Source organism: Gossypium hirsutum, chromosome A12, assembly GCF_007990345.1.
Source record: "Gossypium hirsutum isolate 1008001.06 chromosome A12, Gossypium_hirsutum_v2.1, whole genome shotgun sequence".
In the NCBI taxonomy this organism is placed as follows: Eukaryota; Viridiplantae; Streptophyta; class Magnoliopsida; order Malvales; family Malvaceae; genus Gossypium; species Gossypium hirsutum.
The window spans coordinates 100,098,337-100,242,515 of record NC_053435.1 but is presented as its reverse complement, the minus strand read 5'-3'; the positions used below and the strand labels follow the sequence as shown (position 1 = coordinate 100,242,515).

At 34.1% G+C, this 144,179-nt stretch overlaps 8 protein-coding genes, 1 long non-coding RNA gene, 1 other non-coding gene and 3 pseudogenes across 12 annotated transcripts; 6 read left to right on the top strand and 7 right to left on the bottom strand.

Annotated features, from left to right (window-relative positions):
* Positions 1-34,700: 34,700 nt before the first annotated feature.
* On the top strand, positions 34,701-36,779 carry LOC107939090 (pyruvate dehydrogenase E1 component subunit alpha-3, chloroplastic-like; annotated as a pseudogene).
* LOC107939103 (pentatricopeptide repeat-containing protein At4g01400, mitochondrial-like) lies at positions 36,574-39,269 on the bottom strand (annotated as a pseudogene).
* A 13,974-nt stretch (positions 39,270-53,243) lies between these two features.
* On the bottom strand, positions 53,244-56,894 carry LOC107939091 (uncharacterized). The gene is made up of 2 exons (XM_016872368.1): positions 56,654-56,894; positions 53,244-53,653 (listed from the first exon to the last, which is right to left on the bottom strand). Exons 1-2 carry the CDS (start codon positions 56,892-56,894, stop codon positions 53,244-53,246), a joined length of 651 nt encoding a protein of 216 aa, XP_016727857.1.
* A 5,045-nt stretch (positions 56,895-61,939) lies between these two features.
* On the bottom strand, positions 61,940-73,253 carry LOC107939086 (pyruvate dehydrogenase E1 component subunit alpha-3, chloroplastic-like; annotated as a pseudogene).
* Positions 68,772-68,878, top strand: LOC121211554 (small nucleolar RNA R71). Its single transcript, XR_005906778.1, has one exon. It is a non-coding gene; the product is annotated as a small nucleolar RNA R71 (small nucleolar RNA).
* A 4,279-nt stretch (positions 73,254-77,532) lies between the features above and the next one.
* LOC107911147 (auxin-responsive protein SAUR50) lies at positions 77,533-77,952 on the top strand. Its single transcript, XM_016839031.2, has one exon. It carries the CDS (start codon positions 77,533-77,535, stop codon positions 77,950-77,952), a length of 420 nt encoding a protein of 139 aa, XP_016694520.2.
* Positions 77,953-78,694: 742 nt separating this feature from the next.
* LOC121211080 (protein DEK) lies at positions 78,695-84,186 on the bottom strand. Of its 2 annotated transcripts, none has more exons than XM_041083295.1 (11): positions 83,538-84,186; positions 83,404-83,437; positions 81,999-82,078; positions 81,870-81,929; positions 81,569-81,682; positions 81,393-81,473; positions 81,220-81,291; positions 79,801-80,296; positions 79,500-79,603; positions 79,387-79,417; positions 78,695-79,302 (listed from the first exon to the last, which is right to left on the bottom strand). In XM_041083295.1, exons 1-11 carry the CDS (start codon positions 83,892-83,894, stop codon positions 79,136-79,138), a joined length of 1,596 nt encoding a protein of 531 aa, XP_040939229.1. In that variant the 5' UTR covers positions 83,895-84,186; the 3' UTR covers positions 78,695-79,135. The 2 variants fall into 2 exon arrangements, with proteins under 2 accessions (XP_040939229.1, XP_040939230.1); XM_041083296.1 differs by having other exon boundaries at positions 81,569-81,679.
* A 102-nt stretch (positions 84,187-84,288) lies between these two features.
* On the top strand, positions 84,289-86,325 carry LOC107939097 (60S ribosomal protein L7a-2). The gene is made up of 7 exons (XM_016872375.2): positions 84,289-84,427; positions 84,847-84,894; positions 84,988-85,189; positions 85,287-85,456; positions 85,574-85,702; positions 85,781-85,873; positions 85,952-86,325. Exons 1-7 carry the CDS (start codon positions 84,425-84,427, stop codon positions 86,081-86,083), a joined length of 777 nt encoding a protein of 258 aa, XP_016727864.1. The 5' UTR covers positions 84,289-84,424; the 3' UTR covers positions 86,084-86,325.
* Positions 86,326-86,816: 491 nt separating this feature from the next.
* Positions 86,817-88,348, bottom strand: LOC107939093 (pentatricopeptide repeat-containing protein At5g66520). Its single transcript, XM_041084230.1, has 2 exons — positions 87,754-88,348; positions 86,817-87,607 (listed from the first exon to the last, which is right to left on the bottom strand). Exons 1-2 carry the CDS (start codon positions 88,346-88,348, stop codon positions 86,817-86,819), a joined length of 1,386 nt encoding a protein of 461 aa, XP_040940164.1.
* A 1,500-nt stretch (positions 88,349-89,848) lies between these two features.
* Positions 89,849-100,391, bottom strand: LOC107939100 (protection of telomeres protein 1b). The gene is made up of 10 exons (XM_016872379.2): positions 100,207-100,391; positions 99,819-99,955; positions 96,354-96,543; positions 95,219-95,280; positions 94,984-95,072; positions 91,808-92,089; positions 91,613-91,689; positions 91,445-91,503; positions 90,706-90,858; positions 89,849-90,247 (listed from the first exon to the last, which is right to left on the bottom strand). Exons 1-10 carry the CDS (start codon positions 100,319-100,321, stop codon positions 90,056-90,058), a joined length of 1,356 nt encoding a protein of 451 aa, XP_016727868.1. The 5' UTR covers positions 100,322-100,391; the 3' UTR covers positions 89,849-90,055.
* Positions 100,392-101,764: 1,373 nt separating this feature from the next.
* On the top strand, positions 101,765-104,913 carry LOC107939099 (SWI/SNF complex subunit SWI3A). 2 transcript variants are annotated; one of them, XM_016872378.2, is made up of 7 exons: positions 101,765-101,925; positions 102,029-102,552; positions 102,960-103,454; positions 103,607-103,773; positions 103,892-103,941; positions 104,213-104,376; positions 104,475-104,913. In XM_016872378.2, the coding sequence occupies exons 1-7, from the start codon at positions 101,835-101,837 to the stop codon at positions 104,661-104,663; spliced, it is 1,680 nt and encodes a 559-aa protein (XP_016727867.1). In that variant the 5' UTR covers positions 101,765-101,834; the 3' UTR covers positions 104,664-104,913. The 2 variants fall into 2 exon arrangements, with proteins under 2 accessions (XP_016727867.1, XP_016727866.1); XM_016872377.2 differs by having other exon boundaries at positions 104,201-104,376.
* Positions 104,914-112,728: 7,815 nt separating this feature from the next.
* Positions 112,729-113,301, bottom strand: LOC107913438 (uncharacterized). Its single transcript, XM_016842011.2, has one exon. The coding sequence runs from the start codon at positions 113,299-113,301 to the stop codon at positions 112,729-112,731; it is 573 nt and encodes a 190-aa protein (XP_016697500.2).
* Positions 113,302-141,906: 28,605 nt separating this feature from the next.
* Positions 141,907-143,216, top strand: LOC121211079 (uncharacterized). The gene is made up of 4 exons (XR_005906455.1): positions 141,907-142,080; positions 142,204-142,543; positions 142,828-142,996; positions 143,098-143,216. It is a non-coding gene; the product is annotated as an uncharacterized lncRNA (long non-coding RNA).
* Positions 143,217-144,179: the final 963 nt, after the last annotated feature.

Sequence of the window (144,179 nt, the reverse complement as noted above, 5' to 3'; positions counted from 1 at the left end):
ATTTTTAGGTGGTGACTGGTAACAAGTTTTGGAGGTTGGACTTGAAATTATAAATTTTTAGAGAATTAAAAATACAATTTTATTATTATATTAATTTATAATATTTTAAAGGACTTCGAAAGAAATTTTATTGGGGGAAGTCACCTTTGAATTCGTCCTTGGTCATGACTCAAATTACAATGGTTAATTTCTACTAATTTCAGAATCTTACGTGGTAAATATATTATACATATGTAATGTTAGTTTTTTATTTCGATATAATACTAAAAAAATGCTATTTTAGTTCATGAATTTAATGGCTTCTATTTGAGTTAAAACTGAACTTTCAAAATTTGAAAAGTATAAAGATAAAAAATGATCAAATTAAAAAACATAAACTAAACCACAACTTATGGATAGTACAAAACTTATAGTCGAATTTGACCTAATAAATCTCACTTCCATCGTTTGAGTCGGGATTGAATTTTCAAAATTCAAAAAGTATAATACTTAAAATTGATCAAATTAGAGTATATGAATTGTATCTGTAACTTACACATAATACTAGGACTAATAACAAAATTTGACCTAATTTACAATTTTTTTTGAAGAAATTCTGGATTTTTATTGAAGTCAGGCCCAAACAAATGAAACACACCCAATCCAAACACCAAAACAAAAATATGGTCCAAAAAGAAACGAAATGACAACAAAAAACAAAATAACGTAGCCCAACCAACAAAAACCAGTAGCAGAAACGACAGGAGAGCTCTAGAGACCTTGCGCCCCAACTGTAATCCAAGAAAATCCCCCTCTCGAAAGCAGCAACATCGAATGGGAAAAGACGTCAAAAATCACAATTATCACCCATCAATTCAACAGATAACATCTTAAGAACCAAAAAAATCTTAGATATGCAACCCTGCTTGAAAACACAAACAGTTAGTTTCCTTTATAACCCTTTTCACTCTCCTCTTCAACTCTCCGACCTTTTGTCTCCGTCAAGTAGTTCGTCCATCTCCGCTAGCATCCGCCACCACTGCAGTGCCATAAGGAACCATCTGCAACAAATAAGTGTTCTCCCCTTTTTTAATACCTTCAGTAGCAATAATGTGAGCAACCTCGTTGGCTTCCATGTTGATGAAAAGAAAACCACAATATTTGAAACCCATGGACAATTTCTTTGAATCTTCAATGAACTCAGCAATCGCAGATCTATTTTCTTTCGTCTCTTGCAGCTTACAAATAACCGACCGAGAGTCACCCTCAACTCTACGTCCCTCAACCCAAGGTGTAAACCCAGATTGATTGTCTGGAGACAAGCCAACGCTTCAGCTACGAAACCAGAAAGTATATTCGCATTAATAATAGTTTTTGAACAAATAACTTCTCCGTTTCTAACCACTAACCCAGAACACGATTCATTTTTTTGTCTATTGAAAGCTGCGTCAAAATTGATCTTAAATCTCAACCCTTGTGGAGCAACCTATCTGGTCGTGTGGATCCTTCTTTCAGGTAAAAGCAAAGTCAAACCATCTAACTCATGTAGGTAGTTAGTAACAAAATCTGCAACTTGAGACCCCGATCTCATTTCCCCCTCATGAATAAATCTATTTCAGGAAGTCCGAATCCCCCATAATGCGCACACAAACATCCTGCATATAACAATAGAATGAGACTCAAAAAAGTTTTTAAGCCATTCTGTAAAATTGGTATGTTCTTCTGAAGCAGGCCAAACAATATTTAACCTCTCCCATGTTTCTTTTGCAATAGAACAATTCCTAAACAAATGCTCACTCGTTTTCGCTCCCGATTGGCATCTTCTGCAGGTTGCATACCCTATCATTCTTCGATAATGTAAATTGCAGATAGTTACGTGAGCATCTCCAAATTGTAATCTTTATTTTAGAGGTAAATCTAAGTTCCATAGTCTCTTGTAAAATTGTTTGTAACTACCCTGTACTTGAGCCTTGCCATCATGTAAAAGAACTTTGTGCCCACTTCAAACTGAATACTCTCCGGTCGATTCTCATCGCCAGATGATGTAGTCTTCATGCAAACTCAAAGACAAAGGGATACATAAAATCCTCTTTGCATCATTCGCCGAAAAGGTAGTATGAATCAACTCAGCATTCCATCTCCTTGTATTAGAATCAATCAAATCTGTAACTTTTAAAATACTCGAATTAGTAATCGAATTCTGACATCTAATCTCATCAATTCTAGGAACCCAAGCATCATTCCAAATAGAACAGTCTGACTATCACCAATCATTCATCCCAATCCTTTCAAAAGGAGTCTCTTCACAGCCCACAGACTCTGCCAGGTAAAGGACAGTAAATTACCCAACCTTGATTTTAAAAAATCAGAATCTTTATAATATTTAGCCTTCAAAGTAAGCGCTAGTAAGCCAACCCTTTTTGGCCAATAATGGAAAATTAAAAAGATTCAAATCGCGAAAATCCATGCCACCATTCTCCTTGAGTGCGCTTAAAAACTTCTAATCACACCAATGCATCCTCCTCCTACCATTGCTTTTATTCTACCAAAAGGAAGCCATTATGTTTTCCAAATCCCTACACAAAGACTTTGGGAGAAGAAAACATGCCATCATATATGTGGGAATTGCTTGCAAAACGGCTTTTATAAAAACCTCTCTGCCCCTTGCAAAATGTACCTAATGCTCCAGCTGTTAATCTTCTGTTTCAATCTGTCTTTCAGATTTTGAAAAGCCATTTTCTTTTTTCGTCCCACCAAATATGGAAGTTCTAAATATTTTTCTGGGTCAGTTGAACATCAAACATTAAGAATCTGAAAAGCCAAGTTCTTATCTTGATCATTTACATTCGAGCTAAAAAAATTGTAAATTTTTCAAAATTAACACACTGCCCCGAACAAACCTCATATTCTCTCAAGATCTCTTTAAGCGTATTAATCCCTCTGTTTGAAACTTCCCCAAACAGAATGCAACCGTCTACGAACATAAGGTGGGTGATTGATAGAGAAGCCCTGCATACTTTAGCACCACAAATCTTCCTCTCTCGACTAGCCAATCTCATTAACACCGATAAACCTTCCCCACAAAATAAGAATAAGTAAGGACTTAACGGGTCTCCTTGACGCAAACCCTTCGTAGATTTGAAACTCAATCCTTCTTTCCCATTAATTAAAAATAAAGTATTGAACAGAATTAAGACGTCAAATGATAAAATCAATAAACAAATCTGCAAAACCCAACTTTGACATCATACCTTCGATGAAAGGCCATTCCACTCTATCATAAGCCTTACTCATGTCTATTTTTAAGGCCATAAAATCTTATTGTCCTGATCTTTTATTCTTAAAAGAATGAAGTACCTCATATGCCAACAGCAGATTATAAGTAATGAACCTTCCAGGAACAAACGCATTCTGAGAGTCGTCGATACATCCGTTCAACACCTTTTGTAGCCAGTTAGCAACAAACTTAGCAATAATCTTATAAATCACCGTACACAAGCCGGAAGATAAGATTAGCAATTTTTGGAATCAACACCAGTTGAGTTCTATTTATATCTTCCATCGAATGGCCATAATTTAAAATATCCAAACAGAAATTATTAGTGTCCTTACCGACAATATGCCAAAATTTTTGGTAGGAAATTCTGAAAAACCATCACAACCAGAAGCTTTTGTAGGCCCCATCCCTTTTAATGCCACAATAATTTCAGCCTCTGTGTAAGGAGCCATCAAACTTTGATTCATACTATCTAAAATGCATGGTTGAACCCCTGAAAAGATGTGCTCTAAATTGCCAACACTTCTAGAACTAAATAAATTTGAAAAGTAGGCTCAAGCAATATCCTCAATTTGTCTCCCATCTGTAGCAAGAGACCCATCCATTCTTTGTAAGCCACGAATTCGATTAATACGCCATCGCTGCGATGCAAATTTGTGAAAAAACGAGGTATTCTTATCACCCATTTTCAACCAGTTCACTCTTGCACGTTATTCCCAATATCTTTCCTCCTTATCAATTTCCATATTCAAGTATAATTTAACCTCCATAAGCTCCGCCAAATTCCCTTCCGATCTATCATCACAATTCAATTCCTCAAGTCGACTATTTAAACGTTGCACCTCGCGTCCTCTTGTGTGCTTAATTTTACCATCCCAATCTTTCAACCTGTTAGCAAGACTAGACAAGCGGTTGAGAAAAGATCAAAAACGTCCTTTTCATAACTTATTTATCTCATCCTCACACGACTCATCGAGGACCCACCAAGCTTTAAAATGAAACCTAAAAAGTTTTCGTCCCTTCCTCCCAACCTCCGTCTCAATGAATAATGGACAATGGTTTGAGAAAGAATGCGGAAGATGCCTCAAGGAATAAGTTGGGAAAACTTAAATCCAAGCATTAGTAGTAACCCCTTTATCAATTCTTTCCTTAATATTTCGCTCTAATATTTAGCCCCTTTCCCAAGTAAACCATGATCTCGAAAAACCAATATCCTCCAAATGGCACTCCTCCAACATTTTATGGAACACCTCCATTCTAGCCTCTTCCATTGGTAAACCTTATTGTTTTTCATGTGCAAAGAGAATATCATTAAAATCTCCACCAACCAAATGGAAATGAATTATTTCTCCCCAGTCTTCAAAGTAGATCCCACGTAACTGATTTATTCGTAACATCCGGAGCTCTATAAAAACCCGTAAAACACGGTCAAAGTTTTCCTTCATCTTCTTAAATTTCCACATCTATATGATTATTTGAGAGGCTCTTCAAAGTGACTAAGTGTCCTCTATTCCACCCTATACTTAAACCCCCACGTGAACCCTCAGCAAGAACGTTAATACCATTATAAAATCCACAACGTCTCCTAACACTCTCCATTCTACTAGCATTCAATTTAGTCTTTATAAAGAAGACAATTCGAGGATGATAAATTTTCAGCATATGCTGAAGTCTTCTAACTGCTCGCAGACTCGCCAATTCATGAACATTCCAACAAAAAATCTTCATTGATTCCGGTCAGCTTGCCTTATGGAAGCCGTCGATATTTGATGATTATGAGCTAAAAACCCAATAGAAATCTCCAACGAATCCTGTCCATTAGCAACATTAGAGATTAGAAAATTAGACCTCTGTCTTTTTTCCCTTACTCATTAATGATAGGAATATCTTCTAATTTACAATCCATATTTGAAAACCCCATTGCAACCGAATATCCCTTCCCTCCTAGTGCTTTCTTTAAATCATCATCATTTAGAGAGGGTCCCATCACTTGACTTTTCCCATGCCCTAAAATCTTCCCAGCATTAATACTAGATTTCCTCCCTTACTGATCGTTATTCAAACCATTTGAGAATTTTGAACCTTCCAAATTAAACTCAAGAATATTATTAAAATTACCCCATGATCTAAGCCCATGAGATTGACTTGAATTAGGGCTAGATTGCTTCCCATATCGAGACTTTCCAAAACGATAGATGCTCCCCTCCTCCCTCAGCCAGATGTTGTTGACAGTGGTAGCCTTCCTCGCTTGAGCCCTTAACGACAAGTCCCACCCCAACTTCAGCTCTTGTGATCCATTATCTAACACCCCTTACCCATGTCCGATGCCGGAATAGGGTACGAGGCATTACCAGACTTAAACATACATGTAGCGACGTAAAAATTTTAGCTTAGCTTGGTCGCTAATTGTGGCGATTTATTGAAAAAAAAAGTTTGAAATTTGACGTTTGATTTTTGAAATGAACAGGGAGTCGCTACCGATCCTTTTTCCTAAGTGTGATCGGACACCTATTAGATCTCTTATTAAAACAAATAAAAGGTTGAGTTTAGGTCTACGTTAAAATCCAGAGAAAATTTAGGGTTCGGGAGTCGGTTACGCGCGAGGAAGGTATTAGCACCCTCGCGACGCCCAAAATTGGTATCTTATAAACACGTGTTGTCTTGATTTTTAAAGATACGAGTTCAATATAGGATTTAATCGTGATCCGTTTGAAAAGACAAGAATTTTCAATCTTTTTGATTTTTTTTTTGAGAAGGATATACCATTTTAACACAAGTCGATTGATGTTCACCCAATATAGCGAAGAAATTGACGACTTGGTGTTAAACCTATATGTTGCCTTATGCATTGAAATTAATCGGAAAACAAGAATAAGATTTTCGAAATAATGCAAAGCAAATTGATATGAAATAGAAATAAATAAAAGTGCCAGGCATATATTAAAACAAATTATAAATATGATAATAATATTAAAAATAATAATCATGCATGCGATATTAAACGTAAATAATGATAATATTAAACATGAAATAAAAACAACGATTATATATACATAATAATAATATTAAAAGTGTGTACATAAAATATATATAGTAATAGAGTCATAAATATACTATACATAGTATTTAAAATGTATATATAAAATAGAGAAAAAGACTAACTAATATAGTAAAAACGCATATACATATATGGTATTAAAAAATGTATATAAAAGAAAATATGCGTGTAAATATATGTACATAAGACCGTGTAAAAGTATACAACTATGATACTAAAGTATATATGTATTTACATATTAGAATATTTATTGAAACTAAAACTAATACTAATAATAGCAAAATAATAAAATAATATAGTACAAAAATATGTAACTAAAAACACTATAATATGAATACGTACATATAATATAATATTAAAATATACATAATATATACATATATAAAACATGTATTAAGATTAATAATAATAAAGATGTTATAAAGATATGTACATGAAATAATAAAAAACATATAACTAATAAAAAATAAGGGAAATATACGATATAAAACATATGCTATATATATACATTAGAAGTGATAAATAAAAATATTTATGCGATAAAAATACGTACGTATATATAGTAATAACGTTAGAAATACTCAATATATAATATTTAAAATTATATATACATAATACAAAAATATATATAGCGTAGTATTAAAATATAAACACAATATATACATTTTGAAACTTATAATAATAAAAAACTATTGATATACTTCACAAATACATATTTATTAAAAATATACCTAATAATATATATAAATATAATATTAAAAGTACGTAACATATAAATATATATATACACACGGTACAATACATAATATGGACACATTAGAAGTAATAATAATAATAATAATAAATTAAAGTAGAGTAACGAAAAAAAGTCAAAAAGGACGAAATTGAATTAAAAACTAAATTTTGGGGCCAATTTGAAATAAAAACTAAAGAAAAGGACGAAATTATAACATGCGCTTAACTTGGAGGGTCAAAAGCGCAATAAATCCCTTAGTCAAAACGTTGTGCAGTACAAGGGACCCAATTGAAAAACATTGAAAATTATGGGGCCAAATTAAAAATAAGAAAACTTGATTGTAAAGCCCCAGAAAAGCGGAAGGATTGCGCGCATAAATAGCCCATTCAAACAAAAACACGCGGATCTTGAGGCGGGTCGGGTCGGACGGTTCGGGTCATGTTCAAAACGACGTTGTTTTGGGGCTAATGAGCAGCCCCCAAAACGACGTCGTTTTGGTGGGCTATATAAGGCCCTAATTTGACAAAAAAAACATTTGATGAAGAGAAAAGAAAAAAAAGGGGGAGAGAAAGAAGAGAGAAGGGGAGAAGGAGATGGAGCTTCAGCTAGGGGGCCGGTCACCGGTCCGTCACCGGACCCTCGCCGGCGCTGGCGCCGGCCACCGTACACGATGGCCGAAAAAGGTAATTTTCTTCTTTTTTTTAAATATTTGTTTTATATTTGTTTTATATATTTTAGTATTTATGTGTGGAAAATAAGCTTAGAGAACGAAACTAAAAATAAAAAAATAAAAAGATTACCTTATGTTTAATAGTTTTTGATTTTTTTGACAACTTTGATCCTCTGATTTCAGTGTCAGAGTCACTGCTTGTATATGTATTTTACTCTAACTTGGTTATTGACTTCTCTTGAACATTCAAATGAATATCAAAAATGAAAAAAAAAGAAAGGAAGCCGAACCCCTTTTACAGAAATCCAAATCGGCTTTTATAGTCTTTACAATATTTTGTTTAATATTTGTTGTCTTGTCTCTTTTCTGGTTTTGCAGGGTATGGAGGTGCCAGGCATGCGGGGATGGTGTTGGCAGAAGCATGGGGCGTGGTAGCCGACATGGTGGTGACCAGAGATGGTGCTAGTGTCAAAGGAAAGTGGGGTGGCTGAAGGGGAGGAAACCCTAGGGTTCCTCTGAAAGTGTTAAACATTTTTGGGCTTAGGGTTTTAGTATGCTGGGCTTGTAACTGGGTAATGGGTAATTTAGGGTCTATTGGGCTATTTAGGTTTGATTGTAACAGGCCAAAATTGGCCTACAACAGCTGCCCCTCTTTGCTCATTGTCGTGTAACGGGAATAGAGCAAAGACACAAAGAAAGGCCAATTTTGCCTGGTCTTGCTGAGTCTTGACTTCTTTAGTGTTCTTTTTGCTCAAGTAGTCTCCTTCCAGTCCACCGTATCTTGCAGCTTTGGTTCAATCCACTGCATCTTCTGATATATACCTTGTAACTTTGATCTTCTCCAATGTGACTTCAATTATTTGAGACTTGCGGCTTCGATCTACTCTTCTATCACTTTAGTGAGATAAGGTTTGTAGTATTCTCTTCTGCAACTTAGAAAGGCAAGATCTGATATCCTCGATCAACTTCACTGCATTTTAAGGGAGACAAGTTCTGGTGTCTTCAATCGGCTCCAATCTTATCTGTACTCGGTGTGTGATCCTGAGCTCAACTTACTTCTCGCGATATGAGTTGACTCTTTAAAAACATACATTAAAACAGAAATTGAAAATAGCTCAGCACGTGAGTCAAGGCTCAACTCACTTCTCGCAATATGAGTTGATTTTTTTGAAAACAGAATTTGCAAAACATCAATTGAAAATTCCTCAGCGTGTCCTGAGGCTCAACTCACCTCTCGCAATATGAGTTGATTTTTTTGAAGGACAAAAATTGAAAAACAGAAATTGAAAATACATCAGCGTGTCCTGAGGCTCAACTCACCTCTCGTAATAAGAGTTGATTTTTGAAACATATAAAAAATTGACAATATATCGGTGTGTCCCGAGGGTCAACTCACCTCTCGCAATATGAGTTGATTTTGACAAGCAGAAATTGAAATTATCTCAGCATGTTCTGAGGCTCAACTCACCTCTCGCAATATGAGGTGATTTTTTTGAAAACAGAATTTGCAAAACAGATTTTGAAAATACCTTGGCATGTGACTCGAGGCTCAACTCACCTTTCGTAATAAACTCACCTTTCGTAATATGAGTTGATTTTTGAAAAGCATAAATTAAAAAACATTAATTGAAAATACCTCAGCGTTCCCCAAGGCTCAACTCACCTCTCGTAATATGAGTTGATTTTTGAAAAGCGTAAATTGAAAAAACATCAATTGAAAATACCTCAGCGCGTCCTGAGGCTCAACTCACCTCTCACAATATGAGTTGATTTTTTTTTGAAGGACAGAAATTGAAAATACCTCAACGTGTCTTGAGGCTCAACTCACCTCTCGCAATATGAGTTGAGTTTTGAAACATACAAAAAATTGACAATACCTCAGCGTGTCCCGAGGCTCAACTCACCTCTCGCAATATGAATTGAATTTTGAAATAAAAACATCAGAATACCAGAACATGTCACCTGGTGGAACTCATGTGTCCTTTCAGCTATCATCACATCTTCTTGCTCTACTGGAGTACCTGTACATGTCATGCATGATGCTATCATGATATGCACATGTTTGTCATAAATGATTTTATGCCTACATGATTATGCTACGTGTCTTAGGCATGTTTGTCGTATGCCCTTTTTCATCACAATTTTCGTGATGATCTGCATTCATTACTTCGGCTCCTGACTTTCTCTTTAGGCCTTGTACCCGTCCTCAAGTTTCACGAGTAATCAATGTTTCTCAAATATCACTTTTTTGCCCCTGGTTGAGCTTTGTCCTTGCGTTGAGGCTCTTGTACTTATCCAATTCTTACCCGGGTCATGCTTAACATTTCTTTTGTTTAGAGTATGTCATTTCACTATTTATCATGTAAATGAACCATATAATGAGATGTATGAAAATGGTCAGGTAGGGACAAAAGGATACCTCACATTTATTCATTTCAAATGTAGCAAACAAAGAAAGTTAACCAATGATAGTAAAAGAGTGTCATAAAGAGAAAAGGGATTGCATTCAACGAATACAAATGCTCTAGATAATCAATGCATGAACTCTTCCACATTCCTCAATCAAGAACCTTTTCGAGTGTGGCTTCTTGCGTAGAAGATTTCGAGCTTTCAGAAATTCTTCAAATACTGTAGTCTCACTATTTGACCCACCGTTCAAAACGCCTTGTTCTTTAAGCCCGGGTTTGCTTCATTAGAATGCCCTTTCGGGTTTTCATCCTAATCTTTTTTGTTTAATCAAGACGCCCTTTTTGGGTTTTCACCTTGATCACCATTTTTCTCTCTTTTTTTTAGATGCCCTTTTCGGGTTTTCATCTTGGTTTCCTTTTTCAAGTATAATATTTCTTTACAGCATCTGAGTTCACTGGACTCGGTAACTCCTTCCCATCCATCTCGGTGAGAATCAAAGCTCCGCCCGAGAATGCCTTCTTTACGACGTATGGTCCTTCCCAATTCGGTGCCCATTTTCCTCGCAGGTCTCTTTGTATTGGGAGAATCTTTCTCAGCACGAGTTCTCCTTCGTGGAATTCTCTTGGCCGTACCTTCTTATCATGAGCCGCGATCATTCTCTTCTGGTACATCTGTCCATGACAAATTGCCTTTAGACGTTTTTCTTCGATGAGGTTTAACTGGTCATATCGAGCTCGAACCCATTCTGCTTCCTCTAATTTCGACTCCATTAAGACTCGTAGAGAGGAGATCTCAACTTCGATAGGTAGCACAACTTCCATTCCATAGACCAGAGAGAAAGGAGTTGCCCCCGTAGATGTCCGTACAGATGTGCGATATGCATACAAAACAAATGGTAGCTTCTCGTGCCAGTCTTTATATGTCTCGGTCATTTTCCCAATAATCTTCTTAATATTCTTGTTGGCTGCTTCAACAGCTCCGTTCATCTTTGGGCGATAGGGTAAGGAGTTATGATGCTTTATTTGGAATTGTTCACACACTTCTTTCATCATCTTATTGTTCAGATTCAATGCGTTATCTGAAATGATTCTTTCAGGCAAACCATATTGACAAATGATTTCCTTTTTCAAAAACCTACAAACCGCAGTCTTCGTCACATTGGCAAACGATGCGGCTTCTATCCATTTTGTGAAGTAATCAATAACCACAAAAATGAATCGGTGTCCATTAGAAGCTTTTGGAGAAATTGGCCCTATAACATCCATGCCCCACATAGAAAAAGGCCACGGAGAAGTCGTGACGTGAAGGGGCAAAGGGGCTACATGAATTTTATCACCATAAATTTGACATTTGTGGCATTTTCGTGCGAAATTAATGCAGTCGCTTTCCATTGTCAGCCAGTAATATCCGAGTCTCATAATCTTCCTGGCCATAGTGAAACCATTGGCATGTGTCCCGCAAATTCCCTCATGGACATCTTTAAGTATTTTTCTGGCTTTAACAGCATCTATGCATCTCAAGAGCACCTGATCTTTTCCTCTTTTGTACAGGATGTCTCCATCAAGAACGAATCCCGCTACCATTCTTCTAATTGTTCTTTTGTCGTTCTCGTTTGCTTGTTCGGGATACTTTTGATTCTTGATATATTCTAAGACATCATGGAACCATGGTCGTCCATCTGTCTCTTTTTCAATGCTGAAACAATGTGCAGGGACTTCATATATGCTCATTTGAAGAGGCATTATTTATGTTTCCCTGTTTGCTTTGAACATTGAAGCCAAAGTGACCAGGGCATCAGCCAATTGGTTTTCTTCTCGTGGGAGGTAATTAAAAGTTATTTTTTCGAATTCTTTAATCAACTCTGCCACTAGATCTCTGTATTTAACTAGTTTCAAGTCTCTCACTTCCCAATCTCCACGGATTTGGTGAATCACTAAGGCTGAGTCTCCGTATATCTCTAAAGTTTTGACGTTTCGTTCAATAGCTGCGCGAAGTCCCACGATACATGCCTCATATTTCGCTATGTTATTGGTACAGAAGAAATTCAGCCTGGCAGTGAGTGGGGAATGATTCCCTTCTGGTGATACCAAGACTGCTCCAATCCCATGCCCCAATGCGTTCGATGCACCATCAAAGCTCATCTTCCATGACTTCTCTTTTGGTGACTCGCATTCTTTTTCTGTAATGCAAATCAAATCTTAATCGGGGAAATCAAATCTCAATGGCTTGTAATCCTCCGTTGTTCGAGTTGCTAAGAAGTCAGCTATTGCGTTTCCTTTTATTGACTTTTGACTCACATAGACGATGTCGTACTCCGATAGTAAGATCTGCCACCGTGCCATTCTTCCTGAGAGTGCAGGTGATTCCATCATGTACTTTAATGGATCTAGCTTTGAAATTAACCATGTCGTATGATACAACATGTATTGTCTGAGTCTCCGAGCTACCCAAAGCAGAACGTAACAGTATTTTTCAATGGATGAATACTTTGCCTCATATTCAGTGAACTTTTTACTGAGGTAGTAGATCGCCTTTTCTTTCTTTCCTGACTCGTCGTTTTGCCCCAGTACGTAACCCATTGAATTTTCGAACACGGTCAAATACAATATCAATGGTCTTCCCGGAGTTGGCGGTACTAGCATTGGAGGACTAGACAAATATTGTTTTATCTTATCAAAAGTCACCTGGCATTTCTCATCCCATTCTCTCGGGTTATGTTTTCGAAGAAGCCAAAAGATTGGGTCGCATTGGTTGGTAAGTTGAGCGATGAATTGAGCAATGTAGTTTAACCTCTCTAAAAATCCTCGGACTTCCTTTTGCGTGCGCGGAGGTGGTAACTCTTGAATAGCTTTTATTTTATCTGGATCAACCTCGATACCTCTTTCGCTGACAATGAAGCCCAATAATTTTCCCGAAGTAGCCCCAAACGTACATTTGGCCGGATTGAGCTTTAGCTGGAACTTTCTCAGTCTATCGAACAACTTATTCAGGTTCACTACATGCTCTTCTTCCCCTCGAGATTTAGCAATCATATCGTCGACGTAGACCTCTATTTCTTTATGCATCATGTCATGGAATAACGTCACCATAGCCCTCTGATATGTTGCCCCAGCATTCTTTAACCCAAATGGCATCATCTTGTAGCAGAATGTTCCCCACATTGTTACGAAAGTAGTTTTCTCCATATCCTCAGGGGCCATCTTGATCTGATTATACCCTGAGAATCCGTCCATGAAAGAAAATAATGAATGTTTTGCTGTGTTATCCACCAACGTATGAATGTGTGGTAAGGGAAAATTATCTTTAGGACTTGCTCGATTCAGGTCACGATAATCCACGCACATTCATACTTTACCGTCTTTCTTTGGTACCGGGACTATGTTAGCCACCCATGCTGGATATTTGGAGGCTTGTAGGAAGCCAGCATCAAATTGCTTCTTGACTTCCTCTTTTATCTTTAACAACATCTCAGGCCTCATCCGTCTTAACTTTTGTTGAATGGGCTTACATTCTGGCTTTAATGGGAGCTTATGGACCGCTACATCTTCATCCAATCCTGGCATGTCTTGATATGACCAGGCGAATACATCTTTGTACTCGCAGAGCAAAGCAATCAAATTATGCTTGGTGTCCTCTGAAATAGAAGTCCCAATTTTCACTTCTTGCTTCTTTTCTTCAGTTCTCAAGTTTATTATTTCAACAGATTCTTGATGAGGCAAAATCTGTTTATCCTCTTGTTCCACCATTTTTAGCAAGTCAGGAGACGAGACATAGTCTTTAGCATTTTCTTCGGCTTCGAATTCTCCTAAACAAACAGCCTTCTCAAAATTGATTTCAGGACTCGTAACGGGTTTGTTCGTGCAATTAATATCTGAGCACCTGAAAGTTGAATGGAAAAGGAAACTATAGAGAGGCATCCAAGTATTGAAACCAACAAACTGAATGTTATGTTATGGCATGAGGCAAATGTAAAGATAGGCTATGAAATGATTATGGAATTAGTGATAATGCGAAAAATCGTAGCAAAATGCATCTTCATTAATATTCATTTAAATGATAAAGAGCGAATGCAAGCTCTTACAAAAGAATTCAATTATATCTAAGGATATAACAGAATGTTAACGTTTGAGTATTACTCTGAAGACTTATAAACTACAAGAAGATCCTCGGCAGTCCAATTGTTCAGCATAAAACCCGGGGGATAAGGGCGTATCTTTGAGACGTCTTTATTCGTGTCAACTCCTTTATCAATGACATTTATACTGATATTCTGAAAACCCTCTTCGATCTTTAATATTGTGCTTTGTGCACTATACTGTCCTGGGTATATCATTCCCGCAGACGTAAATATTCTTGTCAAATGGGGGAATTCCATGGGCTCCCATTCTAGTTCTCGGCCTAGTGTTCTCGCGATCCTTCTTTCCTGATCTTTCTTCCACTGCTTTATTCTTTGACGCATGTCCGGCTGGAAACCTAAACCGTATCGGACCTTGTGGTGCACTGGCTTTAGAGCCCTGACTATTCCTTGCAAACATCTCCCTAAACCTTTCCTTGCTCGGGCTCCCTTTCCTACAGTCAACTTGACACCCATCTTGGTATTTCTTGACAGTTTTGGCTCGGGAATTTTGTTTCCCTCAGCGATGAATGTGACATTGAAAAATTCAAGAGATCGGAAGGAACATTCCAGAGCGTCTTTACTCACATCAATATATGGTGCGTCGGCAGAAATAGATGCTACAATGTCTTCTTCTCCCTCGATAGTGACCAAACAGCCATCCATGATAAATTTCACCTTTTGATGGAGGGATGATGGGACTGCTCCAGCAGAATGGATCCAAGGTCTTCCCAAGAGACAATTGTATGATGGTGTAATGTCCATGACTTGAAACTCAACATCGTATATGTAGGGACCCACTTCTAGAGGGATCTCGATTTTTCCCATAACTTCTCGTCTTGTTCCATCGAATGCCCTTACTGTAGAATGACAGGGCCTTAGATAGGACAAATCCATCGGAATCCTGGTAAGCGTGGCCAAAGGCATGACATTGAGTGCCGATCCATTATCGATGAGCACGTTCGGTATTATATAGCCCTTACAACGGGTTGTGATATGCAATTCTTTCACTGAGCCTCTACCATTGGGCGGTATTTCATCATCACTAAAAGAAATGAAATTATCCGCATTCAAGTTGTTCATCCATCTATCCAGTTTTTCAACGGATACATTGTTTGCCACATAAGCTTGATTTAACACTTTCAGCAGAGCGTTCCGGTGTGGTTCTGAATTCAACAGCACAGATAATACCGAAATTCGCGCTGGCTAGTTACTCAATTATTCTACCACGTTGTACTCACTATGTTTGATAAATTTTAAGAATTCATGTGCTTCCTCCTCGTTCACAGGCTTTTTAGCTTCTTGTTCAGGCACAATTTCATGCTCCTCTTCGGTCACGTGCATCGGTGCTTTTCCTTTCTGTTTCAAGTCACTGTTCTTCTTCACCTCCTTCGAATAACATCTTCCACTACGAGTGAAATGACCTACTTTCTCGACGCCTCCAGTCATGGCTTTGGGTTTTTCATCTTCAGGTGTGACGATATTAACGTCATATTTCCACGGTACTGCTTTATTGTCCTTGTAAGGGAAAGGAGACGGTACTTCAATTATCATTTTTGGTTTCACCGGTTCCTTCTTTGCATCGTAATAAATTACGAATGGTCGATCGGTGCTATACGGACAACTTGACGATTAATTGTCAGAGGCACATACTTCTTTCTTATTGGCCTCTTCTTGATTAATGATCGCAATCTCCTTATTATCTATCTGGTCTTGCAGTAACCTTTTAAATTCCTCGCATGATTGAATGTCGTGCCCTACAATTCTATGAAAATCACAAAAAACCTGACATTCTTTTCTGAGATTATCATCGGGGCGACAGAGCAATCTATTCTTAACCAGTACCTCCCAGATTTTCTGCAGAAGCGTCCTTATTTCTAAAACACATCTTCTGACTTGCCATTCATCTTCTTTCCCCACCGTACTCACATTCCCTTCAGTATGGTTAGGGAACGGGTTCCCAGTTGCATTACTGGCACTATCGAATTGTAGGATACCCGCATCAATTAGTCCTTGAACTCTCCTTTTAAAGGCTAGGCAATTTTCCGTGGAATGTCCCTGGTTTCCCGCATGGTATGCACAACTAGCATTTGGGTCGTACCATTTTGGGTATGGGGGCCTCAATGGTGCCATATAATGCGGGGATATCAATTGCTTCTCCAAAAGTTTTGGGTACAGTTCCCCATATGACACAGGAATAAGGGTAAATCGTGGTCTCTTGGAATTGGGTTTTGCTGGCCTCTGCTCGTTTTTGGGTTGACCTTGGGCGGGTATTGTATTTTGTGGGAATGTGGCGGTTGGTCTCGGGTTACTTGTGGAGTAAACGGGGTAAGAAGAGTAAGGAGGCGGTGTTTGGTAGTAAGGGGTTTGAGGAGGGTAATAGAAATTCGGAGGTGGATAATTTTGAGGTCGGGGTTGGTTTGGATATGGGTTAGGGGCATAACAGCTTCCCATTCCCACCATGTGGGCTTCTGGTTCTTTCTTCTTCATGGGCGCTGCCCTTCTTGAACTTTCTTGACCTTCCATTCTACCGCTCTTGACGGCATTCTCTATAAGCTCACCGGATATTACAATATCCGCAAAGTTTTTCGTGGCACTTCTCACTAGTTTATCGTAAAACGGTGCTTTCAAAGTGTTGATGAAAAGAACGGTTATCTCCGTTTTTGTTAGTGGGGGTTCCACTTGGGCTGAGACATCCCTCCATCTCTACGCATACTGTCTAAAAGTTTCTGATGGCTTTTTCTCCATCATTTGCAAAGTCATCCGGTCTGGTACCATATCCGATACATGCTTGTATTGCTCACAGAATGCTGATGCCAAGTCCTTCCAAGATCGGATCATTTCCCTACTAAACTGGTTATACCACCGATGAGCCGATCCTACTAGACTATCCTGAAAACAATGTATGAGTAGCTGGTATTCATTCACATAACCAGTCATTTTTCGGCAAAACATGACAAGATGCGCCTTTGGACATCTCGTGCCATCGTATTTTTCGAAATCAGGCACCTTGAACTTCGGAGGCAGAACTAGATCGGGCACCAAACTGAGCTCTTTGGCACTTAATGCAGAGAAGGCTTCAGTACCCTCTATTGCTTTGAGTCTTTCCTCTAAGCTCCTATACTTCTCTTGAGCCTCATGATCGTCCATTCTCAACCTGTCTATTTCCGCTGGATCGTCCAAATCTGGAACAACTGGATTGGCAGGATTAGCCCCAGAATTTGATATGAATATTCCTTGCCCTAAATGAGTATGTGGCACCGGTTGTTGCTCTGGGTCTGTGGGTTCTCGTTGGGTGTACCCTCTTTGTGCTGCGCGGGCGTGTGGTGGAGTAAATTCGGGGGGATAGAGCGGGTCTTGATTGTGATTAACTCTTGACCAAGATTCCTCGATGTCAGGGCTCTGCATGGGTCCCTTTCCTTTAACTAAAGCTGACATCATCTCTATCATCTTGGCTATTTGATCCTTCTGTTCAAGCGATTCTTCTCGTGATCTCACCATTAAGTCTCTCGTCTCTTGCTGTGACCTAGCCAACTGCTCTTGCAATTCCTTTTGGATTCTTTCCATTCTTTCAATCCTTTCATTGAATTCAGCTTCTATTGTTCTAGTTTGTCGACGCGTTTTATACGAGTGGCGTGGTTCTAGATTTGAAGTATTGTAACTGCGAATTGTACGTTTTAACCTCAGTAAATGAGTACGGGATATGCCATGAATGAATGAATAAATGCATGAATGCTTGAATGCCAAATGAATGTTAGTCATAAATGACATGTAATGAATTTGTGTTGATTTCAAGATAGCCCCTATTTAGGCATTTCATTCATCAAAAGAGTTTATTACAAAACATTTTTCCATTTTTGATTCAGCTATTACACAAACTTTCTAGCTATATCGCCATATTTCTTTATTCGCTCTAAGAATTCCGATATGGTTAATCGTTGGCTTGGTGGGAATTGGCAACTGAGATTTTCAACTTCTTCCGATAATTGTACCACGTGCATGGCTACCCCACGAACTTCATTGATCAAATAGCTAAGTTGCCTTTCTTTTTCCTGGAGGCCCTCTTTGTAAGCACGAACATCTCTATCATACTGACTATCTTTTTCTTCCAAAGCCTTTAAGAGAGTATCTAACTGTTGTTGACGATCTTGCAGCATATCTTCTAACTCTCGTATCCTTTCTTTTAGTTCTTGACGTTTAGATTGACTAGTCATCATCTCGGCAGACACGACTTCATATTCGACGTTCTTCTTCCTCAATTCTATCATAGCCCGCGCAGCCTTTTCTTCCTCTTTCTTTGCTTTTCCTTTCCAAAACTCCATCCCTCCTTTAATGTTGCTTATCTCCTCTTTCCATTCTGCCGACGACTTGCCCAACCCACTATTTTTTATTGTGCCTCTTAACTTTTTATTTTCCAGATGGAGGTCTCTTAAGTCATTTCTCACGACTTCAACTTCTTTTTGCACTTTCTCGGTTCTGGATCTTTCAATTTGAATGTCGATCTTCAATTGGTAGTTTTCTTCTTGAAGGGCACTAAGGTCCCGAGACATTTTGGCATTTTCTCATTCAAATTCTTGTCTTGCTATTTCTAGCTAAGAAGGCATTTCCTCTGAGAAAGGATTCTGGACGGTGTAGTTTGTTGGCGAGATTTGCTGACTATTTATCCGTTGCTTCCTCCATACGTCGTAATCTTGAGTTAGGGTATCAGCATATAAGGCCAATTCCAATAGATGAATTTTCTTCCAGGATTTTGCATTGTCTCGGACCTTCTTCATATATCCTTCACCCGCGAAAGTAAACTCGGATTGTGCCGATCCTCCTGTGGCAGGTATGAATTGCAGTGGGGCATATCCGACTCCTCCCCATAATCCAAGTAGTGGCACCCAATCTTGATCTCCGACCTTGTATAGCAGAACTGACGGGCGTATCCACGGGGCTCTCCAAGTTATGTCATCGGCGCGAAGATTCTGAAAGACTGAGACCCAGTGTTGTTCAGTGACCTTCTTCGACCATTCTTTCTTGAGATAAGCTTCTAATGGGGAGAATTTTTTAGAAAACATATGGAACGGTGTGCGCTCTACTTTCCAGAAGTGGCTCAGAATCCAAACATTAAGTAACTGCGCGCATCCGATAAAATGACATTCCCCTTTCTTCCTACATCTACTTAGTGATCTGAAGGTTTCGGCCAAGATAGTTGGGACGGGGTTGATTCCTTGTTTTAATCTTTTGAAGAAATCTACCACCGCAACTTCTATGTGTCCAAGGACCTTCGGGAAGATGATCAAACCGTAAATAGCCAAAGCGAATAAATTTATCCTTTTCAACATGTCGGGATGGTTCAGAACCAAATCTCGTAGGGCAGACCATGGAATACAAATGGTTTCATTCTTCTTCTTTATCTGTTTTTTGGCCCATGCGTCAATCATGTCTGTCAATCTCACCAACTTTTTCTTGAAGGTCATTGGCTTAGGCCCCTTCACATATATCTTATAGGGTTGTACATTATCGACACGGAGCAAAGCAGCGTACTCCTCTATAGTCGGAGTCATATCTTCTTGGTTGAAGATAAAACATGCGTAAGCTGGATCCCAAAATCTGACCATGGCTTGGATCAGTCGTTCGTCTACGCTGACAGCAATAAAGTTGGCTATGTCTCCATATCTTTTAGTGAAGATACCCCTAGTATCCGAGTCCCACTGACTCCACACCCGAACCAAATCTTCAAGGTTATTTTGGTGAACATTTACAGTTACGTGCTCGGGCAGATTGGCAATACATCCCTCCACTAGACTATCCCCTCTTTCTTTCTGAATCTTTAGAGACCAGTCTCGAACCGCGGCATTCCTCTCGGTTGTTTGTATAATTGACTCTTCCATTAGAAACCAGTTTTTTGGCAACCGATCTCTAGTCAACACCTTCCTAATATGATGCCTATAATGCATGATGTAAAATAAGAATAAAAACAAACAAACTTGGTTAGCACAACACATATGAACAGAGAAAAACTGTAGACAATCTAATAAATTAAGCTACTTGGTCCAATGGACTCGATTCCCTTGCATAGAAAGCGTAAATGTAAAAGAAACAGAAGGTAAGATGTGTTTTTCCCGTGTACTTATTTCGGTGAATAGTAAACAGACGGAAGTTTGGCACGGCTCTAGTTAGATGGCTCGTATGGTTCACTATATGCGGTTTTGGTTCTAGATGGGTACTCGAATCGTCTGTATTGTCATCTACTAAGATTAGTACAGAGCCTCGGTCATGGCCCATCATAGGTTTACGAGATCAATTCGAGGGATTACATTTACTTATGCCTATGCGGAGGGACGAGTTAACTCACGAAAGCATAAGTCATATGTAACCCGAAAGTATTCACTAGCCTGTGCGGAGGAATGAGTTAACTCACGAAGGCGTAGCGTTTACTTTCACTTAACAGGGACGGAGCCCGGGTAGAGAGCTCATGTTATGCAAAATGCAAGTGCACGGTGCGTGGGAGAAACTCACAAACCTTTACGTTTTATTTTAAAACTACAAAACTAGAACCATAAAACTTAAAGCTGAAAAACGAAAGATAAAACAAATTAGGAGATATATATGTATGATTTTTTCGAAAAAAAAACTTAAGGATCATGATTAAATATTAATTTGAACACGGAACTTTGAAAATTTTGACAACACGCGTTTAATTCAACTCGACTCTCAAAAATGTCCCCAGTGGAGTCGCCAACTGTAGCGATGTAAAAATTTTAGCTTAGCTTGGTCGCTAATTGTGACGATTTATTGAAAAAAAAAGTTTGAAATTTGAAGTTTGATTTTTGAAATAAACAGGGAGTCGCCACCGATCCTTTTTCCTAGGTGTGATCGGACACCTATTAGATCTCTTATTAAAACAAATAAAAGGCTGAGTTTAGGTCTACGTTAAAATCCAGAGAAAATTTAGGGTTCGGAAGTCAGTTACGCGCGAGGAAGGTATTAGCACCCTCGCGACGCCCAAAATTGGTATCTTATAAACACGTGTTGTCTTGATTTTTAAAGATACGAGTTCAATATAGGATTTAATCGTGATTCGTCTGAAAAGACAAGAATTTTCAATCTTTTTGATTTTTTTTGAGAAGGATATACCGTTTTAACACAAGTCGATTGACGTTCACCCAACATAGCGATGAAATCGACGACTTGGTGTTAAACCAATATGTTGCCTTATGCATTGAAATTAATCGGAAAACAAGAATAAGATTTTCGAAATAATGCAAAGCAAATTGATATGAAATAGAAATAAATAAAAGTGCCAGGCATATATTAAAACAAATAATAAATATGATAATAATATTAAAAATAATAATCATGCATGCGATATTAAACGTAAATAATGATAATATTAAACATGAAATAAAAACAACGATTATATATACATAATAATAATATTAAAAGTGTGTACATAAAATATATATATAGTAATAGAGTCATAAATATACTATACATAGTATTTAAAATGTATATATAAAATAGAGAAAAAGACTAACTAATATAGTAAAAACGCATATACATATATGGTATTAAAAAATGTATATAAAAGAAAATATGCGTGTAAATATATGTACATAAGACCGTGTAAAAGTATACAACTATTATACTAAAGTATATATGTATATACATATTAGAATATTTATTGAAACTAAAACTAATACTAATAATAGCAAAATAATAAAATAATATAGTACAAAAATATGTAACTAAAAACACTATAATATGAATACGTACATATAATAATATTAAATATATAAATACATATAATAATATAAAAATAAGAAAATACTATATAAAAATATCTATATATATACATTAAATGATAAATAAAAATATTTATGCGATAAAAATACGTACGTATATATAGTAATAACGTTAGAAATACTCAATATATAATATTAAAATATATATACATAATACAAAAATATATATAGCGTAGTATTAAAATATAAACACAATATATACATTTTGAAACTAATAATAATAAAAAACTATTGATAATACTTCACAAATACATATATATTAAAAATATACCTAATAATATATATAAATATAATATTAAAAGTACGTAACATATAAATATATATATACACACGGTACAATACATAATATGGACACATTAGAAGTAATACTAATAATAATAAAAAATTAAAGTAGAGTAAAGAAAAAAGGTAAAAAAAGGACGAAATTGAATTAAAAACTAAATTTTGGGGCCAATTTGAAATAAAAACTAAAGAAAAGGATGAAATTATAACATGCGCGTAACTTGGAGGGTCAAAAGCGCAATAAATCCCTTAGTCAAAACGTTGTGCAGTACAGGGGACCCAATTGAAAAACACTGAAAATTATGGGGCCAAATTAAAAATAAGAAAACTTGATTGTAAAGCCCCAGAAAAGCAGAAGGACTGTGCGCATAAATAGCCCATTCAAACAAAAACACGCGGATCCTGAGGCGGGTCGGGTCGGACGGTTCGGGTCATGTTCAAAACGACGTCGTTTTGGGGCTAATGAGCAGCCTCTAAAACGACGTCGTTTTGGTGGGCTATATAAGACCCTAATTTGACAAAAAAAACATTTGATGAAGAGAAAAGAAAAAAAAGGGAGAGAAAGAAGAGAGAAGGGGAGAAGGAGAGGGAGCTCCGGCTAGGGGGTCGGTCACCGGTCCGTCACCGGACCCTCGCCGGCGCCGGCGCCGGCCACCATGAAAAGGGTAATTTTCTTTTTTTTTAATATTTGTTTTATATATTTTAGTATTTATGTGTGGAAAATAAGCTTAGAGAACGAAACTAAAAATAAAAAAATAAAAAGATTACCTTATGTTTAATAGTTTTTGATTTTTTTGACAACTTTGATCCTCTGATTTCAGTGTCAGAGTCACTGCTTGTATATGTATTTTACTCTAACTTGGTTATTGACTTCTCTTGAACATTCGAATGAATATCAAAAACGAAAAAAAAAAGGAAGTCGAACCCCTTTTACAGAAGTCCAAATCGGCTTTTATAGCCTTTACAATATTTTGTTTAATATTTGTTGTCTTGTCTCTTTTCTGGTCTTACAGGGTATGGAGGTGCCTGGCATGCGGGGATGGTGTTGGCAGAAGCATGGGGCGTGGTAGCCGACATGGTGGTGACCAGAGATGGTGCTAGTGTCAGAGGAAAGTGGGGTGGCTGAAGGGGAGGAAACCCTAGGGTTCCTCTGAAAGTGTTAAACATTTTTGGGCTTAGGGTTTTAGTATGCTGGGCTTGTAACTGGGTAATGGGTAATTTAGGGTCTATTGGGCTATTCGGGTTTAATTATAACAGGCCAAAATTGGCCTACAACAATACACATTCATGTAAAAACTGGGCCATAAAATCTCTTTTAATTCAAAACCTTTCAAACACATACATGTAGTCCCTTATTTGGGTCTACGAAGCCCAAAACATACATCGAGACTGATTTGGGACTAAACCGAAAACTTGAGAAGTTTCAGGAAAACTTAAAAAATTTTCCCCTAAAATAGGGTCATCGCCCGTGTGGACATAGGGACATGCCCGTGTGCCTTTGGCACGCCCGTTTTCTCAAGTCGTGTAACTCTCTGTTTATGATGTCAGCATGCAAGTCGAACCACACGTCGGGGCCACACGCCCGTGTCTCTCACATGGTTGAGACATACGACCGTGTCTCAGCCTTATAATAAACACTTAAGCTAATTTCCAAGCCTTCATGTTACCCATAAACCCTTATAACCTTATACATATTAAAACCACAATTCATGGCTTCATTTTAGTGATTAAACACTCTTTATTTAGACATATTCATAACATTAACATGTCCTCTTACAAGCAATGCATCTACTCATGCAATACCAAGTCTAGATTCCTTAATTCACATTCATAGGACTTGTCATTTTGATGATCACTTCTACCATTATACTATGATTACCAACCATGCATGGCAAGCAAACATAATCATATCATAAACATTAGACATGGCATGAATAGCTAGGTTTACAAGCCATAATCAATATAAGCCACATCTCATGGCCATATATGTATAACTCAATATAAGCCAAAACATTTGGCCAAAGCATAATAATACATGTCAATAAACTAGATCCCTATACATGCCATTCACTTGAAATTTCTAATATATGCTTCATTATTCCATTCACTTGATAGTGTGATGCTGCCCCCGACGATCTCCAACCCCGAGCTAACCTGGAAACACTAGAATACAATTTCAGCTAATTACGTCATTTTAGTCCACAACCTCGTATTTTTCAGTTTAAGCCCAAATCTCGATTTTCTTGATTTAACATGATGAAATTCACTCATTTAATCACTAAATAAATTTACACAATAAAAAATTCACATTTTTGGCAAAATGATCATTTTACCCCTAGGCTTGAAAATCGATTTTTATCTAATTTCTTCATGTCTTAAGCCTAGCCAAACCTTTTTTACTCTTATAGCAACCCAAAATTTTCATTATTTCACACAATTACAATCTATTTTATAACTTTTACAAAATGACCTATTTAGGTGTTTTCCATGAAAATCCATTCACAAAAGTTTATTACACAACCAAGATACATTTTCTTCCATTAAACATCAAAGAACATGCATGACACACATGGGTGAATTTTTGAACATAAAATCTAGTTCAAAATAATTATAGAAATAGCTATATCATGCTTCAAGGATCTCAAAAACATCAAAAACCAACACCAAAATGACTTATATGTGTAATGGCCTAAATTCAAAGTTATCAGAACAGTGGTTTCGTAACCACAAATCCGATTTAAAGAGAAATTATTTTAAAAAAATTATTGCATGAATATTAATGTAATAGGAAAATCGTATGAAAATATCGATAGAAAAATTTTACCGATTTAGTGGTTAGTTAGAAAAAGAAATTATTGAAGAAATTGGGTAAAAATAAGGTATCGAGATCTCAATCTTATAAAACCGAGTCGGAGATATTTTTATAAATATTTATGAAATGTTAGTGATGTGGTATTAAAATTTCGTTAGGAAGTTTTAATGTTTGGGTAGTCAATTAAATGAAAAGGACTAAATTAGAGAAGGTGCAAAAGTTGCTAGAATGATTAAATAGCTTAAGTGTCTAATGAGAATGGATTTAAAAGGAAATTAGACCCAAAATTTATTTGGGCTGGACGGAAAGGGCATGAAATCAGCAGGAAAATTGATGGGAAAAATTAGAATATTGCATAATTAACTAAATAAAGATAGGACTAAATAGGAAATATCTAGATTTCTCTTCATTTTTCTTCATTATCATCAGCCAAAATGCCATAGGAAGGGTTATTTAAGCTGGTATTCCATAATTTTTGCACCAAGTGAGTTAATCCTTGCCTATTTCTTGTAATTTTTGTGTTTCTAAGACTTTTACAACTAGGTCCTACTATTAAATTCATTAGTTTTTGAGTTCATGGATGAAATTGAAAGTCACCATGGTTGATTTCTATAAGTTTATGATGAAATAGCATGAAATTGAAGCTTTAATTTGTTTATGAGATGATTTTATTAGGTAATTTCAATAAAAATTGATTTTTAAGACCTAATTGTGAAAATGTTTGTAATTAAAGTCCAGTGCTGAAATTCTGATTCCCAAAGGTTATGAAGTAGTTTAAAGTGATAGAATAAAGTGTTAATTGAGAAAATCATCTCAATTGAGAGGCTAATTGAGTAGGGACGATATTATTATTTATTAAAAGCTTAGGGGAAAAATGGTAATAGACATCCTGCACTAAAACAGTTTTGGACAGCAGCAGTAGGCTAAGTTTGAAAAATCACCATAAATTTTAGAAATTGAATTAGAAGATGAAAAAAATATAGAATTAAGTCTTATTGAGTTTAGTTTCTCATAAAAGAAACATTGTAATCAATGAAATTGTAAATCATGAGATATAATAAATTTTGTGAGATAAGGTCAGAATGAATTCGGGTTCCCCTATTCTGAATTTAAAAAATCATAAAAAATTTAATAAAAATAATTATGGGCTTAAATTTATATATTTAGAATTCTGAATGAGTCTATTTTCATGAAAAATAAACAGAAACATCATCCGAATCCTGTATGAAGAGATAATTAATTTTTTGTGAAAAAAGGTCAGAACTGTCAGACAGCAGAACAGGGGTAACTTTAAAGAATAAAATTTACTTATTGGCTAAATCAAAAATTCTGAAAATTTTATGGTAAGAAGATATTTGAGTCTAGTTTCAGGAAAAATTATCGGATCCTAATTTTGAGTTCTGTAGCTCAAGATAAAAATAATTTAGTGACTATTACTCAAGTAGACAGCTTTGAATAAACTATAAATAATAGTGGAATTATAGAGAATATTGCATATGAACATGAAATGTATTAAATTGATAATTAAATTTATTTATTTAGATCCAGAAAATTCAAGTACGAAGCTAGATTGAGGAAAGGAAAAAGTTCGAGATTAGTAGATTTTTGTATACGAACGAGTATCGAGGTAAGTTTGTGTAACTTGAATTATATTTTTAAATGCTTGAAATGTATGTTATTGATGTGAATATGATTTGAATGTTCATTGTATGAAAATCGATGAAACATTGATATATTTGATAAAAAAGGGAAGAAATCTCAGTTGAATAAAAGGAAAATTCGATGGATTTCTGAAAAGGAATTGACAGTAAAAATGATTTAGCCCGGACGGGTGATCCTATCTTGATATAGCCCTCCCAAAGAATATGTGTAAAATGGATTTAGCCCGGACGAGTAATCTGAATTAGGGTTTGAATTTAGCCTGGACTGGTAATTCAGATCCAAGCTCATTAGAGTAATTGTCGTTGTAGGGGATTTAGCCTGGACTGGTAATCCCGACAATACTCCATGAGTTTATATTGCAGGGGATTTAGCCTGGACTAGTAATCCTGTAACGCTCCCTTACCCGAGACCGTCGCCGGAGTCGAGCACGAGGCATTACTAAACTTATTTGAGCACTTAAACAAATTCGGATAAGCTGTCCAACTGCGTCATAGTTGCTTAAAAATTCATATCTCGAGTTTCGAAACTCAAAATAAAATTCTGTAAATTTTTCCTTAAACTAGACTCATATATCTATCTACTAATTTTTTTCTAGAATTTTTGGTCGGGCCAATTAGTACAGTTTATTAGTTAAAGTCTCCCCTGTTTTAGGGTTCGACTGCTCTGACCTCTGTATATTACGAATCAGATATCTCCCTGTACAGAGTTTCAATGACTATACCGTTTGTTTCTAATAAAACTAGACTCAATAAGGAATCTGTACATATAAATAATAACTTCTAATTATCTTTTTAAAATTTATGGTGAATTTTCAAAGTCAGAATAGGGGATCCAGAAATTGCTCTGGCCCTGTTTCACAAAAATTTAAACTTCGCATAAAATATAACTCATATACCTGTTTTGTTCCATCCATATGAAAATAGACTAATAATTATTCAATTCCATATTTTATTCATCATCTAATTGTATCTCTACTATTTTTAATGATTTTTCAAACTCACGTCACTGCTGCTATCTGAATCTATTTTATGGTAAATTTTGCCTATTTCATGGTTTCCATGGATTAGCTAGCAATTTAGCATACATAACACCAAATATGATCTTGATTAGCCATTCCAATGGCTAATCATTACCAAGCATTTCCATACCACTCAATATCCATATCATAAGACCATATATACAAGATGATTATAATGCTATACATGCCATACTCAAAATATACAAGCCATTATGCCAAGATGGTATACGGATAGTGTGAGTGGGCCTCCGACCGTTCCCGATTTCCGAGCTGGCTTGTCAAAACTACAAGGAATGAAAAGGAGGGAGTAAGCATAAATGCTTAGTAAGTCCATATGAAATTAATAAGCAATTATCAACATGCTTTTAAGATAAAACACCACAATTGTACAATTATACATACTCAGCTTAAACTATTTTATCGAGATACATTTACTAAATAATTTATTTCTGGAGCTAAGAAACTCCAAATTAAGTTCCATTAATTTTCCTTGAAACTAGATTCATATGCCTTTCTCCCATAAAATTTCCAGAATTTTTGGTTATCCATTTAGTACAGTCTACTCATTAAAGTTTCCCCTGTTTCACTGTCCAACAATTCTGACCTCTCTTCACTAAAAATTATTTATCTCATAATTCGGGAGTTAGATGATGTTCCCGTCTATCCCTCTTGAAAATAGACTCGATAAAGATTTTAAATATATAAATTAAAACTCATAATTATTTTTGTACAATTTCTAATGATTTTCTAAAATCAGAACAGGGGATCTCGAAGTCATTCAGACTCTGTCTCACAACAATTTAAATATCTCATAACATAAAATCCAATTGCATGTACCGTTTCCTCTATATGAAACTAGACTCATCAGGCTTTAATCTCATATTTTACTCAGCCCATAACTCAATTTCCACAATTTATGGTGAATTTCAAAAGATACACTACTGCAGTAACCCAAAACTGCCAAAGCCATATTTATTCATTCACCACTATTATTCACTAAATCCATACAATATCATTTCATCCATCATGGTAAGAACACATAATTATGCTTCATAAGCATAGATCCATAATCTCAATGTCATCAAGTATCAAGAACTTATTCCAAATCGTGTCATTTTCATAGTATTCACCAATTCTTAATCTTTTCGGGCCATTTTACATTTTCGTTCATAATCAAATTAGGGAACGATTACGGAATTGAGTACCTCATTATCACAATGCCATAGTAAAACTATGGTCTTGCACATAGTCACATATCACATACCGAGGCCATAGCCTAGCCATGGTCTTACACGGATCACGTATCACACTGATGCCATATCCCAGATATGGTCTTATACAGTAGCACATATCACACCGATGCCATATCCCGGATATGGTCTTATACGGAAGCACATATCACATTTGTCCGAAGCCATAGCCCAGCTATGGTCTTATACGAAAATCACATTACACATGCTGTCATGGTCCAACCATGGTCTTTTCCGTCAATTCGTCTTAGCCACTGAATGAAAGTACTCAAGTCCATTGTTCCATTTAATTTGTACTTTTATTCAAATATCATTTTACAATTATTACAGTTTAATGACATTTTATATGCAATAATATACTATATCATTCATGAAATTTTCATTTCAAAACATTAAATTACACATTGCATTATTAAAAATCATATGAACTTACCTCGATATAAAATATTAACAATCGAGCCTATTCCTCGTAAACTTTATTTTTCCCTCGATCACGACTTGAATCTCGTTTCTCTTGATCTATAATATAATTTATTTCTACTCATTAGCATTTATTTGATTTCTATTTCACTTCACAATTTATGCTGTTCAAATTTTGAAATTGCACTCTTACACCAAAATTTACAGTTTTTACAATTTAGTCCCTACTCAATTCACCCATAAATTGAACTATTTTTTCTCAATTAACACTTTATTTTATCATTATAAACTATTTCACAACCTTTGATATTCTGAATTTCAACACCAACATCTAATTCACAATTTTTTTCACAATTAGGTCCTAAATACCATTTTCTATCAAAATGACTTAACAAAACAACCTTAATATGAAATTAGAACTTCAATTTCATAATAATTCATCATAAAATGCCCTTACTCAGCCAGGGGAACTTCCAATTTCATCCACCAAATCAAAAACTAATGAATTAGATGATTGGACCTAATTGTAAAAGTCACAAAAACATACAAATTACTAAGAAAAAGTAAAAATTGAACTTACATGGTGCAAAAATATGAAAAACCAGCATAGGAGACCTGCTACGGCGTTTCTGGCTGAGAAAGATGAAGAAATGTCTAGATTTTTTCAATTACATCATTATTTAATTACTAACTTTTATGCTATTTCCAATTTTGCCCCTTGTTCACATTGTTTTCTTGCTTATTTCATACCCAAACCGTCCAGCCATTAACCTTTGGGTCTAATTGCTCTTTAAATCCATCTTTTTAAATACTTAAGCTATTTAATCACATCTCACAAATTTTGCACTTAGTTCAATTTAGTCCTTTTCACCTAATTAATTACTGAAACCTTAAAATTTCTTGACGAAACTTTAATACTAACTTATTTACACTCCATAAATATTTCTAAAAATATTTATGGCTCGGTTTATGAATTCGAGGTCTCGATACCTCGTTTTTATTCCGTTTTATCTACAACTTCCTATACTACATAATTTCATTTAATATCCAAATGACCAAAATGCCCTTACTACTAAACTTTTCAAAAATTCCATCCATGTCCAATTTTTGTCCATAGACTTACAAATTGGTCAAATTGCTCTGTAAGGACCTCTAATTAATAATCTAATTCAATTTTATGCAAAATGCTTCTAGAACACAAGTTTTGCAATTTATTCAATTTAGTCCCTAATTTCAAATTAAGCACTTTATGCATAGAATTTCTTCATGAAATTTTCACACAATCATGCAATCATATCATAGACCTCAAAATAATTATAAAAAAAAATTCTTTCTATCTCAGATTTGTGGTCTCGAAACCACTATTCCGACTAGGCCCAAAATTAGGATATTACAAATCCCGCTATAAGGATGAGGTTCGCGGGAGTGTGCTCTCTGAAATAGAAATGTGCGCACATGAATATGAATTGATAGACCGGGATTTGTTCATTAAAAGTGTACCTTTGAAAATTAATTAAAAATTCTGAGAAATTCAACGGGATAAATGTGGAAAAATAACAATGGAATGGAAATAATGGTATTGATGAACTCATCAATCATGGTATATATTATCGATACATGGAAATTATTGGACTAACTTGAATGTTGAGTTTGTGCATGTTAGGGTAATAATGCATTGAATGGATATATGAATGTTTATTGCATTGTATTGAAAATATTAGGTAAGTATAATTCTTGTTACATGAGCTTACTAAGTACAAAGTACTTACCCTGTTTTCTTTTCCCCTGTACTTAGTAAGCTCATGTAACAAGAATTATACTTAGGTAAGTATAATGTGTAACAAATGTACCATTGGGAACCTGCTTCATATCATATTCTAGAAATCGACTAACAAAATTGCCAAATTGAATTGCCATTGAATCTCTGAAAAAGCCTGGAGGCAAGTCATGAACTTGCACCCACCAATCTGAATACAACAATGGAATAGACATCGGGTCTTCATTCTCCCAAATCTGATGAAAAATCAGAAGGTTGTTATTAAAAGTCCAAGGGCCACCTGTAATAACACGGGAAATATCTAACTCATTAAAGAATTTGAAGAGAAAATATTTTTCCCCCAGATCTGATATTTGCACCCCCTCCAAGGGATGCTAAATATTTTCCAAAGTATTCCTCATTGCTGGGAAATGCACCACACTGGCCGTAAGAAAACATCCCACCAAGCAAAAACTATACGCAGCATTCTGTTCTTCTAATTCCTCCAGAATAGAAAAAGCCTCTTGTTCACCATCCTCCAAATTCAGTTCTTCAAGGCCATGTTCAATCACTTCCACAGCAAAAACAACAACCTTTCCAGGCCCCAAAACTAAAAAAAAAAAACCCAAAAACAAAGCAGCAAACAAAACACAAAAGAGAATAGTAGCGAAAAAATGAAAAGAAATGCATTTTTTTTTGTTTAACTAAAAGTTGAAATGTCGATTGAGTCTTAACTTGATTGGCATTGGTATTGTTGCCAATGTAAGAAGACATAGGTTTGTGTACGTTGAAATGCATTATCCTCCTATTTAAGGGTTGGAGAGGAGCTATGGGTAATTTTAGGCATTGTATCAAAAAGAGCATATATGATTGATTATAGGGGTGAAACTAGAAAAAAAATTTAAGGGGGCCAAAATTATGTTGTAATTTTTACGATAGCAAAAATGCAATTTCACCCTTTTAATTTTTAAAGGATTGAATCAAATTTTTATAATTTTTAAAGGATTGAATCAAATTTTTATATTTTTAGGGGGAAAAAGTGCAATTTTACCTTTAATAATTTAAAATTTTAAAAATTTTAAAGGGACTAAATAAAAAAATTCATTTTAAGGGGGGCTGGGGCCCTTGCCGTCCACTTAATTTTGTCCTTGATTGATAAGAACTTATAATGAGATTAATGTTTTAGAAAAATAAAGGTTGAAACCAACTCCAATTGAATTATTAACTTTAGAGAGTAGTCAAAAATGCAAATTATCCATTTGACCAATAGGCTAAAAGGACTGCAATTGAAGAATTAATTTTAGGAAAGGGCTAAAAGACAATTTTCCCATTTAATAAGAGGCCGGTAATAATTTCCAATTTTGTCTTTTACTTTTGCACGAAAAGCAAGTGATGGGTATTGCGAAGCATGTTTTAAGGGAATTATTAGTTCAATTATTCATGGCTTACTGTGAATGATCCAATTAAATTAAGTGATTAATGGAGTTGGTTCATTCCTTCACAAAAGCTCTCTCCTTCTCAGCTCTAAACTTTTTAAATCATATTAAATCTCATAAATTTATATAATCACTCATAAAACTTGATATTATACATATACAGGGGTGAATTTAGAAAAAATTTAGGAAATAAAACTAAATTATAAATTTTTGAGATGTAAAATATAGATTTTATCATTTTTGAAATGATTAAATAGAATATTTTTCATTTTTGGATGACCAGAGTATAATTTACCCTTATATCAATTTATAATCTAATTATTTATAAGAGACTAGAATTGCACTTTACTCTCTTGTATTTGCCGTTGTTTACAATAGTTAAAGAGTTCCTTTTTACTTTTTTTTTTGTTATTAAATGAAAATTTAGAGAATATTTATTTATTGTCTGCGAGTGATCTAGATGATATATAAGAGTAAGATGCATGTTTAATTAACAAATTAAACTTAAATCATATCATATATTGTAGAATGATAATGATTTGCTATTTGAAAAAGCCGAGTAAATGTAATATAGTTGTATTTTTATCCTAATTGAATAGAGGGATAGCTAATTTCAAGCAACTTTCATGCACCATTTGTAATATAATTTTGGGCAAAGGAATTTTTATCTGTTAAATATAATTTTGCTTTAGCTATTTCATTTTATGTGTCGAATAGAGGAAAGGAGTGAAGAATCAGAATCTCACTTTCTTTTGGACTTTTACTTTTATTTATTTATTTTGTTACACAAAATAACTTTTTAATGAATCAAACATTGTTTATAAAAAGATTTATGTTGTCATTATCTTTTCATTACAAGGTCTTTAACAGTTCATGATCTTGTCATATTTGTCACTATTAAGGTAAATGTTAATGTAAAGATTGTAAGGATTATTTCTGTTGTAAAATATTGTACATTTTTTAGGTTTTTTTTCTCATACATATATATATATATATATATATGATATTTGGTCCAATAATATGGTATTTATATTTAACAGAAGTTATGTTAAATTTTTATTATTTAATTCAAGTTTTAGAATTGCTGAAAGTAATAAATTGTATATATTATATATATGATATTTGGTCCAATAATTGGTGAATCAAATTAGAAATCCTTGTTGAAAGTAATAAAAAGATGGTTGATTCGTGAATTTGTACAGATTAAATTAAAAAATTGATTGAATTAAATTTTATATTATTTAATAATTTTTTTATTTTTAAAACTTTTAATTTTTTTTAATAGGATAAATTGATTGAAACAAAAATTTATAGTTTGACAATTTGACTTATAATTTGATTCCAAAAAATTGATAATAACGCCGTGAAAAATTAATTACTTCCATCATTATTTTTAAAATTAAACCATTATAGTTTGATTTGAAATATAATTTTCAATTTTTATAATATTAATAAATTTTAAACAATTAACATCAATAATTATTTTATTTAAAATGATGACCGGTGTTTTTCTTTTGCAAATCGCTCTAAAATAGTATTATTTTTATTTTGATTACTTTAAAATATTTTTTATTAATTTAGTCATTTTAATTAAATTAATTATTTGAATTGGCAATTAAAGTTAAAATTTTCGTTAATCCACTAGCATTAGTAGATTGTTGACGTGATAATTTTTTTTTATTTTTGACTAAAATTAAACATCTATAATTATTCTAAAATGTTTTTTTTATTTGTTAAATATTAAGAAAAAAACGTAGAGGCATTTTTGTTCTTAATCTAAACTGGTTTCACCTTTCATTAAAAAAACAGTCGAATATGTTGAAAAGCTATAATTATAATAACGATTTCATTTTTGACTTTCTTTAAATGGTTTCAAAATTCAAACTGATTTCATGATTTTTCCATTTCCCAAGGCTCACTATTTTATGTTATTTTTGGAGGAAATTACTGAAAATACCCTCTCTCTCTCTCTCTCTCTCTCTCTCTCTCTCTTTTTAATTATTCGATTAAGCTGTTACGAGATTAAGTTAAAATAAGGAAAACACTCCTAGTAGAAAACGTTTTTCTTCTGATCTATTTTTTGGGGTACCAAAATCCTTAATCAACGGAATACCAAAATCCTTCCAATGCTCTCTGCCACTTCTCCGCCCCCATTGTCTCTTTCCTCTCTTCTATATTCTCCTCCCCACTTTCTCTTCCTTCTTCACCTCCCATTTTCTCTCCTTTTCCTTCTTCCCTCCCCATTCGGAAGAAAATGGCTACAGCTTTCTCACCTTCCAAGTTCGCCGCCCAACCATTCCCTCTCAACACCACTTCTCAAAACAACCCTCTTACAATCCCCACTACCGCCTCACCCTTCCTCGGTTCCACCCGCAAACTCATCCGCCTCAGTTCTTCTTCCAATTTGAATCTCCGCCGTCGATCTGGGACCGCCGTCAAGAAAGCAAATCCAAATCTACCCCCAATCTGGTAACAACCCCATTTTTACTTTCTTTATGTTAATCTGTTTCATACCAAATCTGTGGGTTTATTTATTTATTTATTTTATGTTTAAATTTCTTTTCTTTTTTTTAAATTTTAGTTAATTACAAAAAAGGAAGGGTTGGAATTATACGAAGATATGGTATTAGGAAGAGCGTTTGAAGATAAGTGTGCTAAGATGTATTACGATAGGAAAATGCTTGGTTTCGTTCATCTTTACAATGGCCAAGAAGCTGTTTCAACTGGTTTCATTAGGCTCTTAAAGCAGCAAGATTCCATCGTCTGTACTTACCGTGATCACGTGCAGGCCTTAAGCAAAGGCCTCTCTGCACGTGCTGTCATGAGTGAGCTCTTGGGTAAGGCCACCGGCTGCAGCCGTGGCCAAGGTGGATCAATGCATATATTCTCAAGGAAGCACAATATGCTCGGCAGGTTCGCTTTTATTGGTGAAGGGATCCCTATTGCCACCGGTGCGGCTTTTACATCCAAGTACAAGAGGGAGGTTTTGAAAGAAGCGGATTGCGGTCACGTCAGTTTGGCATTTTTTGGGGATGGGACTTGTAACAATGGACAGTTCTATGAGTGTTTGAATATGGCAGCGTTGTGGAAATTGCCCATTGTGTTTGTTGTTGAGAACAATTTGTGGGCTATTGGGATGTCTCATTTGAGGGCTACTTCTGTTCCTCAGATTTATAAGAAAGGACCAGCTTTCGGGATGCCGGGTGTTCATGTGGATGGGATGGATGTATTGAAAGTGAGGGAAGTGGCTAAGGAAGCAATTGGCAGAGCTAGGAGAGGAGAAGGTCCAACATTGGTAGAATGTGAGACATATAGGTTTAGAGGACATTCATTGGCTGACCCTGATAAGCTTCGTGACCCTGGTAAGCCTCTCATCATCTTTGCTTATTTGTTATTGCTAGGGTTATTGTTACATTGATAAAACAAGAACAAGTTGCATCCATGTGTGTTGTGCTAGTCCTAAAATAGTCTTAAAGTTGAACTGATTAACTCTGTATGTTCCATGGAAATATGTTTGTTATATTATGCTTGAAATTAAAGTGTGGGGTCTGAAAGATAAAATGATTCAATTTCTTGGTTCTTGTTTGGCAGCTGAGAAAGCTCACTATGCTGCCAGAGATCCCATCACAGCACTGAAAAAATACCTCATTGAAAACAGTCTGGCTAATGAAGCAGACTTGAAGGCTATAGATAAAAGATAGATGAGGTGGTAGGGGAAGCCGTTGAGTTTGCAGAAGAAAGCCCTGTTCCTCCTCAAAGCCAGCTGCACCAAAATGTATTTGCAGATCCAAAAGGTTCTGTAATTGGACCTGATGGCCGATATAGATGTGAGGACCCAAAGTTCACTTAAGGCACTGCTCAGGTCTAAGCTTTTAAAATAGGAGGTTGATCAAAACTATTTATGTCAACTTATTTATTATTTCATGGTCACATATGTTTAGTTTGTGGTAGCAGTCACGCGTTCACTTGATTTTAGTGTTTATTGTGTACAAAGTATTGTGTTCTTTAGGTTGCCTATCCATATGAAATTTTGGGTTCGTGACATACTTTCCATTTGTTATTCATGATAAATTGCTTTGAATGGCAAACCCCTAAGCTTGGTAGACTCTATTTCCTGCTGTGCTCATAGTTTGATGGTCTTCATATTTTTCATCATATTTTTCTTGTATACATTTTGCAAGTTGGGACCATTTTCAATTGCAACACCAGAATGAATTAGGCCCAATTTTCAATCGCAAATAGGTAATGATTTTACAAATAAAATTGCTCGAAGAAACGTTTTGCAACTGCCACCAACCACCTTGATACCCGGCAAAAAGGCCGGAGGACCATGGAAACGCATCTTCAAGACTGTAATAAAGTGAACCTTTATTGAATCAAACAGCTTGCAGCCATTGAAGCTTTTCTTTATGATGGCTTTTATGTGGATCCAAATATCAGAAAGCAGATGGCATCTCTGCATCAGCAGCATCCCTTTAAAGGGTGGCGAGGCAGACACCCAATCATCCAAATTACCTGCAATCACCCTATACCAATATCAAGCCACCAGAAGCAATAAAATGTCTTCATAATTGGTGAAAGTACATGTCTAGTCTCTCCATTATAGGATTTGGATCAAATGAGTCCTCTATTATTAAATGTATTAATCTAATCCCTTGAATATTAAAAAGAATAAAATAAAGTTAAAGTGCAACAAAATTAACATTTAATATTTAAAAAATTTCAACCCTTACTAATACAAGGTCTAAATGACATTTTTTAAATGGTATTTGTTAATTCTTTCGAAATTTGGTTTTATTTGATTTTTTTTAATAATATAGGAACTAATTTGATTTATTTAATAGTAGAAGAACTAATTTGATCTGAATATAAAAAGAACTGCCAGTTACATTCACCCTTTATAATTGCTATATCCAATGTTTTTGAATTGCTTCAACAAGTTTGATCAAAATACTAACCAAAAATATAACTAGGTGATTATGTTCCCGTCCTTTGAAACAAATCATCCTAACAAGAGCTCAATCTTAATTAAACCTTCTGCTAAGAAAATACTGAAAAACAGGCAGACACATACCTGGATTAACACCATTCAACAATCCTGGACACCAGGGAACATATATAGCCAATTAAATCTGCATTATCTGTAGTAATATACAACGTCACTTTGATCTATTTCTTAATTTCCTAATCAAGTAATCCTCCAATCCAATGCCTGCCTCTACTATTCTTGTGTCTCTTTTAATTTCTATCTTCATAACCTCTTCTAAAATCTCCTCCATTTTCTCTGTTTCATAATCTTCACAGATTGTAGGAACTATTGTTCCCCAAGTATCTGTATGCGGTACTTCCCGGTACTCCAGCATTTCCCCTAGCACTTCAGTAGCTGCATCAATCTTACCAACACTGCAAAACCCTTTGATTAAAGCATGAGAAACCGAAAAATGTGGCGAAAACCCTTTTGACAATATTTCCTCCATATGCTTTTTAGCCTCATCAAACATCCCTTGATCACATAACCCTCCAACCAAAGTCCTATAAGAAACCAAATTAGGCAAACACCCCATTTGAAGGCATATCCTCAAGAACCTTAACAGCATCCATAGCTCTTCCTTCTCTACAAAAACCCAATATAACAGTATTATAAATCACAATATCAGGGTTACACCGTTTAACTTTCATTCTACAAAGAAGCTTATAAGCTTCTCTAAGCTTCTTCTTCCTACACAAACTATTCAACAAAGTAGTATAACTCAATGAATCCGGTACGAATTCTTTATTCAACATATCTTCTAACAAATCTACAGCTCTATTCACTTGACTCTTCCTGCATAGCCCTTGCATTAATATCCTATAAGACTCGACATCAGGCATAACGCCTCTCTCAAACATTTTGTTGAACAGTTTGTACGCAATACTCAAATCCCCGTTCAAACAAAACACACGCATCAAAATGTTGTAAGATTTGGTATTGGGGAAAACACCGTATTTATGGGCAGTCTTGAAAAGATCGAAAGCAGGCATGATGAAGTTACGATAAGAAGCAAGCAGCTCGAGGATACGATTTAAGTGTCTGGGTAAAGGCTTAACGTTGAATTCAAGCATTTTGTAGAACACACTGAGAGCTTCTCGGGTAAATCAGCTTCGGCGTAGATTTTGATGAGGTAAGAAAAGAGAGTCGGGGTTACCCGATATTGATCGGATTTGAGACAAACGAGAAGGTCGTCGACAAGAGAGAAGTACTTCGAACGGCCGAGTTTGAGAATGAGGACGAGGAAGGAAGAGTAAGAGTGACGAAAACCAGGTTGGGTGGTGGCGACGTCAAAGATTTCTTTAGCGAGGAGAAGGTCGGACTGGGCGGATATCAGTTTCAGGACTCGCGTAGGGGAAGCTATTGGCGACGGCGACGGTTGCCGTTGATTGGGCGGTGGATTCGGAGATGAGGAATAGAACAAGAGGAATGAAGGGTTTATGGGGGAGATGAGTGAACAGGGAACGGTTGTTACAGTTTTGGAGAAACGTAAGAAACATTGAAGCATTGTTTCGTTGTTTGGTTTTTGTCAGCGAGACCATTGACAACTGCACAATACATACACTTAACATAAGAAAACGAAAAATAAAAAGGTTTATCTATGATTCCTGTACCTCTACTATTAATATATTTGAAATTCAATTTTAAATTTTAATTCTATCATCGAATCAAGGTTTATTTTTCCGAATTAATATTAAAAAATTAATTACTGAAATAATATGATTTTTTACTTAAATAATATAAACTGTGCATGGAAACCCCAAATTGATATGATGGTTAACAATTTAAAGTAGTAATAGTTGCACTAATTGCATCAGAAACAGATACGGGGAATTCTCAAAACCCCAAATTCGGCAACTGACATGTTGATTTGGGGTTCATATGGCTAGCAATTCGGTGCAAATGTAGAAAAGAATCTTTGTTGCCTAAGAAGGCCAAATCGACATTCGACATGCTAATTTAGGCTTTTGAGACAGTAAAGATTCTTTACTCCCCTACCGTCCAACATGACTAAAGGTCGAGAATCTCAAACCTACCACAAGCAGAGGTGTTTAAAAACCCCAATTCTTTGGGAAGTCAATGCTTGTTAAGCTTTGAAGTGAAAAAAAAATTGTTAGTTAAAATAAGAAAAAGGTCTATTTGTTAAAAGAGTTATAAAAAAAGAATTTGTTAATAGAATTAGCAAATTTGTTTAAAGATAGTTTTGCATGGAGGATTAATATTTTGAGGTGTTGAAAACCAACCAACAATATTTGGTAATAATAAAATTTTAATTATGCATGTTAAGTAATTTTCTGTGTGTCTCATTAAAAGAAACATTCGTGTATTTATACATATTATCACTGTTCATGATTTGACTCCATTGTTCATGACTTAACCCCATTATTCATAGGATTGACACTCTAAGCAAGCCTCGGGCATGTTGGACTGACACTCTAACTCCTTAGGTGTATACGAGCTAGGACCGCGAACTCCCTTCGACTCTTGCAAGCTAATATCCCGAGCTCCCTTCAACTCTCGCGAGCCGATATCACAAGCTCCCCTAACTGTCCTCTTATTGTACGTCTCGTGTTCATCCATCTGATGGGGTTTGGTAGGGTCGCGGGTTGGCGACTCGAAGCTTATCTAGGCCTCGGGTCGATGACTATTACTGTATGACAATCTATTCCCCCTAGTGAGCCTAAGGAGGGTTATAAAGTGGCGCTCCTTAGGGACATCACTTTGTGTTTATTAAAGCCTGTAGAATGCGCAACATCTATTGTGACCTTATGTCAGCTTCGCCACATGTAGGGACAGATCGTGCTCGTGTGTATCTAACCGTTGGTGTCCCTCGTTTATTTGAACCGTTAGAATGTGGAGGGAAAAGAATTCTTTAAAAGGGGTTTTTTGAAACCCTAAAACTCAAACTCTTAATTTTTTTTGTAACTGGAATCAGTCGAAACTTTTCTTCAAAGTAAATCTCAGTTACTTCTCGTTTTAGGTTTTAAATTTCCTCTATTCTTTTCTTATTCTTTCTGTGTCGAAAACATATCGAGAATGAGAGGAACTTATTGTCAATTAGTTCTGCGTTGCCCACCACGGGAGTGTGCTTCCAAAACTCTTGTCAAAGCCAACTTTTTCCTATACATTACAAAGTACAAAGATATGCATCGGGCCTTACGTGCGCGAGGAATCGAGATTCCCAATTTCGCCTACAAATTCTCTATTCTTGAGGGTTTGCACAAGCTTAGTGACACCAGTGATCTCAGTTTCTTGTTCCCCCTCTACGCCTTGGAAGCTAGGCTTCACTTGCCTTTGAACTTGTTCTTTTTTCATCTCATTGATGATTACTAGATTGCCCCTGGTCAACTCTGTGGATTTTCATAGTGGATCGCAGTGGCCTAGTTTATTAACTATTGCCGTTGTAATGAAGTACCACAACTCGCAGTTTTCCAGAGTTTGTATCTATTAAAGGCCCAGAACCGAGCTAATTCAATGGGTTTTCATTACTTCTCTCATATTGGAAAAGGTCCAACCATAATTGAGAATCGATGTCCCAACCTTCGGTTGAACTGGGGGAAGTATATTAGTGTGAAATGCAAGCTCGTAGATGGGTTTGGCTTTCCTACAAAATGGTCTGCGCTGAGTGGGGATATGTGCTCCTTCCAACAAATTGTTAGACAGATGGAGGTGAGGCCCGGTTGAGAAGGCTCCACGTTGGCAGTTCCTTGGTTATTGAAGATGTCATAACTGTGAGAAACGTTTTCTTATACTGTTTGGAGGGTTATAGCCCCAATGGATATAAATGTGGTGATAATCGAGAAGTTGTTGAGGTGTTAGGTGTGGTCTCTGAGGGCCGATCATGGCCACACGTGCTCTATGGTGACAACAACCATTTGGGCCAAATTTATAAAGAAATATGTTCAATTTTCATATTCAACAGATTCATAATAATTAATTAACTTTCACTTTCAAACTTCAATTATTTATAATTAATTAAATAATAATTTAAAAATCTTAAATTAATTCTCAAGTCATTTCTATACTTAGTGAGAAAACACATTCATTTGTGAATGTAATCTATTTCTCTAACTTCATCATTTTCATTCATTTGGTTTTACCTGCAATTCAATTCTGGTTTCAATAAACTACTAGAATGACCGAATAAACATATATAATTAGGATTCAAATAATTTATAATTAAGTTTCAATTTTTTACCTATTAATTATAAACTTATTTAGTCACAAAGTCATTTCACTATAGAATCCTGATTGAACTCTCCTTAATTACATATCATTATGAAACTTACTTAATAAGTGCTCCTCCAATGACCTTGTCATAATTGTGTTACCCTCATAGAATATCCTTAAACTCTTTTAAATAGCTTGGTTCTCCCAATATAATCCTATTTTATCTCATGGTAACCATTACATCTTTTTTCATGAAAAGTCAATTACTATCAAATAATAATCAAGTTATTTATCATAAAGACAAACGAATCGTGACCACATTTACTTTTCATCTATCATGTAATATCGATGAAGGGATATAGTTTTCCTATTAGTTGGGCTATGAATTTCACTGTTGTAAATTATGCTACATATTGTAAAAGTCGTATACCAACAGCACCAATTTTCAGTTTCTTATTTATTTGAACTCGGGATTTTACTTACATCAAAGTATACAAGTCACGTGTATATAGTTCATCATCCACTCAAGATTAAGATATACCACACTATGAACGTTACAAGTGAATAAATTCATAAACAGATTTAGAATCTATTTTACTTGGGTTCTGTCCAATGTATTGTCAATCCAGTCAGTCACATCTATGTCTCTCTCTTTTGGAAGTCATCTGCTCTGATGTTTAAGACAAAGCATCATCCAATTAGACTTGATAGACGGCATATTAGTCTTTCAATCAGTTTGTTCATTTTCAATTAAACTAAGGACATGTTTAAATTTACATACGAATACAAGTTGTCTTTCCATATTATGATTCGACCCATAATATTGCTTAGTATTAGTTAAACGTTAGATAACTAGTGAGTCAATATGCTTTCATTTGCTTTGCATGTAAAAAAATTGAGGGTAATATACAAACGGTGTAACATCCCAAATTAGAGCCTAAACAGAATAGTGGTTTCGAAACCATAAATCTGAGGTAGAAATTTTTATATTGATAAAGTTTTAAGGTCTACTGTGTGATTAAATAACTGTGTGAAAATATCGATGAGAAATTTTACCGATAAAGTGTCCAATTGAATCATTAGGACTAAGTTGCAATAAGTGAAAAACATATGTTCTAGTTGATTTAGGGACTTAAATGTGATGGGATTTGAAATTTGAAGTCCTTATTTAGCAAATAGACCATTATATGTCATTATGGACAAAAATAGACATTGGAGGGATAATATATCAATGCTTTAATAGAGGGGCATTTTGGTCTATTGGTATTTAAAAGAATTAAATGGGAAAAATAGTCAAAAATTGAGTTCATCTTCTCCATCCTTCGTCGAATTTCATAAGGAGCCATAGCTAGGGTTTCTTTCATCTTTTAAGCTCAAAGTAAGTGCATCCTAGCCTTGTTTTTAATGTTCTTTGCATTTTTGAAATCTTCGTAGCTCGATTTAACTATTTATACCCTTAATTTGAGCTAGGGTTCATGTCCAAAAATATACCCATGAATGGTATGTTTGTTTTTTGATGTATAATGGAAGAATATGAAGGTTTGACGTGTGATAAACTACTTTTACTAGGTGGTTTTTGGTGAAATTGATAAAAAGGACCTAATTGTAAAAGTTGTAAAAACTATGTGTACATGTAACACCCCTATCCCGTAACTGTCACCGGAATAGGACGAGACGTTACCAGAAATTAGGAATCAGATCAGAACAGTAAAATTTTGAACCTTTTCTTAAATATAAGATCATTTATTTATATAACTAATAGACACAAACAAAGATCGAATTTAAAACTTATAAAAGTAAACTTCCATAAGATGCCATATTCGCATGGCTTATATACAATAGTCAAAATATCATTCTACTTATAGTCTATCCTATACATGCCATAAGCTAAGTCCAAATCACATGATTACTACAATAGTAGATAGTGTGACGAAGTGCTGACGATCCCTGAGCTAATAGTAAGAGTCAACGATCTACAAAAATAAACAGAGAAACATAACATTCAAAGTAAGCTTTCATAAGCTTAGTAAGTCTTAAGCAATTTAAATATTTGAACTTAAAAACAAACCAAATGTTCGAAATCACATAACACTTTCTGATTACAATACTATTTGGCCGATTATGCACAACACATATCATTTTACTCCGTTTATACTCAAACTCATATAAACATAGTATTTACAAGCTTCCGGATTAACTTTAATTCTTTCAAATTTCACTAGTGTATCATTTCTTACCCACACTTACTTTCAACATTCATAGTTCAATAGCATATCGAAAACTATCTTGTAACTTTGCATAATAACTGAATGCACACATATACAAATATACATATGAATTTACAACATCTTTTCATATGCTTCTCAATACACATTCTTAATTCCCGTCAGATCAATCTCACATATAATATATATATCACATACCTGAATCACTTAATGTGTAATACGAGTTCAATTTATCATTTTAGCATAGGATCTCGTAGTCATATACTTTATCAAATTCACTAACACTTGGCCTGCGAGGTATAAAACCCGAACATAACACCAGCACGAAGCCTACGGGACTTTAAACTCAGATATAATACCAGTACTAGTCCTGCGGGATTTAACCCGGATATAATACCAGCACGAAGCCTGCGGGATTTAACCCGGATATAATTCCAGCATAAAGCCTGCGGGTCTTTAAGCCCGGATACACATCAAATATCATGCATATTTAATCATATATTAACACATCTCATTCAACATATCACATTAGTAGTCATTTGCTACATTCGGATATAAGCTCCATATGAACACCATCATTTACATTTCGGTTCAAAAGTCATACATAAATATCACATATCCATTTCACCATTCAAACTTAACCCACAGTGACCATTCGACTATAAATCATATACATAAATTATTTATCGCACAACTTAATTCAAGTAGAACCAAAAGGTCACAATTCACCTAATATATACATATTGTTCACCGATTCGCACACAACCTTTCAAATTAGCAATTATAAGTTGGTTCCGCACATAGCCCATTCTTATCGATAATTTACGATGGTTTTACCCTTACTCACATATATGACATAGACATTTTTACCTATTCTTCTCAATTCACATTCATGATTCAATTCCAATTGATTTAACATGCATAAGTACATATCGCATACCTGACCAACTTAATGTATTGAACGAAATCGATTGTCGATTTAACACAAGGTCTCATAGTTGAACATAAACATGAAACCATTTCTTATATTTTCGATTCACATCAATCATCAAATTCATTTAATTCACATGTACTTAATTAGGTTATTCGTATCTGAATAATTTACATTACGGAACGAATCCACATATCGTATTAGCCCATAGTCTTAAAGCACCACACTTTTAATAGTTTACCTCATCGAAGTTCACATTTAATCACTTTAGTGCCAAGCCATATTTGGCTACCACAAAGGACTAACAATAATAATTTTATACACATCATGGTTTCCTTTAGATATTTAATAATCACAAATCGTGATATCTCTACCAACACATTTACGACATAGTTTACTCATTGTAACACTCATTTAGTGCATCAAATTTCCAAATCCAATTCAACTTAAGCATAATAGCCATAATCGGGTTATAGCCTTAAATCATTACATATTCGGTACCTTAACTAAATAAAATTTACATTCTCTTTGCCATATTAATTTAACTCTTAGGCATATAAAAAGGAATCAAGCTTAAACACTTAAGAACTTACCTTGAATGTTGCCGAACGATTACAACGGCTATTCGATTACTTTCTCTTTTCCCTTATCCGAATTTGTCCCTCTATGCTCTTGAGCTTAAATTCAAAGATTTTAAACTAGTCATTATTCGACTATTCAAGTATCACTTTATAAATATAATATATATATTCGACTTTCACACTTACTGATCATAGTAAGCTTATAAGAAATCAATAAGCAACTCATTAACAAATTTTTGTCAATGTTTACCACATAATCATAATTTCACTGCAAGCTATCTTCCTAAGCAACAGTCACTAAATCATTTATAACTGGATCTACGAAACTCCAAATCAAGTGCCGTTAATTTTTCTTGAAATTAGACTCATATATATTTTATCCATAAAATTTTTAGAATTTTGGTTTGGCAAATCAATACCAGATTTTTCTTAAAGTTTTCCCTTGTTTCACTATTTGACTAATCTGACCATCTTCACTATGAATCAAAATTCTCATTGTACAAAATTCAAAATATGTTCTCGTTTATTTCATTTGAAACTAGACTCATTAAGGAGTCTAAGCATATAAACTTCATCTTATAACCATTTTTTTACAATTTATAATGATTTTATAAATATTGAACAGGGGATCTAGAAGTTATTTTGACCCTATCCCACATCACTTCAAATATCTTATTATCGGTATTCTTTTGCTTACACGGTTTCTTTTATAAGAAACTAGACTCATTAAGCTTTAATTACATAATTTATTCAGTTTCTAACTCATCTCTCACAATTTATGGTGATTTTCTAAAATCACATTACTGCTGCTGTCCCAAGCAGATTTATTACCAATTCATTCTTTCACACATAACTTGCATTCATATTATTTAAACATGTATATCACCAATCAATTTCATCACAATTTCACTTAAGCATAATCTCAATACAATACATCGTGCTCAAATCATTATTCAAGTTCAAATTCGGCTAGCACACATATACATACTAGCTACTAAGTATTAACATTGCATTTCATACTATAACCGAATGTATAGCTCATCGAAATATATTTATTCATGTTCCCTTAACACATATTGGTCAACTAGATCATGCATTATTCTTTGGCACATTTGGTCATTAAAGCAATCACCTATTTAACTTTCAAGCATTTTTTATACTAACATTTCTCCCAAGGCCGAATTCATATACAACCTTTAGTACTCATTTAAAGTTTATATTTTAAGTAATTTATATACACAACATTAACCAAATATCCATTTACTAAGCATTTTAACAAATTTTTCTTCAACTATCCACACATTCGGCAATCACATAATCAAACACTAAACCTTAACTTCCAAGCCAAAACAACTAGCAAACTCAACACATCCAACATAAATTTCCATGCTAATGACATCAAAACAACTACTAAGAATTTCAAGCTCCTTGGCCGAATTTCAATCTTCCAAAATAACAAAAATTTGAACCATGAAATAGGTAGAATTCAAACTAACCATTCAATTTATGCATGAATTTCCAAGAGTAGCATTGTACATACCTTAATCTAGCAATCTCCTTAGCCGAAAATTTTAACAACAAAAGGAAATTTCTTCTCCACCCTTTCCTAGCTACGGCAATGGAGGAATAAACCAACTTTGGTTTCTCCTCCCACTAACACATTATTTTTATTACCCATACTCTTTTATTCATCTTTAATTCATTTAATACATTTTTTATTACATATTTCTCACCACTAATAAATATAATAATATTAAACCATGCATATAATGCCCAAACTTATGAGCTTGGCCGACCACTAGCATTAAAAGTGGCAAATTGGCATGCAAACCCACTTATTTGCATCATTCAATAATTAATCACTTAAAATAAGCCACACGTATATTCAAAGCTTCTCACATAAGTCCTTTTTATTTAGAAACACATTCAAATTGACAAAAATCAAAGCATTCAAATTTCACACATGCATGATCACATATTTTAGACATAAAATATTATATTCAATTATTTCTGCGACTCGGTTTAGCGGTCCCGAAACCACTTCCCGACTAGGTCAGAATAGGGCTGTCACAGTACATGTTTGAATAAATGAAAATTTTGGGATGGTATAAGAGAATAAATGATTCGGCTAGGCTTGGGTAATGAGAAAATGGGATACTTTCATTTTACGATCTTAGGGGCAATTTCGTAATTTTGTAAAATTTTAGGGGTAAAATTATAATTTTTCCATATCATGATTTTTTGACTGAATTGAATAGTGCATGTTTTAAATGAGCTAAATGTGCTATTATATATCAATAGGGACGAGGGATAGACCTTGACCGAGAAAAAGGCAAGGTTGTGGACTAAATCGCAATTGTCATATTTTGCACCGAGGAAAGTCGTGTGTAAGTAATTTAACAATTTTGTTACCATACATTTAATAATTGATGTTTTATGACGTAATGTATGAATGCTCTAATGAAATTGGCTTGTGATAATTTATTGTAAGTTTGGTGATAACTTCATATCTCGGAAGTCCCAGATGACCCCGAGAAATGCTTAGGATTCGGATATCATGACACCACGGATAATGTAACAGCCTAATTTTCAGTGGTGTCGGAACAGTGATTCGAGATCACTAAATCCGACAAATGAGTAGGAAATATTATTAATTTAGTGAGTATAAGTTAAATGTGTAGTTAGGAAAAAAATTGAAATAGTGAAATGTACTAAATATATATTAAAATAATTAAAATTGAAAACGAGGTATCGAGACCTCGAGAATTTTAAATCGAGCCATAAATATTTTTATAAATATTTATGGAGTGTTAATAAGTTAGTATTAAAGTTTCGTCAAGAAATTTTAAAGTACTGATAGCTAATTGAACAAAAAGGACTAAATTGTATCAAATGCAAAATTGTGGGAAATGATTAAATAGCTTAAATGATAAAAGAAAGAGGGTTTAAAAGGAAAATAGACCCAAGTTCTATTTGGGTTGGACGGCAAGAGAATGAAATCACCAAGAAAATAAGGGGAATTAAGGGCAAAATTGGAAAATTGCAAAATTTACTTAATAAAGCTAGGACTAAAGTGGAAATATCTAGATTTCTCTTTATTTTTCTGCATTCTCATCAGAAAAAACACCATGGAAGAGTTCCCTTAAGCTGGTTTTTCATATTTTTACTGCAAGTAAGTTCAATTCTTGATTATTTCTTGAAATTTTTGTGTTTTTGTGACTTTTACAACTAGGTTCATTTGTTGAATTCATTAGTTCTTGATTCTATGAAAGAAATTGAAAGTTTCTATGAATATGTGCTGGAAGTATATGATGATTTGACATAGAATTAGAGCTTTAAATTGTTTATATGCTGGTTTTATTGAAAGAATTGAATAGAAAGTGAATGTTTGAGACCTAAATTGTAAAAGAGTTTGAAGTTAGAGTTTTATGTGGAAATTCTGAATTTCAATAGTTATGAAATAACTTATAATGTCTAGGAAAAGTATTAATTGAGAAAATTAGTTTAATTGATGGGTTAATTAAGTAAGGACTGAATTGTATGAACTTTGAAATTTGGGGCAAAATGAAAATCAACATTTTGCACTAAAACAGTTTTGGACAGCAGCAATAGTCTAACTTTGAAAAATCTCCAAAAATTGTAGAAATATAATTAAAGGATGAATAAAATATGAAATTAAATATTATTGAGTCTAGTTTCTTATAGAAGAAACGGTGTAAGCAATGGAATTGTAAATCATGAGATATAATAAGTTTTGTGAGACAATGTCAGAATGATTTTGGGTTCCCCTGTTCTGACTTTGGAAAATCATAAAAAATTGGAGAAAATAATTAAGGGATTAAATTTATAAGTTTAAAATCCTTAAAGAGTCTATTTTGCAATACAAATAAGTGGGAACATCATCCGAATCTCGTACGATGAGATAATTAATTCTTAGTGAAGAAGGGTCGGAACTGTTAGACAGCAGAACAAGGGAAACTTTAAAGAATAAACTGTACTTATTGGCTAAACCAAAAATTCTAAAAATTTTATGGTAATAAGATAAGTAAGTCTAGTTTTATGGAAAATTAGCGGATCTTAATTTCTAGTTCTGTAGTTTAATATATAAATAATTTAGTGACTATGACGCAAATGGACCGTTTTGAATATACATAAGTAAATAGTGAAATTATTGATAATGTTACTTGTTGCATGTTATATAAATTAAGGATGTGGAATGGAGAGGAGGAGGAGGAAAATATGTATGAATATTCAGCTAGCATGGATAATTTGTATGTTTTAGGCTTATGGACTAAATTGAATAAAAGTAAAATTTTATGGGCAATTTTGTAAAAATATGTTAGAAATGACCAATTTGCATGAAATGGATTATTTTATTATTTAAATTACAAGATTGAATGAAATTATTAATTTAGCTCAAGATCAGGGAAAAACATGTTTTAAGGATTAAATTGAAAAGTGTTGAAATTATGGAAAATTCTGACATTTTATAGAATTCATAGGTTGTTATCAATTTGTGTGAGAATAATGGCTGGAAATAAGGATTAAATTGCAATAATTTTATTTTATTTTAACCTAAGGATGAAATCGTCATTAATTAAAAGTTTAGGGGTAAAATGATAATTTTGTTTAGAGCATTAGCTGAATGTATTATAACATGAAATAAATGAAAACGGTGATCAAATTTCTTTATAAAGATCCGGATGACTTGAATACGAGACTTGAACGTGGAAAAGAAAAGATATCTGGTAATGCTCCGTAACTCTTTTCCGGTGACGGATTCGGGTTAGGGGTGTTACAGATAATGTGAGCCAGTGTAAGACCATGTCTGGGATATGGCATCGGCATTGATACGTGAGCCAGTGTAAGACCATGTCTGGGACATGGTATCGACATTGATACGTGTGCCAGTGTAAGACCATATCTGGGATCTGACATCGGCATCGGTATGTGATTTCATGTAAGACCATATTTAGGATATGGCGTTGATATGAGATTTCGTGTAAGATCATGTCTGGGACATGACATCTATGTGAGACCCTGTATAAGACTATGTCTGGGACATGGCATTGGCACCAACATGAGATTTCGTATAAGACCATATCTGGGATATGGCATCGGTATGTGTACCCATGTAAGACCATGTCGGGGACATGGCTTTGGCATTTTATGTGGTGTGTGATGATTCCGAACGTCATTGAGTATTCCGGGTAATTCAACGGACCATTCAAAATTATGATTAAGAATGTGGGGTAGAATAAGTAATAATGCATGGTACAGGTATGTACATAAACCTCATGAGTTTTGGACTTGATTCATGTTGGGAAATTTGGTATGGTTATGAAAGAGTAAGATAAATGTGATGTTCAAAGGAATTTAATGTCAATTCTCAATGTGTTCAATATGTGTAATATGATAATGTGCTAGTAATTAATAGCATGTTTAATCCATAAATTTCATGACTTATGTTGTTTATTATTTGCACATGACTTACTAAGCTATATGCTTACCCCTCTCTCTTTTCATTTTTCTTATAGCATCGCCAAGCAAACTCGGGGATCGTGGATGTTGGAGTTTGAGTCACACTATCAACAGATCTTTTGGGGTATAATTAGTTTACTACATTTAAGTGTGGCATGTATAGGGGACTTAGCATTTTTTTATATGTGTCATATTTGTTAGCCAAAGTGATGGCTCCTTTTTGGTATATTATTCCATTTTGTACATGGACATGAAACATGGCTCATTTTGATTATTGGGTTGAAATCCCTAAATACTGATACATGCATGGGATGTGTTATTATTCGTGTGGTGTGTGCTAAATTGGTTTCTAACAATGAATGATAAAAAGTGTAATCTATGCTTAATAGATAAATGATACCAATTAGCATGGTCATAATATGAACAAAGGTAACGAAATGAAATGACTGAACTTGTCTAGTAGGGAGTTTTAAACATGTATACTTTGATATGTGAATGTCATGCATGACGTAAAGTTTTGGAGTCTAAGTAGCCCAACCATTGCCTAATTTATCACCATTGGCATGTGAGTGTGTTTGTGTTGTTGTGGGTGACAAGAGGGCTTGGAAATTAGCCTCACAATTTGTCCACACGGGTAGACACACGGGCGTGTGTTTGGACCGTGTGTGACACATGGTCAGCCCGATGGGCGTGTAGTCTGGCTTTGTGCCCCCTGCACCCTAATTTTACAAGTCAGTATGCATGGTAGTAAACATATGGGCAGAGACATGGCCGTGTGTCTCAGTAGTGTGGAAGACACAGCCTTAGGACATGGACGTGTGCCCAAGTCGTGTGAGGTTTGTACCTTAAATGAGAAAATTGAGTTCGCCATATGGCCTAGCACACGGGCGTGTGACTTGGCCGTGTTACCCTTAATTGTTGCTGACGTCATAAACAGAGAGTTACACGGCCTGAGGGCACGGACGTGTCTAGGGCACATGGGCGTGTCCTTGTGTCCACACGGGCGTGTAACCCTATTTTATGAAAATTTTTCTAAAGTTCATGGTTTAGTCTCGAACTACCCCCGATGTATGTTTTGGGCCTCGTAGGCCCATATAAGAGACAATATGCATGTTCTTGAATAAATTTTAAATTTGAACGAAATTTTATGGCCCGGTTTCACATAGTAGTGTATGTTCAAGTCTGGTAATGCCTCGTATTCTGTCCCGGTATTGGATGTAAGGGGTGTTACAAAGAGTATTAATGTAATTAATGAATATTTTATTAATTTATTTTTGTTTAAAAAATATAAATATACAAAAAATATATATATACTATACTTAATGCACTAGATCCAACATATAAGGGACAAAATGATATTTATTGGGAAGGGTGACGATTGGTGTTAATTACGGACCCATCCCTAAATCGTTAGCCGCTATGATGATTTGGCATTCCCAAGCGCTGCCAACAACCTCAAAAAATTATGTCGACCGTCGATTAGGGATTTTGAAATGCCCTAATTGTTTATGACACAATTAATGCAGTGTTTCAACCCCATCAAATCGATAATAACGCCATCAAAATAATATCATTAAATTAAAATGTTTAACTTTTTAAAATAAAAATATCGTCGCTTCTGTATGCCTTTAAATTGATCTTGGTATGTTAATGCAATTTTAATTAATGCTGAGTAAGAAAAATTGAAAACTTGAAAATCGACCTAAAATGAAGTGTTTGGATAGTTTCGAGAATGCAAGTTTAAAAATCACGATTACCCGAAACCTAATTGAATTCTATTTTTTATTTAATATATAATTAGTTTTAATTTTTTATAATATAAAAAATATTTTTTTTGAACAAATAGAGATACCCATATTACTAGAAAGAATTGAATTTTGTAATATATCAATAGTAACCTATTTTTCTTTTTCACCAATAATGGTTTAAAAAGAAAAATCCCTCAGTAGCCATTTTTTTCTTCTAAGGGGTAGCCGCACAAAATTTATCCTCTCTTCAAATTGAAGGTCCTAATTCCCAACATTAAAACGAAATTAAGGAGCTAAAATGCTGGCAACAAACCCTTCACACTTTCAGCACCATGAACTAAAATTAACCACTATTTTTTTTCTAGTTTATCACACTTTGCATGCCTTTTTCTCCAGTGCAAAATATAGTTCAGAACGGTACCGTGAATGCTAATGCATATATATCAGCCTCGGGCAAGAAGCAAGCACGTGGCCAAGTTGCCGAGCTCATTTGGTTCGAGTTAAGATTTCCATCTTTGTGGGTTTTAACCTTAATGTTGAGGTTTTGCTTCTTCTGAAACAGCCAGTCATCATCACCAGAACTGGTTAACTCGCTTTGCAGTGTAGGCATAACCCAATCCTCTACAAGGTTTTTGAATTGTAAAGCTAATTTCGGAGGGCAAGTGGTACACAAGTTTGACGGCGTTGGCACCTTGGCATTATAAGCAAGAGTTTCTAATGTGCGAGAAGAGGAGCAAGCTTTTTCTTTGCGGGGCTTGAAAGTTAGCTCCGGGCATTTAATATCAAAAGTTGAATAAGGTTGTTCTTCCGATTCTTTGCCTAGTCTAGGAGCATGCTCATGCACCCGTTGAACAAAGGCCTTGTAACATCCCCTACCCGTATCCGTCGTTGGAACAGAGTACGAGGCATTACCAAGGAGTACAAAACACTTACAGATAATTTAAATATATTTTCATAACAACTTGTCTCGATTTCATATTATTTCATATTTAAGCTTTACTCACCAAAGTATTTGAAATATCATCTTTATGCAAATAACACATATAAGGTACATAATTCCATAGTTAAGAATGAACACATTTATCAAACATATTCCACATTCATATATCAATGTCTTACATTGCCATATATCAATAACCATTATTTTTCTTGTTTTTCAGATAATTATGTGTAACCATTGATAAGCATGTAATTCACTGTTTCTTAATTCACTGTTTCTTCCTGTCAATCACAATTTCAAATGACAAATTCGTGTGAATTAGCTCAACCTCATTAGGTGTTTAAATTCTGTCACTTTGATTCACATACTCATAATTTACTAACATATCTTGTCAAACACAATCTTTGAATGATAAAATCACATAATTGAGCTCAATAATAATAATGATAACATTTCTTACATTTCTTTTTTTACATGTTACATTTACGACTTACCAACTTGTCCATTCAAGGAACAACTTACGGATTTGAGCACATCATGATCTGAAGCCCGAAATGTAGCTGAAGCACATAAGTGCTAAACGGAAGCCCGGAGGCTAACTGAAGCACATAAGTGCTAAACGGAAGCCCGGAGGCCAACTGAAGCACATAAGTGCTAAACAGAAGCCCGAAGGCTAACTGAAGCACATAAGTGCTAAACGGAAGCCCGAAGGCTAACTGAAGCTCATCAGAGCTGAACTGAAACCCCAAAAGAGTTAACTGAAACTCATATGAGTTAACGGAAGCTCGTAAGATCTAAACGGAAAGCAAACACGAGAATTCGCAACAAATGCTGAATTTCAGTTTACTTGGGTAATTTACAGTCAATTCATCTTTTTCACTGAAAGATTATACTCATTTCCTGCATTCCGTTCCTCCGAAATTCTCAGTTTAATTTCATAACTTTTGTACATAATTTACTTATTTTGAACAATTAACATACATAAATATTAATCACCATTCATAAAATAATATTGAAATTTAATAATATTAACAAATAGTCACTAAATTTAGTTATATAAACTCACAAGTTCGATTTTTGTATTATAGCGATAATCATAATTTCATAATAAATATTCCAAATAAAACATTATATTGTTTCTAATTCAACACTTATCGATTATAATCGAGCATGTGATCAATTTATACACGAGTCATTCATATATTTTTGTATATTTTTCCTCCTCATCCTCTCCATCCACATCCTTAGTATAAACAACACACTTGTAGGTAACATTATCTATAATTTTCACTATCTACTTATGTGAATATTCAAGCTGTCCATCTGTGTCATAGTCACTAAATTATTTTTATCTTGAGTTGCAGAACTCAAAATTAAGATCCATAAACTTTCCCAAAAACTAGATTTACATATATTCTTACCATAAACTTTTCATAATTTTTGGTTGGGCCAATTAATACAGTTATTCATTGAAGTCTCCCCTGTTCTGCTGTCTGACAGTTCCGACCCTTCTTCACTAAAAATTAATTATCTCCTCGTACAGGATTCGAATGATGTTCCCGTTTGTTTCTTTTGAAAATAGACTCATTCAGAATTCTAAACATATAAATTTAAGCCCCTAATTGTTTTTATCAAATTTTTGATGATTTTACAAAGTCAGAACAAGGGAACCCGAAATCATTCTGACTTTGTCTCACAAAATTTATCATATCTCATGATTTACAATTATATTGCTTACATTATTTCTTCTATAAGAAACTAAACTCAATAATCTTTAATTTCATATTTTATTCATCCTCTAATTCCATTTCTACAATTTTTGGTAATTTTTCAAAATTAGACTACTGCTGCTGTCCAAAACAGTTTTAGTGCAAAATGTTGATTTCCATTTTGCCCCAAATTTTACAATTCATACAATTCAGTCCTTGCTCAATTAACCCCTCAATTAAGATAATTTTCTCAATTAATACTTTTCCTAAACATTATAAGTTATTTCATAACTATTGAATTTCAGAATTTCCACATAAAACTCTAACTTCAAACTCTTTTACAATTAGGTCCCAAACATTCACTTTCTATTCAATTCTTACAATAAAATCAACATATAAACAATTTAAAGCTCTAATTCCATGCCAAATCATCATATACTTCCAGAACATATGTATAGAAACTTTCAATTTCTTTCATAGAATCAAAAACTAATGAATTCAACAATAGGACCTAGTTGTAAAAGTCACAAAACACAAAAATTTCAAGAAATAATCAATAATTGAACTTAATTGAAGTAAAAATATGAAGAACCAGATTAATAGAACTCTTCCATGGCTTTTTTCTGATGAGAATGCAGAAAAATAAAGAGAAATCTAGATAATTCCACTTTAGTCCTAGCTTTATTAAGTAAATTTTACAATTTTCCAATTTTCCCTAAATTCTCCTTATTTTCTTGCTGATTTCATGCCCTTTTCGTCCAGCCAAAATAGACTTTGGGTCTATTTTCCTTTTAAACCCTCTTTCTTTTATCAATTAAGCTATTTAATCATTTCCCACAATTTTACATTTGATACAATTTAGTCCTTTTTGTTCAATTAACTATCAGAACTTTAAAATTTCTTGACGAAACTTTAATAGTAACATATTAGCACTCCATAAATATTTATAAAAATATTTATGGCTCGATTTAAAATTCTCGAGGTCTCGATACCTCGTTTTTGATTCTAATTATTTTAATATTTATTTTTAGTACACTATTCACTATTTCAAAATTTTTCCTAACTTCACATTTAATTTATACTCACTAAATTAATAATATTTCCAACTCATTTGTCGGATTTAGTGATCTCGAATCGCTGTTCCGACACCACTGAAAATTAAGCTGTTACAGGCCTTATCAGTGTTTCCTGAGGTAGAGCAAGGCTGTTCTTTGCTGGGTAGTTTTTCAGGATCTTTATGACTTTGGGAAGACAATCGGGGCTGGATAATGCTTCCAGGATTTTTCCCACTGTCGGGAGTCGAGCTCAGCTTCTGTCTTTTATTGCTGTTAAGGGTGCTATCGGATGAGTTCTGTGGTCCAACCGTCTGACCATGTTCTTCAATAAGCGTACTCTTCTTAAAACATTCCATTTCGTTCTCTCTTTTCTTTTGACAGTCTCCTCCTTTTTTATCTTCTTTTCTCCTCTAGTCTATATGCCTTTTCTTATGACCATGCTTTTTACTTTTAGCTTCACCACTGTCCCGAGACTTATCTCTTTCTTTCTTCTCTTTTTTTTTCTCTTTCTTCTTCTTTTTTTCTTTCTTCCTTTCCTTCCTGGCCTTCTCTTCTTCTCTCTTAATCTTAATCGATCCTAATTGTGGATTCTGTTCTTTACATACCCCGGTGGAGGATTTGAAAAACACCGAGACATCTGTTGATTCACCACCAATAACAACAAACAGAAAAAGGAAACCCTAGCTCAAATAAGATCAGGATCGAATCAAGAAATGGAAAAAAAATGAAAAATTTGTAGCCCTAAAATCATTGGGCGATATTAAAGAAAACCTCGAATTTATCTTGCCAAAAAACAAAGAATATTTGAAAAAGAAAAAAAGCTAATTACAAGAGAGGAGATTCTCCGATTTTTTTATTTAAAATAGTGAAAAAAATTTAAAAATTGTTGAATAATTATTGATTTTTAAAAATATTTATAAAAAAGACTTAGAATTTTTATCAAATAATATATAAAAGTCATAAAACAAAGCCCGTTTTTGTTAAATAATTCCAAATATTCAAAACAAAAAAAGTATATGAAAAAACTAAAAACCAAATCGAATTATGGACGGTTTAAAAATCTAAAAAATCCAACCAAACCAAACCAATATCACTATTAGTTTCAATAATGGTTTTTTAAAAACGAACTAGTGGTTGAACCAATTAGGTTATCAATTTTTGTCTGGCTATTGGTTCGACTGATCAGATTACCGATCCGCTTTTATTTAAATAAATTATTTAAAAAATTATAAAAATTTTAAAAGTAAAAAACTTGATTCAACCAGTTCAACCAGTTTTTATCCCGGTTCACCGCCTTACCTTAGATAGGAGTACTAAACTGGTCCAGTTTCAATAACTGTCGCAAAAAGTTTCTTTGAAAATTTTGTTGCAACTATCGTTACCTATTTTGCAAATGCCAGGGATTCACTCATGTACAAAATATCAGTTCATAAAAGGAACTTCAATATCATAAAAGAAAAATATGAAGACCATCAAACTATGAGCATGGCAGGAAATAGAGCCTACCAAGCTTTGTGATTTGCCATTTAAATCAATTTATCCAAAAACAAATGGAAATTATGTTATGAACCCAAAATTTCATATGGATAGGCAACCTAAATAACACAATACTTGGTACACAATAAACACTAAAACCAAGTGAACAAATAATAATAAATATGTAACGCTCCCTTACCCGAGACCGTCGCCGGAGTCGAGCACGAGGCATTACTAAACTTATTTGAGCACTTAAACAAATTCGGATAAGCTGTCCAACTGCGTCATAGTTGCTTAAAAATTCATATCTCGAGTTCCGAAACTCGAAATAAAATTCCGTAAATTTTTCCTTAAACTAGACTCATATATTTATCTACTAATTTTTTTCTAGAAGTTTTGGTCGGGCCAATTAGTACAGTTTATTAGTTAAAGTCTCCCCTATTTTAGGGTTTGACTACTCTGACCTCTGTGTATTACGAATCAGATATCTCCCTGTACAGAGTTTCAATGACTATGCCGTTTGTTTCTAATAAAACTAGACTCAATAAGGAATCTGTACATATAAAGCATAACTTCTAATTATCTTTGTACAACTTATGGTGAATTTCCAAAGTCAGAATAGGGGATCCAGAAATCGCTCTGGCCCTGTTTCACAAAAGTTTAAACTTCTCATAAAATATAACTCATATACCTGTTTTGTTCCATCCATATGAAAATAGACTAATAATTCTTCAATTCCATATTTTATTCATCATCTAATTGTATCTCTACTATTTTTAATTATTTTTCAAACTCACATCATTGCTGCTGTCTGAATCTATTTTATGGTAAATTTTGCCTATTTCATGGTTTCCATGGATTAGCTAGCAATTTAGCATACATAACACCAAATATGATCTTGATTAGCCATTCCAATGGCTAATCATTACCAAGCATTTCCATACCACTCAATATCCATATCATAAGACCATATATACAAAATGATTATAATGCTATACATGCCATACTCAAAATATACAAGCCATTATGCCAAGATGGTATACGGATAGTGTGAGTGGGCCTCGACCGTTCCCGATTTTCGAGTTGGGTTGTCAAAACTACAAGGAATGAAAAGGAGGGAGTAAGCATAAATGCTTAGTAAGTCCATATGAAATTAATAAGCAATTACCAATATGCTTTTAAGATAAAACACCACAATTGTACAATTATACATACTCACCTTAAACTATTTTATCGAGATACATTTACTAAATGATTTATTTTTGGAGCTACGAAACTTAAAATTAAGTTCTGTAAATTTTCTTTGAAACTAGATTCATATACCTTTCTCCCATAAAATTTCCAGAATTTTTTGGTTTATCCATTTAGTACAGTCTACTCATTAAAGTTTCCCCTGTTTCGCTGTCCAACAGTTCTGACCTCTCTTCACTAAAAATTATTTATCTCATAATTCGGGACTTGGATGATGTTCCCGTCTATCCCTCTTGAAAATAGACTCGATAAGGATTTTAAATATATAAATTAAAACTCATAATTATTTTTGTACAATTTCTAATGATTTTCTAAAATCAGAACAGGGGATCTCGAAGTCATTCAAACTCTATCTCACAACAATTTAAATATCTTATAACATAAAATCCAATTGCATGCGCCGTTTCCTCTATATGAAACTAGACTCATCAGGCTTTAATCTCATATTTTATTCAGCCCTTAACTCAATTTTCACAATTTATGGTGAATTTCAAAAGATACACTACTGCAGTAACCCAAAACTGCCAAGGCCATATTTATTCATTCACCACTATTATTCACTAAATCCATACAATATCATTTCATCCATCATGGTAAGAACACATAATTATGCTTCATAAGCATAGATCCATAATCTCAATGTCATCAAGTATCAAGAACTTATTCCAAATCGTGTCATTTTCATAGTATTCACCAATTCTTAATCTTTTCGGGCCATTTTACATTTTCGTTCATAATCAAATTAGGGAACGATTACGGAATTGAGTACCTCATTATCACAATGCCATAGTAAAACTATGGTCTTGCACATAGTCACATATCACATACCGAGGCCATAGCCCAGCAATGGTCTTACACGGATCACATATCACACTGATGCCATATCCCAGATATGGTCTTATACAGTAGCACATATCACACCGATGCCATATCCCGGATATGGTCTTATACGGAAGCACATATCACATTTCTCCGAAGCCATAGCCCAGCTATGGTCTTATACAGAAATCACATTTCACATGCTGCCATGGTCCAACCATGGTCTTTTCCGTCAATTCGTCTTAGCCACTGAATGAAAGTACTCAAGTTCGTTGTTCCATTTAATTTGTACTTTTATTCAAATATCATTTTATAATTATCACAGTTTAATGACATTTTATATGCAATAATATACTATATCATTCATGAAATTTTCATTTCAAAACATTAAATTACACATTGCATTATGAAAATCATATGAACTTACCTCGATATAAAATATTAGCAATCGAGCCTATTCCTCGTAAACTTTATTTTTCCCTCGATCACGACTTGAATCTCATTTCTCTTGATCTACAATATAAATTATTTCTACTCATTAGCATTTATTTGATTTCTATTTCACTTCACAATTTATGCTGTTCAAATTTTGAAATTTCACTTTTATCCCAAAATTTACAGTTTTTACAATTTAGTCCCTGCTCAATTCACCCATCAACTGAACTAATTTTTTTCTCAATTAACACTTTTATTTTATCATTATAAACTAATTCACAACCTTTTATATTCTGAATTTTAACACCAACATCTAATTCACAACTTTTTCACAATTAGGTCCTAAATACCATTTTCTCTCAAAATGACTTAATAAAACAACCTTAATATGAAATTAGAACTTAAATTTCATAATAATTCATCATATACTGCCCTTACTCAGCCAAGGAAACTTCCAATTTCACCCACCAAATAAAAAACTAGTGAATTAGATGATTGGACCTAATTGTAAAAGTCACAAAAACATAAAAATTACTAAGAAAAAGTAAAAATTGAACTTACATGGTGCAAAAATATGAAAAACCAGCATAGGAGACCTACTACGGCGTTTCTGGTTGAGAAAGATGAAGAAATGTCTAGATTTTTCAATTACATCATTATTTAATTACTAACTTTTATGCTATTTTCAATTTTGCCCCTTGTTCACATTGTTTTCTTGCTTATTTCATACCCAAACCGTCCAGCCATTAACCTTTGGGTCTAATTGCTCTTTAAATCCATCTTTTTAAATACTTAAGCTATTTAATCACATCTCACAAATTTTACACTTAGTTCAATTTAGTCCTTTTCACCTAATTAATTACCGAAACCTTAAAATTTCTTGACGAAACTTTAATACTAACTTATTTACACTCCATAAATATTTCTAAAAATATTTATGGCTCGGTTTATGAATTCAAGGTCTCGATACCTCGTTTTTATTCTGTTTTATCTACAACTTCCTATACTACATAATTTCATTTAATATCCAAATGACCAAAATGCTCTTACTACTAAACTTTTCAAAAATTCCATCCATGTCCAATTTTTGTCCATAGACTTACAAATTGGTCAAATTGCTCTGTAAGGACCTCTAATTAATAATCTAATTCAATTTTATGCAAAATGCTTCTAGAACACAAGTTTTGCAATTTATTCAATTTAGTCCCTAATTTCAAATTAAGCACTTTATACATAGAATTTCTTCACGAAATTTTCACACAATCATGCAATCATATCATAGACCTCAAAATAATTATAAAAAAATTCTTTCTATATCAGATTTGTGGTCTCGAAACCACTATTCCGACTAGGCCCAAAATCAGGATATTACAAAATAAGTTGACATAAAGAGTTTTCATCACTCTCCTACTTCGAAAGCTTAGACCTGTGCAGTGCCTTTAGTGAACTTTGGTTCTTCACATCTATATCGATCATCAGGTTCGATTTCAAAACCTTTTAGATCTGCAAATACATTTTCGAGCAGCTGGCTTCGAGGAGGATCAGGGCTTTCGTCTGCAAACTTAATGGCTTCCTCTACCACATCATCTATATTTTTATCTATAGCCTTCAAGTCTATTTCACTGGCCAGACGGTTCTCAATGAGGTATTTTTTCAGTGCTGTGATAGGATCTCTGACAGCGTAGTAAGCTTTCTCAGTTGCCAAACAAGAACAAAAAAATTGAATCATTTTATCTTTCAATCCCCACACTTTCATTTTCAAGCATAATATAACAAACATATTTCTATGGAACATACAGAGTTAATCAGTTCAACTCTAAGACAATATTTTAGGACTAACACAACACACATGGATGCAAGTCGTTCTTGTTTTATCAATGTAACCATAGCCCTAGCAATATCAAATAATCAAAGATAATAAAAGGTTTACCAAGGTCACAAAGCTCATCAAGGTCAGCCAATGAATGTCCTTTAAACCTATATGTCTCACATTCCACCAATGTTGGACCTTTTCCTCTCCTATGATGAAACTCAGGAAAATTTGAGATTGAATGAGAATTGCAATTAAGATTGAATAGGAAGGAAGCTAAGCTAAATCTGATGAAATTATTTCTGTATTTAGACTACTTATCTTGTACTACACATTGTGACTATAATATTTATAGGACCTATGAGCAACTGCTCCTATAACAACTTTTAAACAATCTAGCTGTATCAACTGCTCGTATAACAACTTCAACTAACCAATTCCTTAACATTCATCCATCTTCTCAATAGAAAAGACTCGAAGAAAGTTTTGAAACTGGCAAAGTACGACATCAAAAGTGGCTTGGTAAGAATATCAGCAACTTGATTACACGCAGGAACCTCACCAACAACAACAGAGCCATCAACAACCTTCTCATGAACAAAAAATAGATCCAACTCGACATGTTTGAACTTAGAGTGTAAAATAGGATTGGCTGTGACTGCAACTACACTAGAACTGTCACATAAAATATTAGGAGTATTGATACATGATATTCGCGACAGGTTTTAAAAATTTATAATTAATCATTCTTGAAACTAACTATTATCACGATAAAGGCAAGTGTACATATCGAACAGTAGTATAGCTTTAGCAAGACTGGATTGTCGAACCCAAAGGAACCAAGAGTACTAGTAATTACTTTTTTTTTATTATCTAGCCTAAAAATTAAGGGATTTATTTATCTAAACTAATTAACTAAACTAAGAGTGCACAGAGAGAAATTGGGGAAAAGCTTTTGGGAAAATTCGATTGATTAAGACAATACCCAAGGAAAAATCCACCTAGACTTTTCTTGGTATTTGACTCTGAATCAGACGATTTATTCATTTGACTTGATCTATAAAAATCCCTAAGTTATATTATTATCTCTCTCGAGACTAATAATGTCTAACCCTAGGTTGATATAATTGAAATCTCTTTCTAATTAACGCCCTAGTGTTGCATTAACTCGATCTATGGATCCCCTTATTAGGTTTCACCCTAATCCGGCAAAACCTTATCACCCTATCTCTAAGCGTACAATCAACTCCGCTTAATTACGACAAATTTACTCTTAGACAGGGTCTTTTCCTCCTCTGGATAAGAGCATAAACTTGAATCAATATCCTAGAATATTAAAACAAGAATTAAAAATACATAATTAAGAACAAGTCAAATATTTATCATACAATTCAGATAATAGTAACAAGATCTGTCTTAGGTTTCATTCCCCTTAAGTATTTAGGGGGTTTAGTTCATAATTATAAAAGAAAACATCTCAGAAGAATAATGAATACGAAACATAAAAAAAACCCAAAACCCTTGAATGGAAATTGAAGAGAGATCTTCAGTCTTGACGATGAATTCGGCTTCTGAGATGGACCAATCAGCTTCCCTTGAGTAATTCCTTGCTTTCTACTCCGCGTGTCAGTTTTAAGTGCCTCATCCGGTGTTTAAATAGGCTTTAGAATGCCTAAGAGCCCTCAAAAGTGGCATTTTTCGAATAGGGCTATACTTGGGCTCGGTAGGGACACGCCCGTGTGCAATTACTCCAGCTCGTGGTCAAGGCTGTTGAATAGGCACGCGTGTGTAGTCTACCAGTGTAAGTCGTGCTTCGATCCTGCCAAATAGATACAGCTGTGTGACACGCCCGTGTGAGGAAGTCCAGGCCGTGTTGATTTCCCACGTGGGTCTATTTTCTCCATTTTCGGCCCGTTTCTCACTCTTTTTACTCTTCTATGCTTACCTAAGTATAAAACATGAAATTAAAGGATTAGGGGCATCGAATTCACCAAATCTAAGGAGAAACTATCTATAAATATGCTAAGCATGGGATAAAAATATGTATAAACTACGGTTTATCAAATTCCCCCACACTTAAGTGTTTGCTTGTCCTCAAGCAAAATCCTCAACTCGCAATCAAAATAAATTCTTCTCAATTTATAATCCCTATCAATAATATCTCAAAATAATCCATAAGTAATCATACATTGAAAATTCAACTAAAAGTACATCACAATTTCAAACATTCCAAGTTGAGCATTTTATCATGAAAACATAGGTGTACTCTCCCCCCCATCTAAGTAATCACCTTTGATCAAAATATTACAGAGTTTAACATCCTCACTAAAGATTCACTCAAATCACTTGAGGTGTTTAAGAACATCAAATAAAGCACTCATTAGTCAATGAAAAGTCATTACCATAGGCTTGTATGAAAATCAAATCTCCACCACTATATATTGAGATGATACATCAATCAAAAAGGTCTTTAGAGGGTTGTAACATGGCTTTAGTTAGGGGGTGTGGTCACAAGCTGAAAGAAAAGGTTAGAATCAAGATTGAATTGAAGAAATCACCTAACTAGAAAAATAACTAATTATCAGTTGAATACAAGTGAGCTTCTTCTCAGAATATGGAATTAACATTCAAGCTCAAAAATGACGAATTACTACTAATATGTATGTAAGTATTGTTTTTTTTAAGAACAAGTCAAATAACATAGAACTTAATTGTTGCAACGAATAATAAAACATAGCTAAGCAATTGGTTCAAATCAAATCTCGACAAAAAATAGGGATCAAATTAGGGGATTTCAACAATAATGGGTTATGAATTAATATTAAGGGTAAATCAATTGATGGTTTGTTAGGCTCAAAGGGGTTCACTAAGGGTTAATTATGAAGGTAGGCTTTTGTGGAGTGAGTGGGTTAAACCCAAGTTCCTTTATCATCTTGACATATCAAATCAAATGGTGTGGTCTTGATATGCATAATCAAGCAAGTTCTAGAATAACAAATCAATACTGACGCACTCATAATAAAAGTGAGCATGAAAGAAATAAAATATGCTCTAAAGGCTCAAGATCTCACAAAAATTATGGCTTTTTGATGTTTAAACTTGTGAATTTCAACTCAAGATAATACCTAAACTTAGGGAAGCAATCTAAAAGTTTTTTTTTAATTCTTCAAAAATCAACTTATCATGCTTGATTCCCTAATGTCTTAAAGTTTAAACAATCAATGCATAAATGCCTATGTTTTAATTCAAGACATGTCAATAAAAATCATAAATTAATTAAAATTCATTCTAATAGTGATATGAGTGATTCACGTGAGCATAAGACAAAATTCAAGAATTTCTAATGATGATATAAAAGACCCCCCACACTTAAGATGCACATTGCCCTTAATGTACAAAGATAGATATACTGAAAAATGTAGATATATAATCATAAGATAGGGAGAAAAGTAAAACTTCCTGAATGATGAATGAAATCCTTGAATTGGAGTTATAGAGAATAATTGACCAAAGCAATGATGAGAGTGGAGGAGGATACTCTGGTGGTGGTAGAGGTTCATTAGTCCATAAGTTCTGCACCAAAAGAATATTATATCTGATAGTAGCTATGGTCGTGGTCGAGCAGGACATGGCAGTCATGGAGAACCTTTTCCAGTGAAGTTTTTAGTTCCTAAGTGATGATGAACTTTGGAGCTCTTTATAACTGTGATAGAATCAGGAACTTTTTAGGAAATATAAAGAAGCATAATTACTCGTAAAGAAATAGTCGAATAATAAAAAAATTATAAAATCTCAAGATAAAATAGTATTAAAAGGAAATAAAAAAGTAATTTCAAAATATAAAGATAAAAATAAAATAAATAATAGGTGTTTATAAAGAAATTGGGGCATACGGCCGTGGGGCACGCCCGTGTGCCCTCATTTCAGCTCATGCATTTCGTGGTTTTTGAAATTGAGCGATTGGTGTACACGGCCATGTTGCACGGCCATGTCAATCTTCGTTCGCCTCTCCCACGCCCGTGTATGCAGGTGCACACCCGTGTTATTTTGACAGGCTCGACCACGGTGGGTGGGCACGATCGTGTCGCACGCCCGTGTTAAATTCTCAGTTTTAACCACGGTTTCTCAACATGGACGTGTCACACGCCCGTGTTGTTTTGATAGACTCGCCTACAGCCACGTTGCACGGTCGTGACGACTTATCGCAACTCGTGTTTAAGAAAAATTTTACCCTATTTTTACACGGCCGTATCGTACGGCTGTATCTCCTCCCGTGGTGTGAGCACAACGAAAGGCGCGCCCGTGTGTCCTACTGTATGGATTAGAGAACCTGTGTTTCAATGACTCAGTTAGTGATTAAATGTTAAAACTAAAATTTTTAAAGAAGTTATCATCGTTAGTGCTCGGGTTTCCTCCTGAGAAGCACTTATTTATAGTCTAAGCTTGACTTACCTTTCTGGTGCATGGTCATGGTGGTGCGAGGAGTTTACACTCCTCATCCCTGCTATCAATTTTTTCAACATAAGGTTTAAGACGAGTACTATTTACCTTAAAAGTGCCGAATTTGGGATGAATTACCTCGACTGTACCATATGGGAAAATACTGAGTACAATAAGAGGAATTGCTCCGTTAGGTTCAGAAGTGGCAATGCGAGGGTCTGCTGCATCTAGTAGTACTTTGTCTCCAACCTTAAGTTGATTTGGTGCGACATTGAGCTCGTCATGGCTTGGTTTTAGTTTATCGTGTGTCCTCGATTTATGTGTCCGTCATTCATCTAGTTCCTCGATTTGTGGCTTTCATTCTTCATAGATAGGTCCTTTGTTGTTGCTTGAACATGACTCATGTAGGTTCTTCGAACTTATTTCCTACAAAGTAGGTTGCACCACATGGTCAGTTTTAGTAGAATGATTTATACGACCACCTTCAATTTTTGATATGTTACTCGTATTACGAGCTTGAAAGGTGATTGTTTCATCTCCCACACGAAGTGTGAATTCACCTGTGCGAACATCAATTATTGTTTTAGCGGTTGCTTAAAAGGGCCTCACTAAAATTAAAGGAACGTTACTATCCTCCTCTATGTCTAGAACAACGAAATCAACTGGGAATATAAGTTTGTCAATTTTAACGAGTACATCTTCAATAATCCCCCTAGAAAATCTAATTGTTTTATCGACTAATTGAATACTCATCCTAGTTTGTTTGGGTTTCCTAAGACCTAGTTGCTTAAACATTTTGTAAGGCATAACATTGATATTAGCCCCTAAATCAGCCAAAGCATTATTAACGTCTAGGCTACCAATTAAATAGGGAATCGTAAAACTCCCTGGATCTTTTAATTTGTTGGCCAGCTTATTTTGCAGTATGGCTGAGCAAACTGCATTTAGCTCCACATGCGACGCCTCATCCAACTTCTGCTTATTTGTTAAAAGTTCTTTTAGGAATTTGACTGCATTTGGCATCTATGAAAGAGCTTCAATAAACAGTAAGTTAATATGTAACTTCTTTAATAATCTAAGGAATTTACTGAATTGTTCGTCTGTGCGGTCTTTCTTTGTCGCGTTGGGAGATGGCACACGAGGTTTGTACTCTTTACTTTCCGATTTCTGGTCATTGTGGTCCACCTCACCTTTACCTTTACTTACCATAATTTCTTGCCTTTGTTCTGGTTCAGATGTAACTAACCATTCCTCATCTTGAATGGTAATTGTATTGAGTTGCTTCCTTGGGTTAGATTCAGTGTTACTCGGCAGGCTACCTTGTGGTCTTTCAGATATCAATTTAGTGAGCTGACCTATCTGAGTTTCGAGCCCTTGGATCGATGCTTTTTGATTCTTAAGTGCTGTCTCGGTATTCTAAAAATGAGTTTCTAACACCGAGATAAATTTTGTTAGCATCTCCTCAAGGTTCGACTTTTTCTCTTGTTGGTAGGGTGGTTGTTGGAAGCCTGGAGGTGGTGGTCTCTGATTCCCTTGGCCTCCCCATGAGAAATTTGGGTGGTTTTTCCAACCTGCATTGTAAGTATTACTATAAGGATTATTTTGAGATCGAGGATTAGTACCCATGTAATTTAACTGCTCGTTTTCAATGTTATGGCCATAGGGTGGGTATTCTGAATTGCTTGATCCACCTCCACTTGCTTCGCATTGTATTACTGGGTGAACCTGTGAAGAACCAAGAAAACTGTCAATTTTTCTATTCAAAATTTCTACCTGATTAGAGAGCATGGTGACCAAATCGACGTTAAAAACGCTGGCTGTTTTCGTTTGCTCTGTCCTCATGACTTGCCACTAATAATTATTCAGTGACATCTCTTCTATAAATTCATAAGTATCCTCAGGTGTCTTATTATTGATAGTTCCGCCAGCAACTGCGTCAATCATCTATCGAGTCGAAGGATTCAAGCTATTGTGAAACTTTTGAACCTGTAGCCAGAGTGGTAACCTATGGTGAGGGCACCTTCTCAACAGATCCTTGTATCGCTTCCACGTATCGTAGAGTGTTTTTAAATCCATCTGCACAAAAGAAGAGATATCATTACGTAATTTGGCTGTTTTAGCCGACGGAAAATATTTTAATAAAAAATTTTCGGTCATTTGTTCCCAAGTAGTGATTGACCATCGTGGTAACGAGTTCAACCATTGTTTAGCCTTATTCCTCAACGAAAAGGGAAAAAACTGAAGGCGAATGGCATCATCAGAAACGCCATTAATTTTAAAAGTGTCGTAAAACTCTAAGAAATTTGCCAAGTGAGCGTTGGGATCCTCGTCCTGCAAACCATCAAACTGAACAAACTGTTGGATCATTTGAATGGTGTTAGGTTTCAGTTCAAAATTATTTGCAGCAACAGCAGGCCTAACTATGCTCGATTCCGTTCCTGTTAAAGAAGGTTTAGCATAATCATACATAGTATGTGGAGCAGGATTCTGATTAGCAGTAATCGTAGGAGGTAGCGGATTTTCTTGGTTTTCAATCATCTCCTCAGTTGTGGTTGAAGTATCATCCTCTTGCTCTTCCTCTGTGTATCGTAAGCTTCGCCTTATTTCTCTTCAGTTTCTGCGAAACTGTGCGATTGATCTCACTATCAAACAGTAATGGTCCCGACGGGTTTCTGCTAGTCATACACTACAAAAACCTTCCAGGAACGAATAAAAGAAAAATTAGAAAAGAAAATAAAAATTTAAATTGCAAATAAAGTAGAATGGCTAAAGTAATAAAAATCGAGTGTTCCTAATATCCTAGTTCCCCGACAACGGCGCCAAAAACTTGATACATGATATTCGCGACAGGTTTTAAAAATTTATAATTAATTGTTCTTGAAACTAACTATTATCACGATGAAGACAAGTGTACCTATCGAACAGTAGTATAGCTTTAGCAAGACCGGATTATCGAACCCAAAGGAACCAAGAGTACTAGTAATTACTTTTTTTTTATTATCTAGCCTAAAAATTAAGGGATTTGTTTATCTAAACTAATTAAATTAACTAAGAGTGCACAAAGAGAAATTGGGGAAAAGCTTTTGGGAAAATACGATTAATTAAGATAATACCCAAGGAAAAATCCACCTAGACTTCACTTGTTATTTGACTCTGAATCAGACGATTTATTCATTTGACTTGATCCCTAGAAATCCCTAAGTTATATTATTATCTCTCTCGAGACTAATAACGTCTAACCCTAGGTTGATTTAATTGAAATCTTTTTCTAATTAACGCGCTAGTATTGCATTAACTCGATCTATGGATCCTCTTATTATGTTTTACCCTAATCCGGTAAAATCTTATCACCCTATCTCTAGGCATGCAATCAACTCTGCTTAATTACGACAAATTTACTCTTAGACAGGGTCTTTTCCTCCTCTGGATAAGAGCATTAACTTGAATCAATATCCTGGAATATTAAAATAAGAATTAAGAACACATAATTAAGAACAAGTCAAATATTTATCATACAATTCAGATAATAGTAACAAGATCTGTCTTAGGTTTCTTTCCCCTTAGGTATATAGGGGGTTTAGTTCATAATTATAAAAGAAAATATCTCAGAAGAATAATGAATACAAAACATAAAGAAAATCCAAAACCCCTGAATGGAAATTGAAGAGAGATCTTCAGTCTTGACGATGAATCCGGCTTCTGAGATAGACCAATCGGCTCTTCTTGAGTAATTACTTGCCTCCTACTCCGCGTGTCTGTTCTAAGTGCCTCCTCTGGTGTTTAAATAGGCTTTAGAATGCCTAAGAGCCCTCAAAGTGGCCTTTTCTGAATAGAGCTATACTTGGGCTCGGCAGAGACACGCCCATATGACACGCCCGTATGCGATTACTCCAGCCCGTGGTCAAGGCTGTTGAATAGGCACGAGCGTGTAGTCTACCTGTGTAAGTCGTGCTTCGATCCTACCAAATGGACACGGCCGTGTGACACGCCTGTGTGAGGAAGTCCAGGCTGTGTTGATTTCCCACGTGGGTTCATTTTCTTCGTTTTCGGCCTGTTTCTCGCTCTTTTTACTCTCCTATGCTCACCTAAGTATAAAACATGAAATTAAAGGATTAGGAGCATCGAATTCACCAAATCTAAGGAGAAACCATCCATAAATGTACTAAGCATGAAATAAAAATATGTATAAATTACGGTTTATCAAGTTTCGTCAGACTGGATCTGTAATTCTTTAAGTAATGAGATTAACCAAGTAACATCGCTGGTGGCTGCAGCAAAGCCCCGATATTCAGCCTCAGCCGTGGACCAAAAAACCACTTGGTGTTTCTTGAAACACCAAGACACGGGAGTGTGACCAAAATAGGCACAATATCCTGAGGTCGACCTCCGATCATCAAAATTCAACCCCCCGTTAGCATCAGCATACCCAACTAGAGATAATCGACCAGACGGACGAAAAACAACCCTATAATCAAGTGTGCCACAGTACTACAAAATTCGTTTTAATGCAACCATATGAACAGTGGTAGGGTTATGCATAAATTGACAAATCTAGTTTACTACATAAGTAATATCGGGCTGAGTAAGAACCACATACTGTAGTGCACCGGCAAGGCTCCTATACTCAGTCGGATCATTCAAATGATCACCGTCATCTTTAGAGATGGTAGACGAGCTAACTATTGGTGTATGAACACTCTTCACATGAGACATCGAGCTTCTGGCAAGATCATGTATATATTCTTTCTAACAAAGATGAAGGTACCCTGAGGAAGAGCGAGTAACTTCTATCCCGAGAAAATAGTGAAGGTCGCCTATATCCTTAGGTGAGAACTCGTCATTTAACAACTGAACAAACCAATCTATAGAGTAGGAAGACTTTCAGTTATGATAATATCATCCACATACACAATGACATAAAGAGTGGAACCAGACTTAATCCAAACAAACAAAGATGCATCAGATTTCGATATGACGAAGCCAACAGAAATGGTAAACCGCTTTAGTTTTTCAAACCAGGTAAGAGAAGCTTGATGGAGACCATATAAAACTTTCTTTAGATGGCACACAAAGGGTTTGCCATTTGAATCACACTGAACATACCCCGGAGGAATAGGAAGAAAGCTAAACTAAACTTGATGAAATTATTTCTGTATTTAGACTACTTATCTTGTACTGTACATCGTGACTATAATATTTATAGGACCTACGAGTAACTGCTCCTATAACAACTTGTAAACAGACTAACTGTAGATCAACTGCTCGTATAACAACTTCAACTAACCAATTCATTAACATCCTAGCTCTGCCAATTGCTTCCTTAGCCACTTCCCTCACTTTCAATACATTCATCCCATCCACATGAATACTGGGCATCCCAAAAGCCGGTACTTTATTATAAAGTTAAGGATTAGAAGTAGCCCTTAAATGAGACATCTCAATAGCCCATAAATTGTTCTCAACAACAAACACGATGGGTAATTTCCACAACGCTGCCATATTCAAACACTCAAAGAACTGTCCATTGTTACAAGTCCCATCCCTGAAAAATGCCAAAGTGACGTAATCGTAATCCGCTTTTTTTTTAAAACCTTCTTCTTATACTTAGAGGTAAAAGTAGCACCGGTGGCTATAGAAATCCCTTCACCAATAAAAGCGAACCCACCGAGCACATTGTGCTCCCTCAAGAACATATGCATCAATCCACCTTGGCCACGGTAACAGCTGGTAGTTTTACTGAATAGCTCACTCATGACAGCACGTGCACAGACGCCTTTGCTTAAGGCGTGCACGTGATCACGGTAAGTACTGACGATGGAATCTTACTGCATTAAGAGCTTAATGAAACTAAATGAAACAGTTTCTTGGCCATTGTAAAGATGAACGAAACCAAACATTTTGCCTCTGTAATACATTTGAGCACACATATCTTCAAACGCTCTTCCTAATACCATATCTTCGTATAATTCCAACCTTCCTCTTTCGTAATTAACTAAAAAAAGAAATTAAAAAAAGGGAACTTTAAACATAAAATAAGAAAAAAAAACCCAGATTTGGTATGAAACAGATTAACATAAAGAAAGTAAAAATGGAGTTGTTACCAGATTGGGGGTAGATTTGGATTTCTTTTTCTTGACGACATCAGAGATGGTGACGACGGTCCCATATCGACAGTAGAGATTCAAATTAGAAGAAGAACTAAGGTGAATGAGTTTGCGGGTGGATCCGAGGAAGGATGAGGTGGTAGTGGGGATTGTGAGAGGGTTATTTTGAGAAATGGGGGAAATTCTGTTGAGAGGGAATGGTTGGGCGGCGAACTTGGAAGCTGAGAAAGCTGTAGCCATTTCTTCCCTTGTTTTGCTAATGGGGAGAAGTGTTTGGGAGGAAAGAAAATGATAGAAAATTGGAGGTGAAGAAGGAAGACAAAGTGGGAGGTGATTGTAAAAGAGAGGGAAGAAACGATGGAGGAGGGGGTATATGGTGGGTGGGGGAAACAAGGAAAAGGGCATGGGAATGGTCACAGGATTTAGTTTTGGGATAAATCAATCATTTAGTTCCTAAACTTAATAACTAATTTCAATTTAGTCCTTAAACTTCGTTTTTGGTCCACATTAATCCGTAACTTGATAAAATTTCCTAGTTTGGTTCATATGATGAGGTGATACTTTGATATTGTGTCGTATCATCACCTAAAATTTATATATTTCTATAAAAAAAAGTTAGGTGATGTCATGACATAATCTAAGAATTACTTGTCATTAGAATGATCAAAATTATTGAGAAAAATTACAAAATGTTAGGATTTATAAACCAAGTTGAAAAAATTGTCATATTTAGGAACTAAATTTTGTTGTATCCCTTTCATTTTAAATTGATTTGTACCAGATTTCGCTCAATTTATAAAAGAGATTATAAATTGAATTCTTTGACATTTTTAAAATAAGAAAAATTGCTCACTTAATCAAATTTAAAGGCATATGAAAGTCATATAAAAAAATCTAACTTTCACTTTCTTATAATCTCATTTTTAGTTTTTTTTTTATCCTTGAATGAATAATTTAATAGTGTTATTAATTAGACTTCAATTATTAAATTAAGAGAATATAGGGATTAATTTTTTAAAATTAAAAGTAGGATACTAAAATTTAAATGTAGAATAACGTAGGGACTGATAGCAAATTGGACCAAATAAAAAAACAAAGAAACAACAATATGTATTAGTGTTTTGGGTTAGATTTCTTGCTGTCGTCGCTAAGTGAAAGTAACAAGTATGGGCTAGGCATGTTTGTGAGCCGAGCTACATGTTTGGATTCTCAATCTCAACCTAACCATAAGCAACCCAAGCTCAAGCATAGCAGAGTTTTTATTAGAAGCCTTAATGGACCGGGCCAGATTCTGGTCAAATTTAAGTATGATATTAATATATTTTATTCTTACTCAAGTTTGGTTTAGTCAGAACTATAAACTTAGAATTTTACTCAAACTTTTTTATATTTGTAAATGGTTAACCAAATCCAATTTAGACTTGTCTGTATTTTTTAATATTTAATATTTTTATATGTCTTTTGTTCATTTGTTAAAATTTTGTATACAGATATATTAACTTTTTGGAATAATATTTGGTATACTGATAGTTGAGTTTTTAGACTTTACAAGTAGAGTCAAGGGATTGTAAGTGTCGTATAGAGGTATAATAATTTTTTTTTAAAAAAAAGACACATGGTAATTTTTTAAAGCTAGTCATGGAATAAAAAATATATACTGCTAGTGTACCAAATACTAACCCTTAACTTTTTTTAATGTTAAAATTATAAATATTATATATTTTTGCATTTTTTATTATAAATTACATACAATAACATATTATGTTAGCCCTAGTTTTTAAAATATTTTGATATAAAAAAGATAAATTATTAATTCTCACTTAGTCATATTTGAAATCAATTGATATAATCTTGTAAAATTATTTTTAAGTGTTTACAAACTCATTAAATGATTAAAGTTATAAACTTTTACAAATTTAGAGCACTTTTACTGATACAGGTGCATACAAAGAAGTAAGTCAAAAAGCAACCTAAGCATTCCTCCAGACTTCAATCGATACTTAGGGGCTCTTCTACTGATACATTTACAATTGTATCTGATAAGTGTCAAAAGTAACATATTTTAATCTCATTCTTAATGAGTTTTTGGGTGATTATTCAATTCAAAATGGTGAATTTTATGCTCCTAATCCTTTAAATTCATGTTTCTATACTTAGGAGAGCATTTGGGAGCAAAACGAGCGAAAACAGAGCAAAAATCAGATAATTGGAGAAGATTTCAGGAGCCATACGGGTTGGGCCTTCCCACACGGGCTGCCACATGACCATGTGCTAGACCGTGTCGATTTCGTAGGCTGTATTCTGAACACTCAGAAAAACACAATTTTTAGGTTTTTTTAGGCATTCTAAGACCTATAAATACCAAATATAAGAAGAGAAAGGGGGTCGTCAGAGTAGATTGAAGAAAACAACTCGGAAAATGCCATTGAAGTCGACTTTGAAGCAGATTTCCATCAAGATTGAAGATCTCCTTTTAATTTATTTGAAGTTTATTATGAGTTTCTTTATTTCTTGTGGATATACTGACTTTGAGATGTTTTTATTCGCGATTATGAACTAATTTTCTAAATATCTAGGGGAGATGAAACCTTTGATGAATTCTATCTTTTTATTTATGTTTTACGCAATAAATACTTGAATCTTATTCTCAGTTATGTGTGCTTAATTCTTGATTTAATATTTTCAGATTATTAGTTCATGCTTGATGTGCTTAATTCAGAGGATGAATAAACTCTATTTAAGAATAGATCTAGTATATAAACTTTTAATGTGATGCCATGACATTAAAAACCATAAAAAATGTGCCCAGCAAATACACCACTTGGGGATTTCTTTCAAGTTATTCATATAGAAATCAGATGAAGTCATAAAAATGGTGAAAATCATTGAGGTTTTAAAAAAAAAAGTCATAAATAATGTGCAATTTAAGTAACATCAAAAGAAAATGTCTAATTTAAGTGAAATCATGAATAATAAATTTTGAACAATGTAAGAATGAACATTAGATTGCAAAATTCTAGAATACATATAAACCATGATGAAAATAATTGAAGTCAGTCAAAAGTTTAATATATTTGATGATAAAAGGAAAGTAAATATTTATGATATGAATTTTCTTCACAATTATTTTATATGTTTTTCCTTAATGGATATTAAAATTTTCATATAATTAATCAGCTATAAGTCTGTATTGATATATTCATATTTGTCAATTTTTTATATCAATTTTTTTGGTATAGAAATGAATTATCATTATCTAAATTTGAACCTTGAATTTTGAATGTTAATGAAGAGTTCTGAATCATTTTTAATATTTAATATTATAATTCTTTCATCATAATTGATTATTTAATATTATAATTTTGTTCTTAACCACTTGCACATTAAAAATGTTGGCTTCAATATCAATTTTTAATATTATACTTCTTTCATACTCACGTAACTGATTACTTAATATTATAATTTTTTATAATTTTTATATAATGGAATTGATACGACTATTTTAAAAGAAAGAATTGTGTAGTATATGACAAATAATAAAATTTCAAAATGCTGACGTGTCCAAATTCTAAACCTTTCATATAAGATTATTTACATTAAAAATGTGGACTTCAATATCAATTTTTAATTTCACAATTCTTTCGTACTCACCATAACTGATTATTTAATATTATAATTCTTTATAATTTACATATAATGAAATTGATACAACTATTTTAAAAGGAAGAATTTATGTAGTATATGATGAATGATAAAATTTCAAGATATTTGACATGTCAAAATTCTAAACCATTCGTATAAAACTATTTACTTTTCTTATACAAGATTCCATGTGTTACATTTGTTACATTTATATAAGATTATTCTAAACCATTCTAATGTTGACCCCTACTATTACATTTGTTTAAAAAAAAAAAACCAAAGCACCACGTTATTAAAATCTAATTAAATAAAACAAATCATTACTACGTATGGGTATATTATTAATATTTAATTCCCGTGATTCGATCCCACGACATTAATATAAAGTAGATCATAACCAATGGGTCCAGTGGGGAGGATCCCTATATCAAACATGATGAGTTTAGTTGAGCAGTTGAAGTTGAAAAAAATAATAAGGTTTACGCAGATAGTCGTATTAGACTGCATGGTGCGAATCTTTGGTCACTGTAATAATCAACCTTTTTTCCCCACAATATTAATATCTTACCATTCTTTCGCTTTTCTTCCCAAACACTCGCCCAAAGGGAATTTACATAAATAAAGAAATGAAGACATTGAGCTAAATAACAACCATGATATGATATGATAGTATCTATCACCCAATTCTAACGTAGGCTCTCCCTTGTTTTTGTCATTGAAAGAACTTTCTTTTACTAAACAAATTTTTTTTTCTGAAGTGCATTCAAAATCTAGCAGGATTTGTGCATGCGTTGACAAATGCAATCTTATGAAGGAAGGGGGTTATATAACACTGCTTACTCTCTCATTTTTTCTGATCTTAACTTTCTTATATCTTCTTCTCTGAACGTACACACTTTGGTTTTCAGGTTCAGTTCTGTAAACAAATTCGAACACACCCCTCCCCCCCCCCCCAAAAAAAAAGAAAAAGGGTCGAGTTCAGTTTTTGGATTAGCGATCAAATTCAAGGTCTTCGCAATGGAAATAGTAAAGAAGAAATGGAAGAAAAACATGGTTGTCAAGGCCTGGGAAAGATGCTGCAAGACAAGATCGTCATCAATATCTTCCAACACGATTCATGTGGGCGTGGCTAAGGCAGCTCCAGAAGGATGTTTTCCCGTTTATGTCGGACCCCAAAGACAAAGATTCGTAATCAAGACCGAGTTTGCTAACCACCCATTGTTCCGGATGTTGTTACAAGGCGCTGAGCTTGAGTACGGCTTCAGCAATGAAGGTCCCCTTCTTCTTCCTTGCGACGTTGATATGTTCAACCAAGTTTTAGCAGAGATCCAGAGTGGAGATCAACAAATATTAACTCCCCTTTGCACCCCTTCTCCCCGTCGTTCAAGCTTCAATAAAGGCTATTACGGATCATATCAACTTCTCACTCCATCTTGAATGCTTAAACACTGTAGTTAATATAAATTACTGTGTGCTTTTTTGTCTTTTTAAGTAGGATTAGTTTTTAGGAAGGCCATGCAACATACAGCAATGTAAATGAAAATGATGTATTCTTATCATAGTTTAATACTAGTAAACAGCTTAAAGTCCACATCTCCACGATTAAGTTGAGCTGTGATCAAGTTATACCAAAAAAATAAAATAAAAACAGAAAAGAAAGAATCTTACGCTGGCTGAGCTGACTGCTGTTTATTCAAAGAAGATGACGATATATGTAATTGTCGGTTGCGATAGTTTGGGGTGTTACAAATACTTAGGATAACCATTATCCACCGATGAGTATGAGGATGACGAATGACGATGGTGCTTCTTTCTCAAGTCAATGAGCAATTCGCAGTTAAAGTGCGTCTCTGAATTTGGTCACATCCTAGTGCTGATATAATTTAATTTTTTGTAAGGATGAACTTATTTCCACATGTTTGAAATGAATTAATTTCCATTTTGTTATAGTTTCAAATTTCTTTCTCCGTAACCAAAGCTATATTCAGTTACTGGGGTCTACTGTATGAAGGTCTGGTATTGCATGTGTTTAGTACGTGCTAATATTCATTTTTAATGCATTTGGAGAATTCTTGGCAATATATCCATGTCTAAAAATATATCACATGAGAATTGAACACAAATACTTTAAGAAAAATGAAAAACTCATCGGTAAAGTGAAGTACAAAAAAAACCAATATAACAAAAGATACATTAGAACTGTTTAATGTCATAACGGGTACATACATATCATCCTACTATCAAAATACTAGGTAGTAATCGTTTTCGACCAATGAAGTGAGGCAAGACTGGTACAACTATAGTTTCGTCCCAACACATTTTACTAAAGCATTCACTGCCTAACTAACTACACAACTAAATACAACTCGAACAATTTCAATGAAGAAAATACAGATGAAAAAAAAAACAAAACTAAAAGGTCATGTAAGTTGAGGCCAGACCAACAATATAAGTTAAATACAAAATGAGTTGGTAACTCATGCTACAACCCCACCTATTTGAACATCTAAAATGACTACAATTTTATAACTGTATGAGACTAGCAAGAGAACTATGGAGGGTGATAAATTACCAATGACTGCAGATATCTCACACGTTCTTCATGGTGATATGTAATTCCTCAAGTATCATCGTTCCCATTCCCATCTTTATCCGCACCCTCACCTGTATCAGCATTCTCCTCACTTTCCTCCCCTTCTTCGTCATCAGACATGTTATTTATTGCTTCGGTAATAATATCCTTCACCTCAGCTTTTCTGTGAATCAAATCCAGATCAAAGTGCGTACCTGACATGATCAAATCTTATAATTAGTGAAGTCTAAAAATTGAAATTGTAACTCATATACATTAGAAACTAAAGGGAAAAATACCAAGTTGCCGAAGAATATCCGATAATGTTGCCTGCATCACAAACAGAAAAGCTTAGCACTACGGTCTCGATTATCATTTCATCTCCAAAGCTACGCAAATAGACACTACTTACAGTGTTGAAGTCCACTTTTTTTAGAATATCTACCACTACTTCATTTATCTCTTCCCTGCTAGGCTCAGCTTTTGGCTTCTTGCTGCTTTTGCCTTTACCTGTGGCTGCATAAGCTCAATTGATGAGAATCAAATCAAAAAATGCAAAAGAACACTTCAAATATCCCTGGCCTAGAAGATTTTCTTTTAATAATAAACAGTTAAACACATCAAAATTTAATAAAAATCTTATGAACAAAAGCCTGAGTAAACATGCAGAGTGTTTCAACGGTATAGGCGTATGTATAGCTAGAGAAATCTACCTTGAGTCTTGGTAGAAACCTTTGCTGGTGATTTGTTCGTTTGCTTCTTACCAGGAACCTCGTTTTTGGTGGAAAATTTAACATCATTAGAGCCTTCCTTTCCAACCTTTTGCTTTTTTGATGCAGAACCCTTTAATTTAGAGCCTGGAGTCCTATCACCATCACTAGCACCCTGTTTTGAAGTTGATCCGGAAGACTTTCTGCTAGATTTTGCAGAGGTAAGCTTCTTTCCAGATGCCGATGTCTCCTTAAGTTTTGAATCTGGACGATCCATTGCAATCTTTTTGGAGGTATTTTTATTGCTTGACTTCTTGGGTGCGTCTTCTTCTTCCTTTGAGTTAGTCTCTTCGTCATCACTCTCCTCTTTGACTGTAGTGTCAACATCATCCTCATCAGAATCATCTTCACTGGCAGGGGATTCAACATCTTCATCTTTTTCCTCAACTTCGGATGAACGCTTACGTTTTTCCCCACCTTGGGGTGTGCTTTGTCGCTTCTGCATTGCAGAACAGGGAACAAAATAACAAGCATCAAGCATTTTCAGTTGCCGAAATTTCCATACAGATCAAATATTAAGTAGAAACCAGCAAAGAAATAAGCATACGATAGAAACTTTATCATTTCAAGCAGCAGCAGCCAGCTAGATTTCTGCAGCAAGTCCTTATTTGAGAGTTTAAACAGAAAATATGTAAAATGGCAATGCCAACTTCACCCGAACAAAACAGTTCAAAATTTTGTTTCATTGAAAAAAGAAACATAGGCAAACCTACCAACTTGAAAATTGATTAAAATCACATTGATTAAAAGTAAAGGTTTGGAAACTTGGATTAAGGATAGACATTGCTTTAACCCTACAAACCCAAGAAAATCTGAGCATGGTTCTGTATGTATTTAAGATAAAAAACAAATAAATTCAAAAAATAAATACATGCAAAACAACCAGTAAGTAGGGGCAGGGTTAAAAAGATTACATAGGGAAGAAAGTACAAGTCTTTAGAGCACCATTTTGGATTGGCCAAGAATAATTAACGACACATAAAAAAAATGAGAATTTGACAATTTTAAAACTTTCATCCTTATTGGCCAAAAACCAATTTTGTCAATTTCAATCATAGCATTAAGGAAGGATTGAATTGGTGATGTCACATTAGACCCGTATCTTCTATGAAGATCCTAAATAAGAACCGAACTTTAACATTGAGCATAAATCATTTGTTCTTAGTGCTAATTAACATAAAAAAAAGTTAACCACATCATAAGAATTTTAAACCCAGCACTGAAGGTGTACGGCGGATTCAATAAATTTAAAAACTGCACAGCAATACATGCAGAAACAAGCACTAGTCCACAATCATTGATAAATAAAGTAAACAAAAAGACATGTATATATAAAATGGAACACAACCAAAGAGGACAAACCTTGGCTGATGTGTCTGATGTTTCACCAGAAGCAATGTTTTTGCTTGGTGTAGCGTTACGCTTTTTACCCTTCTGAAACGAGATGAATAAAAGAATCTCATTCAATCTCAAACAGACAGTAAATCATGCCAAATACTCAATAGCAAGCAAAAGATTATAAAATAACAGTGCACCTGTTCCTTTTCAGCAAGCAGAATGTCAGTTGTAGCATGGGGAGATTCCAGAAATTCCAACAATTTGGCAGAGAGTTCCTCCTGAAGAATGAAATGAGTTATTCTGAAATAAACAAGTATGCTTACTACATAAAAGCTGATATATTATACATATTTATATATATTTTCTTACTAACCTTTCTTACAGTGGTTCTCATGATTGGAATATTCAGCAAATCACAGAAATCAACTAATTTTTCTTTAACACATTTGTCAATTTTTTCCTTTACTTTTGCCTTTTGTTTTTCCTGCTGGGAAAAAAATGGGTATTAAGATTTTACTTAGTGAATAAATGTTATACATATAGTCAAAGCATACACTATGTATCTTAATTTAAACATACCTTACTACATGCAAGAAGAGAAACATGCAGGTGATGGACCACAGGAGAAAGAAAATAAAAATAAAAACCAACTTTTGTAAGATTAAAGCAAATACCTCATTCTCAACCCAAACATAACCTGAAAATTGGCCAATGTTTCTCTTCAATCTTTGAGGCTGCAAAGGCAAAGAAAAAAAGTACATAAAAAGGCATCATGAAACAACTAGACAAGATAACTTGATTACCTTTGCTTTCTTTCCAAAGAGTATCATATGGAGCAGCTGCAGATTATCATCATATTTTCTCTTCGACAACTTGAAAGCCACTGAAACAGTTTACAATATCAGAAGAAAAATAGGCCAGACTCTGCAGTAACAACAAAATTGAATGAACATAAAAGAAAGATTGCTTGATATAAATTGCCATCACAACAAAATGATTAGAATACGATCACCATCCAAGACAATTTGAGTCTCAAATATTAAATGAAAACTGCAACAGTTTAATATGCACAACTCTGGTAGCTAATTGAGGCAGTGGCGAAGCCGGGGGGGGGGGGGGAAGGGCAGGGGTTGGCCCTAAAATGGAAAAATTTTCATTTAGACCCCTTTATAATTTATAAAATTTTAAATTAATTATGGTAAAATTGCACTTTGGCCCCCACCCCAAAATGATGAAAAAAGTATTTAATCCTTTAAAAATTATAAAGATATAGGCCATTAAAATGGTGAAATTGCATTTTTACTATCGTAAAAATGTACAATCTAATTCCGGCCCCCTCAAAAAAATTTTCTGGCTTCGCCCTTGGATTGAGGGTTTAGAATCCAAGTATTTGCCAGCCTCTCAGGGAGCTAAGGTCTACATCAACCAATAGTTTTTCTTTTAAAGACATAACGATTATGACTTATGAGAACCTTTTTAGCATTGTTGCAATACTGATTATGCAATGGAATCAACCTCAAGTACTTCTTGCTTCTGTGATGTGATCAGCCCTAGGTGTGAAGCTCGTGATACCTTTTCTTTATTCAATTTTCCCTATTTTGTTAAAGAATTTCAGGTTACTTTTATCCCAGCCCCTAGCCTCCTAAGCTGCGTGGTATCACTTAAGGACTAAATATTTATAGTGGTTTTTTACTACTGTATCATCTAGTAAACACAAGTAATTTGAGCACATGTAAAACTCATACCAAGAACGGCAACCTACAATGAAACAATTTATATGAAAGTGAAAACAATTGCAGTCATCATCAACAAGAATTGGAAAGCTAGACCCAAGTATTCATCCATTTCCATTATTTATTAATACTTATTGAAGCTTAACCATAACCACACATGGAACCTGTATAAACTCAGTTTTAATACTGAGTTTGAATGTGATTACTAACATCACATTGGCAGGTTTTATGAAGACATATTTTTCAGCTTCATCAAAGGCGAATTCAATAACCAAAACTCAGATATTTTACAGCATCCAACACAACATTTGCTCTTCGGATAATGTTAAGAAGTACTAAGTTCAACAATTTCCTAGTGGTAATCACTTTGACTAAATTACATTACAGGTCGTTCATTGAATAACGAATAGAAGTACTGTCCAATCCCATGAATCTGATAGGAAATAATTCTAAAAAAAAAAAACCAGTTACGTACCATTTGGAATATCTTTAAGCTGTGTACCAGGACCCTGAAAGCAACACGAAATTCAAAAACAATAAAAACACTGAAGCCAGAAGGGAGCAAAAGAATGGGCAAAAACCAATCACACCAAAGAAAAAACATAATACCTTTTCAATTGACAAAGGTTTGGGAGTGGAAGACCTGGCAACAGATGGAACCGAGTACCTTTCAACGACTTTCCTTTCCCTCGTAGGCCTATCACTACTGGGCGTCATAGGCTCTTTCTTCTCAGCTGAACCTCGATTGGGTTTCCTGGAGCTTCGGTTTCGACTACTATCTTCTCCCTTCTTAGCACCTTTCTCTCTGTTCTCTTCGTTGTCTTCCTTTTCATCCTCCTCTTCGTTCTCTTCAACTTCCTTCTTTTCCTCACTTTCCCGAGAAACCTCTTTAGTTTCCTCCTTTTCCTTTTCCTTCTCCTTCTCTTCCCCCATCGGCTTGTTCTCGTCTGGGGTTTCCATCTCCATAGAAACCACCAATCAAACAACCAAAAACCTGAGTTTTTCCCCTAAAACCCTAAAACTGAAACAAACCCTCAAAGGATCAAAGAGAGAGAGTTAGTAGCCCTCGTGGTTGGTTAACTAGTCCAGTAAAATGAAACAAAATTTGGTGTTTTCACTGCTTTTTGGATTGAATTCAGGGGAATTGCGGGGCAAAATTCAGATAAGAATAACATTTCTTAGTTAGATCGAAGGTCAGAACTCAGAACGAGCGGGCAATCAAAAAACGGGGGAAAGCAAGTTTTGCTAATTTTTTTTCTAAATGGACTTTTGGTCGGGTCCAATAGGCTTTAATGTCTCAAACCCGTTTACGTCTGTTAGCTAACAGTTCAGATATGTACAAGAATCCGACAAGCCCATAGTTTTCGGGAACTGGCCCAGACATCGATCTTGTTATTATATAAACCTCAGTCGTTTCGCGTATACTTTGTCGTTCTTCGTAGGGTTTTCCTCCGCCGTTCGTAAAAGCTTGGAAGCAGACTAAAGTGGTGCAAAAAATGGTAAATCTGAAAACCCCATTTTCAAATCTCCAATTTCATTTCAATTGTTCTCGTTAAATATTCTTTTTTTTTCTTCTTTTTGATGCAGTTCGCTGAGCTTTTTATTGGTGTTGTGTTTTTTGGATTGAATATTGTATGAAATCTAGTTAGAGGATTAACATACGAGGAACTCTTAGTATAATGTTGTAAAAGGTTAGCATAAGTCTCTGTTAGCTAAAGAACTAATGTTTGAGTTGCTCAATAAGTTTTGAGAAATTTATCAAGTACCCTAATGAGCTAGAGAAATTTATCTATTCTTTGAAGAATTCTTTTTAGTGGGTGGTAATATAAGTTTAATGCTATGAACCTATTTATGAATTGATGTACTTGTTTAAAAGAGTTGATCTTTGTGTTCTTATTTGGTTCATTGGTAAATGCAGGGCCCCAAGCGAGGTGGAAAGGTGGCCGTCCCAGCCAAGAAGAAACAAGTAATTTTGTTACTGTCATCACCTGAGCGCCCCTCAAATAACTTGATTGTGGTCTTACTATCTGTTTATTATTTTTTTGATTTTGGAAATTAGGAGAAGGTTGTCAATCCATTGTTCGAGAAGCGTCCAAAGCAGTTTGGTATTGGAGGGGCTTTACCTCCAAAGAAGGATTTGCATCGGTTTGTGAAGTGGCCAAAGGTTGTCCGCATTCAAAGGAAAAAGAGGATCCTTAAGCAGAGATTGAAGGTCCCACCTGCATTGAACCAGTTCACCAAGACTCTTGATAAGAACCTTGGTACACTAAGACTTTCACCTGTTTCTGCCCCTCTTTTATTCCCTTCCGGCTTTCTAATGGTTGGGATTAAACCGCGGTTCTTTTTTTGTCATTGTAGCAACAAGTTTGTTTAAGTTGCTTCTCAAATACAGGCCAGAGGACAAGGCAGCCAAGAAGGAACGTCTCCTGAAAAAGGCCCAAGCTGAGGCTGAAGGAAAAGCCCCCGAGTCTAAGAAACCAATTGTTGTGAAATATGGACTAAACCATGTTACCTACCTTATTGAGCAGGTATCCCTTAAGTTCGGTCATACTCATAACCTTCAGTTTAGTTCCTGTGGTACCTTGCATTCTGTTTATATGTTAAGTTCCTAAAAATATTGGCTATGTTTACTATTTCTCGAACAGAACAAGGCTCAATTGGTGGTTATTGCTCATGATGTGGATCCGATAGAGTTGGTGGTGTGGCTTCCTGCTTTGTGCAGAAAAGTGGAAGTGCCTTATTGCATCGTCAAAGGGAAATCACGTTTGGGATCGGTACTTTTCTTTCAGATTTGTTTTTTTCTACCAATTATAGAATCGAGGTAACTCATATTTCTTTTTATACTACTGCAGATTGTCCACAAGAAAACTGCTTCGGTCCTGTGCTTGACCACAGTCAAGAACGAGGATAAGTTGGACTTCAGTAAAATCCTCGAGGCAATCAAGGTAAATCAAACCCCAGAGTATAAATAATATCTGTTCTTTCTATAATTCGTATAATTAACTCTGGCACTCATATTGCAGGCGAACTTCAATGATAAGTACGACGAGTACAGGAAGAAGTGGGGAGGTGGTATCATGGGATCCAAGTCACAGGCCCGAACCAAGGCAAAGGAGAAGCTTCTTGCAAAGGAAGCTGCACAGAGGATGACTTAAAAGATCACCATTGTTATCCTTCCGGTTGTACTTTCAGTTTTGTTTTAGATTTTGTTTAGATTAAATGGTCCTCTTTTTTAAGTAAAAGCTGCAATCAACTTTCAAACTTTAGTTTCTTTTCTTTTTTACAGAGGAATATTTATAGATTTCTGTTTGAACTTTCGAAATAACTTTCTAGCTACTGTTTTGATGAAAATTTGTGGGCTTATAATGAAAAACTATCAATTATGCGGTTGATTTAACTTTTCCATTTCCGGTTACTAAATAATGCTTCATTTGAGTGCATTTAAACTCAAGGTAGTTCAAACATTAATAATTAAGCTCAATTCAAATTCGAGTGTTAAAATAAGTATACTCATGAATTTACATGAGTAGAGTTTAGGATGGATTGATTCAAAATCTTAGGTTCATTTTTAGGTTAGAGTTTAGTTTTGCTCAAAAAAAATAGGTTTTGAAATTTTACCCAAATTTGGTCCAGATAAAAAATAATAAATAAGGTTGTATAATATTCAACAAAATAATAGGAAAATAGCAGTTTATGCCACATTGGATTATGCCCAAGCAAAAAAGTCTATTTAAGATTCAACTCATTTAGAAAACTGATTTTATTTTTTATCGAAACTTATTTTTTAAATCAATATTTTTACATAAACTTTCTTATTTTTGGACGGAACTTTGGACCTGGGCCCCTGGATGGGTGGCCCAACTCTAATCAGGCCTCGAAGACAGGACCTTAAAAATAACCTTCTTTTATGGTTATTACGACTTTTTCCAACATGCCATATATCTGTTCCGAGCAGGGATGCCTGCCATCACCAACCATGAATTCATGGACAACATTATCCACTTCAATTAAACTATGGCCGGGATTCCTCAATATCTGCCCATCTTTCATAATCTTTCTAATCCTAGCTACATCATTCCAGCGTTGCTTCACGGCATAAATATTCGACATAAGAACATAGTTTCCATCATTACAAGGTTCCAAAACCATCAGTCGTTCCATTGCCACCTCGGCTAGCTCAACATTGGCAGCTGCAGCACAGGCATTCAACAAAGTTCCCCACAAAACCGCATTAGGTTCCATTGGCATGTTCATTATAACCTCATATGCCTCATTCAAGAGTCCTGCCCTGCATAAAATGTCCACAAAGCATCCATAATGCTTGATGCCAGGCTCAATTCCGAAATCCTTTCTCATTGAATGAAAAATCTCCTTTCCTTTCTCCACGAATCCTGAATGACTGCAAGCAGATAAAACCGCAATGAACGTGATCCGATCCGGCTTTATTCCGTTCCCTTGCATTTCCCTAAATCTTTTAATGGCTTCAATCCCATAACCATGCATTGCCAGTCCCCCAATCAAGGCATTCCAAACATAAACACCTTTACAAGGCAGAGTCTTGAAAACTCGATAAGCTTTGTCAATGTGACCACATTTACCATACATATCAATAAGGGCAGCACCAAGCTTTGGATTCAAAAATATTCTCTTTCTATCAGTATATTCATGCACCCATTGACCTATTTCCAAAACCCCAAATTAGCACATGCCGAGAGTATACAAACCAAAGTCAATTCATTTATTTCGACCCCATAATTCTTCATTTGATTAAATAATTCAATCCCTTCTTTATATCTCTTTTGCTTCACATATCCTTTTATGATACCAGTCCAAGTAACCACATTTCTCTCGGGCATACTATCAAACAACAACCGAGCAGATCCGACATCACCAAAACAACAATAAAACGTCGTCAAAGAAGTTAAAGAATGAATCTCGCAACTAAATCTTTTGTCCTTGACAACCAGAGCGTGGACTCCTTTGCCCTGTTTTAGACCGCTGCAAGCCTTTAAAAGAAAGGGGTAAGTAAAATTATCCGCGTCAACCCCCTGGTGTCTCATTCTGATATAAAGGTCAATTCCATCATGGCCCAAGTTATTTGTTCCGTAGCATCTTATCATAGTGTTGAAAGCAAATGTGGAGGGCTGGGTTACTTGATCGAATACCTGGCGGGCGTAAGTGAGATCGCCGGAGTCAACTAAGGCTTGGATGAGTTTGGAAAGGTAGGTATTGGACTGGTGAAGTGGAGTTTTGATGAATTGCGCATGAGCTTGCTTGAATTGGATTAAATGGGTGCATTTCTTGAGGATTTGGAGATGATTTGGTTTGTTTGAAATGGGTTTTGCTAGTGGGTTTGGATCATTTGAGGGGGCGGGAAGATGAGCAATGAAGTGACTGTTAGCGGCCGAAATTGCGAGCATCTGGTTTTGGGATAGTGGTCAACTCAGTTGAACTTGAAGAATAAGCTCCAGAGGACTTTTAAAACTTACCCAACAATTAAATCCTTCGTTTGTACCCAAAAACAAAATCGTTTGTGGATTCTAAAATCGTCACTTACTTATACGTAAATTCTTTATATGCATTTCTTACTCTAATTTATATGTATTAAATATGTAAGGGATAATATAAATTTTTACTCCTAAACTTGACAATTAAATTCATTTTGGTCCTTAAAGTTAAAAAATATAAAAGTTTGATGGCATGATGCTCTTAGAATGCACCGCATTATCACTTGAAAATTAAACGACCTATAGAAATTTTTAAATGATAATATGGTACCATCTTAGAGTATTACATATAATGTTTTAATAATTTGACCAATGGTTGAACTGGTCAGATCACTGATTCCCGATCAAACGATTTGCTTGATTCAACTGTTATAATTAAATAAATGGTTAAAATTTCATGAAAAATAAAATCGATTCTCATTCTTGTCCCAATTTTCAATTTTCACCTATTTCAAGCAGTTTTTGATTCAATCAATTTAACCTCATTGTTTGGATCAGTATACCGATTGGTTCTTGATCCAATCAGTCTAACCAACCAATCCAGCAATATTTCAAGAACAATGTTACATCATCAAATCTTGACAGAATCCAAGTTAATGGATTAAAATGTATCCAGTTATCATGTTCAGATACCAAAGTGAACAAAAAGAAAGTACAAGTACCAAAGTAAAACTAATTACTAAGTTTAGAGGCAAAAAATTATACTATCCAAATATTTAATGATTCTTTTATATTTTTAAAACTTTTTTAAATTTATACAAACATTTTAAAAAAAATTATATATCTTATATAAGATTTTTAAACTGTTATTTTTTTATAGAATATTGGGGATAGTTTTTATTTATTTATTTATAAATTATACATCTTATATTTTCTTTTTAAATTTTAGATATTTTTAAAAGAAACGAAAGACCAAAATCCATAAAGAATAATACTTAGAATAGCAAGCCTTTTCTTATAATTGATGTCGAGGTTGGCATTATTTCTTACTTGCTTAAGAGGGGGAGAATAAAAAACTACGGCAACACTTTTAATCAATTCAAAAATGGTTGCTTTACATATAACTAACCTTATTTAATGGCCAAAAAAATTGCACATATCAACTTCTTCTCTCTAGAAGTCTTCTCTCGCCTGTTGTGTTCTAATGTTTTATGTTTCCATTTGTCTTCTTTTTGGCAGTCGTTGCCCCTTCTAATGAACGAGTTTATGTGAATCAAACTCAAATCATGAGGGTACTAATGTGTAATTTACCTCAGTTTGTAGTACACTAATTTTTTGTTCTTCAACATTTAAACTACCACTAATCAGTGGCATACATGTAAGGTTTTATCCATATAAACTAAAATATGTAAATTAAATGATCCTTTTTAGTGTTGATGTGGATTTATTTTGAACACTTGCATACAAAAAATCAAAAAAAAAAAAACTTCAAATGTTTATTGCATGGAGGGGTTATTATAGCTAGAAAGCGCAAAAGCCTGATATAGAATAACAGAGGTACAAAAGAGGTATAATATTAAAGTAATCCCCAGTGATACCTAGTAACTTGGCGTAAATTATAGCCAGCTTAACCAAACCTACCTAAATACATTACATACCACGCAAGTACAGTCAAACTGGTTAACCAAGAAGCTTGGTTTCAAATATCCAATGGCGCTGTTTGATGGGATTAGATTTCAAGTAACACTGCACCCAAGGCGGATTTCTAGCACCACCCATTATTGCCTCCCCATCTCTACTTGCAGGTACTCCGAGCAATTTAATTACCTTCCGTTTCAGTGCATCAGTGGATGAACAATTGAAAAATTCCTCCTTCAGAAATGCAGCAACATCGAATTAAACTATATTCATGTGGAATGCATAATAATATGCTACTACTGGTAAACTAAATAGTTTACAAAATCAAAAGCAGTAGATGCACCACTCCAAGTTTAACAAGCACAACAAGTAGGCATGTTTTGAAGGATTTCCAAAACCAACTTCCAAGATTGTCCTTCTCAAGTTGCTATGGCTCCAAAACAGCTAAAAAATTAACAATTTTCTTTTAATTTTAGGCAATGGCATCAGAGTCTCAAAACATATACTTGGTTTTCTATTCTTCATTTTCTTTTCCTTCTAGATTCACATTTTAACTATTCAATGAAGACCATCATTAAAAACTTGCAATCATGATCTTAGTTTGCAATATTGAATTCAAGAGCACATGTAAAATGATTTACACCACAAAAGTCTAAAGGTTACCACAAGATTTTTAAATATAATGTGCTTACCCCATTTTCAGCATGAGCATAAGCATGGATTCGGGCAGTTGGATCCTCTAGGGTAAACCTAACCCTATAAGCTCCACAAGGAGCGCGGAAATCCTCAACTCGCCATGGAATTACAGCAACAAATCGTACTACACACCTGAAATTATTTGTTTCCTGGAAGGTTACCCAAGCAACAAATAAGCACAACTCCAGTCAAACATTATTCCCTAGTTTTAATATGCTTCCATAGCCTTCAAGCTAATTCTCATATGAAACCATAACACCTTCAAAAGGATAAAACCATCGAGCTTAGTCCTCTCTATCAAAAGGTGGCATTCTCACCAATCAGTAATCTCACCAATTGCAGTAAAAAAGAGAAGACAACTATCTTGGCCATAAAAATAAAAATGCCAATTAGAACTACTACAGCTATTAAACGGCCAAACCTGAAGCAACCAAAATATGTAGGCTACAAAGCCCAAACGAATTAATGAAGCAAAAAAGATTCAAATTTCAACCGAGTTCAAAACAAACTCAACTGGAGCCCACCTAATCCTGACAGACCAATAATGTAGGTGCTTGCGTGTGAGGGAAGAAAAGAGATTGCAGATGATTCAAAATTCAAAAAAAGTTTCAAAGGTTTTGAGGTGTATTTTGGGCATAATCGGACCAAAAAGAGGTGGCTGGGAGAGTGAGAGGGTCCATCAATGTATAGTACATTTTGATTTTTTTTTTTTAAAAATGCTGAAGGGTATAATACCTTTTTACAAGTGAGAACATCCATCAATGTAGAAAATGGTACATCAATGCGTTTAACCTCTGATCAAGGGCATAATCATCACTCATAAATTTCAATAACTGCATCTAGGAGATTGAATCAAATATACCAATAAATGAGAAATAAAAACAAATTATATTCACATGGAACCTGTGATTTTTGATGGCCATGGACAGCTCCAGTATGGCATCCGATCTAGTTCACCCAATGATCGTTGATCACAATTGCTAACATGTACACATATAGAAAAAGAGTGAGATATTCAAAACTTCTGAAAAGAATTTCAATCAAAAGGGAATAAACAATCTATTTGTTTAACAAGGTGCTACATGCAAAATAATTCACCTCTGGCGCTCAAATATGAGAATATCATCATTTGGCATATCTCGGATCATTGAAGATGATGTGAACACACCATACCATAATCCTTCATGCATTTTGCAGAATACATGAAAAAATTTCATCCATTGATCAACTTTTAGCAGCTGAAGTATATATGTTACGCAGTCTACATCAAGGATCACTCTTAGGATAGTTCCAACAGTAGGAAATGTACATAGCACATCTCTCGATGGAGGCAGAGGCTCGAAATGTAGAGGAAGTGGATTGTGCAATTCATCTTCCAGCCTGTGGGGCATACTCATTAAATGAAAAATTTGTTAGATTACAAATAAATAAATAACTAGACATAGCAAGCATCAATATTCTACATGTGAAACTGAAAGCTGTTCAATTAGGCATAAATCATAAATGAAGTCATCTCTTTGATTGTAACAGAGTTAAAACTGTTGATAGACCAGATCTTAAGTTTAAGATACAGTGCCCCAAAGGGGTTGAGGAATGCACATGTTTCCCTATTGATGTAGTCCTCTTTTTATTTTATTTTATATTTTTACATCAAAGGAGTAACAAGTTAAAAAGAATTATAGTAACAGAAAACAGCTAACTCATCCAACACCTCACTTATTATGTATAAGTGTAAATGGCTATTTGAAGTTTTAAGTACTTGACTGAAAGTTGAAAAATACCGGTTGCTAGAAAATCTTTTGCCTAGAATCAGAACTATGGTAACTCATCGAGAAGGTCTAGATCCATACTATAGATACTTAGCTATAACAGAAGTTAAATACATAAATGCATGGTAGTGCAACCCTTGGAGAAAATGTCAGTTTCTTTTGCTATGTAAATTTAAAATTTTGGAAAGTTTCACCTGTACTTTTAATATAATTTCTGGTAAGTGGCAATGCTAAGGTTCTAAAATTACCAAACTCCAAAATCAGTCTAACAGTCTCCCTCATTGGGCATTTAGCCTAGCTTGTGAAAGAGCATTTCTACTCTAAAACTGAAGTTGGGTGTTTCGCAATCTAACTTCTAACATTCACAGCCTATCACTAAGATAATTTGGGCTTTCCAGACTAGCTTGAAACTTCTCCAAAGTGTCTCTCAAAGGTAGCAACAAAGGGGTTTATTAATATTTTAGACTTCTACTTTACCCTTTAAGCTGAATAGAAATAGAAAGAAATGTGCTTCATTAATAGGAGTCTATTTTGTGATGAATTAAAAACTGAGAGAACAATAAAAACTTACGTAAAATTATGATAGAAAGGCATCGGTTTAGTTATAGAAACAAATCTAGAAGAAAGTAGTTTCTAAATCCATCGACCATCTCAATTTACCAATATAATAAGTCATACCTCAAAGTAAAATGTCACTAAAAAAATTACATAATAGCTTATAGTCGATGAGGATTGATATTCAGCCGAAAGTCCAGCACGCCTTGCATAATGTAAACAATTAATTTCACAATTTTCATGGAATTTATTTATCCTCATTGTAGTACTTACCTAGTGCATTTTATCCTTTTTTTTTTCCTGATTCACAATTTGGAATGTAATCATACAAGTATTTCAGAACTTTTTTAAAAAAAAAACTTCCACAAGCTGTCCCTTTTTTCTTTTTTTTTCTTTTTTATTTCATCTGTTGATGGCATTTAAAAAATTTTCTTAAAAAAACAGAAAAACATCTTTCTACATTCTATAATGCTTCTGTATTTAACACCATCTTAGATTCTCTTTCACCAGTTTCTGAACAACTAAACTCAAATAACACTTTCTACAGCTGGACCAACCAGGCTATAGGAGTTCAAAAAGATTATTTATTCTATTTTAAACGGACAAAATTATTTACATGTTGCTAAGGCAGTTTCCTATTTAAGACTCCAAAATCCAAATCTCTACACGACAGGGAATTAGTCTTTAAAATTTCCATAATATCTACATGATTCTATATTATAGTAGGTTTCGCACTAAGGAAATTAAAAGTATGTTATGAAAGCAAGAATGCCTAACATTTTGCCCTCTTGCAATCTTTTTCTTTTCTCATCATTTTCTAAACCTCTGGAAATTATGTTTTTACAACCAGATCTGGTTTTTTCCTTTACATGTATATATCAAATTTCAATAATGTTAACAAGTTACTCTCAGTAACCACAGAATGTAGCATCATAAATAAATTAAGCCCAACACTGTTCAGCTAGGCAGCATAGTACCCACAACTTTCTTCCTCAATCGCTTCCCCGTACAACCCTAAACAAATCTTGCACCAATGATCAGACCAATTTATCCTATTAAATCTGTGATGTCCTAACTACCAAAGCATTCCAGAATATATTCTTCACTTTCAGCAAGCCAGACAGCCTTAGGCCTGACCCTTTCTACCTTTAATCAACCTAGTAAAGTCGCCAGACTAAACTCTATCGCCCATTTATAGATCTCAAGAGACGTAATCTTCTTAATGCATGGACAGGATAGGGTATCACACTGAATCAGAATAATTGGCTTCATGATAATACACCATAACTTAAGCTTCAAAATTTTCTTCTGAGAACTCTTGTAAGTCATTAAAGAACTAACCGAAACTCTAACTACATGCATCTGCAAAAAATATAGCCAGGCAACCAACTGCCTGCTTTGCGGTAATTTAAGCTCAACACAACTTAAAAGAAACAAATTTGTGAACAGCAATCCTCTTTTATCACAGCAGATATATAGCGTAATCTCAAGTTAAAAACACTCATTACCATAAATGTGACTTAAGATTCTTAATAGCAAAGCAGAGCCTTTCCAATCATACAATAGAGATAACAAGCCAATGAGCTCCATACAAAGATAAACAAAAAACCACCCTTTCAGGAGAAACAACCGAGCCAACAAAATGCCACTCCCAAAAGATATAGAACACTGCACCTGTTAGTAGCCTCCTAATCATCTTTACCTATGCTAACGTTTCCTTTCAGCAGGAAAGACAATTTAATATGACCACAAAAGTCAACTGCAACTGATTGATCCAATGAAATCGAAGGCATTGAAGTGCGAGCAAATGCTTGTTGATAGATGAGAATTCATATATAACCATGTGTCAATGATACCATGTAAAAAGTAGGAATGCTTCCACCAAATCCTAGCGTTTGCTTTACAGTTAAAGTTTTAAATAGAGGAGCAATTAAAAAGATACCAACTCACTTGTTATAAATACTGATAGGTGGAGCATCCGTTCCATCCCAAAGAAAAATCATCCACTTATCATTAGTAGTTTTGCTTATATGAAGTACCTTAGTAGGGCCAAACATTAAATATCAAGATGGATCAGCACACCTTGAAATAATCAAGCAGCATAAAAATATGATTACATTGGACACAGTTGAACATACCAAGTACATAAATATAACACATGAAAATCAAAGATACGGATCAATACCTTGCAAGCTAAATTTACACAAACCACTCGGTCGATCTCCCTCAACAATGAGAAATTTGGCACTAACAAGCATGAAAAGAAAAGGTGAAGCTTCTTATGGGGTGATGGAAATGACCAGATATTTGGCATCATAATTAGAGGACAGAATCACATAAAAAGAGGCATTGCACATGCATGACTTTTGATCTATATAAACATAGAACCAAAATGCCAATGCAATGTTTTAGCATATACAAAATCAATATCTTGCAGTATTGAGATGTAATATATAGGTCTGCGTTGTGTGCCAGAACTCTTAGAAGTTAGAAAGGTATACTCAGGAACAGTCCTTTCCAAGTTAATTCCAAAAAGGTGGACTTACATGATAAACAGTACTGGTTATAGAAGTTCCAGGAGAAGCTGGTGCAGTGTTAACTACCACTATGTTAAACTGTCAATCTAATCCTCATGTCCAGCCACGTTCAGCCCAGTACTTAAAAAAGTTAAAACGTCAAAAATTATTACTCAGTCTTCTACAGCCCATTAACACTCAGGCCCACCCTGCGATCTTAAAATTATTACTCCTAAGATATTAGGACAGAGACTCACTAAGCACTCTCTGCATGTTTATACCTAATGCATTTTAACTAGCATCTAGTGCAGTGGTCTCTTCAACTACCATATGTTTCAAACCTTAGAGCACAAATTGAACTAAAATCAAGCTCTATTAAATTGTAGATGCAATCCCGAAGGGCTTCAAGAATCAAGGATGGGGGGAAGAAATCAACCTCAGTCTAGTGGATCACCTGTAAAAATGGTTGATTTTAAATAGGGAAAAAACTTAAATTGTGGTTGATTTTAAATAGGGAAAAAACTTAAATTGAACACCAACCAGAAAAAGAAAATAAGCATGGGATCTAGAAAGGAAAATTAACAATATGAAGTTTCTAAATTTTCTAACCAAAGCATGACAATACAGTGGAACAAGCAGCTTCAGAAAAGCATATTACTCCAACCATATACTTTTGTTATAGGCATAGAGCACTCACATATAGATTGATATCAATTAAGAGATAATAATTATTAATACTTAATATGCATATAACCCACCAGTTAAAGGAGAAATATTGATCACACTAGCCAATAAAAAACATACCGTCAATGACCTCTGAACTTGCTAACCATTTTCTCAGGCTTGCTATTCTCCTTTCATCATGTTCTCTCGCATGAAATCTTAAAGAAACTTTATAAGGATGGAAACTATCACCATCTTTCCCATCATATAAAGCAAATGAAGAAAACTTGTTGTTGAATATAGCATATACATCTCCTTCATGAACTGTCATCTGTAGAAGTAATTACCTTTTTCAAACTAGATTTATAAAACACCATTTATGGAAAATGAAAAATATGCGTCTAGAAGGCAATACAATATTTACCTGATTGACAACTGTTCATACAACAGAAATACTTCATAAATGCTAGACATTAAGACTCAACAAGGCCAAAGCCAATAAGCTTGAACTTTCAGGATAGTTCTTTCTCACATGCAACCAAAGCCTCTTAACTACTAGCCATTAGACTAAAAAATCCTTCATGCCTCTATATGGTTATAAATGGACTGCAATCATGCAAGTTCGATTGCCATCAAGTTCAGTCATTCAATATTAAGGTCATAGTTCATATCAATCACATATTATTTCAAGTCATTTTGAATCAAATCATGTCAGATCATATTGGGTTTGTGTTACTTCATAAATTAAGTTCTACAATATTGCAAAAAAACAACTAAGGGACAAAATCATAAAGTATTATCATTTATATATAACACCATTTTTAATTTAACAAATAAACTAAATCATATGCTATTACAATTAATCAGGAAAAAATTATCACACAACTTAATTCACAAAGTTCAATCAAAATAGTATTTAGTTGCCTTGGATTTAAATTTTTTACAACTAATTCCTAAAGTGTTGAGCACTGTTGGGCCATATATTTCTTCCTGAAATTTTTACCTATAGCTCTTTGCATTTTTTTCATAGTTATTTTCTTCTTTTTAAACTGTGTATATATTACATGCTTTGAGATTAAATGTGAAACATTTAATTTTACTTCACATATTTGGCTTGTACACCATTCAAGTAAACTTGTATCATTCCAGGTATCAAATCAATTCAAGTTCGGTTAAGTATCATTTTGTTCAAGTTAATTTAGATGTCAGGTCATTTTACTTTTGGATTATTTCCAAATCAGATAATCTTATCTTGGATCAATTTCGCTTCAGAGTTAACTATTTCACTCAGTTTTGATTTATAATCAAGTTCAATTCAAGCAAGTTGAGTATGCAAGGTTTGCCACCTCTAGCAACAAATTTTCATCAAAATGTATGTGATAGGCCTGTGTTTGACCAAATTGGAACCCAAGGAGCTTGTGCATTTGGGAAGTGTGCGGAGAACGAAATTTTTTAATTTGAGTAGATGTAAGACGAGCTAACCTAAAAGGTTATACTATCATGTAAGGGAGCACTCTCATATGCAAGCCCATTGACTCATGCAAGTGAAAGGGATAGCAAGGATTATGCATAAACCGCCTTATTTGTTTTATTACACTTTATTTATCAAAATTAGGGCAAAATGTTATACCACAAATTTAGAAGGCTCTAATATCAATACAAAAATATGTCAACCTAAAAGCTCAGTTTAATAGTCAAAGACCCAAGAATAGGTTTATGATTTTATCTTCAACAACATAATCAACAATCATTCTTATAGAGAACAAACTAAGAAGGACAACTCCATTTCAACAAAATGCAGGAGAGTAGATTTTGTTATACTTGTCGCAAATTAATATGTTGTAGATATAATGAATTGAACTTGATTTTAGTTTTCAATCAAATTAAAGCAACCAACAGAGTCTAGTCTACAAATTGAATTGTCATAACTTTACATGCTTGCATAATGAAATCTCAGTTAGAGGTTAATAAGTATGTGCATGAACTACAACTCAAAATAATATTCTTATAATCTAATAAAGAATCATATATAAGAAACGCATCAATACATTTTCACATTAAGTCAATATTCACCAAAGATTAGCCCTTTATACTGATTTCAAGCACCATGTGCTATTTAATGGCTAAATGATACACTAAAAGAAACAGGGGGCACTCAAGACGGAGAGGGAGAGATATATGACTTCTAGCAGCAAATTATTCTCAGCCAGTTCAAAAATAAATAAGAGATGTAGTTGCTTTTATAGCAAGCTTCACAGGATGCATAAGAGAATCCTCAAGGTATCTACTTTTAATTGCTGATGCAAATTATGCCCTTTAAAGCAAACGTAACAGCATATACAAAAAGTAATTATATGAGTTTATCTACAGCCAAGAAGATTAAACTTTGAACCTCACATGGCTAAGAATGTTAGACTAAATGTCTTTGTGACTCTGTCATTCAACAATAACATCTAAGAAAACGTGATCAAAATTAATCTCAGAAACAATTAAGATCATTGTGGCAGTAAACAAATAGTTTGGTAAGATAAAAGATTTTACCCTTTTGGATGTCAAGGGCGAAAACAAAGTTTGATTCTTCAACAACTGAGAGTCTTTTGTTCCATCCAAATATAAGTTTCTTTGGTAGTTAATAAGACAGTAATTTACAGCTATATTGGGTCTCATATCTAGGTTTTAGTAATTTTTCTCTCACTGAAGTAGGCCTTGATATTATTGTCAATAAGACCTTATCTTGATTCTAGTCGGGTAAACAGGATATTTCCAAGGTCAAAATTTTAAATCACTCTTAGTTCTAATCTAATGACAATCTTAGTCCAATTATGATCAGTTAACATTTGCTAAATACTTTAGACGTTCATTTTGGTAGAGTTGATTTTAAGAGATATTTGAGTTATTGATGAGTCATCCATGAAACTATTGTTTTAAGTGATCTAAGTTATATGCGGTGCTCTTTCTTTTTCTGTCAGTTATCTCATTTTTAGCTAATCTTTTCTTTTTCCTTCCTTCTTGCGTGAACTAATAGTCCAATATATAAGCAACAGAGTTTCTTCTTCCATGGTTGCATACTTCCCCCATTCTAAAACCTAGCTGACTTCACAAATTGTTAAAACATTAGTGGCTAGATTCTTCTCAACTAGTCTTCCATTCTCAATCACTTTATAATTGCAATCCCCTAAATCCCCAGAAAAAAAAAGTTTTAAATCATTTTATATCATAAGCAGCAAAATGCAGATTGAATTCATAACAGATTTCAGAAAAGAATGTCAGTGCTCAAACTCCTAGAATCCTTAGTATTATACATCCATTCATGCTTAAAGCCACACTGTGTATATCATATGTGAAATTAGTTGAGAAATACACATTAGAACTATTCCAAATAACTAACTTGCTGTGAAAGCCCATACAAATTCAATTACAAGGTAATAAAGATGAATTATCGTGAGTGTTAGCACTTGTCCGCTCACTTCTTCCTAATCTTCTTTCACTTGTTTAACTGAATTTATAATTTTTCAAAAAAGAAATTAAAGATGAAACATGAACTGACCAAACACAAGTAATTTTAAGGAGGACAAGAAATGACACTTTGGAATTATCAGAGTATACCGTGACACGTGAAAGTTGAATAATATCTCCAACAGATGCAACAAGAGGAAGACCGTCGATTTCTTGAGCAAATACATGCACAGGAACCCAGAACTCGGAATGTGACTCGTCAATTACTTTTAGCTTACAAAAATAATCTGCAAACGAAACAGGAATTCTGGCTAAGCAAAAAAAGTTCAGAACGATCAGAAATACGATCAAGAAGATTAGAAACAAGAAAAAGAAAAAAGAAAGAATTCAAGTTCCGCATCTATATAACTTTCATAAAGAAATAGTGAGGTACTCGGACGAGTATGGAAGCAACGAGGTGAGTACAAAGAGTTATCATATTAGAACAGAAGGTAGGAAACAAGAGAGCAAAAAGGAGGAAAGAAAAGGTGGTGGGTACCGGTGCCTTTGGTTCGCTGGGGCAGAGTGAAGTCAAGAATGACGGAAAATAGGTTAACTTTCTGGTTAATGCAAGTAATGGCGTCCTTTAGCATAAGAAACTGGTAATCACCCATGTCTCCAATCCCTCTCTGAATTTCTGCTGCTATTTGACAAATGGTTTAAGGAAGGCGGGGTTGTGTATTTGTGTTGAGAGTGAAGAGGCAGCATGAGTGATGGGCCAACTACCACATTAATTGTTGGGTCTGGCAGGAAATGGGGGAGCATTTATTAGTCCTGATTTAGGGCTTAAATTAAAATGAAGGAAGCTGAGGGTTTGGGCCTTCGAGCATGTTGTCTCTTTTTGTTGAGCCTTTCCCCTTCCTGTTATTGGTCCACTCTAGCAACTTGTATTGGGTTTGTGAAAAGGCTTAATTAATTGAATATAAGTGTACAAAAAATTTGTAATATAGACCATTCATTTATTATTATTAAATTTAATTTTTCGGGTATAAATTTAATTTTTTATTAGATTCGAAACATTTAACTGAAAATCATATCAAGATTGACTTAAATTAAGAATATATCAAATCAAAATCGATCAACAATAACTGTTGTTTCGTTCTGTTATCATCTCTAATTGACACATGTACATTTTTTTCTTTCTCTTTTTTTTATTATTATTAAATCAAATTTGACTCTTTTATTGTTTTATATTATATAAAAGATCAAATTTCAATTTAATCATTATATTATACTAAAATTTAAGATCTAATTTTTATATATAGTTTTTTTACATAAGTTGTTACCTTAACATTTATAATGTTATTAGTTAATTTAAATATATTATTCTAATTAAAATGTTGACATGATTTTTAAGAATTGTTAACACTATTGAAATTCTCTAAGCCTTCTTTGACATGTTATATGATTTTTTTATTTACCTTATTAACATAATGGTTGAATTTCAATTCTAATTCTTTTATTATTTTAATTATATAAAAATGGTCAAATTTTAATTTCAGTCATTATACTACATACGAATTTGAGATTTAATTTAACTTTAAATTTAACATAATTTAGTACTTTAACATATATAAATTTCACTAGGTAATCTAAATTATTTATTTGATTAAAATACTGAATTGAATTTTATGAATTGCTAATACCATTGAATTTCTTTATTAAATTTATTAAAATATCACTTTTTGAAATATGATTATTAAGTAAATTTTTTTATTTTAATTTTAGAATGTGACACTAATAATTTAAAAATATATATTAATAATTGAAGTTCAATTTTTAAATTTAAAAATTGTTAAGATTAGATAAAAATATATATTATTAAAAATTGAATTTTTAAAATTTTTAGACTAATAATTTTAAAGTTGTTTGATTGTTTGTGATATTTCTCCAAGTAATTCAATTCAACCAAATTGATTTTTGAATTTGAAAAATTTTCATTTAAATTCAATTACTATCACGCACTGGACAAGCGAGATTACGATTGGTCGGTGACATTAAAGAGTGGAACCGGTTGTTGTAATAGAAAAACCCATTCGCATTAAAAGTGATTAACAGAGTAAATCCTGAATCGGACCCAAAAAAACCGAGAGAATCCAAATTCCAAACCTCACCAACGACCCGGGAATGGAGAACAAGCCTAGACATGACCCGAACCCGGATTCAAATCGACCCGAAGAACCAGAGCTCGACCTCTACACCATACCGAGCTACTCCAGTAAGTTCCTCCTTTCTAATTGATTAATCAATATTCCCCTTCTCCAAAACCCTAACGAAAAATCTCATTTCTTTCTTCTTCTTCTTCTTCTTCTTCTTCTTAGGTTGGTTTGCTTGGAACGATATTCACGAAACAGAAAGGCAAGCATTGAAAGAATTCTTCGAAGGCAGCTCAATCTCAAGAACCCCTAAAATCTACAAGGAGTACAGGGATTTCATCATCAACAAATACAGGGAAGACCCTTCTCGCCGCCTCACTTTCACCGAAATCCGCAAATCCCTCATCGGAGACGTCACTTTACTCCACAAGGTCTTCCGCTTCTTGGAAACCTGGGGTTTGATCAACTTCCTCGCCCCGCCTCCACCCCACGAAGGTTCCGAGAACGATGATAGGGTTCGGGTCGAAAACGGGGCCCCGAATGGAGTCCGGGTCGTCGCTACTCCTAATTCGTTGCGGCCGCTTTCGGCGCCGGTCGTTAAGGGTAAGAACAGTGGTGATGGGGTTGAAGAGAGTGGAGTCAAGTTGCCTCCCCTGGCTTCATATTCTGATGTTTTTGGTGATTTGAAGAGACTACATTGTGGTAGTTGTGGAGATAATTGTGATTCTGGGTACTATGAATATAAAAAGGTAATTCATTTTTTAAAATTTGAAAGATTCTTTTTGCGTTTAAATTTTGTGTGGAATTGTTTTTTTTATCTGTGAATTATCCCAATGAACAATGGTTTGCTTATAGATAATTTGTGCTTAGCATTTAATATGACGTTTCTCCAAGTAACTGGTTTTATAGGTGTAATCATACGTTTCTTCTTCCAGACTTAAAGTCTTTTGTATTAGCTTTTTATTTGTTAGATTCTTATCAAATTCATGTTTGATTTGGGACGCTGTAGCTTGGTTATTTGGGTGCCAATTTGTCTGGATATATATATATATGTATTCTGTGTTCGTTGTTGTAATTACCTGCACAAAGCTGAAGGCATGTAGTCGACTTGATTGTGTTGTGAAGTTGAGTGATATTTGTTTTAATGCATCTGCAGGATAATTTCATAGTTTGCGATAAATGCTTCAAAAATGGAAATTATGGCGAGGATAAGTCTATGGATGATTTCGAGTTGAAAGATTGCCATGAGAAGAGTGCTGCCAATGGTACTGTGTGGACCGAAGCGGAAACTCTTCTTCTTTTGGATTCTGTTCTGAAACATGGGGATGACTGGGATCTTGTTTCTCAAAATGTTCAAACCAAGTCTAAACTTGATTGTATTACGAAGCTCATTGAGCTGCCTTTTGGGGAGTCTTTGATAGATTCTGCCAAGGGAAGGGGCAATTCCAGCGGTACAAGTATGAGCATGAATGGCATAAAACCAGTTGTTGTTCCTTCATCTGAGGATCAAGAGAATATTATAAACGAGGATCAAGGTTATGATGGTGCAAATGAGAACAAAAAGAATGGGGATTCTGAGAATCAAGAGCCTCCTTTGAAGAAAAAACGCACTGCTTCCACTTCAGATGCTGATAGTTCTCTCATGAAGCAGGTAAAATTGTACCAGGTTATGTTACTTATACATGATGCCTCCATTTTATCCAAATTTATGCTTTTCTCATATATTATAAGTTTATTGCATATATAAAGACAAGCATTCTTTAAAGATTTTGGTTATACATTAATTGATTGTGTTTACTACAGATTGCTCGCATCTCTACCATGGTTGGGCCTCAAATCACTGCTGCTGCAGCTGAAGCTGCAGCTGCGATGCTTTCTGATGAAATGTCTTGTTCGAGGGAAATTTTTTATGGTGATCATATTGATTTAACTAATGGGTCCCTATCTCCTTCAATTTATCAGCAAGAAAGGTTGTTTAAAAGTTAATACTGTTATTCTTATTTTTCTTTCCCTTTGCAGCTAAATTTACTGTTAGCTTTTTTACATCAGTATGGTGTTTTGAAGTATTCGATCTCTTATATGTTTTAGAGCTCATAATACTGAAGAGTCAGAGATAAAGGAGAGGTCTAATCCATCAGGTATATATACATTTGAGTACAGTACTACAACATCATTTGGCAGTTTTGGCTGAAGAACCAAATTATGTGATCAAAAGTAGATATTGTTCATATTCCTTCTACTGAATTATTGCCAGCGTGTTCATTTATCAGTCAGCACATAGACATAGTTTCTTTAATATTTCAATGTTTTTGATTTGTGCTCTACTTTTTATCTTTTGCACATTCATAGTCGGAGTCCTTCCATTCCTAATCATCATCATAATTTGTAAGAAAATAGACTCTATTGCAGAATCTCAAGAGACACATCCGAAGAAGAGCGACATACCTTTACCATTGCGAATTAGAGCGGCAGTTGCAACAGGTCTTGGAGCAGCAGCTGCTCATGCCAAATTATTAGCTGTGCAGGAAGAGAAGGAGATTGAACATTTAGTTGCAACCATAATCGAAGCACAAGTGGGTTGAAGTTTCTGTTTTCACTTAATGTTTATCATGAAGCTATTTGATTTATCTTTAAAGTCATGCCTAATATTTTGTCTTTTCCTTGAATACAGATAAAGAAATTGAACTCTAAAATCAAGCATTGTGAAGATGCGGAGCTTCTAATGGAGAAGGAATATGCTGCAATCGAGGGACTTAAGGAGTATATCCTTGGAGAGCGGATAAATATCTTACGAACAACGTATAATACTGGTACATCTAAATTGTTAGAGTTACAATCACAAACCAGCAACTTAAGTTAACGTGTTTTATAGGTCAGGGTAGTGAAGCAAGAGATGCCATTAACATCAGAATTTAGGGTTTTCAGTTAATGCTTTTGATTAGTATCTTTAGAACCTCGTTTTAATATCCATGCAATTACATCTCTTCCCTCGATTGTTGTTAGTAGGAATTAAGGGCAATTAAATAACGGCATTTGTAACATTTGCATGATAAAGATTCATTGTTTCAATGTTTTGGTAGAAATTGAAGTAGCTTTGCATTTTCTGGTCATGTTTCTTTTGCATTTAGCAATGTTTTGAGTTCGAGTTTCAACATTTGTAACATGTTTGCTTATTTCCGAACTATGCCCTCTTCGGATATCGGGTAAGCTTTGATTTGTTTATTGTGCTTTCGAACTGGTTAGCTTCCATTCTTCTGGTGACAAGTTTTCCATGTCTGTTAAACTGCAAATAGTATCAAACAATTGCTTTGGTCGATCCAAGGGCCTTATAATTACTACTTTTATAATCTTTAACGCTGAAAATCTGCATTTTAGAATTGAATTGAAAAGAGGGATTTGAATCCCAAACGCATAAATTGCGTGATAATGGACCTTAAAAGAATTGAAGTTGGTTCAGTTTATGATAACAACGTGACAATTGACATTTTAAGTGTGATCAAGACATGAATTCATACTATACATAACTAAGATTATTTCTTGGAAAACAGTGGGCCACTAGTAATTCTAAAACAATATAATACTTCCAATCACAACCCCAATATTTTCTCACCATTATATTCTTGCATGCATAAAGTAAGTAGACTTTTTACTACAATTAAAAAGTACTCGATGTGTTGATTAATATTTGTATTTTTATTTTTAAGTGCATCATATTATACTTATTATTCTAAGCTGCAACATCAGAATTAAAAGAAGAAAGAAAAGAGAGAGGGAGTATTATTTCTATTTATATCGATATACATGTCCACGTTTTCCACCTATTATAAAAATAAAATAAAATCAGACATATATGTAAACATTTACTAACTTTTACCATTTTTAAAGTGAATCTTACCAACCTCTTTTGTATTACCATTTACTTACTTTTTTTTAATAAATAATTATTTCTATTTTTTGAAATAAAGTTTTACCAACTTTTATATACAATTCAGCAGTATGAAACTTGACCACATTTATTCCCATAAAAAACAATTTAATCCTTTCAACCACAACCCCGAATCTTGTACAACATTATAATCTTAGCATGTAAAAAGAAAGTGACTCTTTGAATCCTTATCTATGCGATTTAAATCTATTTCATCCTCAAAACCTTTAAGTAGTAGTCCTCTTATCTCTCTCTCTCTCTCTCTATATTTGATTTTTACCATCTTCAAAAGTTTACAAAGATTTTAAATAATTTCAATCAATGGAGCATCAGCCCTCATCCAAAAGAGTTACTCGCTTGTAGAATAAAATTGGGAAGAAAATAATTTATGATTCTCTTCGTATTATTTTAGGTAATTAAATTGGAACTATATAATTTAAGAGTAAAATTGTATTTTTTATAACATGATAACCTATCAAGTGTCAACAGTTTATCGTGACAAATGACTAAAATTTAACTATTTCACATTGACTGATTGAGTCTTAACTCGATTAGCATCAGTATTGTTGCTAGTAAAGGAGGATGTGGATTTGAGTGCACTGAAACACATTATCCTCCTATTTATGAGTTAAGGAGGGACTGTGAATAGTTCTAGGTATCATGTAAAAGAGAGCAGATATGATCAAAACCTATAATTAATGAAATTATTATATATAGATATATATATATAAACTAAGACACGTTGGGTTACATTCCAAAATTGTAACACGAACAATTATTATTAAAAAATCTTTAAGTAATTGGTAATTAAAAAAAAAGTTAGTAAGATTCATTTCAGAAATTGTTGGTAAGGCTTAAGTAAATGTTTATAAATAAGTCTAAAATTTTTATAATATATGAAAAATATGGACATGTGTATCTGTTGAGGTAAGTTTTTGAAGTGAGTGGTTAAATGCTAATGAAAATACGGTTACTTGTGGTCAATGTTAAGGAGTTGAAAAGTGTTCTACAAGGGCATAATATAACATTAAAAAAATAGATATTTTAAAAAAAAGAGATGACGCTTTATAAGACTACTTATGAAATAAAAAGAGTACAATTATGGTGTAATACCCTGAACATTTTTACAGTAAGATATTATCCTTGATATAGTAAAATAAGGAAATAAAGTGACAAAAAGGGAAATTTTGAGTTATGTCAATATTGAGAAGTATATTATGATATATTAATTCAAGAAAGGATTAAATTGTAAAAGTGAGAAAAGTTTTGTTGCACAAGAGTAAATATTCATAATTTGAAGGGTTAAAGTGTAAATATGAAAAAGTTGAAGGACCAATAGTGTAAATAATTTAAGAGTGGAATGATCTAGAAAATAAGGAAAATGGATGAATTAGGACCAAATGGAATAGATGAAGAACTATGAGGGACTAAATTGCAATTTTACTAAATTAAATGATGACTCAAGGATGAAATTTTAAAAGATAATGAAGGGCAAAATGGTCAATTGGAAGAGAGAGAAATCTAGAAAGTAAGAATGATGCTAGAGATATTTTGATATTTTATAATTATTTAATTAGATAAATATTATTTTATTAATACTTTAATAAGATATTTTATTATTATTTTATTAGTATATAAAGAAAGAAAGATGAGAAATTCTCATCCATATTTTCCCATGCACTAACGTGAGAGAAAGAGAGGAAGAAAGAAAGTTTTGCTTTCTTTACAATTTGGTCCTTTTACCAAAAATTCACCATTTTCACTCAAAAATCAAATGAATTTCCATAGCTACCAAGAGACAAAAATGTTAAGGAGAGCATGGGGAGTTAGAATATCAAGTTGGATTCAAGAAATAGAAGCTGGAGGAGAGAGAAAATTAAGTTAAAGATTAGTATCAATAGAACAAGGTAAGTATATCAAGATTTCAATATGTTTTTAAGTTTGTTATTATTGACAGAGCATGGAAATAATGTTATAGTAGAGTTTTCTTACATAAGGTCCTATGTTTTTGATATGTTAGTGAAGATAAAATAAGAGAGAGTGATGAGAAATGGTGTAGAAAAAGAAAATAAGGGTGTTATAACATGGTAATTAATAGCTTGCACAAAAACAGTTTGGACAGCAGTAGTAGACTAACTTTGAAAAATCACCATAAATTGTAGAAATCGAATTAGAATATGAAAAAATATGGAATTAAAGCTTATTGAGTATAGTTTCTCATAGAAGAAATAGTGTAAGAAATGTATTTGTAAATTTTTAGATATAATGAATTTTGTGAGACAAGGTCATAATGAATTCAAGTTCCCCTGTTCTGACTTTGAAAAATCATAAAAAATTGAATAAAAATAATTAGGGGCTTAAATTTATATTTCTAAAATCCTGAATGAGTCTATTTTTAATAGAAAGAAACAAGAACATCATTTTAATCCTGTATGAGAAGATAATTAATTTTTGGTGAAGAGGGGTCAGAACTGTCAGACAGCAGAACAGGGGTAACTTTAAAGCATAAACTGTACTTATTGGCTAAACCAAAAATTCTGAAATTTTTATTGTAAGAATATATATGAGTCTAGATTCAGGGAAAATTATCGGATATTAATTTGGAGTTCTATAGATCCAGTTATAAATAATTTAGTGACTATGATGCAAATAGACAACTTGAATATTCATAAAAGTAAATAATAAAAATTATGGATAATGTTACTTACAAGTGTGTTATCTACATTAAGGATGTGGAATGGAGAGGAGGAGGAGGAAAAATATGTATGAATATTCATCTAGCATGGCTAATTTTCATATTTTAGGCTCAGGGACTAAATTGAATAAAAGTAAAACTTTATGGGCAATTTTGTAAACATGTCAGAAATGACCAAATTGCATGAAATGGATTATTTTATTATTTAAATTACAAAATTGTATGAAATTATTAATTTAGTTCAAGATCGGGGGAAAACATGTTTTAGGGATTAAATTGAAAAGTGTTGAAATTATGAAAAATTCTGATATTTTATAGAATTCATGGATTGTTATCAATATATATGAGAATAATAGCTGGAAATAAGGATTAAATTGCAAGAATTTTATTTTCTTGACCCTAAGGATGAAATCGTCATTAATTAAATGCATTAGAATATGAAATGAATGAAAATGATGATCAAATTTATTTATAAAGATCCGGACGACTCAAATATGAGACTTGATCGTGGAAAAGAAAAGATATCAGATTAGTGAAATTATAAACACAAACAAGCAATGAGGTAAGTTCGTGTAACTTGAATTATATTCTTAAATGCTTGAGATTGTATGTTATTTATGTGAATATGATTTGAATGTTCATTGTATGAAAATTTATGAAATATTGATAAATTTGATAAAAGGAGAAGAAATCTCGGTCGAATGAAAGGAAAATTCGATGGATCTCTGAAAAGGAATTGACGGTAAAAAGGATCTAGCCCGAACGGGTGATCCTATCCTGATATAGCCCTCCCGAAGAATATGTGTAAAACGGATTTAGCCCGGACGGGTAATCCGAATTAGGGTCTGAATTTAGCCTGGACTAGTAATTCAAATCCAAGCTCATTAGAGTAATTGTCGTTGCAGGGGATTTAGCTTGGACTGGTAATCCCGACAATACTCTATGAGTTTATATTACAGGGGATTTAGCCTGGACTGGTAATCCCACTGTAAGGATGAGGTTCGCGGGAGTGTGCTCTCTGATATGAAATGTGTAAGACCATGGTTGAAAGATACCATGGCAACCTGTGTGTAAGACCATGGTTGAAAGATACCATGGCAACCTGATATGAGATGTGTAAGACCATGGTTGAAAGATACCATGACAACGTGACATGAAAAGAATAAGACCATGGTTGAAAGATACCATGGCAACATGACAGAAAATGAGTAAGACCATAGTTGAAAGACACTATGGCATCACGTCAAAGATAAATAAGACCGTGGATGGGAGACGCTATAACATCTGTTGAACAATTGATATTCAGGTAAAATGTATCAGATGACGAATGGTTATATGAAATGGTTGTGTGAAATGTTTACAAGAACTGGTCATATGGAAATATATGTACAAAAGCGTTGTATGAAATAATTATGAAAATGGATAAACGAAATAAGTATAAGTACGTGGAATATAATTTATGTTAAGTTTGATATAAGCTATTACCAGAATAAATATACATAAAATATATGGAAATGATGAAGCATAAAATATTGATATAATGAAATGAATGATATATGCTTGTGAAGAAACGGTAAGAGCATGATATGTTTCATGACATGTACATATATGATTATCTTTGATATGTTGATACAAGGAAATTATGTAATTGAGACTATTATTAAACTCAAGTGCGACATGTCGAGAAAATAGATATATCAATGTTGAATTTATATGAGATATGTGCAAGTATACTAACAATGTTGTTGTTTGATGCTTATACAAGTGCCAAACTGTTGATTGAATGGTAATATATTTATTTTATATGATGCATTGAATCGGTAAGTATTTTAATTTGTTTAAGTGATCTGCAAATGATAGTAATGCTCCGAAACCCTGTTCTGGCAGCGGATACGGGTTAGGGGTGTTACATATGGAATAAAAAGAATACATTATCAATGCACCAAATGTTAATCCATTTAATTATTATATTATTTTCTTAAATTTATTAATAATTTTTTACTTGTGTTGTGAGCATGGCATAATTTAACTAAAATAACACGTATTGGTTGTTGTAATTATTTATTTATTTAACTTTTAAATAATCTCATTATAGGTTTTGATAATATCTGCTCTTTCTGACATAATAGGAGGATAATGTGTTTCAACGCACTCAAACAAACGTCTTCTTGTATTGAAAATAATACTTATGCCAATCGAGCTAATACTCAATCAACGGGTGTTGTACATGCAGATGCAATGTAAGACAACTTTAACTTATATTACTAAATTATAATTGAAAATTTTATTATAGACTATGCCTGTAAAAGTTACATATTTAGAACATATGGATGTGTTTATAAATAACATATAATAAAAAAAATAAAATGTAAGATTTGAAATTAATAATAACAATAATACATATGCAATATGTACGAAATTAAAATAAAAAAATAATTTAACTTGTGAGTAAAGAGAAATTTAAATAGCTAAATACATCAAACTAAGGATATTAAAAGCACTCCGATCGTTTATCATACTATTGTCATTTTTCTTGAGTTGGTATTGAATTAACTTGTGATACTAACTCAATCGACGACAATATTAATAAAATAATAACATACCAATGATGTGGATGAAAATAATTATATAATATATTTATTAAGAATTCAAATAAAAACTAAATATTATTTTAATTAATAGTAAAGTTGAGAGAGCGTATGTTTAATATTTTGGGTTCAAATTCCATTATAATCATGATTTTTTTTTTTAGATTTTAAATAAAAAGGCAAAAACAACTTTAAACTAATATTTATTAATTTGTTAATTGGTTTTGGTAGGAACTAACAGGTAGAGTAGAAGCGAAATACTGATTTCAAAACAATTGGCTTATAAATATAATCAACTATCCTTCCCCAGTAGTTCCTTAATGCAATGTGTTGCAGCTAGCGTCTTCCCCAACTTACCCATCCTATCACCATCACTACCACTCCCCATCCCTGAGTTTCTGCATCTGCATCTGCCTCAGCTCAGCACTGCCTTATAGTTTTCAACTTCAATTACCAGTTTTTCTCTTTTAATACAAAAATATCCCAACTTAAAAGTAAGATTAAAGTTAACTGCGTTCAAATTTTAAATTGGAATTCATTCACCTTTTCTTTATCTTTTTTCGCACTGAAAGAAAGCAAATATTCTGTTCAAACAAAAGATATGGGCGGTGCAACTTTTTTACCTGTCCAACTTTGGTCATTTTTGTGGCCCTAATTTCTTTTATCTTTTTGTTTTTTTAATTTTTACATGGAAATTTCATTTTTTTTATAAATGGTATTATATAAAAAAATATATAATTTTCTATTAAAAGTGTACCAAAATATTAATAACTATAATCAGATATGTATTTAGGATTTTACTCTAAATGGGACGAAACTTGCTTTAGTCCTATTTATCAATACTAGGCATCTTAAATTGTACTCTCCTTTTTTTCATAAGATTGAACTCCTTAATGATAGAATTTGTTAAAAACTCTCGGGCTATCTCTTTTTTTATATATGTCACCAAGTAAGTTAAAAGAAATCATCCTCCATTCTATTACAAAACTTGTCTTCACAATTTTCATGGCTAAAAATACTCGTCTGGTTGTTGCAATAGACACAAAAATAGTTAGCACAAGACGAATAATTTTATCAAAAAGACTCTTCTTAGCATAGGAAGATAATTTCTTAATAAGACATACAAATCAAAATACAAGAAAATCACTAACTTAATATGTATAAATATGGGCCAAATCAATTAATTCTGAAATTTGACTCTAAAATTCATATTATGCTTCTAAATTTAGTCTTTTAAGGTCAATCGTTCCTTAATATTTGATTATTATTAAATTTCTATAATTAAAAATTAAATAATAATTCGTTAATATAAAGTATAACCTTATAGCTTAAGGCAATTTGATCTAGAGAAATAAATATTATATAATATAGACACTAAATCTAAAATATATGATAATTTATATATAATATCTCAAAATTTTAAGTTCCTCGCAAACACAAAAATATATGTATATATATATAACACAGTACCATTATATAGCTAGTGCTAGTTGCATGCTTGCTAAAATTAAGACATGTATGTATATTAAAAACCAGAGGAGTGATTGACTCAATTTCATATAAACTAAAAACTATACTGATAACAGAACAAACAAAGCAGCTAGCAGCTCCTGTAAGTTACAGAAAAGATAGTATAACTCATAGGCTGATTGGATTTGGGATAAATGTGGGATATTATAAAAATTTTCATATATTTGAATGATGACGTAAACTCTATCTAATTAATTAATAATCCAGCAGCTTCAAGCCTTCTTTGCCTGTTGACTCTTGCAATGAAATCATCGGCTCTTTTCTCCAAATCCTCAGTAGGCAAAACCAGCTCATGATATTTTCCCTCTAAACCATTATTTCCCTTGTTTACTTCTCTAATCTCCTCAACCACGCAAATCGCCTTCACCTTTTCTTCCGAATAAAGTTGCTTCATTTTCATCTCTTTTTTCACTTCCACCACCGATCCATCGTTTCCAAGGCTTCCACTTGGATGATCAACGTAGTACACTCCCCCAGAACCTGAAAAATAAGCAAAAATCTTGGATTCTCCAATGAGAACCACAACGATGAGGTTCCCTACAAAGAACAGTAGTTTAGTGTTGTACATGATTGAACCCATTTTTGGTAATGAAATGAAGAGAAAGTTCTTCAAGTAAGGGAGCCAAAAAGGGGTGGAACAGAAGACACAACAAGTCACTGCTATGCATGTATAGAGTAAAAGCTTGTCCAGAAGCTGCTGCTTCTTACACTTCTTGGATTGCTTGATGGCTTGAAACTTTAGCATTAGGTTAGGATCCATTTTCAATTGGGACTGCGGCGGGTTGAAGGGACTTTTATTATTAAAAAAAAAAAAAAGAGCTCACTTCATTGTTTTTCTGGTTTTTTTTTTCTTTAAAAAAGAGGTGAATTTTCATGGAACTGACCCTAAACACATTGGAATTACTGGATTATATAAGTGGGGAAAAGGAAGTAAATTTGGGCAAGATTTCCACATGTTTCCATGATCTTTTTTTTTGCTTTTCTATAATGGGAATTTACTTTCTGAAAAGCTGTTGGAGATTTATTAGTGTTTAAGGACCTATTTTAGTAGGATATGCATGATACGTGTATGTTCATACACGAATATTTTTATATTTATATTTAGACATGTATCGTATTTTAAGATAAAAGAAAATGAAGAGCTAGAATATGATTTTCAATCTTCCATAGTTTCTTAGAATAAAAGGAAATCTGCCTATTCCCTTGGATGATTCAAGTACGGAAAATTTGGTTTATTTTCCATTTAAATTTGCTTAAACCTTATGAAAATGAAATCACAGTCCACCTAAAAAGCATTCACCCTTTCATTTCCATTCCAATGCTGACACAATATTTAGCTTTTCCTTCAATAATTTTACTAGTAGAGAGCACGTTGTCCACCACAACTCTGAAAGCAACCTCATGGCAATTAGCGGATATCTCCATATATCAATACTCTTTTTAACTTTTTTTTAAAAATATTTTTTTATTTGTTTTTGATGCACAACTAGGATTTAAATTTATATATTTTCAATGAATCATATAACGCCTGTTATATATATATATATGATTTCATTGTAAGGGAGTTTTTCAAACTTGAAAATCGAAAAAAAAAGTTGGAAAAGGGGGGCAAATTCTCCAATTAACTTTACTGATATGATAAAAGGACTGTTGATGTGGTATTGTGTATTATTAGATGAATGAGAAATATGGATAAACAGGGAAACATGGGTGCTTAATTCGGTGATTAACAGTTGTCAGAGAACAGAATACTGTAAAGTTGATTCCTTCATCTTCTTTTCAACACCTGCCATAGACCCAAACATCCTATTTTTTGAGATTATATAATATAATCATAAATAAATGCTCATATTCAACCAATACCTGCAGTCTTTTCGTAGTAAATAACAAGTTAGTTAAACCAAGTGTGGCCATGCTTACTTTTTTTTTTGACAGAATAATCAAAACATCGTTGATGCTTTAAAATTCGAGCAATTATTCTTCAGTTCTTTTAAATCCTTTTCCTTTATTCTTTCGAGACCAATTGTCAAGGCTATCATACTTGATTACATATGATTGAAAAATGTTTACACAATTAAACTTAACAATCAAATTAAGATTTAAGCCGAAGAGTTCTGTTAGACGACCAACTCCAAAAAACCACTAACAAAAATAGTGTGGGATACTTAAGAATGAAGTGATGATGATGTACATGGTTTCCTCGCCACAAGTGTTTCTATTAATTACTTCTATTTGGCCTAAAAATGGTACACGTGACTCATTGCTCAACTCAGATTTTTGTCTTAATATTTATTTATCAACAAGTTGGAGTGAGGAGGTGCATTCATATTTTTTAGTCTTAATTAAAAGAGGCTTTTTTCCTTCTTCTTATGTTTAAATAAATAAATGATAATAAAGCAAACTTAAGATTTCTTATGGTGTAGGGAATACATGAAACTGGTGGGTTTAATAGAACTGTGGGAATCAGATGGGATCGGATCCGACAGGCACAGAAAAAGTACAAAAAGATGTCGAAATTTAAACTTGGAAACTCACTTTGATGCTTGAATCAAGTGAACCATACACGAAACTTCTTTCATAAAGTTTGGCTGCTATTTATTTAGTTTTCTTATTCACACATTAAAACAATGACCTAAATCTATAAAATAATATGTTTTCTACAAGCTTGCGAGAGTGGGCTTTAAAGTGTAACATCTTCTTCCCAATTAAGAAAGGGAAAACCCTTCAAAGTTGGGGAAACATATAAGAAATGCATGTATCGGATGTGTAGAGAGAGATGGGCTGAAAGGTTAAAAGAAAATGGAAGCAATTGGGGGGGGGGGGGAAGGGAATTTACAGACTGCAATACAGAAAGCCATTGTTGTTTATAATCCAACTTCACGTTTTATGCATATGAAAGCAGCGCTGGTGCGCCCTTTACCACACATGGAATTTGGGATTTTTTTTTAAAATATCCATATTTAGCATTCACATGGTGATACAATCTGTGTTCATGGGTTGAGTCGAGTTTGAGTCGCACTTAAGTATAATATTAATGTATTTTTTTACTTATCTAAGTCTGGTCCGACCTGAAATATGAGTTTAAAATTTTGTTCAAACTTACTTATATTTGTAAATAGTTAATTTAAACCTATTTTAGCCTCACTCATATTATTTATAAAAAATATATATTTAGATTATTTTTAATTTAATATTTAACATTTTTAATGTTTATTTATAGTAGTATATAAGATTACTACAAATTTAATTTTTGAGTTATAAAAATTATATAATACATAAAAATAAATATTATTCGGCAAAATTGAGAATACAAATTACTAGATATAGATATTCAACTTAATTTTCTAATGGGCCTTATCCTTCTTTACTAACCTCTATAGTTACTAATATAATACTTTTGATTGAGTTGGTATAATGATGAGACCCCAATTCAAGTGTAAAAATTCTAAAATATTCTAAAATATCATTTAAAAAACAAATTAGTATTATTGCATTGATAGTTATGTTTTTTAATTGTTTAATTATATAAAATGTTTATGTTAAATATAACTCCTATTTTCAGTCAAATTTGAGAAATAATCTTTAAGTTAAACTCTGTTTACTTATTTCAATCAAATATTGATTAATTTAGATTATTTTATTATTATTTGACTTATGAATTTAGCCTATAAATAGGCTCTTTTACAACCTTAGAAAAATACACCCATTAGAGATTAGAACTCATAACACATTTAGAGAATTTTGTGTTTACGTTTTGAGAGTTCTTTGTTTTTGGGTTTTCGGGGTTTAGTCTTAATCTCCATCTTTTGTACTCTTCGTTAATTTGCCATTATAGTAAAATCATCTTTGCCTGTGGTTTTTTATTTTCTTTGGAGGGGTTTTTTCACGTTGAATTTATGTGTTCAATTTCTCAATTTATTCCACTATTTTCTTATTCGTTGCTTAATCGGGTCGATTCCTAACAAGTGGTATCAGAGCTAGTTTAATTTTCATATATCAGCTCGTTCAGATATGGCAGCAACAAGATTTGAAATTGAGAAGTTCGATGGTGAGAAAAATTTCAATCTGTGGCAAATTCGGATGATGACAATTCTAGTTCAATCCAGTTCGAAAAAGGTTGTTACTGGGAAAAAGCTTGAGAATCTAAATAAAACAGAATGGGAAGAGCTTGATGAAAAGGCTTTGTCTGCAATCCAGTTGTGCCTCGCGAATACAGTATTGCGGGAGGTATTGATGGAGAAGACCTCATCCGCCTTGTGGAAAAGGTTAGAAACTCTTTATGCAACTAAGTCTCTGGCTAATCGTTTAGTGTTGAAACAACGTCTATTTACGTTTCGCATGAACGAAGGTGAGCCTCTTAGAGATCACATCAATCAATTTATTACTCTTTTAAATAATTTAAAGAATGTTGAGGTTCATATTGACGATGAAGATCAGGCTATGCTATTATTGTGCTCTTTACCCCTTCATACAAGTCTTTTAGGGAGACCTTAATTTATGGCAGAGACAAACTCTCGTTCGAAAATGTGAAGGGTCATTTGTTGAGTAGAGACAAACTCGACAATGAGCTTCATTTGGATAGCAAGACAGATAGACAAGCTTCCGTTTTCGTAGCATCAAAGAAACGAGATAAAAGGGGTCGCTATTGTAAAAAGTTAGATCACGTTGTAGCGACGTAAAAAAATTAGTTTCGCTTGGTCGCTAATTGTGACGATTTATTAAACATTTGAAAACCAACTTTCGATTTTATTAACAAAGGGAGTCGCCACCTATCCTTTTTTATAGGTGTAATCGGACACCTAATAAAATTATTTTAAAACAAAAAGAAGGCCGAATTTAGGTCTACGTGAAAGTCCAGAGAAAAATTGGGGTTCGGGAGTCAGTTACGCGCGAGGAAGGTATTAGCACCCTCGCGACACTCAAAATTGGTATCTCATAAACATGTGTTGACTTGATTTTCAAAAATACGAGTTCAATATAATATTTAATCGTGATCCGATTGAAAAATGAGAATTTTTAGTTTTCGATTTTTTTAGAAAGGGTGTCCCGTTTTTTAACACAAGCCGACGAATTTCACCCAACATAGCGATGAATCGATGACTTAATGTTAAAATCGGTACATTGCCTTATTCTTAAAATTAAAATGTAAAAAGTTTCTAAAATGATAGTAAAAAATCTAAGAATATTATTGTAAAAAATGCGAATAGTGATGTGAATAATATAAAATATTAAAATATCAAAATATTAGAATAATAATAATTAATATTGACAAATAAAAAACAAAATAGAAATAAAAAGTGTACATAATATATATTAGAAATAACAATGATGTTTAAAAATAATTCTATTAATAATACTTCATAAATATGTACATATTATAACCCTTTTTTAGAATAATAATTAAATATACGAAAATAATATTATATACACAAAAAGGTATATATACACTTATGGTGAAATATATGTACTAACATTAATAATAAGTATAATCGGAATAAAATAAATACAATAATATATACTCAATATGGTATTAAAAATACGTATAATGTATAATAGTATTTCGGAGTATGTACATGAGACAATATAAAATATATACATGGAAATATACAAGAAGTATACAACTAATAACATTAAGAATATATATAATATAAATATAATATATACAATATACAATATACACATATGATAAAAAACTATTAATATGTACATGTATATCTACATACACATTAAGTAAAAGTACTAATGCTAACAATATTAATAATAAATATAATAATAGACATATATGCATATAATAGTAAGAAACGGAACATAAAGAAAATATATATATAGCTAAATATAATATAATAATAACAATATATAAAAATAATAGTGATAACAATATTACATATATAACATGATTAATATTTAAAGCTAAATTAAATAGCAAAATAATATGAAATCCAAGGTAAATACGAAAAATAAATAAAAAAGAAGAGAGAGGGAAGAGAGAAGGGAGGGGGGAAGGGAAATCCGGCCAGGGGCCGGTCACCGGCCGACCGTTGGCTGCCATCCGTCGCCGGCGCCGGCCACCGCACGTGGTGGCCGGAAAAGGTAATTTTTTTATATTTGTTTTGTATATATATATTTATTATATTTTTTATTATGATGTATATTATAGATTAATAGATTCGAAAAAAAGGAACAAAATAAAAAATAAAAATAAAAAAAGAGTAAAATAAAGAAGATAAAATCACCTTTAGGTATTTTTTGAAGATAAATTCTTTGTATTGATCAAAATTCCCCCTACATGATTTTTGAATGGCTTTTTATCCATCTTTTACATGATTTTCTATTATTTCTTTTTCTATTTTGTAGGTGGTGGTGGTGGTAGACAATGGATATCAAAAATGGGAGGAAAAATGGGGCAAGTGGGAAAGTGGCTAGGTGGCTAGGGTTTCTTGGTTTTTTTGGGGGGGTTAGGTTTTTCTTTTTTTTTTTGGGTTAGGTTTTTTTTGAGGGGGGTTTAATGGGCTTTTGAATTGGGTTTAATATTTGGGTTTTGTAATGGGTTTGGGTAGATGTAAATGGGTCATGGGTTAAGGGTTTTAGTGAGTTTAGAGGTTTGGTTGGGTTTTGATATAATCGGGCCCAGGCAATTTGGGCTTCTACAGCTGCCCCTCTTTGCTCATTTTCGTGCAACGATAATAGAGCAAAGACTTTCAAGGAAGACCAAACTTGCCCGGTCTTGCTAGGTCTTGATTTGGTTTGGAACTCTTTTAGTTAGTCCCTTTTCAGTCCACCGCATCTTGTAGCTTTGGTTCAATCCACTGCAAATTCGGAGATATGCCTTGTAGCTTCAATCTGTTCCAATGTAACTTCAAGGATATGAGATTTGTGGCTTCGACCCGCTTCACTGTAACTTCAGAAAGATAAGATCTAGTACTTCAATATGCTCTTCTATCGCTTCAGTGAGATAAGGTTTTGGTCTTCTCTTCTGCTACTTTAGAAAGGCAAGATCTGATATCCTCGATCAGCTCCACTGCAACTTCAATTAGCTTTACTGTAACTTCAGGGATATAAAATCTGTGTCTTCGATTAATTCCAGTCTTCATTCTTTACTCGGCATGTGATCCTGAGCTTAACTCATTTCTCGCAATATGAATTGACTCTTTAAAACTAGACATTAAAAACAGAAATTGAAAATAGCTCAGCACGTGAGCCAAGGCTCAACTCACTTCTCACAATATGAGTTGATTTTTAAAACAAAATTTGTAAAACAGATTTTGAAAATACTTCGATATGTGACCCGAAGCTCAACTCACCTCTCGTAATATGAGTTGATTTTTCCAAAGCATAAATAAAAAAAAACATCAATTGAAAATACCTCGGCGTGTGACCTGAGACTCAACTCACCTCTCGCAATATGAGTTGATTTTTTTGACAAACATAAATTGAAAAAAAAAGAAATTGAAAATACCTCAGCGTGTCCTGAAGCTGAACTTACCTCTCGCAATATGAGTTGATTTTTTTGGAAAAACAAAATTTTGAAAAACAGAATTTGAAAATACCTCAGCGTGTGAGTCAAGGCTCAACTCACCACTCGCAATATGAGCTGATTTTTTTTTGAAACACAGAAATTGAAGAACAGAATGGAAAACACCTCTGCGTCTTGAGGTTCAACTCACCTCTCGCAATATGAGCTGATTTTTTTGAAAGACAGAAATTGAAAATACCTCAATGTGTCTTGAGGCTCAACTCACCTCTCGCAATATGAGTTGATTTTTGAAACTTAACTTGAAAAGCAGATTTTGAAAATACCTCGATATGTGACTCAAGGCTCAACTCACCTCTCGCAATATGAGTTGATTTTTGAAAAATATAAATTGAAGTAAAAAAAATACCTCAGTGTGTGATCTGAAGCTCAACTCACCTCTCGCAATATGAGTTGATTTTTTTTTGAAAGACAGAAATTGAAAATAGCTCAGCGCGTGAGCCAAGGCTCAACTCACCTCTCGCAATATGAGTCGATTTTTTTGAAAGGCAGAAATTGAAAAACGAAAATTGAAATACCTCGACGTGTGACCTGAGGCTCAACTCGCCGCACGCAATACGAGTTAATTTTTTTTGAAAGACAGAAATTGAAATTACCTCAGCGTGTCCTGAGGCTCAACTCACCTCTCGCAATATGAGTTAATTTTTAAAAAGTAGAAATTAAAAGGTTCAACCCACCTCTCGCAATATGAGTTGATTCTTGAACAACATAAATTGAAAACAGAAATTGAAAATACCTCAGCGTGACCTGGGGCTCAACTCACCTCTCGCAATATGAGCTGATTTTGAAAAAGTAGAAATTAAAAGGCTTAACTCACCTCTCGCAATATGAGTCAATTTAAAACATAAATTAAAAATACCTCAGCGTGCCCCGAGGCTCAACTCACTTCTCGCAATATGAGTTGATTTTGAAAACAAAAATTAAAAATACCTCAACGTGTCTTGAGGCTCAACTCATCTATCGCAATATGAGTTGATTTTCTTTGAAAAGCATGAATTAAAAACATCAAAATACCAAAACCTGTCCTTTGGTAGAACTCGGGTGTCTTTTCCTTTGATTCAGTGCGACTCTCATTCAAGATTTCTTGCTCTGCTGGAGTAGCTGTATATGCCATGTATGATGTTATCATGATATGCACATGTTTGTCTTAAATGCTTTTATGCCTACATGATTATGCAGTGCTCCTTAAGCATGTTTGTCGTATGTCCATTTAGCCACGATTGTTGAGGATTTGTGTTCATTGCTTTGATTCTCGACTTTCTCTTCAAGCCTTATACCTGTCTTCAAGCTTCACGAGTAATCGACGTTTCTCAGATATCACTCTTCTGCCCCCGATTGAACTTTGTTCTTACTTTGAGACTCTTGTGCTTATCAAATTTTCATCCAGGTAATGCTTAACATTTTTTTGTTAAGAGTATGTCATTTCACCATTTATCATGTAAATAAACACATAATGAGATGCATGAAAAGGTCAGATAGGGACAAAAATGATATTTCATATTCATCTATTTCAAATGTGGCAAACAAAGCAAGTTAACCAATAAGAGTAAAAAATGTCAAAAAGAAAGAAAGGATCGTATTCAACGGATGCAAATGCTCTAGATATTCAACACATGAACTCTTCCTCGTTCCTCAATCAAAAACCTTTTCGAGCGCGGCTTCTTGCGTAGAAGATTTCGAGCTTTCAGAAATGCTTCGAATACTGTAGCCTCACTGCTTGACCTATCGTTCGACCGCCAGGTTTGTTTCATTAGGACGCCCTCTCGGGTTTCATCCTAATCTTTTTATACTAATCAAGACGCCCTTTTCGGGTTTTCGCCTTGATCCTTTTTTTTCTTTTTTTTTAAGATGCCCTTTTCGGGTTTTCATCTTAAGCATAATATTTCTTCATAGCATCTGAGTTTACTGGATTCGACAACTCTTTCCCATCCATCTCGGTAAGGATCAAAGCTCCTCCTGAGAATGCCTTCTTTACGACATATGGTCCTTCCCAATTTGGTGCCCATTTTCCCCGCAGGTCTTTTTGTATTGGAAGGATTTTCCTCAGCACGAGTTCTCCTTCATGGAATTCTCTTGGCCGTACCTTCTTGTCATGGGCTGTGATCATTCTTTTCTGGTACATTTTTCCATGACAAATTGCCCTAAGATGCTTTTCCTCAGTGAGGTTCAACTGATCATATCGAGCTTGTACCCATTCTGCTTCTTCTAACTTTGATTCCATTAAGACTCGCAGAGAGAGGATCTCAACCTCAATAGGTAGCACAGCTTCCATTCCATAAACCAGAGAGAAAGGAGTTACTCCTGTAGATGTTCGCACAGATGTGCGATATGCATACAAAGCAAATGGTAGTTTCTCGTGCCAATCTTTATATGTCTCAGTCATTTTCGCAATGATCTTCCTAATATTTTTGTTGGCTGCTTCCACAGCCCCGTTCATCTTTGGGCGATAGGGCGAGGAGTTATGATTGGAATTGCTCGCACACTTCTTCCATCATCTTATTGTTCAGATTCATGGCATTATCTGAAATGATTCTTTCAGGCAAACCATATCGGCAAATGATTTCCTTTTTCAAAAACTTGCACACTGCAGTCTTCGTCACATTGGCAAACGAAGCGGCTTCAATCCATTTTGTGAAGTAATCGATAACCACAAAAATGAATCGATGTCCATTTGAAGCTTTTGGAGAAATTGGCCCTATGACATCTGTAACACTCCTTACCCGAGACTGTTGCTAGAATCGAGCACGAGGCATTACTAAACTTAATCTATCACTTAAATAGTTTTAAATTGTTTATTTAAGCTTTTCGGAATGTGCTGCCATTCTACATCGTAGTCGCCTAAAAATTCATATCTTGAGTTCCAAAACTCAAAATTAAGATCCGTAAATTTTTCCTGAAACTAGACTCATGTATCTATCTACTAATTTTTTTCATAGATTTTTGACTTGGCCAATTAGTACCGTTTATTAGTTAAAGTTTCCCTTGTTTCAAAACTCGACTGCACTAACCTCTTCTTGCTACGAACCATGTTTCTTCCTGTACAAAATTCATATCACTAAGCCGTTTATTTCTATTAAAACTAGACTCAACAAAGGATTATAAACATATAAAGTAAACCTTCTAATTAGTTTTGTACAATTTATGGTGAATTTCCAAAGTTGAAACAGGGGATCCAGAAATTGCTCTGACCCTGTTTCACTAAAACTCAGATATATCATATAATATAATACATTTACCTATTTTTCTTATTCCATAAGAAAATAGACATAATAAGCTTTAATTTAATATATTATTCATCTTCAAAATATGTTTCTACAATTTTTAGTGATTTTTCAAATTTATGTCATTTCTGTTACTTGAATCTGTTTTTAGGTTACTTTCACATTTTTCATAATTTTCATGTGATAATCACCATTCAATCATACATATTAATAAACATGCATATCATCGGCCATTTTTATTAGCTAATCACTAGCAAGTATTTACACATCATTCATTGTTCATATTATACCAAAAGTAGCTAAGTTTCTATACATGCCATACACAAAACAAAACGTCTAATTATACCGAGTTATTTCTTTGATAGTGTGATCGACCTCCGACGTTTCCTTCGATCCCCGAGTGGCTAGATAAGTACTATAAGAATAAGAAAATAAAGAGATTAAGCACTAGGCTTAGTAAGCTTACAAGCAAATAAATCACAACATTCAACATAATGGATAATTATGCATAATATCATCTAACATCATAAATTTCTTTACTTCTCAATTTCTATCTTCTTCTTTATTCCCTTACCTTCTTTCTTACCTGACCTTTCCTTTTTCATAAATATAATCTACTTTTCCTTTGCTGTTAATTCACTGTAATTTAACTCGTATTCTGACCCGTTGAACCACTCGGAATACTAAGGATACTAGGGTCATTCCTGTCTATCAATACCCTGCCAATGCCATGTCTTTGACATGGACTTACATGAATTATTCCTGTCTCCAATGCCATATATAATATGGACTTACATGGCTCAATCCTGTCTCCAAAGCCATATTTCTAATATGGACTTACATGGCTCATTTCTGTTCTGTTCTGTCCTGTCAACCCTAATATCCTAACATTCCTAGGGTTCAACCGGGGCTTTCTAACACTTTTCCTCTGTCACTTCACCTTAAATTCGACTTTAAATATTTTCATAACATAAATATATAAATGCTGGAAATTGACAATAATAATGTAAAATAAAATAATATTGCATTTATTTACTGTAAACTTACCTCGATACAAAATGTGACTAAAGTTTACAATTTAGTCCTTTACTTTTTTTTCCCCGATCTACTCCCGAATTTCGCTCTTCTTGATCTATAATAGAAAATTTAGCTTATTTAATATCAACATTTATCAAAACAACCCTTTACTCAAACTTTGACAAAATCACATTTTTGCCCCTAAACTTTCACATATTTGCACTTTTTCCCCAAGGCTCGTAAATTAAACTTCATCCTATTTTCTTATGTTTTATGACATACTGATCATTTTTCCCTTCTATGACAACATCAAATTCACACACTAACATGTACTTATGACTATTAGGTATTTTTACCGATTAAGCCTTTTTACTCGTTTTCACTTAAAACCAAGTAGCACAAGTTGTCTAACATAATTTAAAGCCTCATATTCCATCATAAAACATCAAAATACACAAATTTCACCTATGGGTATTTTTCCAAATTTGATTCCTAACTTAAATTATTGCTAGCATAAGCTTTATCGAGCTACCAGGACTTAAAAAACGTAAAGATCATTAAAAACGGAGCTTGGAATCACTTACTATAAAGCTTGAAAGTTGAAGAAACCCCAGCTATGGAGAGAGGTAAGGTTCGGCTGGTAACTTGAAGAAGATGATACAATTTTATCATCTTTTTACCTTTTTATTAATGTTAATAACCAAATGACCAAAATACCCCTCCTTACTAAACTTTCAAAAATTCCTTCCATGTCCTAATTTTGTTCATGAACTTAAAATCGGTCAAATTACCATTTAAGATCTCATAATTAATATTCCAAAATAATTTCATACTTAAAACTTCTAGAATGCAAGTTTTGCAAATTATTCGATTTAGTCCCTAACCTCAACTTAAGCACTTTATGCATAGAATTTTATCACGAAATTTTCGCACAATCATGTAATCATACCATGAACCTCAAAATAATAATAAAATAAATTTTTTCTACCTCAGATTTGTGGTTTCGCAACCACTGTTCCGTTTAGGCCCTATTTCGGAATGTTACAACATCCATGCCCCACATAGAAAAAGGCCACGGAGAAGTCATGACGTGAAGAGGCAAAGGGGCTACATGAATTTTATCACCATAAATTTGACATTTGTAGCATTTTCGTGCGAAATTAATGCAGTCGCTTTCCAGCGTCAGCCAGTAATATCTGAGTCTCATAATCTTCCTGGCCATAGTGAAACCATTGGCATGTGTCCCGCGAATCCCGCTGCCATTCTTTTGATTGTTCTTTTGTCGTTCTCGTTTGCTTGCTCGGGATACCTTTGATTCTTGATGTATTATAAGATATCATGGAACCATGGCTGCCCATCTGGCTCTTTCTCAATGCTGAAATAATGTGCAGGGACTTCATATATGTTCATTTGAAGAGGCATTATTTCTGTTTCTCTGTTTGCTTTAAACATTGAAGCCAAAGTGGCCAGGGCATCAGCTAACTGGTTTTCTTCTCGTAGAAAGTAATTAAAAGTTATTTCTTTGAATTCTTTAATCAACCCTGCCACGAGATCACTGTATTTGACTAATTTTGAATCTCTCACTTCCCAATCTCCACGGATCTGATAAATCACTAATGCTGAGTCTCCGTATACCTCTAAAGTTTGGATGTTTCGTTCAATTGCTGCACGAAGTCCCATGATACAGGCTTCATATTCCGCTATGTTATTGGTACAGAAGAAATTCAGCCTGGCAGTGAACGGATAATGGTTCCCTTCTGGTGATACTAAGACTGCTCCAATCCCATGCCCCAATGCATTCGATGCACCATCAAAGCTCATCCTCCATGACTTTTCTTTTGATGACTCACATTCTTTTTCTGTAATGCACATTAAGTCTTCATCTGGGAAATCAAATTTCAATGGCTCGTATTCCTCCGTTGTTCGAGCTGCTAAGAAGTCAGCTATTGCACTCCCTTTTATCGACTTTTGGCTCACATAGACGATGTCATATTCTGATAGTAAGATCTGCCATCGTGCCATTCTTCCTGAGAGTGCGAGTGATTCCATCATGTACTTTATTGGGTCCAACTTTGAAATTAGCCATGTCGTATGATACAGCATATATTGCCTAAGTTTCCGAGCTACCCAAACCAGAGCGCAACAGTATTTTTCTATGGACGAATACTTTGCCTCATATTCAGTAAACTTTTTGCTGAGGTAGTAGATCGCCTTTTCTTTCTTTCCTGACTCGTCGTGTTGCCCTAGTATGCAACCCATTGAATTCTCGAACACAGTCAAATACAATATCAATGGTCTTCCCGGCATTGGCGGTACTAGCACTGGAGGATTAGACAAATACTATTTTATCTTGTCAAAAGCCACTTGGCACTCATCGTTCCATTCTCCAGGATTATGTTTTCGAAGGAGTCGAAAGATTGGGTCGCATTGGTTGGTAAGTTGAGCGATAAATCGGGCGATGTAGTTTAATCTCCCTAAAAATCCTCTAACTTCCTTTTGCGTGCGCAGAGGTGGTAACTCTTGAATGGCTTTTATTTTATCTGGATCAACTTCAATGCCTTTCTCGCTGACAATGAAGCCAAGCAATTTTCCTGAAGTAGCCCCAAACGTACATTTGGACGGATTGAGCTTTAGCTGGAACTTTCTCAGTCTGTCGAACAACTTCTTCAGGTTCGCTACATGCTCTTCTTCCCCTTGGGACTTAGCAATCATATCATCGACGTAGACCTCTATTTCTTTATGCATCATGTCATGGAATAATGTCACCATAGCCCTCTGATATGTTGCCCCAGCATTCTTTAACCCAAATGGCATCACCTTGTAGCAGAATATTCCCCACATTGTTACGAAGGTAGTTTTTTCCATATCCTCAGTGGCCATCTTGATCTGATTATACCCCGAGAATCCGTCCATGAAAGAAAACAATGAATGTTTTGCTGTGTTATCCACCAACGTATTAATGTGTGGTAAGGGAAAATTATCTTTAGGACTTGCTCGATTCAGGTCACGATAATCCACGCACATTCGTAATTTACCGTCTTTCTTTGGCACCGGGACTATGTTAGCCACCCATTCTGGATATTTGGAGGCTTGTAGGAACCCAGCATCAAATTGCTTCTTGACTTCCTCTTTTATCTTCAACAACATCTCAGGCCACATCCGTCTTAGCTTTTGTTGAATGGGCTTGCATTTTGGCTTTAATGGGAGCTTATGGACCGCTACATCTTCATCCAGTCTTGGCATGTCCTGATATGACCATGCGAATACATCTTTGTACTCGCGGAGCAAAGCAATCAAATTGTGCCTGGTGCCCCCTGAAATAGAAGTCCCAATCTTCACTTCTTGCTTCCTTTCTTCAGTTCCCAGATTTATTGTTTCAACAGATTCTTGATGAGGCAAAATCTGTTTATCCTCTTGTTCCACAATTCTTAGCAAATCAGGAGATGAGACATAGTCTTCAGCATTTTCTTTGGCTTCAAATTCTCCTAAACAAACAACCTTCTCAAAATCAATTTTAGGACTCGTAACGGGTTTGTTCATGCTGTTGACATCTGAGCACCTGAAAGTTGAATGGAAAAGGAAACTATAGAGGGGCATCCAAACGAAATGTTATGGCATGACATGAGGCAAATGTAAGGACAGCCTATGAAATGAGAAAATGATTATGAAATTAGTGGTAATGCGAAAGATCATGACAAAATGCATCTTCATTGATATTCATGATAAAGAGCGAATGTAAGCTCTTACAAAAGAATTCTGTTATATCTAAGGACACAATAGAATGTTAATGTTTGAGCATTACTCTGAAGACTTATAAACTATAAGAAGGTCCTCGGCAGTCCAATTGTTCAACATAAAACCCGGGGGACAAAGGCGTATCCTTAAGACATCTTTACTTGTGTCAGCTCCTTTGTCAATGACATTTATACTGATGTTCTGAAAACCCTTTTCGATCATTAACATTGTGCCTTGTGCATTATCCTGCCTCGGGTATATCATTCCCGTAGACGTAAATGTTCTTGACAAAGGAGGGAATTCCATAGGCTCCCATTCTGGTTTTTGGCCTAAGGTTCTCGCGATTCTTCTTTCCTGATCTTTCTTCCACTGTCTTCTTCTTTGACACATGTCCGGCTGGAAACCCAAACCGTACCGGGCCTTGTGGTGCACTGGCTTTAGAGCCCTGACTATTCCTTGCAAATATCTCCCTAAACCTTTTCTCGCTCGAGCTCCCCTTTCTACAGTCAGTTTGACACCCATCCTGGTATTTCTTGACAATTTTGGTGCGGGAATTCTGTTTCCCTCAACGACGAATGTGGCATTGACAAATTCAAGAGATCGGAAGGAATATTCTACTGCGTCTTTGCTTACTTCAAGGTATGGCGCATCAGCAGAGATAGATGCGACAATGTCTTCTTCTCCCTCGACAGTGACCAAACAACCATCCATGATAAATTTCACCTTTTGATGGAAGGATGATGGGACTGCTCCAGCAGAATGGATCCAAAGTCTTCCCAAGAGACAATTATATGATGGTGTGATGTCCATGACTTGAAACTCAACATTGTATATGTAGGGACCCACTTCTAGAGGGATCTCGATTTTTCCCATAACTTCTCGTCTTGTTCCATCGAATGCCCTTACTGTAGAATGGCAGGGCCTTAGATAGGATAAATCTATCGGAATCCTGGAAAGTGTGGCCAAAGGCATGACATTGAGTGCCGATCTATTGTCGATGAGCACGTTCGGTATTATATAGCCCTTACAACGGGTTATGATATGCAATGCTTTCACTGAGCCTCTGCCATTGGGCGGTATTTCATCGTCACTAAAAGAAATGAAATTATCTGTATTCAAGTTGTTCATCCATCTATCCAGTTTTTCAATGGATACATTGTTTGCCACATAAGCTTGATTTAACACTTTCAGCAGAGCGTTCCGGTGTGGTTCTGAATTCAACAGTAGAGATAATACCGAGATTCACGCTGGCTGCTTACTCAATTGTTTACCACGTTGTACTCACTGTGCTTGATAAATTTTAAGAATTCCTGTGCTTCCTCCTCGTCCACATGCTTTTTAGCTTCTTGTTCAGGCACAGTTTCATGCTCATCTTCGGTCACGTGCATCGGTGCTTTTCCTTTCTGTTTCAAGTCACTGTTCTTCTTTATCTCCTTCGAATAACATCTTCCACTACGAGTGAAATGACCTACTTCCCCGACGCTTCCAGCCATGGCTTTGGGTTTTTCATCTTCAGGTGTGAAAATATTGTCATATTTCTATGGTACTGCTTTATTGTCCTTGTAAGGGAAAAGAGACGGTACTTCAATTATCACTTTTGGTTTCACCGGTTCCTTCCTTGCATTGTAATAAATTACGAATGGTCGATCGGCGCTATACGGACAACCTGACGATTGATTGTCGGAGGCACATACTTCTTTCTCATTGGCCTCTCCTTCATTAATGGTCTCAAATCTCCTTATTATCTATCCGGTCTTGCAGTAACCTTTTAAATTCCTCACATGATTGAATGTTGTGCCCTACAATTCCATGAAAATCACAAAAAAAAATTGACATTCTTTTTTGAGATTATCGTCGGGGGGACAGAGTAATCTATTCTTGACCAATGCCTCCCAGATTTTCTGTAAAGGCGTCCTTATTTCTGAAACACATCTTCTGACTTGCCATTCATCTTCTTTCCCCACTGTGCTTACATTCCCTTCAGTATGGTTAGGGAACGGGTTCCCAGTTGCATTACTGGCACTACCGAATCGTAGGATACCTGCATCAATTAGTCCTTGAACTCTCCTTTTAAAGGCTAGGCAATTTTCCGTGGAATGTCCCTGGTTTCTCGCATGGTATGCACAACTAGCGTTTGGGTCGTACCATTTCGGGTATGGGGGCCTCAATGGTGCCGTATAATGCGGGGATATCAATTGCTTCTCCAAAAGTTTTGGGTACAGTTCCCCATATGACACAGGAATAGGGGTAAATTGTGGTCTCTCGGAATTGGGTTTTGCTGGCCTCTGCTCGTTTTTGGGTTGACCTTGGGCGGGTATTGTATTTTGTGGGAATGTGGCGGTTGGTCTCGGGTTACTTGTGGCGTAAACGGGGTAAGAAGAGTAAGGAGGCGGTGTTTGGTAGTAAGGGGTTTGAGGAGGGTAATAGAAATTCGGAGGTGGATAATTTCGAGGTCGGGGTTGGTTTGGATATGGGTTAGGGGCATAACGGCTTCCCATTCCCACCATGTGGGTTTCTGGTTCTTTCTTCTTCATGGGCGCTGCCCTTCTTGAACTTTCTTGACCTTCCATTCTACCGCTCTTGACAACATTCTCTATAAGCTAACCAGATATTACAATATCTGCAAAGTCTTTCGTAGCACTTCCCACTAGTTTGTCGTAAAATGGTGCTTTCAAAGTGTTGATGAAAAGAACGGTTATCTCCGTTTTTGTTAGTGGGGGTTCTACTTGGGCTGAGACATCCCTCCATCTCTGCGCATACTGTCTAAAAGTTTCTGACGGCTTTTTCTCTATCATTTGCAAAGTCATCCGGTCTGGCACCATATCCGATACATGCTTGTATTGCTCACAGAATGCTGACGCCAAGTCCTTCCAAGATCGAATCATTTCCCTACTAAGCTGGTTGTACCACCGAAGAGCCGATCCTACTAGACTATCCTGAAAATAATGTATGAGTAGCTGGTCTTCATTCACGTAACCAATCATTTTTCGGCAAAACATGACAAGATGCGCCTTTGGACATCTCGTGCCATTGTATTTTTCAAAATCAGGCACCTTGAACTTCGGAGGCAGAACTAGATCAGGCACCAAACTGAGCTCTTTGGGACTTAATACAGAGAAGGCTTCAGTACCCTCTATTACTTTGAGTCTTTCCTCTAAGCTCCTATACTTCTCTTGAGCCTCACGATCGTCCGTTTTCAACCTGGCTACTTCCGCTGGATCGTCCGAATCTGGAATAATTGGATTGGCAGAATTAGCCTCAGAATTTGATATGAATATTCCTTGCCCTAAATGAGTATGTGGCACCGGCCGTTGCTCTTGTAATTCCTTTTGAATTCTCTACATCCTTTCAATCCTTCCATTGAATTCGGCCTCCATTACTCTAGTTTGTCAGCGCGTTCTATACGAATGACGTGGTTCCAGTCTTGTGGTATTGCAACTGCGAATTGTATGTTTTAACCTCAGCGAACGAGTATGGGATATGCAATGAATGAATGGATGCATGAATGAATGCATGAATGTCAAATGAATGTCAGTCATGAATGAATATGCAAAATTTGGTGTTAATTTCAAGATAGCCCCTATTTAGGCATTTCCTTAATCAAATGAGTCTATTACACAACGTTTCGGTCACTCGTATAATTGACTCCTCCATTAGAAACCCGTTTTTGGCAACCAATCTCTAATCAACACCTTCCTAACAAGATGCCTTCGATGCATGATGAAAAATAGAAATACAGACAAACGACCTTGGTTAGCGCAACACATATAAACAGAGAAAAACTGTGGAAAATCTAACAAATTAAGCTACTTGGTCCAGTGGACTCGTATCCCTTTGCTTAGAAAGCACAAATGTAAAAGAAATAGAAGGTAAGATGTGCTTTTCCCGTGTACTTATTTCGGTGACTACTAAACGAGCGGAGGTTCGGCATGGATCTAGTTGGGTGGCTCGTATGGTTCACTATATGTGGTTTTGGTTCTAGATGGGTACTCGAATCGTCTGCACTGTCATCTACTAAAATTAGTATAGAGCCTCGGTCATGGCCCATCATAGGCTTACGAGATCAATTCGAGGGATTACATTTACTTATGCCTATACGGAGGGACAAGTTAACTCACGAAAGCATAAGTCATATGTAACCCAAAAGTATTCACTAGCCTGTGCGGAGGAACGAGTTAATTCACGAAGGCGTAGCGTTTACTTTCACTTAACAGGGACGGAGCCCGGGTATAGAGCTCATGTTATGCAACAAAAATGCACGTGCACGGTGTGTAGGGAGAAACTTGCAAACCTTTACGTTTTATTTAAAAAACTAAACCAAAACTAAAATCACAAAAATTTAAAGCTGAAAAACAACCGGATAAAACAAGTTAGAATATATACAACACGATGCAAATGCATGATTTTTTTGAAAACAAAAAATTTGAGGATCACGACTAAATGTTAATTTGAACAAGGAACTTTGAAAATTTTGACAACGCGAGTTTAATTCGACTCGACTCTCAAAAAGCGTCCCCAGCGGAGTCGCCAGCCGTAGCGACGTAAAAAAAATTAGTTTCGCTTGGTCACTAATTGTGGCGATTTATTAAACATTTGAAAACCAACTTTCGATTTTATTAACAAAGGGGGTCGCCACCGATCCTTTTTTATAGGTGTGATCGGACACCTAATAAAATTATTTTAAAACAAAAAGAAGGTCGAATTTAGGTCTACGTGAAAGTCCAGAGAAAAATTGGGGTTCGGGAGTCAGTTACGCGCGAGGAAAGTATTAGCACCCTCGCGACGCCCAAAATTGGTATCTCATAAACATGTGTTGACTTGATTTTCAAAAATACGAGTTCAATATAATATTTAATCGTGATTCGATTGAAAAATGAGAATTTTTAGTTTTCGATTTTTTTAGAAATGGTGTCCCGTTTTTTAACACAAGACGACGAATTTCACCCAACATAGCGATGAAATCGATGACTTAATGTTAAAATCGGTACATTGCCTTATTCTTAAAATTAAAATGTAAAAAATTTCTAAAATGATAGTAAAAATCTAAGAATATTATTGTAAAAAATGCAAATAGTGATGTGAATAATATAAAATATTAAAATATCAAAATATTAGAATAATAATAATTAATATTGACAAATAAAAAACAAAATAGAAATAAAAAGTGTACATAATATATATATTAGAAATAACAATGATGTTTAAAAATAATACTATTAATAATACTTCATAAATATGTACATATTATAACCCTTTTTTAGAATAATAATTAAATATACGAAAATAATATTATATACTCAAAAAGGTATATATACACTTATGGTGAAATATATGTACTAACATTAATAATAAGTATAATCGGAATAAAATAAATACAATAATATATACTCAATATGGTATTAAAAATACGTATATGTATAATAGTATTTCGGAGTATGTACATGAGACAATATAAAATATATACATGGAAATATACAAGAAGTATACAACTAATAACATTAAGAATATATATATAATATAAATACAATATATACAATATACACATATGATAAAAAACTATTAATATGTACATGTATATCTACATACACATTAAGTAAAAGTACTAATGCTAACAATATTAATAATAAATATAATAATAGACATATATGCATATAATAGTAAGAAACGGAACATAAAGAAAATATATATATAGCTAAATATAATATAATAATAACAATATATAAAAATAATAATGATAACAATATTACATATATAACATGATTAATATTTAAAGCTAAATTAAATAGCAAAATAATATGAAATCCAAGGTAAATACGAAAAATAAATAAAAAGAAGAGAGAGGGAAGAGAGAAGGGAGGGGGAAGGGAAATCCGGCCAGGGGCCGGTCACCGGCCGACCGTCGGCCGCCATCCGTCGCCGGCGCCGGCCACCGCAAGTGGTGGCCGGAAAAGGTAATTTTTTTATATTTGTTTTGTATATATATTTTTATTATATTTTTTATTATGATGTATATATATAGATTAATAGATTCGAAAAAAAGGAACAAAATAAAAAATAAAAAAAGAGTAAAATAAAGAAGATAAAATCACCTTTAGGTATTTTTTGAAGATAAATTCTTTGTATTGATCAAAATTCTCCCTACATGATTTTTGAATGGCTTTTTATAGCCATCTTTTACATGATTTTCTATTATTTCTTTTTCTATTTTGTAGGTGGTGGTGGTGGTAGACAATGGATATAAAAAATGGGAGGAAAAATGGGGCAAGTGGGAAAGTGGCTAGGTGGCTAGGGTTTCTTGGTTTTTTTGGAGGGGTTAGGTTTTATTTTTTTTGGGGTTAGGTTTTTTTTGGGGGGGGCTTAATGGGCTTTTGAATTGGGTTTAATATTTGGGTTTTGTAATGGGTTTGGGTAGATGTAAATGGGTCATGGGTTAAGGGTTTTAGTGGGTTTAGAGGTTTGGTTGGGTTTTGATATAATCGGGCCCAGGCAATTTGGGCTTCTACACACGTCAAAGCAGATTGTTATAAATTGTGAAATAAAAGAGCTGCTGAGAGTAACGAGGAAGATATAGCTGGTGCTAATTTGGCCGATGAAAATGGTGATGATTTCTTGTTAGTGTCAACAAGCAATAACACCAAGCTTACGTTCGAGTGGATCCTAGATTCAAGATGTTCTTTCCACATGTGTCCTAATAGAGAATGGTTCTCCACATACAGTTCAGTTGAAGGTAGAGTTGTGCGCATGGGAAACGATTCATCTAGTAAGGTAATTGGTATTGGTACTGTTAAAATTAAGATGCATGATGGGACGATTAGGACACTCTCAGATGTCAGGTATGTATCTGATTTATGAAAGAATCTCATCTCCTTAAGTATTTTAGACTTGAAAGGATGCAAAATCAACATCGAGTCGAGCGACATTAAAATATCTTGTGGAGCTCTCGTTTTGTTAAAAGGTAAAAGAACCGACAGTTTTTATATTCTAGAAGGTTATACAGTGACATGTGAAATCGAACGTCCCTCATCCGTTACGGAGTTGAAGTCAACTTGTTTGGAGCGGAGGCAACTTGGTCATAGGAGGGAAAATGGTATGATCGTTTCGTTGAAGAGAGGTTCTCTTTTGGATGCAGGTTTTGAAAAGTTAGAGCACTGTGTTCGTGAAAATCAGACCTGGGTTAGTTTTGATTTGGCAGTATACAAGTCAAAGGCTAGAAGTCTTCCAGTTTCTAAGCACAAATTCGACTCATTTAATTCTCTGCATAGTTCAGGATAGGCTCGTGGCGGGCTTTGGCAAAGATGGTGTTGTGAAAATATGAGTCAAGGTGGAGATTTGTTAAATATGACTCCTATTGTAATGACCCGAATTTTTACAGTTATCAAAAAAGTGCATTTTCGGGTCTCCGTTTCTAAAAAATAGATTATATTTACGAAGTTAAGAGAGTGATTAATTAAAGTTTAATGAAGCAAATTAGCTTAAATAAAGGATAATTAGATAAAAGGATTAAATTAAATGAAGTATGAAAGTTTAATTATAGGATAAAGAAATTGAAAGGACTAAATAAGTAAAGAAAAAATAAAATACATGTGTAATAAGTATTATACATACATTTGTAATACATGTATGTATTTACTTATTATTTAAGTAAATAATTAATGTATTTATTATTATTAAATTGATATTATATGATGAATAGATTAAATAAAGACAGTGTATGGTAATGATTTGGTACAAATGTATTAATAAAAAAAATACATACATTTGTAATATATATTTGATATTAAATGGATATTTATTATTTAGTGAAAGATATTTATTAAATAAATAATTATATTATAATATATTTATATGATAAATAAATGTAAAATAACAAATGTATGGTGGGGATGAAATACAAATGTAATAATATGTGTGCCCAAGTGTAAAATAAATATTTGATATTAAGTAGATATTTAATAAAGTCATTATTATTATTATTGTTATTATATTATATATATATATATATATAAAGTAAAACAAAAGAAGAAAGGAAACAGAGAATGAGACGAAACAGGGGAAAGAAAGGAAGGAAAGAAAAATAAAAGGAAAATTGGGGTTTTTGAAGCCTTAAGCTTTACTAGGTAAGTCAATTTGATCCCCTTTCTTGCAATTTTGATGTTTATGAAATTCTAGAGAAGAGTACTACATGAATTATATCAAAAGTTAGGGAGTTAATGAATTTTTATGTGTTGATTAAGTTGAACAAAAATATGAATTAAGGGCTAAATTGATAGAAATTCAAGTTAGAAATGAAATAAGGATTGAATTGTAAAGTGATTCATAAGTTTTATGCTTTAAGGACTAAATTGAAAGAATTTCGAAATTATGGTTTTATGATGAAAAATAGATAATTATGTCTAAGTTTGGTTAAAAATTGAGTAGAAATAAAGTATGAATTAAGATAGAAAAGTAAGTGAATTTAGTTAGGATTAAATTGAAATTAAAGTAGAAAATCAACATTTTGCATTAAGACTATTTGGGACAGCAGCAGTAGTTTAAGTTTGAAAAATCACAAAAAATTGTATAAATTTAATTAGAGGATGAATAAAATATGAAATTAAATCTTATTGAGTCTAATTTCTTATAGAAGAAACGGTTTAAGCAATTGAATTGTAAATTATAAGATATAATGAGTTTTGTGAGACAAGGTCAGAATGAATTCGGGTTCCCCTGTTCTGACTTTGTAAAATCACCAAACATTGAAGAAAAATAATTAGAGGCTTAAACTTATATGTTTAGAATTAATAATAAGTCTATTTTCAGGATAATCAACGGTAATATTATCCGAGTTTTTTACTGTGAGATAATTAATTTTTAGTGAATAAGGGTCGGAACTGTCAGACAGTAGAATAGAGGTGAATTTAAAGAATAAAATGTACCTAATGGATAAACTAAAAATTCTAAAAATTTTATGGTAAGAAGATATATGAGTCTAGTTTCAGGGAAAATTAATGGATCTTAATTTGGAGTTCTGTAGCTCGAGTTATAAATAATTTAGTGACTATGACACAGATGGACAGCTTGAATATTCATAAAAGTAAATAATAAAAATTATAGATAATGTTACTTACAAGTGTGTTATATACACTAAGGATGTGGAATGGAGAGGAGGAGGAGGATAAATATGTATGAATATTCATCTAGCATGGCTAATTTGCATGTTTTAGGCTCAGGGACTAAATTGAATAAAAGTAAAACTTTATGGGTAATTTTGTAAAAATGTCAAAAATGACCAAATTGCATGAAATGGATTATTTTATTATTTAAATTACAAAATTGAATGAAATTATTAATTTAGTTCAAGATCAGGGGAAAACATGTTTTAGGGATTAAATTGAAAAGTGTTGAAATTATGGAAAATTCTGATATTTTATAGAATTAATGGATTGTTATCAATATGAATGAGAATAATATCTAGAAATAAGGATTAAATTGCAAGAATTTTATTTTCCTGACCCTAAGGATGAAATCGTCATTAATTAAAAGTTTAGGGGCAAAACGGTAATTTTTCCTAGAGCATTAATTAAATGCATTAGAATATGAAATGAATGAAAATGATGATCAAATTTATTTATAAAGATCCGGACGACTCAAATATGAGACTTGATCGTGGAAAATAAAAGATATCAGATTAATGAAATTATAAACACAAACAAGCAATGAGGTAAGTTTGTGTAACTTGAATTGTAATTTAAATACTTGAAATATGTGGTTATGTGATGAAAATATGATTTGAATGTTCAATTCATGATAATTGATGAAATATTGCTAATATTCGATATAAATTGAAAATAAAGCTGGTTGAATGAAAGGAAAATTCGATGGATCTCTGAAAAGGAATTGACGGTAAAAATGATCTAGCCCGGACTGGTGATCCTATTCTAATACAGCCCTCTCGAAGAATACGTGTAAAATGGATTTAGCCCGGACGGGTAATTCGAATTAGGGTCTGAATTTAGCCTGGACTGGTAATTCAGATCCAAGCTCATTAGAGTAATTGTCATTGCAGGGGATTTAGCCTGGACTGGTAATCCCGACAATACTCTATGAGTTTATATTACAGGGGATTTAGCCTGGACTTGTAGTCCCACTGTAAGGATGAGGTTCGCGGGAGTGTGCTCTCTGATATTAAATGTGTAAGACCATGGTTGAAAGATACCATGGCAACCTGATATGAAATGTGTAAGACCATGGTTGAAAGATACCATGGCAACGTGATATGAAATGAATAAGACCATGGTTGAAAGATACCATGGCAACGTGACATGAAAAGAATAAGACCATGGTTGAAAGATACCATGGCAACATGACAGAAAGTGAATGAGTAAGACCATAGTTGAAAGACACTATGGCATCATGTCAAAGATAAATAAGACCGTGGATGGGAGGCGCTATGACATCTATTGAACAGTTGATATTCAAGTAATACTTATCAGATGACGAATGGTTATATGAAATGGTTGTGTGAAATGTTTACAAGAACTGGTCATATGGAAATATATGTACAAAATAGTTGTATGAAATAATTATGAAGATAAATAAACGAAATAAGTATAAGTACATGAAATATAATTTATGTCAAGTTTGATATAAACTATTACCGGGATAAATATACATAAAATATATGGAAATGATGGATCATGAAATATTGAAATAATGAAATGAATGATATATGCTTATGAAGAAACGGTAAGAGCATGATATGTTCATGATATGTACATATATGATTATCTTTGATATGTTGATACAAAGAAATTATGTAAGTTGAGACTATTATTAAACTCAAGTGCGATATGTAGAGAAAATAAGTATATCAATGTTGAATTTAGATGAAATGTGTGCAAGTATACTAACAATGATGTTGTTTGACGCTTAGACAAGTGCCAAACTATTGATTGAACGGTAACATGTTTAATTATAAGGAGCATTGAAATAGTAAGTACTTAGATGAAAATAAAATTTAAGATTTTGCGAAATTTTTTGATAATCCCGATTTAATTCCGGTTGGTTTCTAATGTATGTTTGGGGCTTCGAGGGCCCAATAGAGAGACGTTATGATTATTTCTAAAATATGAATAATAAATGACTTAGAATTATCTGAAAATGTTCAGTAAACTCCGGTAATGCCTTGTACCCTATTCCGGCAATGGATACGGGTAGGGGGTGTTACACCTATTTTCAGTCAAATTTGAGAAATAATCTTTCAGTTAAACTCTGTTTACTTGTTTCAATCAAATACTAATTAGTTTAGATTATTTTATTATTATTTGACTTATGAATTTAGCCTATAAATAGGCTTTTTTACAACCTTAGAAAAATACACCCATTAGAGATTAGAACTCATAACACATTTAGAGAATTTTGTGTTTACGTTTTGAGGGTTTTTTGTTTTCGATTTTTCGGGGTTTAGTCTTAATCTCCATCTTTTGTACTCTTCGTTATTTTGCCATTATAGTAAAATTATCTTTGCCCGTGGTTTTTTATTCTCTTTGGAGGGGTTTTTCCACGTTAAATTTGTGTATTCAATTTCTCAATTTATTCCGCTATTTTCTTGTTTGTTGCTTAATCGGGTCAATTCCTAACAGTTTAAAAGACACTATTTAAAAACATGTTGATTAAGTTTTACTTCAATTGGTATCAGTATTATTGCCAGTGCAAGAGGATGTGGATTCGAGTGTGTTAAATTGCATTATCCTCCTATTTAAGGATTGAAGAGGAATTATGGGTAGTTCTAGGTTTTATATTAAAAAAACACAATGCTAAGGGTTGAACTAGAGGTGTTCATGGGTAGGACCGAGCCGAACTTATACATAATATTGACACATTTTATACTTGTCCAAACTTGACCCAATAAAAAATATGGACTTAAAATTTTGCCCAAGTCTATTTATATAGTTAGCCTAAACCCATTTTAACTCTGCTATATTATTTTTTAAAATTTTGGAATACTTATATTATTTTTAGTTTAATATTTAATATCTAAAATATATACTATAGCAATTTGAAGTTACAATTATAAAATGTAATCGCATGTGGCATAGTTATATTTTAGCCATTTGTTTCCAGAAATTATTGACACGTGACATGTTACCATGTTACAAAAACACAATTTTACTCTTAAATTATACCCTTCCAATTTTACTCTACAATTTCTAATAAAGATAAACATTTCAACTTGACTATAAGAATGAAATTTACTACAATCGACTAACTAAAATTAAGAAGCAAATCTTTAAAATCATATAATGATATTTAAGGTGATTTGCATGACTACTGGTGAAGAAATTAATATTCCAAAAAATTAATAACATATAACGCAAATTAATGGTATATATTAAAATATTAATAAAAAATATTTTAATGAATAATTATTTAAATTTTTTATATTTTTATTCCTAACAAATATTACAAAAATTTTTGAATCCTACCAAGTTTTTACTTTGACAAAAAAAAATTATACCAATTCTAACAAAACTTTTTAATTTCTCGATTTGAGTTCTCCCTTTAACTCTTTCCTCAGGCCTAAATTAGTGCCAATATTTGAACTGCTAACATTTGTTTTCAAATTACTTTATAAATATTTCTTAAATATTAGTGCTGAATATTGACACATATCTTTTTAATGAATTATTCTCATGAAATAATTAAAAATTAGTAATCTATGTTAGAGCTAATTATTTAGATATAATAAACTTAAATATCCATAATAGATACAACTATTATCATTGTTTTATAAATAACACAACTAATATAAAAAAAATTATACTACTTTACAATAATGCATATATGGTTTTCTATATTTATTAAATATTTTCAATTAAAAATAAAATAATTATCATATTCTTATACTTAATTATTTAATGAATGATTTATACCATAAATTGATATATTTTTTAATACTCTCAAAACACTAATATGAATTGATAGTAGTTGTAGTCTTTCATAATTTAAGTGCTTCGTTAGATTTTAATACTCTCACTAATGAAAATAAAAGGATGACATGATTGATAAAAATTTTATAGGCTTTAGATATTTGAAAAGATGAAAGTTAAAATATTGTTTTCAATTTTTAAGTAGGTGAAAAATATGATTTTTTTTTCAACAGCACAAATATATAATTTTTTTCAAATACAAGTTTAATTGAGTGTAAAAAAAATAAGGAACTTAATTATTTTTTTTAATTTAAAGATATTCTTTTTATGTATTTTTACAGTCAAACACTTACAGCTTGTTTGGTTTGGTGTATTGGCTAAGTCAATACACCCCTAATCGGTGGGCCCCACCTAATACTTCTCTAACACGTCGTTTGGTTTGATGTATTGGTAATACGCATATAATCCATTACCTTCTTAATCGGTGAAATCCACCGATTTCTATTCCCCCCTCTTTGCCCAGATTAGCTACTGATTGAGCATCACCTCCCTGATTTGCCCTCCCCCCATCCCCTTGTTTCTATTATGTTCCTTCATCCGATTTCCTTCCTTATTTCTTTGCTTTTGTTTTCTGCCGATTTCCTCCCAGTCCATTATGCCTCTTTGCTGCCGATTTGTTCCCTCCGTTTCCTTTCTTTTCTTTTTCGCTCTGCCACTCTTTCGATTGCCTTCTCAACCAGTCGACCTTCTTCTTCTCAACCAGTGAAACCAAAAAAGCCGACGATATCCCCACTGTCACCGTAGCCATCGCTGGTTCTATCGTCGACAACGCTCAGTCTCTCGAGCTCGCCACTCGAGTAATGGAAAATCCCTCTGTTTCTCTTCACTCTTTCTACCCTATGTTACAAATTTTCATTTAATTTCTCCTTTTTCTATCAGAGTCAAGGAGGAATTCATCATTTGGAATCTGGATTTGAAAAAAGCAATGCGGGAAAGTCTTTAGTATCTGAAGAAGGGATTCAAGCTGGAAGGAAAAGAAGAGTTGACAGCTCACCTTCACGTGGTACTAAAAAAAGGAGGCAAACAAAAGATGCTTCTGTAATTCAAGAAGAGGATTGTGCTCACAGGTATCCACTTCTGCTCTTATATTGATTTCTTTTGGCATGTTATTTAACCATGTGCTGATATTCTGATTATTTCTTGATTCAGATAACTGAGGTTTGTTTACAATTACGTTTGTTGTTTTTCAGTGTAAATTCAACTGAACCAAATTCGCTTCCAGATCAGCCTGTATCATTGTCATATGATCAGAGTCAAAGAGGAGCTGATGAGACTAATGCACTGGTTGTTGATAAAATAACAGAGATTTTGGAAGAGACTTTTGAAAAAAAGGTTGTAGTTGATTCTTCCAATCTAGGAAATACTGATCATTTGTAGAATATTGTAGCAGAATCAATGCAGGGTATTCCTCAAAGTGGAGGAATGTGCAGTCTTGCAAGTGCTTCAGGAGAGAATGGTGGATCTGGGGATCCAGTAATTGTTCAAGAAGCACATTTGGGGAAGGTTTCTCAAGTTACCAAGCCCTATCAGGTAAAGGCTGATTCTAGCTATATGCAAATTCCTTTTTTCTTGCATGCAGATGACAGTATCAACATTTTACTAGGCTCTTATTTACAATGTGCATTTGTATTTTGTTTGCTTTTCCCCTCATTTGTGTTCCCCGGGTCTTTAACAGTAGCATTCCCCATTTATGATCAAGTTATTAAATTTCTCATAATAGTTATACAAGTTGATCAGGTTCTTTTGTTTTTGGGTGTCTTTTTCAGTCTTTCTATTTTGTATCCTTGCGGTTCATAAGTGTTTTTATTCTGTAGCCAATGAAAGACGTGTCAGAAGGAGGCACAAAGCTTGAAGACAACGTAGTTCCCAAACTAGATGAGAATGAGAAAATTGGAATGAGGACGAGGTCAAAGCAGAAGTTGTAGAAATATATGTAGTTTCTTTTTAGCTTCTACAGTTATATTTTAACCATTTTGCACAAAGGTACTCTTTTCTTTCCAATCTCGCATCCTAGTGTCCCGTCAAATTATGAATTACACCTTGAAGCAGCTTTTGAAGTACTCTTTGTTTTTGGAGTTTTGCAGAATAGCAGATGTTCAACATGCCATGTAACAACTAAACATGGGAAAGTTGCTTACTAACTTGGATCTTGTTCAGAATACTTGTAAATGCTTATCCTTTTATTTTGGTGTGGGTTTGTTTAGTAGTGCTGGTGCCTTTTGTGATTGTTATAGGTTTCTTACTAGGTCTATAATTGTTAAAAGGTGAATTGTAGGAAGGATAGATGCGGACAGATAATTGGATTATTTTCACTTTTTTGTTGAATTATTTTCACTCTTGAATTATAAACTTCATCTTGTTTCCTTGTTCTTGCTGGTAATTCACAATTAGTTCTTATGTAGCCCTGTATATGGTTGCTGTAGAAAGACAAAGACAGAACAGAGATCAAATGATGGCAGAAAGTTTAAAGGCCATGGAATCAGAAGGTAGTGGTGAGCGAGTTTGAGCATTGACATGTTTAAATGTTCATAGGTTACTTATAACAAACTTGCTAATGAGCTTCCCCAACACTTCCTTGTGTTCTTACCTTTTGTGTGGAAGTCTTTTGTTGTTGAGTTATTATTAGACAATTACTGTGCTATTGTGTCATTCTCTTATAACAGATACAGTCACATAGATGATCTTTGTAAGTCATCCTTCTGAAATCTAGAGATAGTCAAATGGGAAAGAGTCGTAGGCAGTCTAAGAAGAGGTGTACAAAACCGACTCAGAGTTTCATTAGAAACTGCCAATGGTGCGTCTGGATTTAACCTTAGCTACTGGTTGCAACTCTATGTCATTGAATGTACTATTGCGGGGTTCATGCGTATCAATCAAATGGTGGTAATCTTCCTCGACTGATGTTATTGTGTTTGTATCTGTCATTATGATTGAGCATGTTTTTGTGTCTATGTTACCGTTGCAATGGGAACTAACCAAAACTTGGATTATGGTAATAAAATTGTTCTTATACTATTTCATGTTTCATGTTTCATTGTCATGTAATTGTTTTTCTGAATTGTTTTTCTGAATTTAGCTGATTGCATTGATTGTTTTAATTCATAGGATCAGTGATGGACATCATTCAGCTTCATTGTTTAGTTTCTGGCATTGGTGCTCATGACAT

What these genes read in the sequence shown, in the direction of transcription:
- LOC107939091 (XM_016872368.1), bottom strand. Translation starts at nt 56,894, where the DNA reads ATGGAATGTTTTAAGAAGAGTACGCTTATTGAAGAACATGGTCAGACG. An exon ending in AGGAAACACTGATAAGGCCT is followed by an intron (nt 53,654 to 56,653) that starts GTAACAGCTTAA and finishes CTCCTAGACTAG; the next exon opens with GCAAAGAATCGGAAGAACAA.
- LOC107911147 (XM_016839031.2), top strand. Translation starts at nt 77,533, where the DNA reads ATGGAAATAGTAAAGAAGAAATGGAAGAAAAACATGGTTGTCAAGGCC.
- LOC121211080 (XM_041083295.1), bottom strand. Translation starts at nt 83,894, where the DNA reads ATGGAGATGGAAACCCCAGACGAGAACAAGCCGATGGGGGAAGAGAAG. An exon ending in GCTTAAAGATATTCCAAATG is followed by an intron (nt 82,079 to 83,403) that starts GTACGTAACTGG and finishes AAACTGTTTCAG; the next exon opens with TGGCTTTCAAGTTGTCGAAG. An exon ending in GGTTTCTACCAAGACTCAAG is followed by an intron (nt 79,604 to 79,800) that starts GTAGATTTCTCT and finishes GAGCTTATGCAG; the next exon opens with CCACAGGTAAAGGCAAAAGC.
- LOC107939097 (XM_016872375.2), top strand. An exon ending in TCCCAGCCAAGAAGAAACAA is followed by an intron (nt 84,895 to 84,987) that starts GTAATTTTGTTA and finishes TTTGGAAATTAG; the next exon opens with GAGAAGGTTGTCAATCCATT. An exon ending in GACTCTTGATAAGAACCTTG is followed by an intron (nt 85,190 to 85,286) that starts GTACACTAAGAC and finishes TTGTCATTGTAG; the next exon opens with CAACAAGTTTGTTTAAGTTG.
- LOC107939093 (XM_041084230.1), bottom strand. Translation starts at nt 88,348, where the DNA reads ATGCTCGCAATTTCGGCCGCTAACAGTCACTTCATTGCTCATCTTCCC. An exon ending in AAATGTGGTTACTTGGACTG is followed by an intron (nt 87,608 to 87,753) that starts GTATCATAAAAG and finishes TTTTGGAAATAG; the next exon opens with GTCAATGGGTGCATGAATAT.
- LOC107939100 (XM_016872379.2), bottom strand. Translation starts at nt 100,321, where the DNA reads ATGGGTGATTACCAGTTTCTTATGCTAAAGGACGCCATTACTTGCATT. An exon ending in CCTATCAGTATTTATAACAA is followed by an intron (nt 92,090 to 94,983) that starts GTGAGTTGGTAT and finishes TATGCCCCACAG; the next exon opens with GCTGGAAGATGAATTGCACA. An exon ending in ATGTTCTCACTTGTAAAAAG is followed by an intron (nt 90,859 to 91,444) that starts GTATTATACCCT and finishes GTAACCTTCCAG; the next exon opens with GAAACAAATAATTTCAGGTG.
- LOC107939099 (XM_016872377.2), top strand. Translation starts at nt 101,835, where the DNA reads ATGGAGAACAAGCCTAGACATGACCCGAACCCGGATTCAAATCGACCC. An exon ending in TCAATTTATCAGCAAGAAAG is followed by an intron (nt 103,774 to 103,891) that starts GTTGTTTAAAAG and finishes TATATGTTTTAG; the next exon opens with AGCTCATAATACTGAAGAGT. An exon ending in GGAGAGGTCTAATCCATCAG is followed by an intron (nt 103,942 to 104,200) that starts GTATATATACAT and finishes GTAAGAAAATAG; the next exon opens with ACTCTATTGCAGAATCTCAA.
- LOC107913438 (XM_016842011.2), bottom strand. Translation starts at nt 113,301, where the DNA reads ATGGATCCTAACCTAATGCTAAAGTTTCAAGCCATCAAGCAATCCAAG.